A 128780-nucleotide genomic window follows, 5' to 3' on the forward strand; every position below is an offset into this window, starting at 1 on the left:
TTATTTGTTTTTTGGGTGTTGAGTTGGATAAGTTCTCTATAGATTTTGGTTACTAACCCTTTATCAAGTATGTCATTTGTAAACATCTTGTCCCATTCTGTAGGCTGCCTTTAGTTTCATTGTTTCCTTCACTGTGCAGAAGATTTTTATCTTGATGAGGTCCCAATTGTTCACTTTTAGCTTTGTTTCCCTTTCCTCTGGAGACACGTCTAGGAAGAAATTACTATGGCCAATATCAGGGAGGTTACTCTGTGTCTCTTCTGGGATTTTTATGGTTTCAAATTTATTTTGACTAAATTAATTTTGGCCTGTAGAATGTAAGAAAGTGGTCTGGATTCATTCTTCTGCATGGGGCTGTCCAGTTTTCCTTACACCATTTGTTGAAGAGACAGTCTTTTATCCATCGGATATTGTCTCTTGCTTTGTTAAGGATCAGTTGACCATAGAGTTGAGTATCCATTTCTGGGCTCTCTATTCTGTTCCACTGATCTATGTGTTTATTTTTGTGCCAGTACCATAGTGTCTTGATCACAGCTTTGTAATACAGCTTGAAGTCCAGAATTGTGATGCCTCCCACTTTGCTTTCTTTTTCAAGATTGCTCTAGCTATTTGGGTTTTTTTGTGATTCCATACAAATTTGGGTATTGTTTTTTCTGGCTCTGTGAAAAGTGCTGGTGGTATTTTGATACGAATTACATTACTTGTGTGGATCGCTTTGGGTAGTATAGATATTTTAACCATATGTGTTCTTCAAATCCATGAGCATGGAATTTTTTCCATTCTTTTGTGTTCGCTTCAATTTCTTTCATGAGTGTTCTATAGCTCTAAGAGTATAGATCTTCTACCTATTTGGTTAGGTATATTGCTGGGGGCGGGCCTGTCTGTGGCCTGGGCGTGGCCAGGGCGTGGCTGGGGTTGGGGCATGGCCGGGATCTTGCCCAGGCACCTGACCCCAGCTTGACCCAAAGGCCCCAGGGCGTGGCCGCGGGAGGAGCTGGGCACAGATGCAGTGACCCCTCGGCCCTGGCAGGAGGTTGCTCGGCCGCGCCGCCGCTCCAGGCCCGCGGTTCCCCGCGCTCCAGGCTCCCGGCAGCGGCTCTGCAGTCCTCGGCCCCCGGCGCAGGTCAGCGTGGGCCCCGGGAGGCGTGAGGGCCCCAGGGTGGCTGTGGGAGAGGCATCGGGCCCTCGCTGGTGGCGCGGCGGGTGCCTGGGAGGGGCCGGGCCGGGGAAGGCGGGCCTCGGTGGCCACATGGAGGTGCCCAAGTGGCAAGCCGGGCCGACACCCTTTGGGCCGCCGGGGTGCCGGGCAGAGGGCTGCACGGGGGAGGAGTGGTGGGACCTGTTGGCGGAGGGGGGTGGCGATGGTGCCTCCTATGGGTCAGGCCAGGTCTCCTCCGGGTGGCTCAGGGAGGGTGCGGGGCCCCTCCCCGGTCTCAGGGAGGTGCAGTGGACCCATCTGCGCCCTCAGACGGGTTACGATGCAGGCACCGTCCAACGTCAGGGCTCGGCCTTGGGGCGGTGTTAGGAGTCTCTCCTGTTCAGTCTCCCTTTCCCCTATCTCCCACTAATTTTTCTCTCCTTTCCCCTCTATCCCCTTTCACTATTTTTTTCATCCTCCCCAGAAGAATGAGACCATATGATGTTTGTCCTTCGCTGATTGCCTTCTTTCCCTCAGCCTTAATACCCTCGGGTTCCATCCACGTGGAAGCAAATGGTGGGTGTTTGTCGTTCATAACGGCTGAGTAAACTTCCATTGTGTACAGAGAACACACGCCCTCCTTATCCATTCATCTTTCGATGGACACCGAGGCTCCTTCCGCAGTGTGGCTATCATGGGTGTTGCCGGTCAAAACCTCGGGGTGCGGGTGTCCTGGCATTTCCCTTCAGCTGTATCATTGGGGTACATCTCCACCAGTGCACCCCCATGCTGGATCACAGGGCAGATCCGTTGTTACCTCTCTGAGGCACCTGCACACGGTTTTCCAGGAGTGGCTGCACCAGGTCCCATTCCCACCAGCAGTGCAAGAGGGTTCCCCTTTCTCCACATCCTCGCCGACATTCGCTGCTTCCTGTCTTGTTAACATTCACCGTGGTCACTGGTATGTCAGGTGGGATCTCGTTGTGCTTTTGACCTGTATTTCCCTGACGGCCAGTGATGCAGCGCATTGTCTCATGTGCTTGTTGGCCACGCCTACGTCTTCCTCTGTGACATTTCTGTTCACATCTCTTGCCCGTCTACCGGATTGGATCCTTGGTCTCTTTGCTGTGGAGTTGCAGAAGTTCTTCAGAGATCTTGGATACTGGCCCTTTACCTGACAGGGTCATTTCCACATATCTTCTCCCACTCTGTGCGTTGGCTTTAAGTTTTGTTGAGTGCTTCTTTTGCTGTGCGGAAGCTGCTCATCTTGGTGAAGTCCCAGCGATCCATATTTGCTCTTGTTTCTCTGGCCTTTGTGGCTGATGTAATTTGCACGAAGTTGCTGTGGCCCAGTTCAAGAAGGGTGTTGTTGCCTGTGTTCTCCCTAAAAAATCCCCTAAGATTTTGATGGAATCTTGTCTTGCATTTAGATCCTTTCCATTTTGAGTTTATCCTTCTGTATGGTGTGAGAGGAATGGTCCAGTTTCATTCTTTGCCTGTGGCTGTCCAGTGTTCCCAGAAGCATTTATTGAAGAGACTGTCTTTTCTTTTTCCCCGTGCATGGTCTTTCCTGCCTGGCTGAATATTCGTTACCCGTAGAGTTGAGGGTCCACCTCTGGATGCTGTCTTCTGTTCCATTGATCAGCGTGCCTGTCTTTGTGCCAGTATCACACTGTCTTGCCGGTCACAGCTTCGTGGCACAACGTGAAATCCGGCATTGTGCTGCCCCCACAGTGGTTTTCTTGGCTACTCTTCCCGAGGCCATTTGGGGTCTTCTCGGATTCCACACCAGTCTTCAGAGGACTTGCTCCAGCTCTCTGAAGAGAGTCCGTGGTATTTCTGACAGGGATTGCATTAGTTGTGTAAGTTGCCCTGGGTCACGTTGATATTATCAAGAATATTAATTCTTCCAATCCAGGAGCATGGAACCCTTTTCCATCTCTTTGTGTCTTCCTCAGTTTCCTTCAGACTTGTGCAGCATTTTGGGTAGAGACCCTTTACACCTTTGGTTAGGGTTCTTCCTAGGTAGCTCATGCTTTTTTAGGGGTGCTGCAGTTGTATACATGGGGTTGACCCCTTCCTCATGTCCCTTTCCTCGGTCTCCTTGTTCGCATGTAGAAAGGCCACTAGTTTCTGGGCCCCGAGTTTGTATCCTGCCACACTGCCGAACTTGCTGTAGGGAGTTTGAGCAATCATGTGGTAGAGTCTTTTGGGTTTTCTAGGTACAAAATAATGTCATCGGCGAAGAGGGAGAGTTTGACTTCTTCTTTGCCAGTTTGAATGCCTTTTATTTCGTTTTGTTGCCTGACTGCTGAGGCCAAGACGTCTCGTACTGTGTTGAGAATAGCAGTGGTGAGAGTGGACATCCCAGTCTCGTGCCTGGTCTTCACGGCAAGGCTCCCAGGGGTTCCCCATTGCAAATGATAATTTGCTGCAGGCTTCTCGGAGATGGCTTGGAAGATGCTGAGGGATGTTCCCTGTATCCCCGGACTCTGATGCGTTTGGAACGGGCATGGATTCTGTATTTTGTCAAATGCTTCCTCTGCATCTCTTGAGAGGATCATATGGTTCTTGTTTTCTCACTTGCAGATCTGGAGAAGCACATGGAGTGCTCTCCGAGTGCTGAAGCAGCCTTGCACCCTGGGGATAAACCCCACTGGGTCATGGTGAGTAACTTCTTAATAATATCCCGTTGCATCCTGTTGGGACGTATTTTGTGGAGAAGGTGTGCATCCGCGTTCATCAGGGACATTGGTCCAGGATTCTCCCTTTTGGTGGGTTCTTGGGTTTTGGAGTCAAGGTGACACTGGCCTCCAAGAACAGGGTTGGAAGGGTTCCATCTCTCGCTATCTTTCGGAGCAGCTTAGTAGCATAAGTATGCTTTTGTCTTGAAGCTTTGGATAGAATTCCCCTGGGAAGCCTACTGGCCCTAGACTTTTGTGCCTTGGGAGGTTTGTGTGTTTGTTTATCGGTTTATATATTGTTGGAGTTCATTTTGCCAACATAGAGCGTAACCCCCCAGTGCTCATCCCATCCAGTGCCCCCCTCGGTGCCCGTCGCCCAGTCACCCCCACCCCCCGCCCTCCTCCCTTTCTTCCACCCCTTGTTCGTTTCCCAGGGTTAGGAGTCTCTCCTGTTCTGTCTCCCTTTCTGCCATCTCCCACTCATTTTTTTCTCCTTTCCCCTCTATTCCCTTTCAAAATTTTTTTCATACTCCCCAAAAGAATGAGACCATATAATGTTTGTCTTTCACTGATTGTTTTCTTCCCTCATCCGTAACACCCTCTGGTTCCATCCACGTCGAAGCAAATGGTGGGTGTTTGTCGTTCCTAACGGCTGACTAATCTTCCATTGTGTACAGAGACCACACGCCCTCCATATCCATTCATCTTTCGATGGACGCTGAGGCCCCTTCAAAGTGTGTCTATCATGGGCATTGCCGCTCTGAACCTCGGGGTGCGGGTGTCCTGGCGTTTCATTGCATCTGCATCTTTGAGGTAAATCTCCAGCAGTGCAATTGCTGGGTCATAGGGAGGTCTATTTTTAACTCTTTGAGGATTTTCCACACAGATTTCCAGAGTGGCTGCACTAGTTCACATTCCCACCAACAGTGTATGAGGGTTCCCTTTTCTCTGCATACTCTCCAACATTTGTAGTTTCCTGCCTCGTTAATTTTCCCCTTTCTCACTGGTGTGAGGTGTTATCTCATTGTGGTTTTGATTTGTGTTTCCCTGATGGCAAGTGATGCAGAGCATTTTCTCATGTGGGTGTTGGCCGTGTCTATGTCTTCCTCTGTGAGATTTCTGTTCATGTCTTCTGCCCATTTCATGATTGGATTCTTTGTTTCTTTGGTGTTGAGATTAATAAGTTCTTTATAGATCTTGGAACCTAGCCCTTTATCTGATATGTCATTTGCAAAATCACATTGATTGTTTTACAAGTGTTGAACCAGCTTTGTGTCCCAGGAATAAATCCTACTCAGTCACGGTGAATAATTTTCTTAATGCACTGTTGAATCCTATTGGCTCTTATGTTGTTGAGAATTTTTGATTCCATGTTCATCAGGGATATTGGTCTATAATTCTCCTTTTTGGTGGGATCTTTGTCTGGTTTGGGAGTTAAGGTGATGCTGGCCTCAAGAACGAATATGGAAGTACTCCATCTCTTTCTATCTTTCTAAATAGCTTTAGTAGAATAGCTATGGTTTTTTCTTTAAACGTTTGATAGAATTCCCCTGGAAGCTATCTGGCCCTGGACTTTTGTGTCTTGGGAGGTTTTTGATGACTGCTTCAATTTTCTCCCTGGATATTGGCCTGTTTAGGTTTTCTGTTTCTTCCTGATCCAGTTTTGGTAATTTGTGGCTTTCCAGGAATGCGTCCATTTCTTCTAGATTGCCTAATTTATTGGCATAGAGCTGTTCATAATATGTTTTTAAAATCATTTGTATTTCCTGGGTGTTGGTAGTGATCTCTCCTTTCTCATTCATGATTTTATTAATTTGAGTCTTCTCTCTCTTCTTTTTAATAAAGCTGGCTAATGGTTTATCTATCTTATTAATTCTTTCAAAGAACCAACTCCTGGTTTTGTTGATCTGTTCCACAGTTCTTCTAGTCTCGATTTCGTTGAGTTCTGTTCGAATCATTATTAACTCTCTTCTTCTGTGGGGTGTAGGATCTATTTGCTGATTTTTCTCTATCTCCTTTATGTGTAAGGTTAGCTTTTGTTTTTGAGATCTATCCAGTTTTTGAATGGATGCTTGTATTGCAATGCATTAACCCCATAGGACTACTTTTGCTGCATCCCAATGATTTTGAATGGTTATATCTTCATTCTCATTAGTTTCCATGAATATTTTTAATTCTTCCTTAATTTCCTGGTTGACCCTTTCATCTTTTTCCAGGATGGTCCTTAACCTCCATGTGTTGGAGGTCCTTCCAAACTTCTGGTTGTGATTAAGTTCTAATTTCAAGGCATTATGGTCTAAGAATATGCAGGGGACGATCCCAATCTTTTGGTATCGGTTCAGACCTGATTTGTGACCCAGTATGTGGTCTCTTCTGGAGAAAGTTCCATGTGTACTTGAGAAGGATGTGTGTTCCGTTGAGTTTGGATGTAAAGCTTTGTAGATATCTGTGAAATCCATCTGGTCCCGTGTATCATTTAAACCTCTCGTTTCTTTGGAGATGTTGTGTTTAGAGGACCTGGCGAGTGTAGAAAGCACTAGATTGAAGTCACCAAGTATAAGTGTATTATTATCTAATTATGTCTTAACTTTGGTTATTAATTGATTGATATATTTGGCAGCTCCTACATTCGGGGCATATATATTGAGGATTGTGAAGTCCTCTTGATGGATAGATCCTTTGAGTATGCTATAGTGTCCCTCTTCATCTCTCACTACAGTCTTCGGGGTAAAGTTTAGTTTATCTGATATAAGGATGGCTACACCTGGTTTCTTTTGAGGACCATTTGAAGGATATATGGCTTCCCAACCTTTTATTTTCAGGCTGTAGGTGTCCTTCTGTCTGAAATGAGTCTCCTGTAGACAGCAAATAGATGGGTCCTGCTTTTTTATCCGGTCTGAAACCCTGTGCCTTTGATGGGGTCATTAAGCCCATTCACGTTCAGAGTTACTATTGAAAGATAGGAGTTTAGTGTCATCATGATATCTATTCAGTCCTTGTTTTTGTGGTTTGTTCCACTGGATGTCTTCTTAAAGGGGAATTTTAAGAGTCCCCCTTCAAATTTCTTTCATAGCTGGTTTGGAGGTCACATATTCTTTCAGTTCCTGCGTGTCTTGGAATCTCTTTATCTCTCCTTCCATTCTGAATGGGAGCCTTGCTGGATAAAGTATTCTTGGTTGCATGTTTTTCTCATTTAGGACACTGAATATATCCTGCCAGGCCTTTCTGGCCTGCCAGGTCTCTGTAGAGAGGTCTGCTGTCACCCTAATACTCCTCCCCATAAAAGTCAGGGATTTCTTGTCTCTTGCTGCTTTAAGGATCTTCTCTTTATCTTTGGAATTTGCAAGCTTCACTATTAAATGTCGAGGTGTTGAATGGTTTTTATTGATTTTAGGGGGGGATCTCTCTATTTCCTGGATCTGAATGCCTGTTTCCCTTCCCAGATTAGGAAAGTTTTCAGCTAGGATTTGTACAAATACAAATTCTGGCCCTCTGGCCCTTTCTGTGCCCTCGGGAACCCCAATTAAATGTAGGTTTTTCTTCCTCAGGCTGTCGTTTATTTCCCTTAATCTGTCTTCATGGTCTGTTAAATGTCTGTCTCTTTTTTTCCCCAGTTTCCCTCTTTGCCATCACCTTGTCTTCTATCTCACTCACTCGTTCTTCCACCTAGTTAACCCTAATCGTTAGGACTTCTAGTTTGGATTGCATCTCATTCAATTGATTTTTAATTTCTCCCTGATTAGATCTAAATTCTGCAGTCATGACATCTCTTGAGTCCTTTATGCTTTTTTCTAGAGCCAGCAGTAGCTGTATAACAGGGCTTCTGAATTGGCTTTCTGACATTGAATTGTAATCCAGATTTTTTAACTCTGTGGGAGAGAGGACTGTTTCTGATTCTTTCTTTTGAGGTGAGGTTTTCCTTCTAGTCATTTTGCTCAGTGCAGAGTGGCCAAAAATAAGTTGTATTGGGAAAAGGAGAAAATGAGAGGAGAGAAAGAAGGAAAGAAAAGAGAAAAAGAAAAGAGAAAGAAAAAAAATGGAAAAAAGAGAAGAAAAGGAGAAAGAAAAAGAAAGGCGGAAAAAAAGGGGGTGGGGGAAGCAATCAGAAATAAAAAAGAAAGAAAAAAAACAAAAAAAAAACAAAAAAAATAAAAATAAAAAAACAAAAAACACGGGGGGTATCTTCTGAATCTGTATACTTTACGTCCCTTGACTTCCCCTGGAACTGGTCCTTCTAGCTGGTCTTCTGGGGGAGGGGCCTGCTGTGCTGATTCTCAGGTGTTAGCACTTGGGGGAGCTGCTCTGCCCCCCGCCTGGTGCAGGGCTCAGTGGGGGTTGTTTACCCCGTGAGGCCCCAGGAGGAACAGCCACAGTGGCGGGGCCAGCTCTGGAAACCTGGATTCAGCCCCCGCCGTAACTCTGGGGCTCTCTGTCTGCTGGGCCTGGAGGCTCCGGGGCGGGGCTCCTGATCTGCTCAGCTCGGGGCAGGAGTGTCCTTGCTGTCCTGGGCCCTCCGGGTCTCTGCCTGTCCCGGGGGGAAGCCGGATCCGGGGCTGTGTCCCGGCGCCCTGTGCTTCAGGCCTGCGCTGTTGGATTTGCGCTCCCGGCCGCGCAGCCCCCTCCGCGGAGCCGCCGCCCGAGCCCCTCGGAGCTGCTCCAGGCCCCACCGTGTGCGCTGCAGCCCTTAGGGAGCTCGGTGCACTCTCCTTTGGGCGCTGCAGGTGCCTGTTAGTGTCCCAGGGAGCCCGAGGGTATCCCCGCCCTCCTGGGGTCTGGCTCTAACTCCTTGGGGGCGCCTTTCCACCTGGGAAGGATGGTGCAGCTCCTGCTTCTCCAGGACGGGGCTCCCCTGTCCTCAGCCCAGGTCCTCGTGGGGCCCCTCCCCCTTGGATGCCTTTTGTTTCTTTATTTCTTTTTCCCCGTCTTCCTACCTTGATAGAAGCGCGAACTCTTCTCACTGTAGCATTCCAGGTGTTCTCTCTTTCCGAATTCGTAGATTTGCAGGATGATTTGAAGGTTATCTAGGTAATTTGTTGGGGACAGGTGACTTGGGGACGCTACTCTTCCACCATCTTGCCCCTCCTCCCTCTTGCATTTAATTCTTATTTATTACTCGCAATCCCAGGGTTTAAGCTCCTTTATGTGTCATTTCTCATTTTTAATACTTCTGATCTTCTATATGTTTGGATTTAGTATTTATATTCTCATCATGTTTTTAAGAGCTGTATATTTTGGGATCTCTAGCTTTGAGTACTGAAGTTTTGTTTCTTTTCCTGTCGAGGGTCCATTTCATCTCTCTCTAGTAAAAGCATCACCTGCACACTAATTTTCTTCTACACATCTATCTTCCCCTCTCTAACTTCTGCCCTCCACAACTATGAGAAAAACAGGTTTTACTGTTTAAGCCACCCAGTCAGTGGTATTTGGTTAGGACAGCCTAACCACACTACTACAGAAGGGGTGCATCCTTCTTTGTGACTTTTCATTCCTGTTTGGTAAAATGTGGAATCAATGGCTGGAGCTCGTGCAGCCTTCTTGAACCAAAAGATTGTAGCTGCGTATTACAGGATGCACTAAGAAGAAGAATGATGGCAACTCCACCATAACAGCCCTGTTTAACCTTTTTTTTTCTCTTTTCCCGTAGATGCTATATTTTATTGTAAGCACACCTGTAAGCCACTGCCAGTATTTTTAAACAAGGGAGTGGTGATATTATAAAAATTCAGTTCAGACATTAACTTTTATAATCAGGAACTAATGGCTTCCCAAGATGATACATTATTCCTTTCTCTAATAAAACCAATTTTTTTTGAGAGAGAGAGCAAGGGGTGGGGGGGGGAGAGAGAGAGAGAGAGAGAGAGAGAGAGAGAGAGAATTCTAAGCAGGTTCCATGCCCAGCATGGAAGGCTAATGTGGGACTTCATCTCATAACTCTAGATTATGATCTGAGCTGAAACCAAGAGTCAGACACTCAACCAAGTGAGCTACCCAGGCACTCCTAAAAACCAATTGTGTGCATGGCCATTCGATTCAAAGATTGCCTTTCCCAGGCTCTCCTGTAGGTCAGGGGTGGCCATATCATTAACTTCTGGACAATGAGATGGAGTGAAAATTTGGAACAATTTGGTGGGGGGAGAGTAAAGCAGGGATCAGGAGTGATAGTAAAGATAATAGCAGCACTTATTTTGCATTTATAACATGCCAGGAAGCATCTGAAGGCCTTTACATAAACGAGTCAGCAGGACCTGTTTTGAGAGACTACAAATGGTTTGGCATCCCAGCAGAGCAAAGTGGGTGGAGATTAGGGAGTAGGAGAGGCAGAAAATTTAGAGAATAATCTAAATTCTCTTCCTAAATTCAAGAAGATTGAAAAAGGCCTTGTGATCCATTCTATGAAGTGAAAACTTCAAACCAAGGGTAACAGGAATCCACTGAAGGATTTTAAAGTGGGCTATAACCTGATCAGATAGCTTTTGAGAAATTTCACTTGGAGAACAGTATGGACAATGGAAAGAGAAGCTCTGTCACAGGTTTATAGTAATTGTCCAGGTGAGAGGTTCTTTTGTAAAGAAATACATGAATTAACACATTAGGAATCTTTTTGACAGGCACACATAGGGCTTTGTGATGAATTAAGTAAAAGGTCTTAGTGAACTATTACCATAATTTCTATTATTGGAAACATACATTTTTTAAATAAATTTATTTTTTATTGGTGTTCAATTTGCCAACATACAGAATAACACCCAGTGCTCATCTCATCAAGTGCCCCCCTCAGTGCCCATCACCCATTCACCCCTACCCCCTGCCCCCCTCCCCTTCCACCAACCCTAGTTCATTTCCCAGAGTTAGGAGTCTTCATGTTCTGTCTCCCTTTCTCATATTTCCTACACATTTCTTCTCCCTTCCCTTGTATTCCCTTTCACTATAATTCATATTCCCCAAATGAATGAGACCATATAATGCTCGTCCTTTTCCGATTGACTTATTTCACTCAGCATAATACTCTCCAGTTCCATCCACGTCGAAGCAAATGGTGGGTATCTGTCATTTCTAATGGCTGAGTAATATTCCATTGTATACATAAACCACATCTTCTTTATCCATTCATCTTTCGCTGGACACCAAGGCTCCTTCCACAGTTTGGCTATTGTGGACATTGCTGCTAGAAACATCGGGGTGCAGGTGTCCCAGCGTTTCATTGCATCTGTACCTTTGGGGTAAATCCCCAACACTGCAGTTGCTGGGTCGTGGGGCAGGTTGATTTTTTACTCTTTGAGGAACCGAGGAACCTCCACACAGTTTTCCAGAGTGGCTGCACCATTTCACATTCCCACCAACAGTGTAAGAGGGTTCCCTTTTCTCCACATCATCTCCAACATTTGTGGTTTCCTGCCTTGTGTAACCTTTTTTTTTTATGATAGGGAAATAAAATCGTATGTTGTAAGGAGTATTGTTATTTTATACCTCCACCTACTGTTTATGATTTCCTTAACCTAATATTAAGTTCAACCAAATGTAAGTTAACCTACAGATACTTATTTCTTCAACTCTAATAGGGAGATAACATCAAACATGAAAACATTGTCATTTTCTCTGTAATATTTCGATAATATCTGTACTGTCTATTGTCCAGAATTAGGGCCACGGAATCTTGCACATAATTCAACCCAATCAGAGGCTCAAAATAGGAATCTACTGTGTAGGGAGAGAAAATTTGTTTACCCAAATTTAGCACCAGAGTTAAGCAGTCATGAGCTCATAGTGCAAATCCTGCTTTATGAGATTTTAACTATTTTAACTATTTTTTTCTTAATTTCTATCCTTTTGAAAATACCATCACCTTTGAGCAGATTTGGTTAGTTATTGAGAAGCAATAAATGGACTTTGAAGATAATGATAATTTTTGAAGTCTATATATTGAATAGGGATGCCGCATGGAGACTTTGATGGGCCCCTATAGGGTCATCATAGCATAGGTCTTTAGGATTGGGCAACCGTGATATTCTATTCTCTCTCTTCATCTCTTCTATGAAAAAGCAATTTCTGATTTATATGATCTTAGAAAAGGTGGAAAGCTTTCTACAGGCCATCAAATTATCATGTGACCTGACCTCCCTCTATGAGTTATGTATGATCTACAAAGATGTGATGTTGGGCATGCTCAGCAACACTGCATCTAGTAGAGTGGTATGCATGAGATCAGGCTCAAGGACATTCTAAATGCATGAGCAACTGGCTCCATTTCTGTGGCTGCTGTTTCTGCTATATTATATGCTCTTTTGTAACTGGTTCCTATGTCACCTGTATTTCTTTCCTGTTTTTAGCTGTAACTATTGCCAATCTTAAGTTATCAATCACAACTGAATGATAACCGTGGAACGCAAATATACAAAACTTGTGAGAGAATTACAAAGGAAGCAAAAGTCACACGCAGTGATTTATGAAAAACTATGCAATTAAAAAGATGAATAATATAGAAATGCATGCATTTTTCTTTGCATAGAAGTAGTGTTTCAAAATAGTCAATATATCCTTATTGTTCTACTTTTGGCAAAATACTCACAAAAAACAAGTCTCCCCTTCTTATAGAATCCATCTCCCCCTAACCCTGCCCCAGTCTTCAAAATTTTCTGGGTCTACATTATTTAGTGAAGACTAAATAATGGGTCATATGGGTCAATTCTCACGTAGAAACAAACACCTACACACACATCCATACCATAAATGTCCAAAGCAAAACAGAGTTTGAAATACAAAGTATGACAGATTATAACACATGACAAACAAAAGCTGTCTGTCAAAACAAAAGCTGTTATTCTATCTTTTCTGTGAAAATATAATATCTGACATTTTTGTTTAAGATGGAATGTCTATAAGCAAAGATAAGCAGTGTGCACCATCTTGTGGATGAATTTCCCATCAACCCAGCACACTGTACCTCCATCCTCCACATTCTGAACAAAAGGTCCATCCATTTCTACTGAGAAATAATCTATATTCTGTACCCTACTTTCCTTTCCAGGCTCAACTTTTTCAGAGTTCCCTTCTCTAGTTGTGAATGTGATCAATATGATAAAGTCATCTGGGACAGAGGAAATGGCTCAGGTATTTCCTTCAAAGCAATCATGACTGGGCGACTAAGATATTTGGCACAGTCCAGGCCTCAAGAACTTTAGGCCAATGCTAGGAAAGGAAGCAATTCAGGTATAGGTTTGATTATAATTTGGGGTCAAAGATGCTGAGATTAGAATCGGAACTAATGTGGAATTGAGGGATGAAGTTAAAAAAAAACTGGAAAAAAATAATTTGGAAGTCACATAAATCACTCAAATGTATGAATTGTTATTAAGATGAGTACAAGAACCTCCAATTAAATGGAATAGCTTAAAGACTCCAGTAGTATAGGCTTCCAATGATGTAAGGAGAATGCCTAGGATTATTACTTAGCTTTTCATATCATAATGCTTTCTTCTCATAAAATTAGCCCATTTTATCCAACCATCAACCCTTCAGTTGAATACTATCCCTACTAACCCCACTCCACCAGCAAGGAAATCAAGGCACAGAGAATCCATGTAACTTGCACAGATTACAAACTTAATAAAGCCTTGGAACCTGTATTCAAACCCAAAAATGTCCATTTCATAGTGCGTGCACTTTACCACTCTGCTACTTCATATTTCTCTGCATTTCAGTGATTGAAGTAGTGTAAGGCCAACAAAGATTTTGCTTTTCCTTCTTCTTTCTTTCTTGACATACTTAGGGGCACCTCAGGATGTGACCCTGGGGTCCTGGAATCGAGTCCCACATCGGGTTCCCTTCAGGGAGCCTGTTTCTCCCCCTGCCTGTGTCTCTGCCTCTCTCTGTGTGTCTCTCGTGAATGAATAAAAAAATATGTTTTAAAAAGATGTTCACTTATTTAGAGTGAAAGAAAGAGAGAGAGTGCAGTGGGGAGGGACAGAGGTGGAGGGAGGAAAAAGTCTTAAGCAGATTCTGCAATGAGTGCAGAGCCCTTTGTGCCACTCCACCTCACAAACCTGAGATCACCACCTGAGCTGAAACCAAGAGTCCAACACTTAACCAACTGCACATCCCAGGCGTCTCAGCTTTTCCTTTTTTATCAGTCATTACAAGGTTGATGAAAGTGTCCTGGAGGATGAAAAAAAGTAATAAAAGCTAGAAAATAGAGAACTTAGGGTCAAAAATGGAAGATGGATGGGATAGAAGGCCTCCCCAAAATCAGAGATAGCAAAGAGTTTAAAAGATGTGTAATTGACCCTGATTATTTTTTTTAAGATTTTTTCATGTATTCATGAGAGACACGAAGAGAGAGAGAGAGAGAGAGAGAGAGAGACAGACAGACAGACAGACAGGCAGAGGGAGGAGCTGGCTCCATGCAAGGAGCCCAACGTGGGACTCGATCCCAGGTCTCCAGGATCACACGCTGGGCCGAAGGCAGGTGCCAAACTGCTGAGCCACCCAGGGATCCCCAACCCTGATTCTTAATACAAAACCTTCATGATATAATATAGACCTGGCCTGGTACAGATCTGGGTCAAAGTTATATATGTATGTATATATATTCAGGTACTTCACTATCTTAGACATTTAACAATTCTTTAAAAAATTATTTATGTGATAAAATGCACATAATATAAACCTAAAAGCTCTTTTAACTCATTTTTCTCACTTGTGAAATGAGAACACAATTACCTACCTTGCTTAATTAAAATGTATGGTAAATTCAGTGATTTCAATAAGTGATCATTTTCCTTTTCTACTTTTCAGGAAAGTTACAATTGAAATCACTCTATAAACAAATCTAATTAGAAAGCTACCTCAGCATGAATTTACATTTTCATTAACACTCAAGGAAGAGCTAATGCATGCAGGCTTCAAGAGGGAAAGACATAAAGAAGCACAAATCTTTCTACATTTCACTGCTGTAAAGTACAGGGTTGGTAGCTGAGGACCTTTTTACTTGAATGTCAATTTGGACTTCAGAGAAGCAGAGGTAATAATCACTTTAATTCAGGCAGTCATAGGAGGTCATTGACTCAAACCCTCAATTTATACAAATGAGGCCACTGAGGCCCAACAAGCTTGAAAGAATTGCCTAGTGTCTCACAGCTAGTTAGTGATAGAGGGAAGATTTGAATAGCAATCTCTAGGATGTATGTGATGTGGGTTTTTTTTCCTTAAATGCTAAGAGTATACACCAGATGATAGCCTCTTTGAAATAAAAGCTATAACAAAGTAAGTATAGGGCTAGCAAATAAATACATTCCACACATCGAAATGGAACAAAACAAAAGCCAAACATCTTCACAATGTGAAAATATTCTGAGTGGGGAATTAGCTACATAATCTCCATGGATACTCATTTGCTCCATGATGCCACGTAATTAAGGTCATTTTTATTCACAAATGTCCTTTTTGTGACTCAGTCTTTGTACAGATACATAACAATAACAATAACAGTTATTCCCAAGAATATTAACCAAATAGGCAGAGAAGCAAAGACAATCTGCTTTCACACATTTACTTACGAGAGAGAGAGAGAGAGAGAGAGAGAGAGAGAGAGAGAGAGAATTTTTAATTTTACTGAACTACTTACAATTCCAAAAAGGTGTCATGTGTTTCTTACCTGAGTCCTTGGTACTATTGTTTCCATTGCTGCTTGCCTTCGTTGGAATGAGTGGTCAACAATGCCCTTGATCCACAGATATTTAAAATATCCACAGATATTTAAAAGTTCCTGCCTTTATATAGTTTTCCTCACTTCTAACACCCAAATAACACCTGTAGTTCAGAAGCCTTATCAGTTCATCTCCCTTCACTCTCCCCCTGACTCCTAGCTAGAGCAATGTCTAGAACCTAGTACACGCAAAAATCTTTTCTCATTGAAAAGTACTTTATATAAGCTGAGAAAAAGGCTATATTACTCAGCGATTAGAAACGACAAATACCCTCCATAAAATAATTTTTAGTGTAAAATCGGGATATGGTGTTTTTTTTCATTGGTAGGTAATTTGGTTGTAGTTTAATTGATACAAAAATCTATCATGAACTATAAACTAATATAAAGGAATGAGACTAAGAATATACATGTGATTAGATTCGAATAGAAATGCCAAAAGAGGGATGCCTGGTTGGCTCAGTCGGTGGAGTGTGTGACCCTTCATCTCAGGATTGTGAGTTCGAGCCCCAGGTTGGATGTAGAGATTACTTAAAAAAATCTTAAAACAAAACAAAACAACTCAAAAGAAACTGATGCACTAATTTGTGTAAATGTGCAGTTTGTTACATACACATATACAAATATATACAATACATATGAATATGTATGTGCAAGAAGGTGTATACATTTCTAATTACATGAAAATGAAATTTTAACTTTTTTCGTCGTAATGCACATGTATGTTTCATACACAATGCTTCATATATCTAGAAAATATTTGTAGCTACGTAAGTTATCTGCAACTGACCAAATCTAGAAGGAAAGAAGAATCTCTTTCGAGGAATTAAAATAGACATTACGAGGCCTATACACTAAAGTCATGCACTTCACTGAAGGAAGAGTTTTATATTAAGAGTCTTCATCCCGTCAAGTGCCCCCCTCAGTGCCCATCACCCATTCACGGGATGAGCACTGGGTGTTACTCTGTATGTTGGCAAATTGAACACCAATAAAAAATAAATTTATTATAAAAAGTCTTCAGGTGAATCCTGCTCGACCTGCTTTTAGCAATAACTCTAAAACATATGGGCATTTATTTTCTCTTCCCATGGAAGATTAGAGTGGAGGCGATTACACTCTTAACGGCAAGAAGTGAAAGGAACTATGGCAGATGAAATAGAAGCTTAATGCAAGAGAAAGAAACGCAGAGGCAGAGACAGAGGAAGGGAAAGAGAACTGAGGAATAGAAAGAAGGAAGAAAAAAAGAAAAAAGAAAAAAGAAAAAAAAGAGAAAAAAAGAGAAAAAAAAGAAAGAAGGAAGAAAATGGAAAAGGAAGGTGGAAAGGAAGGAAGGGAGGAAGGAAAGAGGGATGGAAGGAAAACAGAAACATCTAAGGAATTAACAGAGTAAGACCTTAAATGAAATGAGTAAAGCAGTTTGGGCCACATAGACAGTGGCCAGAAATGCTGCTCAGGGGAGGAGAAACTTGCTCCTGACCTCCTCAGTTCAGTACCTGGGGGCCTGTGAACAAAACTGACAACAGACAAAATAACAGGAGTAGAGGCATCCACGTTTATAAAATTTTAATTTTACATGTAAAGGGACCTCACGACAAGAACTAAATACCCAGAGATGTGGTGAGATTTGAGAGCAGATAGAGCATTTTAAAAAGGGAAAGGAGCAGGGAGAAAGGCCACTGAAGGGAGAGTAAATGAATTTTTGGAAAGACAAGTGAGTCCTTAGGGGAACAGATGGAAGACATGATGGGTTGTGCCCATGTCTGTCTGAGTGTAGTGCCTACCTTTCTGCGGCCTTGTGATGAATCGGTCTTCCCTGGGGGGTGAGACTTTTGGGGAGAGGATTTAAGACAATTGAGGTTTCCTAGGGGGAGGATCTATCTTTAGATGGATAAGGGGACTTCAGAGAAAGTTCTCCCTGTACTGTGGATTCACAGCTATCTTCAGCCCAGAATAGTCCTTACTTCACTGTGGCACATTTTGGAGCCCTTCACGTGGCAGCTCAATGATTCCTGTGAACATCACCATTTGGTGTAGTATATATAATAAAGTGCATGATGAGCTTATGTCAAGGAGTCAAGAAAGACCTTTTATTATCGTGTTCTGCTCAGGAAGGTGAGGTATATTGTTATAAATTTTAAAAAGTAAATTTTGAACCCAAAAGTGATTAGCAAATCAAATTAGCAGTGGTTAGCAAATGCGCATGTGTGTACTCACCTAACATGGTACTTATTGCTTACTTGTGTATGAGTGACAGTTGAGTATTTAGTATAGTTGCAGTCCTATCACGATAGGCTTTCTATGACCCATAAAAGCTCTCGAACATTGCATACTTAACTATAGATCCATCTACAATAGAAGAAACAAAAGGCCATGTATAATTAAGAGTAGACGAGTCCATAAATCCAAACATTGCCTGGGTGACTGAATAAAGCAAGCTAATTTCCATACGTGACAGGTCAAACTCGCAATCCATCATCCTTCTTGGCGGTGAAATGGAAACCAAAGCCGATGAAATAGCTTGTTTTCTTGTTTACAAGGGTTTTCCAGACTTCAGAGCTGATTAAAAACCAGAAGCATCTTTGAGAACAAGCAGATGCTTACTTCTACTTGAAATCGGCTGCTTTTCTTATTTTTACACCCATCTTTCCTTTGCCTTTTAACTAAACGATGCCCTGAAATATTAGCGCAGACCCAGAGATTATAAAACCATGCAGAGTAGCAAGTAAGAATGAAAAGATGGAGTTCAGGATTAAAGACTGATAGAATTCTAACAGGTGTGTTATTTAGAAAACACACACCCCCGCGGGCGTGACCCCGACGCCCCCACCCCGCACCCAGCCCCGCGCCCCCAATGGAAGTGGGAAGGGGGGATGCTCAGCAAACTACCTTGTTTGGTCTCCAAAGGGCAACACAGCGAACACAGGACATTGGAGGGGCAGCCCCCTCGGCCTCTGCAGGCCCTGGGCTCCGGGGCGCCAGGAGCGACGAGGAGCCCAGGTGAGGCGGCCCCTGAAGCCTGCTCGCTGGCTCACCGACCCCGCCGCCCGCGCCGCCCCGCCCTGCGCCGCCCCAGCCCCAATCCCTCCAGGCACAGTGGCGAGCGTTTCCCGCGCGCGCAGCGCTCCCCTGGGGCTTCCTCCCCGCCCTCCGCCGCCGCCTCCCCAGCGCTGGGCTCCGACGGGGAGGAGCAGGCCTCGGGGCTCACTAGGCCGCGCGGGACCCGCCATCCCCACGCTGACCTCCGCCGCCGCCGCCGCCCTCCCCAGCGCCTCCGTGTGTGCCGCGGAGCCCTGGGCGCAGCCGGAGAGAGTGGAAGGAAGCGCGGAGCCCGGGAGGGACTGCGGGGGCCAGAGGCGACCCCACTCACCCGGGAGGACGCCCACCTGCGGCTGCCTCGGGCTCCTCGCGCTCTCCCCCGCCGGCTTCCCTGCCCCGCGGAGGGCCGACGAGGGGCCTGGGGCTGACCGGAGCTGCTGCGACCAGGCTGGAAATGGTGCTCCCAGAGGAGCTGCAGGGAAGGGCTCCAACACGGATGGGGGTCGGTAAGATTTAGGGGGCCCCGGAGGCTAGAGGGGGGCCCGGGGAAGGCCTCTGAGCGGGGGTGTCTGAACAATCTTGCCCTAGGGGATCGCCAGGGCAGGGGGGGTGGGGGGCGGGGCGAGGGAGGGGGTCCAGCCTGTGCACTGTTGCATCTAACTTTGTGACAAGTTGCATCGAACCCCACGCTTGGGCATCTCGGCTGTACAGGCCATAGAGTTGAGGTCTCTATGCCCCAGCAGGACCAAAGACCTCCTTGGAAAGCAAAGGGCCTGGGAACAGAGCTTGTTTTTTTTTTTTTTTTAAACATTTGATTTATTTATTCATAGAGACACACAGAGTGATAGAGGTAGAAACAGAGGCAGAGGGAGAAGCAGGCTCCATGCCCTGGGAGCCCGACGTGGGATTCGATCCCGGGTCTCCAGGATCGCGCCCTGGGCCAAAGGCAGGCGCTAAACCGCTGGCCACCCAGGGATCCTGCAAGGGTGCACATTAAAGTTCTTTCCAAGGAGCGCTATATGGCATTGTGACCAAATATGTCAGAAATTATATCCTTCCTTGTAATATCAAGAAAATTGTATATTTTTTAAGATTTAGGGATAAAAGAGATGGACAGACATGAAAGGCAAACATGGCTTCTTACTATACTTTGCTATAGCCTAAAGGACTCAGAGGACCTTTCTTTCTAGACTGACATAGAAGGGTGATTGTAGAGCGTGTGAGCTGATAATCTTAGGACAAAACCCCAAGGAATCCTCAGCTTCAAATGGTTCTTGATACAAAGGAAGGAGTCCAGGCAGAGAACTACTTCTTTAAATGAGTCCCTTTTACAACTATAATTCTCAAACTTTTTGAATTGGAGGAACCTTTCTAACATAAATTTCAGCCCATCTTTCCTGCCCACACACACACAGAAACACATGATAGTTGTATTTTTAATGTCTTTTATAGGAGAAAATAAATAAGCGAAGGTAATAAAATTTCAGTGACATTTGTAAATAAAGTGTATTGAAATAATCACCAGTAGTATTTATAAACATTTGAAAAATATCAATATATGAGTGTGTGAATGTGTGTGTAAAACATTATTTATTCCATCCAAGCCAGTGAATAATACACATTTGGGTTTTTGAAAACTTGTGATAACTATAAAACCCTTATGCTTTTGCCATAATCTCCATACACTGGCTCAGAACCTTTCATAGTATCCATGGGGCACTGTAGGATGCCTACCTAGACAGTACCTGCTAAGAAGAAATTTAGGAATTAGAGGGGTGTTGTTAATCAGTGATGCACAGACCTTGTTTCTCATTGCCTTTTGTTCCTGGAAACTTCTATCATTCTCTTAGGAAGTCATCCAGATACTTGGTCTTGTCTTCGGTTGTTCTCTGCCAGACACTTAGCTGTCACTGCAGCTGCCATGGTGATTGACTTCTTCACAAGATCTTGTTTTATAGATAGATTGTAGGGAGAAAACCTTCCCTTTTTCCTTTTCATATACATCATATTGATATATCCTTATATGTTTTTAAAATACAAGTTTAAGTAAAACATTTGGATATAATGAAAGTCCCAGCAACTCCAAGAAATTTCTGATTTAAATACCTACAACTACATTTTCGAGTTTTTTGTTTTAAACTGGGCAATGTTTGCAGAAATAATAGGCACCAAAGGTCATGTGATATGTGAAAAGAGATTTTGTTGATTTAGACTAGATGAAAAAAGCAGTAAACATCCTATTTTTTGGACTGCCAAGAAAATGCAGTGTTTTTCTGTTACTTTGAACAGTCATTTAAAATACAGAGGTCCTATACAAAACACATACCCATGCTGGATATAATAAAGCAAATAGCAAATATCTGAACTTATGGGGAAAAAAGTAACAATAATCCCCAGAATCCAACAAAGCAAACTGAAGCCGAAGGCCAGAGTGATAAGGTTAAGTTGAGAATGAGAACACCTTCAGGGTGTTTGCCAGTATCCGTAAATTCAAGGTTTGGTTTTCAGTGGTGATGGAAAGGGAGGCAAGCTCTGGATTTAGGTTATAGGACAAGATGGAACCACATCCCACCACAGTGCTGGGGCCCTAGAAAAGTGATACTCAAAATTAAATCAGGGACTGGAAATAATCTACCTTTGGCAGACGAAGATGCTTAGGACATTGGACTGTCTCAGAGTAATTGCTGGCTAGAGAGAAAGAGTTCTCCTTCGAGTTTGTAACCACAGTCTTTCCCTCAAGTGTGTTTAGAGTTCAGACCTAAAATACTTCCCTGACCAGAAAACCCTAAAGCAAGAAATAAACTTAAAATGGCCTTTGATTGATAGCATCCCAGAATGCCTGGCAGAAGCAAACACAAATGCTGTCTGGAGGGACATACCCTCAACCTAAGGGTCACCGGATTTTAACAGATAAAGACCACCAAACATGAGCCCATAACTCCAAAGAAACAAGAGCCATGAGCAGGAGACAGGAGGAAGCACAAATAACAGCATTAGATTTCAAAAAAAACTTAAGATAATGATTTATCAGATAAGGTAAATTATATAAATATCTAGAGTATTTTTTAATTAATTAATTTTTATTTGTGTTCAATTTATCAACATACAGAATAACACCCAGTGCTCATCCTGTCAAGTGTCCCCCTCAGTGCCTGTCACCCACTCACCCCAACCCCCCACCCTCCTCCCCTTCCACCACCCCTAGTTCGTTTCCCAGAGTTAGGAGTATGTAAGTTCTGTCTCCCTTTCTGATATTTCCCACACATTTCTTCTCCCTTCCCTTATATTCCCTTTCACTATTATTTATATTCCCCAAATGAATGAGAACATACACCGTTTGTCCGTCTCTGAGTGACTTACTTCACTCAGCATAATACCCTCCAGTTCCATCCACGTTGAAGCAAATGGTGGGTATTTGTCGTTTCTAGTGGCTGAGTAATATTCCATTGTATACATAGACCACATCTTCTTTATCCTTTCATCTTTCGATGGACACCGAGGCTCCTTCCACAGTTTGGCTATTGGGGACATTGCTGCTAGAAACATTGGGGTGCAGGTGTCCCGGCGTTTCATTGCATCTGAATCTTTGGGGTAAATACCCAACAGTGCAACTTCTGTCTCAATAGTAACTCTGAACGTGAACGGACTTAATGACCCCATCGAAAGGCGCAGGGTTTCAGACTGGATAAAAAAGCAGGACCCATCTATTTCTGTCTACAAGAGACTCATTTTAGACAGAAGGACACCTACCACCTGGAAATAAAAGGTTGGAGAACCATTTACCATTCAAATCGGCCTCTAAAAGAAAGCAGGAGTATTTTTTAAATAGACCTAAGCACCATGAGGAAAAAATAAGATTTTATCAAAAACTAAGCATAATTGAAAAGAACCAAATAAAAACTTACAAAAGCTTAAAATATTAACGGAAATTAAAAACTGAAATGGTCCTATTAACAGGTTCCTACTGAAGATAATTGATAGCTGATTCTAAAGAACTTGCAAATGGTGCAATACAGAGAGATGGAAATGGCTAAGAGATGTGAAAAATAGTCTGTTATATACATCTAATTGGATTTGTACACTTTCACTTAATAACAAATGAAAAATAAAGTCATCTTCAATCAAATATAAAAGAAGAATTTACCATCATCAGATCCTCTGAAGGTCAGAAAGCATGAAAAGTCAAGTAATCATTAAGAATGTATAAAACTGGGATCCCTGGGTGGCGCAGCGGTTTGGCGCCTGCCTTTGGCTCAGGGCGCGATCCTGGAGACCCGGGATCGAATCCCACGTCGGGCTCCCGGTGCATGGAGCCTGCTTCTCCCTCTGCCTGTGTCTCTGCCCCTCTCTCTCTCTCTCCCTCTCTGTGACTATCGTAAATTAAAAAAAAAAAAAAATTACTAAAAAAAAAAAAAAAAAAGAATGTATAAAACTAAACCACACTGATGTGTTAAATAATAATGATTCCATATCAGGCTTTAAAAGTCAAGACACAAATAAAAGACTTACACATAACATGTGAGACAGGAGATTCTGCAGGACTCGTTATTCAGTAGGAGGGAAAACATACAGATAAACTTTCGATTGTGTTCATTGTACGTGATAGAACTGTTAAGGATAACCACTAAGGGGATAGAAATAGTATTCATACCTTCTATGATGACACGAGGGGAAAATCATTAAATCAAAACATGTAAGAAAATATAGGGAGGGAAATGAGAAGCAAGATAAAAGGCAATGCCCAAAATAAAATGATGAAATATATTCACATATGTTTTTAAGTGTATATATTAAATATATAATTAGTAACAACAAATGTTAATAGATAAATATACTAGTATATCATAATGGTCGTTAAACTATAAAAAATAGCAATGAATATCAAGAATCAGAACTTGTCTTTTAAAAAGGTGATATAAGGGAAGGTTAAGAAAATCCAGTTGGGGTACTTTTTATGGGGATACTCCTCATACCTAAGAATAGACTGTTTAAAAGTACAAAGATGAATATACCAGGCAAATGCTTATTTTATTTATTTTTTCTTCCTTCTTTTAAACTAAGGTATAATTGGCATATAACATTATATACATTTAAAGTGGAAGGTATTTATTTGATACATTTATATATTGCAATATGATTACCACCATAGTGTTATCTAAATCTCCATCATGTTATATAATTTCCTTTATGACTGTGTGTATGTGCACGTGTATGTTGAGAACATTTAAGATCTCGTCTCGTAGCACCTGTGAAATAATACTACAGTGTTGTTCGCTAGAAATCACAGTGCTGTGCATTAGCTCTCCAGAGGATGCTTGTCTTCTGCCATTTATTCAATATCCCCCTTATTTCCCCACCCCTGACATATTTTAAAAAGCTTTTATAGCTATATGAAGACTTAATTAATTTCAAAATAAAAAAAAATTCTCACAGATAAAGATCACTTCGAATTGATAAGAGGTCCTATTTTCTAGGAACATAATACTTTTAAACTTATGTACACTCATCATGTCCCTCCTAAGTCTCAGAATTGGTAAAATACAGTGATAGAATTATAAGAACGTACTGGATGTTGCAGTGTAGAAGGGCTTATCTACTTTGTAGAGTTTGGCCATTCCTAGAAGAGTGGAAGTTGCAATCCCCCTTCTAGATACACATACCATGGAAATTACACTTACCTGCATTCAAGTAGACAGTGTACAAAAAAGCCAAAGCAACATTATTTGTAAGAGTGAAAAATTGGAAAAATATGAACTACCCATCACTAGATACTATATATATATAAGCAAATTGGGGTATAGCCACTGAATGTAATATGATATGGTATTAACAATGAATGAGTATGAACTACATGTGTTCACAAAATGAAATTGAGGACTAGAAGCTCATAAAGATAATGCTCAGCAAAAATACATCAATTTCAAGAGAACTCACAAAGTTTACATACAGTATGATACTATTTAAGTAAGTGTAAAAAGCGATATAGTACTATGTCTTACTTAGAGATCCTTCCATACATGGGCAGTAAAAATATAGAGAAAAGCCAGGGAATGATAAGCTCCATACCCAGCACTAGTAGTCACCTCTGGGGAAGTGTACAGACAAGGTGCTGAGGTACTGCAGTTAGGGAGCGGGGTGGGGGTGCGTTGAGAGTCACAGCTGCACTGGGCATGTTTGATTCCTTAAGAGCTAGTTGGTAGGCACACACATGTCAGTTTGGTTTTGTAGATCTGGACATTTTTGTAATACTCTTAAATACTAAGGAGAAAATATGCATGGAATTTATCTACAGAACAGGAAATTAAATACTATCTCAATCTAAAAAACTATAATATTTTTGAAGATGTATCTGGAAAAAATTTCACTGCAAGTTTACTTCAAACAAATAGTTTATTTTTCCTCAAATCTTTTTTATTTATGCACTGTTTAGTGATGGCCAGCTGGGTTTGTTTGTTTGTTTTGAGGAGGCGTTTTAATGGAATAATTTTAATTTATTTTGCAATTCTTTCCGAGTAAAATGGATGGTAATGTAAGTTCCTAGTATCAAAGGTGGCTAGGGAATGTGGACCGTTTTTTCTTCCTGTAGGAATTTTTTCTTTTTCCTTAAGAGTCTGTGACAATTTGTAAATATGCTTCATTTAAGAAAGTTGTTTAGATTTTAGAAAAGAACACTCTACATAAGAAAGGAAGATTGGGCAATAGAGATGAAAATACTTAAACCACAGTTGAGCTGTATTGCTTTTTATACTTATCCCCAATATCTGATAGAAATTTTTTCCTGAAGTTTTCATTCTCTGAGATAGTAAGCAGTTTGCACCATCTAGATCAGCGTTCCCAAACTCTCTTGGTCCATGATGCCCTTCCTTAGTGTCAGTAAATTTTTGTGGCCCACCAAGACCAAAAGAAGACCTAGAGTTCAGTTCTTTTAGTAGTTAGATCATGTCAGACATTCACAACCTAGCTTTGCAAAGCTAACTATGACTTAGTTAAAAGAACTGCAAGGGTGCCTGGTTAGGTGCCCAACGGGTTAGGTGTCTGCCTTTGGCTCAGTCACTATCCCAGGGTTTTGAGATGGAGCCCCAAATCAGGCTCCTGCTCTGCGGGCAGTCTGCTTTTCCCTCTCCCTCTGCTTGTCCTCCTGCTTATACTCTCCCATTCTCTTGCTCTCTCTCTGTCTCGGTCTCTCTCAAATCAACCAATAAAAATAAAATAAAAAATAAGAGAACTACAGTACATGCTGGAACTATGAACTATCATGAGCAAGTAGTTCAGTTTGTCAGGCAGACACTGAGTGTTGCTGTTTCTCCTGAAAAATTAAAATAAAATAACTCATGGCACAGCTCTGGATTTGCTGCAGCACCCTACAGAAGCTCGGGAAAATATCCCCACGCGTATACCTTAGTGAGGAGGGCTCTGAGTTCACCCAGATTCATGGCGATCTCTTTTCATTGACTGCAGAAGCCATGCAAGTGCTCCAAGTACAGCAAAGCCTTCAGCCAGAAGCAAGGCCTGGATGAGCACAAGAGGACGCATACCGGAGAAAACCCTTTGCAGTGTCATGGGAGTTTGGTTTCTCTTTTCTCTCCCCAGTGCCCTCCAGTAACAGATGTGTGTGTAGCGGGTGTGTCTGGGTCTGTGCCACTATGTGTATGTGTATGATTGTGTGTGTGTTTTGCAGTGCTGGTCATTCTATTCATGCCTTGTGCTGCTTATATCTTTTGATTGTGTAATCCATGTAACCACTTTGTAGTAATTCTGTTCATCCTAGTTTACTGCAGCAAATAAACGGATTTTTTTAGGGCTTGCTTGCAACCTTTTTTTAATGTAATTGTGATGTTCTCACAAGGTGTAAGTGCGTGATGACTCAAGGCAGCTTTCATGTGTCCACCCAGATCTTTGACAGGTTAATGACAGCTAAACCAGAGATGTAACTGATCAGAGCTGTTATTTATTTTGTTATAGCCTAACCATGAATTTCTAAAACATAAACTCCTTTGTTTAAAAAATATTGCTAATTGTTTAGATTTTCTGCTTGTGACATTTGAATCGAAATGAAATTATCAACATAGTTTACACTATTTATGAAAGGAAAAATACAAGCACTGTCAGTAAAATCAATCTGAGTGTTAATTAAGGAAAGAATTGGTTTCTCGATGAACAGTGTCACAATTCTGTGTAAGATGGACAGTGGACAGAAGACTGACACAGCTTTAGGGAAAACATTTGGACACTTATTTCTAGCACAAAAATAGCAAAAAGAGTATTAATGTAGTCAGCAGAAGAAGAAACATTAACGTTGTAGTGTGTGAAATTGCACAGTAGAGAATTCTCCTTAAAATGTGGAGGGAGGGGCAGCCGCAGGGCGCAGCGGTTTAGCGCCTCCTGCAGCTGGGGTGTGATCCTGCAGACCCAGGATTGGCCCGCGTCGGGCTCCCTGCATGGAGCCTGCTTCTCCCTCTGCCTGTGTCCTCCCTCCCTCTCTAGGGCTCATGAATTCGAGAGTTCCCGGGGCGCACCCTGCTCCCGCGGCCCCGGGGCGAGCCCCGCTGCGCCAAGCCAAGGCCGCGCCGCCTTCACCGGGAGCAGCTGGTGGCCCCGGAGAGCGAGCTCAGCCCCGCGCTCCCTGTGGGCGTGCGAGCGCCTGAACCTCCCACTGTCGCTCGGCTTCACGGAGACGCAGGCCCCGATCTGGTCCCAGAAGCGGAGGACCCAGGGGAAGAAGCAGAAGCCTGGCGCCCACGGGGCGGCTCAGGCGGGGAGCGGCCGGGGGCAGCCCGGGAGCGCCCTGCTGGCTGCGTGGCCCCTGCAGACTTCCCCTCCTCGGAGGCCCACGTCCTCCTGCCGCCTCCAGCTCCTTCCCGCTGAGGCCGAGGCCGCAGCCGCGGGGGGCCCCTCTGCATCCTTCCTGGGGCCCTCCTACCTGACCCCTTTCTACGCCTAGGAACCGGCGCCTGTCGGGGTCCACCGGCTTGAACTCACCAGTGACTGGCGGGGTCGGCGGCTCCCGGTTCCACCCAGGGGCGCCCACGCGCAGGGCCGCCCCCTCGGGGTGAGCGGCCTCTGCGCCCCCTTCCCTCCGGCCTTCGCGGGGCGCCAGCAGGGGGCACGGCCACCTGCCCACTCTGGCCTTTCCCCCCTGGCTCCCCCCCTAATGCACGCGGGCCACAGAGGGGGTCAAGGAGGGGCCGGCACCCCGGCTGTCCTCCGCGCTTCCCGCTTCCGCACCTGGCTCTTCTCCCTCCTCAGGCTCCATTCAGCTCTGGGGTCTGGGTGTCCCAGCGGGGCTGCTGTGGCTGCTGCGGGGGGAGATTCCGGGGAGCCAGGACTTCCTCCTGCCGCCCGTCGCTCACCCTAGGATGGAATCTTCTTCCAACATTCTAGCTCTCTCGGAGGGTAAGCAGCCTCCCCCCTGCCCAAGCGGATCATTTCCCTTTCCATACTGGATGTTTGGCCCAAACCCAGCGATTCCTCCCAGACACTGAGCGAGCTGGGTCCAGGAGCACACACGGCCCCTGTGAAATGGACTATTTTTAAGTGCACAAAACTGCACACTTTTAGGTCTTCATTTAAGATTGGGACTTGAGCGCAATTCTTGATCCAAACAGATTCCCCACAGGCTGTTCCTGAGACAATAGGTATTTTACTTTTCTGAGAAGACCAGAAGCTTCTGCTAGGAAATGTTCATAAGTTCCTGGCTAGAGTTACCTGCTCAGGCACATGCGGTTCCACTGTCCCGCAGATTTTGAGAGCAGCTTTGACCAACCAGGCCATGGCCTCAGTTGCTTAAAGATGTTAATGAACGGACTAGTGGTTCAACCAAAATCTTGAAGTCTATGCCTCGGGCTGCCTGTTTTGCTTTGCAGTATTTGATTTGCAGTATTTGATACTTTTCATACATCTGTCCTGGCGTTGCCTCGGCTCCCAAATGGCGAACCGTGCTGAGAGAGCACAGCTCTCCTGCTGCACACGAAAGTCATGAATCGGACTGTTTCTTAAAGGCACAAACTCAACATTTTTAGAGCTTCATCTAGAGCATTCCTTGTTCCAAACAGACTCTAGGATGCCATGACATACAAAAGATTCTCAAGGATGTGAAAGAAGTAGTTCTTGGGCTGCAGGAGGGCCTTGGAAGCAAAAACATTTCCATCTTGGATCCAACAATGGGAATTTAATGCATGGCCCTTCGTTGAAACTGCTCCTTTTATTATGTCCCTGAAAAAACTAGCTGTTTTATAAAATTCTCATGCCAGATCTGTTTGGAATACTGCCCTTAGTTTTCTATGTATTATGTTTGGAGCTCACATCTCAGAAACCCCAATGTGCCAAACCAGGTCACGTCTATCTCATTCTCACCTTTGCTATTTGAGGCCCACTGACACCTACACAGATATCATACTGCTTGCTCTTTATTGATAGCCTGTGCCATTAACAATTAAATTTAATGATCAAAGGTTTCTCATAAAGCAAACCCAGTTTGGTGTCATGAACATATGATGATATTATAATTTCAAAATGTCTAGTTCTGGTATAATCAGGAATGATAGAAGATTCCCCCCCCTCCTTCTGATAAATTAAATGATGACTTCCCATTCACAGCACTCTTACAAGATTTCAGAATGGGTATCATGTAATTACATATCCTGTACTAATTACTCCTTTCCTTCTATGTTAAAGAATAGTGTCCCTAAACAACACATTGTAACTTTCTAGAAGACAGTTGATACCAGATGAGATTAAAAATGCAGTTACTATAGATGAGAACGTTTTATTCACTTTTCCTATTGAGAAGCACTCCCTCAATAACTGCTCATTGGATTTTGAAAAGCAACAACCCATGTGTCATGAACAGGAAGTTCAGGTGCACAGAGGCAAGATCTGTAACCAGAAACTGAATTTCTGTAAGATGTGGGAAACATTCCATCTCTCTCAGGTACCAGAGTCACAGAAGATGCCAGTTGAACAGAAACGGACTAGGGAGGGAGGTGTGAGGCTTATCTGTCTGTGGACTAGCGTGGAGTGCTGTCATTCCTCACTTTTCTTGTTTCTACAAAGTGTAGCAGAGTAATGCTCCAAGTATGTGACTTTGGACTTCTGCTTTGAAAGGCCCAGTGGCTTTCCAACCAAATCCTTAGACTCCATCTATTGATGTGTTTGTCTAATAAATCCTTTTTTGTAATTAAAAAAAATAAAATGTAGAGGGAAACTCCGTACTTAGTTCCATTGGCATATCCCAACAGAAGAGGTATGTGGTAAGCAATCCACGTACACAAGATGTTTTCCTTGTCCTTCCATGAAACTTTGGTGGTAAGGATAAGGCAACAATGTACTCCCAGTGAGCCTACTGATAAAAATACCTATATGAGCAGTGAACTTCTTTAAGGCAAGAAGTACTTGTGGAGAAAGAAATGTACACATGTAGAGCTCAATCCTGAACTGGAGGTAGAGCGAGCCCCAGCTTAATAATTTGTTGGTTTAATTCATTGGTGCTTTTATTGGAAACATTTTTTTTATTATAGACAGAACCTGTTTAGATCACTTAATTGTACAGCTACACAAATAACTGACGGGAGATAGAAAATAATACGAACTTTGTATGGACACCTTCCTACCATCACATTTGACTCAACTTTCATTTACGCTAAATATTTTTGTTGACTACTTCCTAAGCTAAAGTGGACCATAATGTTATTAAAAAAAAAAAAAACTAAACTAAAACTAAAACAAAAAGAACTGAAAAAACCTCTAATGTTACAGGCATGATTTTTTCTTTCCTTTTTAAGATTTTATTTATTTATTTATGAGAGACAGAGAGAGAAACAGAGACACAGGCAGAGGTAGAAGCAGGCTCCATGCAGAGAGCCTGAAGTGGGACTTGATCCTGGGACCCCAGGATCATGCCCTGGGCTGATGGTGGCGCTAAACCACTGAGCTACCCAGGCTGCCCAATTTTTTTCTATTTACTTCTATCTCATTTATTTCTATCACATTTTCAGAACTCTCTGATCCTTTTCTGTGGTTCAAACTGGTCCATTGAGTAGAGCTTTAAATTTAATGCCTTCAAAACCTCTCTGAAATGCAGCCTGCTCAGTAGAGAACTGGCTGTCTTTGTTCCAAAATTTTATGCTCTTAATTTACTCATTCTGGATAGAAGTCATCCTTTCTCACTCACTCCCAGTATGTCTCCTTCCTAAGTAACATTCAACTCCATTACTTCCTCTCAGTTTCTACTCCCACTAGCAGTGCGTAGGCCGCACCCTCCCTGTGTTTTATTACAGTCCATCTCCAATATATGTGTTCTTCACACTCCCAAGGTAATGATTTTTTTAAAAATTGAGATGAAATTCACATAACATCAATCATTGTAAAGTGAACAATGCAGGGGCACCTGGTGGCTCAGTCAGTTAAGGATCTGCCTTCGGCTCGGGTCATGACACCAGGGTCCTGGGATCGAGGCCTACAATGGGCTCCTGCATAGAGAGTAGTCTGCTTCTCCCTCTGCCCCTCCCCATGTTCGTGCTCACATGCCTGTGCATTCTCTCTCTCTCCTTCTCTCTCCAATAAATAAAATATTTAAAAAAGTGAACAGTTAATTGGCATTGAGTACATTAACAATATGCAACCATCTCCTTTATCTCATGTCCAGACATTACTATTCCCAAATAAAATCCCAGGCCAATTTTAGGAATCATTCCCCGCTCTACACAGATCCTGACAATACTAATCTTCCATTTCTACAGGTTTACCTATTCTGGATATTTCATGTAAATGAATCATACAATATGTGACCTTTGTGACTGGGTCCTTTTACTTAGCATGTTTTCAAAGTTTATCTACATTGTAGCATGTGTCAATACATCATTCCTCTTTGGCTGAATGATATTCTGTTGTATGGATATACCACAATTTGTTTATTCATTTTTTTAAATATTCTTATTTTTTTAAATTTTATTTATTTATGATAGGCACACAGTGAGAGAGAGAGAGAGAGGCAGACAGAGGCAGAGGGAGAAGCAGGCTCCATGCACTGGGAGCCCGACGTGGGATTCGATTCCGGGTCTCCAGGATCGCGCCCTGGGCCAAAGGCAGGCGCCAAACCCCTGGGCCACCCAGGGATCCCTGTTTATTCATTATTGAGAACATTTGGGTTGTTTCTCCCTTTTGACTATTGTGAATTGCTTTGAGACTAACAGGTGCATACAAGTGTTTAAGTACCTATTTTTAATTCTTTGAGGTATATCCCGAGGAGTAGAATTGCTTGTGTCATATGGTGATGACTTTTCAAGGAATTGCTTTACTATTTTTCGTAATAGCTACACCATTTTATATTCTGGCCAGGAGTGCCTGCAACTGCCGGTTTTTTCACATCTTTGTCAATGTTTGTAATTTTCTGCCTTTTTAAATTACAGTCACCTTAGGGTGAGTGAAATGATATCTCCTTGTAGTTTTGATTAAATCAAAACTTTAAAAGTTCCCAAAGTATTAATAATATTGAGCATCTTTCTATGTACTTGCTTGTTGGTATTTGTATCTTCTCTGGAGAAATGTCTGTTCAGCACCTCTTCCCATTTAAAAGTTTGTTGTTTGTCTTTTTTGTTGTTGTTGTTGTTATATTTGTCTTTTGTTTTATTGGTATTGTAAGTGGTTGAATGTGAAGAGTTCTTTGTATATTCTAGATACTAGGCTCTTACCAGATATATGATATACAAATATCTTCTTGCATTCTATAAGTTGTCTTTTCCCTTTTTAAATAATATCCTCTGATGCACAAAACTTTTCAATGTTAAGGGCACCTGGCTGGCTTAGTCAGTAGAACACGAAACTTGGTCTGGGGGTTGTGAGTTTGAGCACCTAAGTTGGATGCAGAGATTATTTAAAAAAAAATAGCATCTTAAAAAAAACTTTTTAATGTTGACATCCAATTTATCTGGTTTTTTCTTTTCTTTTTCTCAGCATACTTTTGGTGTCAGATCTAAGAATTGCCAATTTTAAGTTCATGAAGATTTACTCTCATGGTTTTTTTTTTTTCTAAGTTTGATAGTTTCACATTTAAGTCTTTGACCTACTTTAAGTTAATGTTTTGTATATAGTGTGAAGTTGAGGTCCATTCTTTGCATTACTTTTCTATTTTTCACCATGCAATGTGATGTTAGGTGTGAGTTTTTCATAAATACCCTTTGTTATGTTAAGGAAGTTCCCTTCTATCCTAGTTTTCTGAGTATTTTTATAAAAACGGGGCATTGGATTTTGTCAAAGGTTTTGCATCATCAACGGAGATGATTTTTTTTTATCTTTTGTTTTATTAATGCAGTATATTACATTGTTTGATTTTATAAAAATTACCAGTGAAATTACCATTGCAGTCTGGATAAATGTCATTTGGTCATGACTTGTAATCCTTTTAATATACTTTAGAACAAGAGTTTTTGTTTTTTATTTGAAGATTTTTACATCTTTATTCAAAAGGAATATTGATATTTATTTATTTATTTATTTATTTATTCGATATTTTCTTTCTAGATTGGCCTTATAATATTTTTGTCTGGCTTTGGTATTGAGGTAATGGTGCCTTCACAGAATAAAATAGGAAGTGTTTCCTCTTCTATTTTTTGGGAAAATTTGAGGGGATTACTGTTAATTCAGCTTTAAATGGTGGAATTTATCAGTGAAACTCTCTAGTTTCAGGGTTTTCTTTGTTGGGAAGTTTTTTTCCTTGACACAATCTCTTTACTTGTTACTGTCTCTGGAATTTTTCTATTTCTTTTTGAATCAGTTTTGGTTATTTGTGTGCTCCTAAGAACATGTCCATTTCATCCAAGTTATCTGATTTGTTGGCTGCCACCAACACTCTATGAAGGCACAAATACGAGGTGTGTCTTTCCAGTGTCAGCTCTATCCAATCATAAAGCAAAGTTAAATCACAATTATAAAGCAGGTTCAGGATTCCAGATCCGGTGACAATTTACCATGTGATTAAAATTGGCTTCTTGGGGATCCCTGGGTGGCTCCGTGGTTTAGCACCTGCCTTTGGCCCAGGGTGCGATCCTGGAGTCCCGGGATCGAGTCCCATGTCGGGCTCCCAGCATGGAGCCTGCTTCTCCCTCCTCCTGTGTTTCTGCCTCCTTCTCTCTCTCTCTCTCTCTCTCTCTCTCTCTCTCTCATAAGTAAATAAATAAATCTTTAAAAATAAAATAAAATAAAATTGGCTCCTTACACAGCACACAAATCAGGACAGAAGACAAGCCAAACACACCACAAACAGGAAAACATAAGGATACAGGAAGCTAACCAACCAAACTCGAAGTCAGTCTGTGGGCGCTCAGTTGAGATAAGGCCTCGATCTGGTCCAGGTCAGCTCCTGTGGCACTTACTGCTTCTAATGTTCAAGCAGTGAAGGATTTTGGTTCTCTTCGGAGATCAATGAGTAGAGTCTTTGGTGACAATTGTCTTTTGTAAGTGGTCAGAGGAGTCAGTTTCCTGAAGCATCCCTTGGTGCTGATCTGCATCTCTGTCCCTTGTTCTGTGTGGTTTCATACACTACTTCCTCTGCATCCCTTGTTCCCACTGCCTAGCATTTACACACACACACACACACACACACACACACACACGAACGCTCGTGTGTTTACGTGCACACACACATGCATACACACGATATTTGAGTTACACTTGAGTGGCATGGCAAAATTGCAAAAAAAAAATGATGTATGTTGATCTGGGTTCTTTACAACTTTGCTCAAATGCCACTTCACTCATTAACACTAGGCCCTTAGGCATGGTCATGGGATGACCATGCCATGAAGCTCCCCCGGCATGCCATAGCTATTGAACTTCTAGTATCTTTGCTCTTATCCCTATGGTGATGACTTCCAGATCTCTCTTTCTCCTGCCTAGATCTCTCTTCTGAAAATTTTTGAGGCATATTTTTTGAGCTGCCTGTCACACATCTCTCCTGTGTTCTAGATTGAAATCAGTATCTCCCCCAGTCTTGTCAGTCACTGAACACAATCCCTTTACCTATATATCTCTCTCTAGGCTCCACCATGTCCAAATAACTCAAACTAAAGCTCTGAGCATCATGCCAGACACTTTTTCCCTAAGCCATGACCAACAGCATCATCTAGTTGAGCTTCTATTGTGGGAAAGATCTAGTGATCCAGTTCGTATATATTTTCTCTGATCCTCACTACATCCCAGAGATATCCAGATGTTTCTACTTTCTGAAGCAACTGAGGCTCACTGAAGTTGAGTGACTTGCCCCTTCTCCACCACTTACAACTGGCCAAGTCAGGATTCTAGGATTCAAAGCCAAGTAGCCCCCATTCACTCCCAGTAATTCCTGACAGTCTTCATTCTGTATATTTCTCAAACTTATTATCCTCTCTAAATTTCCTTTTAAAAAATAAAGATTTATTATTCATGAGAGACACACACACACACACACAGAGAGGCAGAGACAGAAGCAGAGGGAGAAGCAGCCTCCTCACAGGAAGCCCAATGCGGGACTCGATCCCAGATTCCAGGATCACAACCTGAGCCAAAGGTAGTTGCTCAACCACAAAGCCACCGAGGGTTCCCTCCTCTTGAAATTACCATGGCCACCTTCACTCCTCTTTTTCTCATTCTGACATCCAATCCAGTAGCAACTCTGATTGGCCTTTCATTTAAAATAAGCTGAGAAAAAAAATAAATAAAATAAGCTGAGAAATATCAAGGAGGGAGACAGAACATGAGAGACTCCTAACTCTGGGACACGAACTAGGGGTGGTGGAAGGGGAGGTGGGCGGGGGGGTGGGGGTGACTAGGTGACTAGGTGACTGGCACTGAGGGAGGCACTTGATGGGATCAGCACTGGGTGTTATTCTATATGTTGGCAAATTGAACACCAATAAAAATAAATTTGTAAGAAAATAAATAAAATGTTAATTATGAAACAAATAAAATAAAAGACAGGATTCTCCATCTTGAAAAAATAAAATAAAATAATAAAATAAGCTGAGAATCTGAACGTTTTTCACATCTCCCCAGCAATCAGCTGAGTGTCCTGCAATAATGCAGTAGTTTCTTAATTTATCCGTCTCCTACCATTGCTCCTCACAGTCTGTCCTAAGCTGCCCACCCCTGAGTCAGATTTTATATATTTTAGGTGTAGGTTGTATATGTATTATATTTTACTCATTTGCTGAAACCCTCCAATGACTGTTCATCCCATTTAGAGTGAAAACCAAAGTTTTACTATGCTCCAAAAGTCCCTACAGGTCTGCACCCCCATTCTCGTACCCCAACCATTGTGACTTCACATCCATGTCCACCTCAGTCTGGCCACATCACTTCCATGCTGTTTTTCAGACACACTAAGTAATTTCCAATGAATAGGGGCTTTTGTTTGTTTGTTTGTTTGTTTTGTTTTGGCAGCTTCTCTGGCCTGGGACCCCCTTCACAGGTTCCTTTATGGCTTTCTCCTATACTTATTTCAGTTCTCTGCTCAAACTCTTCTCTTTCTTATTTCCATTACTTTCTTAACCCCCAAACCATATTCTTCTTCTCCTTCATGGCACTTACATCCACCTGAAATCTCACATATTTGCTTGTTTAATTATTTATCATGTATTATAGGTTCTGTGATGACAGTTTTTTTTTTTTCTTATTGTCAATTGCTGTGTCCCCAGGTCTAGAACCTTGCCTGGCAGATAAGAACATTTAGTGAATATTTTGAAAAGCATGAATCAGTGAGCACTATCTTAATTCATATTCAAATTGTTTATATCTTGGAGTGGAATAATCGTATTGGCCTTGCTGACTCCAGTTTCATATTCTCCAGCTTGCTGACTAAATGATATTTTAGCTTTAGCCTCTACTTAGAATCCTTTAATTAATTCCCACTACTTGCAGAAGATGCTTCCAGTTTCTTCTTATAATTACCGAGATCATCAGGGTTCGGCTCCAGCTTCAATTTTAACTTCTTTTTCAAGTTATTCCCCTTATTTAAATTTATTTCAATTTGTTGCTCTAATAATATGTTTCTTTAGCCTTAGTAAACTGTTTTCAGTTCCCCACATGAGCCTTGCTTGTCATACCTCCCTACCTTTGCGCATTCTCTTCCCTCTCCATGGGATATCATTCCCCACCTTATGACATGAGAACACCCATACATCCAGGAGGACTGGATTGCATTCTTATCTGCTCCTTCTCCTAGCATTATGTTCATGGCATTGAAAATATTTCTTTTTAGTACTGGACTCCACAGGGCAGGACAGAATGCTTTGTCATTCTGTTGCTAACTGAAGCGGCAGGCACACTGTATGTGATTGATAAATATTAACTGAAGATTTTTGTATAGAATTCTAATATTATTTCTCAAGATTCTTTGTTAAATGTGTTGTTTCACTTCACTTTAAAACAAAATCAGTTTACTGCTGCCATAGAGAAAGAATAAATATTTCCCTATTCTTTGGCATGTAAATTAATACTAATTTGAAGTAGGTTGAAGGGTTGGCTAAGCACTTCAGGTGGAAAAAAAGAAAAGGAAGCATCCACGTTGCACTCTTGGATTCTTTCTTGCTCTCCAGTAATTTTAAAAGACCATGAATGTCCTCGCATTTCACTGGTTTATGCAAAACATCTGTTTCAAGTTTCTTAATGACTACATTTAAGTTCATGAAAATGTGATGTGTAGGTAGTCACGTTCACAAATGTGACATCAGCTACTTCTCCTGACATTTAATTCTCTACCTGACCCTCATTCAACAATCTCTTGGGTTGTTCTCATCCCAGTTCCTATGTGGAGCTTCTAGGACTTCTTAATTCAGGGTCATTATCAATGACTTCAGCGTTTTGCTCAACTTCCTTTGCATTTCTCCAGCTTGCTGCTGCTGTGATTTCCCCTTGGTGACCATGTAAATGAACTTGAACTTGTGAGTTCAGCACTGGGGAGCTGAACTGAGAACCTCCTTTATTTTTTCAGAGATTTTTATTTCTTAAAAATGGTGTCAGCCATGCAAATGTCAACTCACATAGCTTTCTTTATTTGAAGTTCGAGTCTTTAATAATGGTCTGTCCTTGGGGTCGTAAAAACTATGAACCCAGACTGCATGGGTTTAAGTCCTGGAGACCACTTCTTAGTTCTGTGACCTCGGGAAACCTGCTTGAGACACTGAAGTGAATGTGTCGGTTTCCTTCTGTAAGATGGGGTTCATAATACTAGTATGTGTCTAAAAGGACGACGTGAGGATTGCACAAGTTAATGATTGTGAGTTGCAAAGAATGGTTCCTGGCACATAATGAAAGCTGATGTTAGCCCTTCGACCTAGTCCCTGTGCTGAACACTGAAATGAGACAGTGAAGAAGACACTATGTCCTCTGTGCTCACGGAAGTCCCATTCCTGTGGGGTACAGACATTGAACAAAGAAACCTGAATAAATACCTAATTGCATTTTATGATAAAGCCTGTGAATAATTTAAAAAAGGAGGACGGGGAGGCATGAAAGGATACTTAAGGTAGAAGTCTCTGAAAAAGTAGCTTTAAGGAACCTAAAAGATGAGGAGGAGTCAGCCATGGGGAAGAGAACATTCCAGGCTCAGGGAACAGCATAAATCAAGACTGGAGGGTATTATGCTGAGTGAAATAAGTCAATAGGATGAGGACAAACATTATATGGTCTCATTCATTTGGGGAATATAAAAAGTAGTGACAGGGAATAAGGGGAAAGGAGAAAATGTGAGTAGGAAATATCAGAAAGGGAGACAGCATGAGAGACTCTTAACTCTGCGAAACGAACTAGGGGTGGGGGAAAGGGAGGAGGGAGGGGGTGAGTGGTGACGGGCACTGAGGGGGGCACTTGATGGGAAGAGCACTGGGTGTTATTCTATATGTTGGCAAATTGAACTCCAATAAAAAATAAATCTACAAAAAAAAAATGCCTGTAGGTGGGAAAGAGCCTGGGTATTAGGGGAGGTAAGAAGGCAAGTGGAGCCGGAGCATAGTGAGAAAGAAGGGAGGCAGATGAAGTTGGAGAGCAAACTGATGGGCCTTTTAACCATGGCAAGGAATTTATTTTGAATCTACGTTCAATGGGAATCCAATGAAAAATTTGGTATCTGTTGTTTATTACACGAGGTTTAGAGAAGGATCCAGATAAATAGAAAACGGGGTACATTATAATTCTTTGTTATTTATGGCAACAAATTTTGATTACACTTACAAAAACGTTAGGAAATTTAGAAGTTTTTTTTTTTTTTTTTTTTTTTTTTTTTTTTTTTTTTTTACTTGAAAAAAACCTCTACAGTTACCTTCTTCAATTTCTCTGGAGTTGTTTCACAAGCTTTGGTAAACCTACATTGCTCACAGGACTTTTCCTATCAATAAACTCAGTGAATTCGTGGGTCAGAATTCCAGGACAACTTCTTCCACGTGTCTGGGCCTGATTGGGGGGGAACTTATTCCCGAGGAACTTATTCCCCGCACAGAGGCAGCCCCTGGGGCTACCCGCTGACAGCACAGGACACGGGCTGCGGCTCACCCCTTTAAGCCCAACCCAATTCCCTTGTTTTTGAAGAAGAATTTATTTATTCATGATAGACACACAGAGAAAGAGAGCGAGGCAGAGACCCGGCGGAGGCAGAAGCAGGCTCCATGCAGGGAGCCCCACGCGGGACTCCACCCCAGGGCTCCAGGGTCAGGCCCAGGCTGAAGGTGCCTCAACCGCTGGGCCACCCCGGCCGCCCCCAATTTCTTAAAAGCTGTGCCCGCATCCAGTCACCAGGACCTCTCAAGCTGCAGCTGGGCAGCCACGCAGGCGGGTTCTTCACTGACTCCGGAAGCATCTAAGCAGAAGTTTGGGGAGGTGGCAGGGGTCCCTGGGGCACGTTAAGATGCAACCCGCGCGGTTCACATCACTTTGAAAATAGCTTTGAAAAAAAAAAAAAAAGAGGGATGCCTGGGTGGTACAGCGGTTTAGAGCCTGTCTTTGGCCCAGGGCGCGATCCTGGAGACCCGGGATCGAATCCCACATCGGGCTCCCGGTGCATGGAGCCTGCTTCTCCCTCTGCCTGTGTCTCTGCTTCTCTCTCTCTCTCTCTGTGACTGTCATAAATAAATAAAAATTAAAAAAAAAAAAGAAAAAAAAAAGAAACAATCGCTTTGGCACTGACGAGCTAGGATCCTGGGCCGCTCAGTCCGCAGGCCTCGGGAGCGGGCGTCAAAGCAGGTTTTGCAGTCCTCTCGCCTCAGCTGCTGCCCGCGACCACAATTACAGGGGCCCGCCAGGACCCTTCGGAGCCCCACAACCCGGAAGTGCCTGACCACGCCTACCCACTGCGCCTGCGCGAGGCGCCCCCTCCAGCGATCAGGGAGACTGGCGCTGGGCGGGCTGAGAGGCTCGTCGCGCCTGCGCGGAAGGCCCCAGGGAGCAGCGTCGTTACTTTCCAAACGAGTGGCGGGAACCGTTGGAGGCTGTGCGGTCGCCGCCTGCCGGGTAGCAGCGCGCTCCCTCGTCCCTAGGCCTGGCCATGGCGCTGCAGCTGTCCCGCGAGCAAGGCATCACCCTGCGCGGGAGCGCGGACATCGTGGCCGAGTTCTTCTGCAAGTCCCGCTCCCGCAGGCCAGAGGGCGGGGAGAGCTGAGGCCCGGCGGCCCTGGAGGCCCGGGGCCACGGAGGCGGGGGCGGGGGTGGCGGTGGGGCGGCTCTGCTCCAGCGCCCGCCTGGCTGGAGAATCTAATCTAGGCGCCTTGCTCCTGGGGCAGCGGGAAGCCCAGGTGCTGCCCAGGCCTGCCTCGCGCCGGCCCCTCCCAGCAGCCTTGCTTTAAACTGCGGATCCCACAGGCTTCCCAGCCCGGCCGGCCGGCACCGCCCCGAGCGGGTGGAGCCCCAGTACATTTTGCACAGCCCATCCACCAAGCTTTGATTCCGGCACTGAGGGCGATGGACTGGATTTAGGAAACTCTGTCCTGGACCAGGCCATGTTTGCACCCTCTGATAGACTCTGGCAGGAGAAGAGGAGGGAAAAGTGAGGGAGAGGCTTGCTCTGGAGCATTGGACCGGTTAATCAGTCAATTGCTAATCCAGACACAAAAGCCTATTTGGACACCCTGTGATCACATAACCTGAATTGGGGCTTGCATTACCGTGAGCTTGTAGTTCTACTTTGACGCTAGGTTAATGCAGTTTGGCATTTTTCTTTCCGCATAAAAGCACGTATCGTGTTCTTTTGATTTAGAAGCAACATTTTTAAGGATTTTCAGTGGCACTTTTCACCTACTCTGCTTTCAGCGAGACACCCACAAACGCACATTTAGGCTTTTTCAGTTTGATGCCATGAATGAAACCGAAGCCACATCTAAATAGGTTTTATTTTCCAGAGTTACAAAGTGGAAATAACTTTGACATTCCTTTTGTTTTCAGCATTTGGCATCAACAGCATTTTATATCAGCGTGGCCACCTGAAACCTCTACCAGAGTGCAGAAATACGGATTCACCTTGCTTATAACAACAGATCCTGAGCTCATAAAATAACTCAGTAATGTAGTGGAACAAGTGAAAGGTATTTAATTGTTGAAAACCAATTTGAGTTTCGCAGGCCTTCTTGGACCCTACTTTCTGGCATCTTGGTGTTCATTTTTCAGCTCTATACAAAGAGGTGTAAAACACTGCAATCTCAAATATAGCGATTCTCCTTCGGAAGGAAGGAAATAATAAAGTGAAAGAAACTCCACTCTTCCCTACCACATTTTGAGTGGGTTAAATACGTTGATGTTAGGAATCTGATCTGGCTTCACAAAACAATCTCTATCAACTCTTTTTGAAGTGATTTTTGCAGTTCGTGTAGCCAGGTGGAACAAGTTGGAATTTTACATAACTATGATGATGTTTATTATTGGAGAGAAATCCACTATATATTTTTACATGACATATTTTCTTTTTTTTTTTTTAATTAATTTTTATTGGTGTTCAATTTACCAACATACAGAAAAACACCCAGTGCTCATCCCGTCAAGTGTCCACCTCAGTGCCCGTCACCCATTCCCCTCCAACACCCGCCCTCCTCCCCCTCCACCACCCCTAGTTCGTTTCCCCGAGTTAGGAGTCTTTATGTTCTGTCTCCCTTCCTGTTATTTCCCAACATTTCTTCTCCCTTCCTTTGTATTCCCTTTCACTATTATTCATATTCCCCAAATGAATGAGAACATACACTGTTTGTCCTTCTCCGACTGACTTGTTTCACTCAGCATAATACCCTCCAGTTCCATCCACGTTGAAGCAAATGGTGGGTATTTGTCGTTTCTAATTGCTGAGTAATATTCCATTGTATACATAAACCACATCTTCTTTATCCATTCATCTTTCGATGGACACCGAGGCTCCTTCCACAGTTTGGCTATTGTGGCCATTGCTGATAGAAACATCGGGGTGCAGGTGTCCCGACGTTTCATTGCATCTGAATCTTTGGGGTAAATCCCCAACAGTGCAATTGCTGGGTCGTAGGGCAGGTCTATTTTTAACTCTTTGAGGAACCTCCACACAGTTTTCCAGAGTGGCTGCACCAGTTCACATTCCCACCAACAGTGTAAGAGGGTTCCCTTTTCTCCCCATCCTCTCCATCATTTGTTGTTTCCTGCCTTGTTAATTTTCCCCATTCTCACTGGTGTGAGGTGGTATCTCATTGTGGTTTTGATTTGTATTTCCCTGATGGCAAGTGATGCAGAGCATTTTCTCATGTGCTTGTTGGCCATGTCCATGTCTTCCTCTGTGAGATTTCTCTTCATGTCTTTTGCCCATTTCATGATTGGATTGTTTGTTTCTTTGGTGTTGAGTTTAATAAGTTCTTTATAGATTTTGGAAACTAGCCCTTTATCTGATACGTCATTTGCAAATATCTTCTCCCATTCTGTAGGTTGTCTTTTAGTTTTGTTGACTGTATCCTTTGCTGTGCAAAAGCTTCTTATCTTGATGAAGTCCCAATAGTTCATTTTTGCTTTTGTTTCTTTTGCCTTTGTGGATGTATCTTGCAAGAAATTACTGTGGCCAAGTTCAAAAAGGGTGTTGCCTGTGTTCTCCTCTAGGATTTTGATGGACTCTTGTCTCACATTTAGATCTCTCATCCATTTTGAGTTTATCTTTGTGTATGGTGAAAGAGAGTGGTTCAGTTTCATTCTTCTGCATGTGGATGTCCAATTTTCCCAGCACCATTTATTGAAGAGACTGTCTTTCTTCCAATGGATAGTCTTTCCTCCTTTATCGAATATTAGATGACCATACATTTCAGGGTCCACTTCTGGGTTCTCTATTCTGTTCCATTGATCTATGTGTCTGTTTTTGTGCCAGTACCACACTGTCTTGATGACCACAGCTTTGTAGTACGACCTGAAATCTGGCATTGTGATGCCCCCAGCTATGGTTTTCTTTTTTAAAATTCCCCTGGCTATACGGGGTCTTTTCTGATTCCACACAAATCTTAAAATAATTTGTTCTAACTCTCTGAAGAAAGTCCATGGTATTTTGATAGGGATTGCATTAAACGTGTAAATTGCCCTGGGTAACATTGACATTTTCACAATATTAATTCTGCCAATCCATGAGCATGGAATATTTTTCCATCTCTTTGTGTCTTCCTCAATTTCTTTCAGAAGTGTTCTATAGTTTTTAGGGTATAGGTCTTTTACCTCTTTGGTTAGGTTTATTCCTAGGTATCTTATGCTTTTGGGTGCAATTGTAAATGGGATTGAGTCCTTAATTTCTCTTTCTTCAGTCTCATTGTTAGTGTATAGAAATGCCATTGATTTCTGGGCATTGATTTTGTATCCTGCCATGCTACCAAATTGCTGTATGAGTTCTAGCAATCTTGGGGTGGAGGCTTTTGGGTTTTCTATGTAGAGTATCATGTCATCGGCGAAGAGGGAGAGTTTGACTTCTTCTTTGCCAATTTGAATGCCTTTAATGTCTTTTTGTTGTCTGATTGCTGAGGCGAGGACTTCCAGAACTATGTTGAACAGCAGTGGTGAGAGTGGACATCCCTGTCTTGTTCCTGATCTTAGGGGAAAGGCTCCCAGTGCTTCCCCATTGAGAATGATATTTGCTGTGGGCTTTTCGTAGATGGCTTTTAAGATGTCGAGGAAAGTTCCCTCTATCCCAACACTCTGAAGGGTTTTGATCAGGAATGGATGCTGTATTTTGTCAAATGCTTTCTCTGCATCTAATGAGAGGATCATATGGTTCTTGGTTTTTCTCTTGCTGATATGATGAATCACATTGATGGTTTTACGAGTGTTGAACCAGCCTTGTGTCCCAGGGATAAATCCTACTTGGTCATGGTGAATAATTTTCTTAATGTGTTGTTGGATCCTATTGGCTAGTATCTTGTTGAGAATTTTTGCATCCATGTTCATCAGGGATATTGGTCTGTAATTCTCCTTTTTGGTGGGGTCTTTGTCTGGTTTCGGAATTAAGGTGATGCTGGCCTCGTAGAACGAATTTGGCAGTACTCCATCTTTTCTATCTTTCCAAACAGCTTTAGTAGAATAGGTATGATTTCTTCTTTAAACGTTTGATAGAATTCCCCTGGGAAGCCATCTGGCCCTGGACTCTTGTGTCTCGGGAGGTTTTTGATGACTGCTTCAATTTCCTCCCTGGTTATTGGCCTGTTCAGGTTTTCTATTTCTTCCTGCTCCAGTTTTGGTAGTTTGTGGCTTTCCAGGAATGCGTCCATTTCTTCTAGATTTCCTAATTTATTGGCGTACAGCTGTTCATAATATGTTTTTAAAATCGTTTGTATTTCCTTGGTGTTGGTAATGATCTCTCCTTTCTCATTCATGATTTTATTAATTTGAGTCTTCTCTCTCTTCTTTTTAATAAGGTTGGCTAATGGTTTATCTATCTTATTAATTCTTTCAAAGAACCAACTCCTGGTTCTGTTGATCTGTTCCACAGTTCTTTTGGTCTCGATATCATTGAGTTCTGCTCGAATTTTAATTAACTGTCTTCTTCTGCTGGGGGTGGGGTCTATTTGTTGCTTTTTCTCTAGTTCCTTTATGTGTAAGGTGAGCTTTGGAATTTGAGATCTTTCCAGTTTTTGAATGGATGCTTGTATTGCGATGTATTTCCCCCTCAGGACTGCTTTTGCTGCATCCCAAAGATTTTGAACGGTTGTATCTTCATTCTCATTAGTTTCCATGAATCTTTTTAATTCTTCCTTAATTTCCTGGTTGACCTTTTCATCTTTTAGCAGGATGGTCCTTAACCTCCACGTGTTTGTGGTCCTTCCATACTTCTTGTCGTGATTAAGTTCTAATTTCAAGGCATTATGGTCTGAGAATATACAGGGGACTATCCCGATCTTTTGGTATCGGTTCAGACCCGATTTGTGACCCAGTATGTGGTCTATTCTGGAGAAAGTTCCATGTGCACTTGAGAAGAATGTGTATTCAGTTGAGCTTGGATGTAAAGTTCTGTAGATATCTGTGAAATCCATCTGGTCCAGTGTATCATTTAAAGCTTTCGTTTCTTTGGAGATGTTGTGCTTAGAAGACCTATCCAGGGTAGAAAGAGCTAGATTGAAGTCACCAAGTATAAGTGTATTATTATCAAGGTATTTCTTCAGTTTGGTTATTAATTGGTTTAAATATTTGGCAGCTCCCACATTCGGGGCATATATATTGAGGATTGTTAAGTCCTCTTGTTGGATAGATCCTTTGAGTATGAGATAGTGTCCCTCTTCATCTCTCACTATAGTCTTTGGGGTAAATTTTAATTTATCTGATATAAGGATGGCAACCCCTGCTTTCTTTTGAGGACCATTTGAATGGTAAATGGTTCTCCAACCTCTTATTTTCAGGTTGTAGGTGTCCTTCTGTCTAAAATGAGTCTCTTGTAGACAGCAAATAGATGGGTCCTGCTTTTTTATCCAGTCTGAAACCCTGCGCCTTTTGATGGGGTCATTAAGCCCGTTCACGTTCAGAGTTACTACTGATAGATATGAGTTTAGTGTCATCATATCTATTCAGTCCTTGTTTTTGTGGATTGTTCCACTGAACTTCTTCTTAAAGGGGAATTTTAAGAGTCCCCCTTAAAATTTCTTGCAGAGCTGGTTTGGAGGTTACATATTCTTTCAGTTGCTGTCTGTCTTGGAAGCTCTTTATCTCTCCTTCCATTTTGAATGAAAGCCTTGCTGGATAAAGTATTCTTGGTTGCATGTTCTTTTCATTTAGGACCCTGAATATATCCTGCCAGCCCTTTCTGGCCTGCCAGGTCTCTGTGGAGAGGTCTGCTGTTACCCTAATATTCCTCCCCATAAAAGTCAGGGACTTTTTTTCTCTTGCTGCTTTAAGGATTTTCTCCTTATCTTTGGAATTTGCAAGCTTCACTATTAAATGTCGAGGTGTTGAACGGTTTTTGTTGATTTTAGGGGGGGATCTCTCTATTTCCTGGATCTGAATGCCTGTTTCCCTTCCCAGATTCGGAAAGTTTTCAGCTATGATTTGTTCAAATACATATTCTGGCCCTCTGTCCCTTTCGGCGCCCTCAGGAACCCCAATTAAACGTAGGTTTTTCTTCCTCAGGCTGTCATTTATTTCCCTTAATCTATCCTCATGGTCTTTTAATTGCTTGTCTCTTTTTTCCTCAGTTTCCCTCTTTGCCATCAACTTGTCTTCTATGTCACTCACTCGTTCTTCCACCTCGTTAACCCTCGTCGTTAGGACTTCTAGCTTGGATTGCATCTCATTTAATTGATTTTTAATTTCTGTCTGATTGGATCTAAATTCTGCAGTCATGAAGTCTCTTGAGTCCTTTATGGTTTTTTCTAGAGCCACCAGTAGCTGTAAAATAGTGCTTCTGAATTGGCTTTCTGACATTGAATTGTAATCCATATTTTGTAACTCTGTGGGAGAGTGGGCTGTTTCTGATTCTTTTTTTTGAGGTGAGGTTTTCCTTCTAGTCATTTTGCTCAGTGCAGAGTGGCCAAAAACAACGTGTATTGGGAAAAGGAGAAATTGAGAAGAGAGAAAGGAGGAAAGAAAAGAGAAAAAGAAAAACGAAAAAAGGAAGAAAAAAAGAGGAAAAAGAGAAAGAAAAAGAAGGGAAAAAAAGGCCAAGGGAAACAAATAAAATTCAAAAAGCAAAACAAAAACAAAAACAAAAAAAAAAAAAAACAAAAACAAACAAACAAACAAACAAAAACACAGGGAAGTATCTTCTGATTCTGTATACTTTAAGTCCCTTGACTTCCCCTGGAACTTGTCCGTCTAGTTGGTCTCTGGGGGACGGGCTTGTTGTGCTGATTTTCAGGTGTTAGCGCTTGGGGGAGCTGCTCTACCCCCTGCCTGGTGCAGGGCTCAGAGGGGCTTGTTTACCCCTTGAGGCCCCAGAAGAAACACCTGCAGTGGCAGCGGCCTGCTCTGGAGCCCTGGAGTCAGCTCCTGAAGTAACTACGGAGCTCTCCATCTGCTGGGGCCTGGATGCTCCGGGGTCGGGGCCGCTGATCTGCTCAGCTTGGGGCAGGAGCGTCCTTCCCATCCTGGACCCTCCTGGCCTCTGCCTGTCCCGGGAGGAGGCCGGATCCTGGGCTGTGTCCCTGGCGCCCTGTGCTCCTGGGCCTGTGCTGTTGGATTTGTGCTCCCACCACACAGCCGCCTCTCTGCGGAACTGTGGCCCTAGCCCCTGTGAGCTGCTCCCGGGTCGAGCTGTGTCTGCGCTGCAGCCCTTTTATGGAGCTCAGCACACTCTCCCCGGGGCGCAGTTGCTCTGGTAGTGTCCCACGGAGCCTGCGGGCATCCCCGCCTTTCTGGGGTCCTGCTCCAACTCCCTGCGAGGCCTTTCTGCCCAGGAAGATTGGTGAAGCTCCTGCTTCTCTTGGCCTGGGCTCTCCTGTCCTGGGGACACTCGCCCTGGCCTTCGCCTGGCTCCTTGCGGGGCCCCTCCCCCTTGGATGCCTTTTGTTTCTTTATTTCTTTTTTCCCCGTCTTCCTACCTTGATAGAAGTGCGAACTCTTCTCACTGTAGCATTCCAGCTGTTCTCTCTTTAAATCTCAGGCCGAATTCATAGATTTTCAGGATGATTTCAAGATTATCTAGGTAATTGGTGGGGACAGGTGATTTGGGGACCCTACTCTTCCGCCATCTTGCCCCTCCCCTGGAAAATGTTTAATAATAAAAACAACTTGATATAACATCTTCTTTGAAGCACTACAGAATTAGACATTTATGTATTCCTAAAAATGCCAAAATGATTATGCCAATTAAAGATCTTAGATACTAATTGTTATCTTTATTTTACAATATGCTGAATGTTTCCTGACTTGAAGCACTTGGCAGGTTTTCTGGTCATCTGTTATTTAATGACCTGATACTAAGATCAGCCTTAATCACTGGAATAATAAGTGAAATTATAATTGTTTTTTAAAAACTCCTTTTGAATGCATTCCTTAATTTGAGTTTTGAAGCATTTAATCAAACAAATAATCTTACCAGTGTTTTAAATAACTTGTTAAAACTTAAAATGAATCAACTCATTTGGTTTCTTCAGTAGCACACCCAGAGGAAAGTCTCAGAAGGCCATCCAGGATGAGATCCTCTCCGTAATCCGACAGATCACAGCTACCGTGACGTTTCTGCCGCTGTTGGAAGTCTCTTGTAAGTATTATATGACTTCATGATGGTTCAGATTTGTTGTGGAAAGATTAAGCTATTACTTTAAGAATTAACAGTTTTGTTGAGTTTTTTCTTAATTATCCATGTCATGGTATATAAGTGAGAAAAACGTCATGAATCTAAAGCGATGCTGGTTGTGTTTTATTTACAAGTGCCGAATAGGGAAAGAATGAAAGTTTTCATTCAGTACTCCTGAATATTTTGACGTAATTTCTTCCATTACTTTTATTTTATACACATTTCCTTGTATATAATTAAGACTTAGACAGGTATAACTGTGTCTTTCTTTTCTGGCTTAGTTACTCCTTCATTCATCAGATATACCCTAAATGCCTACTGTATGCCTTCCATGGTTCTGGGCATTGGGATACAGCGGTCACAAAACCAAGATGTTCTTTTTCTCTGGCTTAGATTCATGCTGTCTCGTGATCAATTATATACTTTCTGCAAATATCTTTAATGGCTTTTCTCTTTGAAGAAAAAAAAACAATCGAGTTTTTCATTAAGTAAAAAGGAGTACAGTATTTTCTGTACTAAAATTTCCATTGAAGAAAAGCAATTAGCTAATATAACTGATTAGAGATCAAGCCAAACTAGCTTTTCTGACATGATAGGTGGCTCACATGTGAGGGAGAGAGGAAGGATACTTGTACCTTTCAAAAACTAATTGTACTTTAATGATCTTATCCCCAATTTAGGTTCATTTGACCTACTGATTTATACAAAGATTTGGTTGTCCTTGAAAAATGGGAAGAGTCGGGACCACAGTTTATTACCAATTCTGAGGAAGTCTGTCTTCATTCATTTACTACTACTATCCACAAAGTAAATAGCATGGTGGCCTATAAAATTCCGACCAGTGACTGAGGATGAGATTAGGACAGTGATGTACTTGTAGTTCTCAGATGCGGTTTTCCTGAAACCAAGTCAACTATAGTTGATAAATTTTGTATCACTGGTTAATTTTTAGACTGGGGAAACTTAACATTATACATCTATTGAACTGTGCATAATTGTCCCATTTTTTGTTACCTGTATGACTTGATACAGGGTTGGCATAAATTATTGCACATTGTTCAAAAGGGAACTAGCAGATCACATCAGCATTGTTGTCAATTCCTTGAAAGTGGTAACTGTAGATGGATAACTTTTGCCATAAAACTAAATGCCTTCTTAAATCAGACCTTTTGGTCAAGGACTTTGCCTCTGGATTATAGGTAGGGAGATATTAAATGTAAAATACAGCAACAGAAGTATGAATATTGAGAGTCTTTGTTTAGATTCTGAAATTATCTAATGACAACCTGCAAGTAATGAAACATTGCTCATAATAGGTCTCTGCCATTTATTTCATTTGTATATTTTCCATATTGAAAACACTTCCAATTATTTGATTTTGATTTGTTGTAGAACTCGAACCTACAAAGCTATGTGTATTGCCACTGTTTAAATTCCTGTGATACAGAACTCTTAATTTTTTTGTTTTATAAAATCAAGCTTTAAATGATGATGAAATAAAGTTAAATATGTATGTTTAAAATTTGTCTTAAATATGTTTATATTGGTGTGGTATTAACACATATAATAGAATGGATTCAGTATAGCAAATAATATCTTGTGCCTACTGAGGCCTAAGGATACCAACTTGAATAAATCTGGAGGTACTTTCAATTTAACGAACAAGCTTTGATTATATCCCTTTAATCTTATAACCTTAGACTTAAAATAAGCATCATTCTCTGTATAAAATAATACATGTCATTTGGAATTAATTCATTTTAGCATATAGTGGACTGGAGAACTTTTCTATCCTCTTAGCTTTATTGCCAGCCTAGTTTTCCTTATTTTTTAAGGGTCAGTTTAAGGCAAACTTCTGACATCTTTTCTAATCTCTATTCTAAATGTTACCTTGTTTTGTAATTAAGTGCTTAGTATCAGACACCGTTCTAAGCTTTTTATATGAATTAACTCATTAACCTTCACTATAAAGTAAAAACACATAGCCTGTATCACTCATTCAGAAATGACAAAGTGAGCACCTGTTAAAGTTCCAAGTATTAGGATGAATGAAACAAAGTCTTGGTCTTTCTGAAGCTTGAGATATGGAGAGGAAAATAGATGGCAAGCTTCCAGGCAGTTACTACACAGGTTTATCTCATTATGTATTTGTTTTTTCACCTGAGTAATCTAATCTCTTTGATCCAGTTGCCTGCTTGTTAAGAATAAAAGGCAATTCTCTCATTGCAAGACAAATAAGTGCCAGTATTTGATGACAGGTATAGTGAATGCTATTGTGAAAGCCCATTGCCTGGAGAATTGTTGAAGCTATCTAATTGAGGTCCACCCACATATGTCCTTTTCCTGAATAAGAAAAGCAGTTCTGCAGAAAGGAAAATGATGTTGAATTAAGGTGTGGTCAAGAGTCTGGTTTTCCAAACATGAGGTATGTTACAAAGTGGACACTAGTAAGATTAAAGCATTTAAATTCTGTGCTGTTTGTAACCTCTAAACATGAAACATTAGGTTGAGACGGAAAGCAGAACTGGAAGTTCAGTAAAAATATGAAGAGTTAAAAAATCTGGTCCTACTTTTGGGACAAAAGTTTGAAATTCTTTTTAGAAAGCAGTAACTGCTTTAGGAAACACTAAATGCCTCTGCTAAATAACCAGAAATAATGTGGTCATTCCCTGAAAAATATTCACCAGTAGCAACTTTCTTAATAGATCACGGACAATACTTAAATTTCTGTCAGTTGTTTTTATTCGCCAAATTAAAAAGTCCTAATATTACCACTTATACTTCGTGGCTTATACCACTACTGACTCCTACTAGTACATATATTAGAGTTGAGAGGGAGCCAAGCTACAAGCTTTATTGGCAAAGCTCAACCAGAAAAGCTTTAGCCTATGGCTCCATCTAAACTTGTCCTGCCCTCTTTTCCTATACCTTGAAGTCCACCTTAAGAGGAAGATATTTAAATCAACAGATGTAAGAATTGCAAATGACCTATGAACAGTGGGTATTATATGTAAGTGATGAATCACTAAATTATACTCCTGAAACCAATATTACACTATATGTTAATTAAAATTTAAATAAATGTTTGGAAGAAAAAAAAAAGCCCTACATGACTTCCACACCATGTTATACAGTGAACCCAAGATTCTAAGAGAACCTAATGGGCCTGCCCTGGACTCTTGACTTAGTTTTGCTTACCATAGGTAGAGGAATGGAAACATGTTCCGACTGGGCCTATCCGGGTCTGAAATAGAGCCCCAGAAGGGACTGAACCACACGTCTCCAGGAATCTTCTCCCAGTGTCATCAATTGGAGAGAGGAGTCAAGCTTCCATGGGAATTCACACAGAGGTGTGTAATAGTCTCATGTATTAATTGGCTTTTGCACAAACAACCATAGAATAACAATTTTTTCCCGTGTAGTCTGTGGGTTATCTGGAGTGCTTGTCTTCTTCTTTGCCCCTGCAAATCTGCAGGGCACGTGTCTCCTTCTATTATTGAAGGGGCAATGGCTCACCAGGACTCCTAAAGCTTATCTTCAGAACTTTCACACTGACATTTTTGCCCATATTCCACTGATGCAGGTAAGTCTTAAGGCTAAGCCAAACTTCAATGGGGCCAGAAAGTACACTCTTCCCATGGACGTGGGGAGAGGGCTGTGCGAAAATCTGATGAAAGTGATAGAAAGATCAGGATACCTAAATAATGCTACCCTGTAACTCGTTTTCCATCAGATGTCACTAATGCTACAATATTCAAATTAAGGTGAACTTTTAACTTTAGTATTCAGCCTTTCCTATTCGAAATTAACATTGGGATTTCTGGCTACAAAGATATAAAGACATCAGAGGAAGAAAACACAGCACGTGTATTGGCTAGGTAATTTTTCATTTAATTTTCCTGCTTTAGTGCACAAGTAGAATTGCAGGATCAATGGACACACAAACAGCTCTACATTTTTTAAACTTTAGGTGGTCTCTTCTGTCCATGATCAAGAAGCTCATTTGGCTCCTCAGCAAGCACATCAAGAGAAGTGTGTATTCACCTTTCCTAATGGCTCCTACCCTTTTACATCCTTTTAGCAATTGAATGTCCATAACACATTACTTTCCATTTACTGTATTTACAAAACTCCAGGTTTCTTTGGGAGCGTTGTAATTACACTGTCCTCGGATGACTTTAACCAATTAATGGCAGGAACCAAAAGACAGAGGACTGAATCCTGTAAGTTATCTATATCGTTCAAAGAATAAATCAAGTGTGAATTTGTGAACCGTTGTGCAACACTTTCCCAACCAGTCAAAAGAATTGTTCATTAAATAACCTTTTACTCTTTAGGGAATTAATTTTTGGCTAAAGTTGTAAATAATAATATCTTCATCTTTTTATTAAATATGTAAAGCTCTGTTTTAAGTTATTTTTGTACAATGTAACCATGATAAAAACTTGTGTGTTGGAATAACTATGGAATAGAAATGCTGCTAAATTTCAAATTTTATTAGTTACACCTTCTTAGAGCAGATCTTTGTTTTTTATTTATTTTTTATTTATTTTTTACTGGAGTTCAATTTGCCAACATAGAGCATAACACCCAGTCCTCATGCCTTCAAGTGTCCCCCTCAGTGCCCGTCACCTAGTCACCCCATCCCCCCACCCACCTCCCCTTCCACTACCCCTTGTTCATTTCCCAGATTTAGGAGTCTCTAAGAGCAACTCTTTAAAGATCTTTCCATTCTTCATGAATATGGCTTTGAAAGCCAGCAGCATTAACTGATGTTTATTTTTAAAAAATCTCGTTGGGAAATCTACTTAATCTTCATTAGAGTTGACAGTCCTCTTCCAATCTGGCAAAAACATGGTAGCCTTAGCAACAAAACTATCAGAAAAAGCTTAGAGAGGAAAATGTCAAGAGTTGACCCTCTGATTACAAAAGTCAGTTTATGTTACCATTTCACCTATTTTTGTGCTCTTACCATTTGATCTATTTTTATACTAGAGAAACATAATTTTCATTTATTTGTATAAATTCCATTCATCTGTGTTTATCTGCACCATTTTGCTAGGCAAGCTTGTTTGCACAAAGGAACACATGACATCAAAATCTTTATTGTTTTGGCATTTTATCTGTGCTAACAAAAGCCTCTGATTATAGGCACGACCACACATACTCCACTATCCATGCAAGGGAAAGATCTCAAACCTCTTCCAAAACTATCTAGTTATGGACATACCCAGTGGATACCTAGACATGGATCTGAATTTCTTTCTGAACGGCAGTGTCACTGACTCACATGCATTATTACTTAATCCTCACAGCAAATCTAGAGGGGTTATTCCCATTTTACACGTATAAAACCTGAGACTCAGGAAGGCCAGGTAATTTGCTGAACTTCAGACATCCAGGATCTAGCCCCAGGCCTGACCCTAAACCAATATTCTTTCTCATTGTTTTTCAGAAACTCGGCAACAGCGGAAGGTGCCCTGCTCCAGCTGCAGGGACTCAGCCAGAAAGACTGGAATACTACATGACTGTACCTGCAAGTTGGGGAAGGAGAACTCAACACTATTTGAGTATTGAGTTGCATTCATTTTTTAAAAAACACTTTTTCAAAATAAGCTATCATTAAATGTTTATATATACATAGTATTTTTGCTGTATAATAGCAGCATGCATTTTCTTCCATCAATGTTTTCTTCTCTCATTCTTTCACTTGTTTATGTAACTACATGCTGTGTTGGAATTTGGGCTTCTTTACGGGTTGGAACCAGTTCGAGAAAGGGGACACAGCAGGCAATTGAAATGTATGTTATCATCCAAATTATAGGGTTCCCTAGTAAAGCTGGGTAGAGGCTTAGACGTCATGCAAAAACAGGGTTTGCTACTGCATCTCCATAAACAAGCCATGGGATGGCCAGACAACTGCAGTTGTCCTCACTCAAGCCCACTCCAATAGGGGACCAAGAAACTCTTTAAGTACAAAAGCTCTACACAGCTTCTATAGGTCTTAAAAAGGTCTGCTCTACGTTGCTTGGGATGGTGTGAGAAAGTGAAGAGAGCGACCCCAAATCTCTTCTCCAACACCATGTTGTGTCATCAGGATTGGAGTCGAATCCTGAAGAGGGGAATAACACGCATCCCTCCTAATGCTTGCCAGCTTTTTAATTTTTTAAATATATTACATTGTGGATTCCACTGGCATCATGTGAGTTGTTTTAAGTAGGCATACTCCCAGGCATTTTTTTTTCAGTTTTATTAATTATGTATGCATTTTCATCTGTAGTCAGAAAGATACCTGTTTTTTTTTTCCTAACATGTTTTAACACATATTACCCTGAGCAAAGATTGTAAAGTCCATGCTGAATACTTAAAAACATGTATTTGTAGAAAAGTCATGAAGGCGGTGTACGCATGATGGAAGGCTGAGAAACAATGTCATAACCCTTTGTACTCAGGCATCAGAAGGGGACCAGGCAGCTGTCCCTCTCAGCCGAGTGGTGCATGCTCACAGTGCTGCTGTGCTCACACAGACCCCATGTCTGCTTCTCCCTACACAGAGTCCTTCTGGGACTTCTTGAAGGGCATTTTGCTTTTTGCCCATAAAAGACTAGCACCATGAGTCAGATAGTACTAAGCTGAAAGTTCACTCTCTAATTCTATTTCTTATCACTAATTATGCCCAGTCATGTTGTCCAAAATAGCTCACCAGATTTTATGAAATGAATACAGAGAACTATATCAATATGAAAATGTCCCAAATTTGAACAATATGAAACTGATTTTTGTTACTCAACTTCCCCACAAACTAAATCCCCTTGCAAGGAAAAGCTCATGGAGCTTTTATTTAAAGTCCAAATGCTCTCACTCTCCATTTTATACAATTGGCTCAGTGTAAGCCAGAGGCTTTTACTTAGAGCCGAGGTTCCTATAGCTGCAGCTGTGTCCTGGGATTTCACAGGAATGAGTATAGCTTCTTCAGCCTCTTCAAAGTTGCTTCAAATCTCTAATTAGTTCTAGTCTCCAAGGGGTCAGCAGTCACAAAAGAAACTGTCCACTATAGAAGTTGTCACAAACAAAACTGTGGTACCCCAATTAAGTGACTATGTAATGTCATCTGATACTGCTATCGGAGCACAGCAGATAACTTAGTAGCACCTATGCTGGAGACAGCGAGGACCTGGTCTAGGTCCGGTGGCAAGCCAGCCAGCTGCACCAGCACTGAATCCATGGCCTGTGAATCTGTATGACTGAGCAGAAAGTGCCCATCAATAGTTGTGCTTCCCCATGTTTAATATAGGTATTCCTTTGCTTTTGCTGTTGTTTTGTTTTGGTGATGTGTGCAGTGGTCTCCCATATATATTACCTACTTTCTCTCAGAGAGTGACATTTGAGACATTATTGCCTTCTTCAAAAATGTAGATAGGTATTCTGGTTTCTTCATTTCCTTGTGTCTTGTGTCTCGTGTTTTGGCTACTTTGGTACAAGATTGTGAGACCAGAAGTCTAGAGAGAATTTCTCCTCTCACATTCTCCCAAGTCTGTTCTCTCTAGGACAGGGAAGTACACTCTCCTCTTAAAATGCATGAGGAATGGGATAATGAACATCATCCTACTCCCTTAGTGCTATGTTTTACTAGTATATGAAGTTTTATTTTTTCTGAAAATGATAATTGTCATCTCTCTTCCATAGATGTTTCATTCCTACCTAGGCAGGTTGAGTTCGGCCAGGCAAAGCAGTAGTTGGATAGAATCAAGATTCTAAGAAAATAAAATACTGTGATCACAGTAAGAGGCAATGAGTCAAGATTAGTCTTTTGTCAAGAAGTAAAAGAAGGATAACAAAGTTTAGCAAAACTTTAAAGAGGATCTAGATATCACAGATTAAAGTAGTCAAAAGTTAGTATTCCAAAGAGTTGCACATTGAAAAGATAGAACCCAAGCACAAAACAAAAATATTCCAAAAAACTTAAATTCAGGACAGAAACTTTTTTTTAGAAGCTTTTTAAAAATTTTTATTTATTTATGAGAGAGAGGGAGAGAGAGAGAGAGAGAGAGAGAGGCAGACACAGGCAGAGGGAGAAGCAGGCTCCGTGCACTGGGAGCCCGACGTGGGACTCGATCCCAGGTCTCCAGGATCATGCCCAGGGCCAATGGCAGGCGCTAAACCGCTGCACCACCCAGGGATCCCCAGGACAGGAACTTTTCTAGTCTCTTATTCCTTCCTGCCTCCATAGGATTGGACTACTGGTGTGAGGAGAGAGATTGCAGATGGGAAGGAAGTGGTGCCAAGAGCTGCAGCTGCAAAAAGTCGAGTTGGTTTTGTTTCTTCTAACTTTTAAACTTAAATTTAATACATACACATGTTTTAAAAATCAAGCAGTAGAGAATGATACCAAGAGAAAAGTAAATTCTCAGCCTGAACTTGTTCCCCGACTTATTTCCAGCTCCCTGTTTTTAAGTACTTTCTGTTCTCCTGGTGGTTATCACAGTACCCCTGAAATATGTGTTAATACTTGATTTCTCCTTTTATCTTGTTTATCAACCTTAGATAGCATCTATTGGAAGATGAGAAACTTATTTCTTTGATCCATCCATGTCTACATTTTTCCAGTTACATTGCTTTGATATTTCTGGTGATTATCATTTTAAAGAGTATATTTAAACTCTATTTTGTTACATCAATTTTACACGGTATATAATTGATTTCTTGCTATATAAATAAATAGGTGAGAAAAATCTGTGACATTATCTTCCATATCTCTCTGCTGCTTTAATATTCAGACTTCCAGTATTTCATATTATCAGTGTTAATATTAGTCAGATTCTCTTTTACACTTGTTGTCTTCCAAGCTTTGTTTGTATGTTGATTCTACCAATTAAAATAGCTTTTCTGTTATTCCAATGATTAATTTTCTCCTTACTGAAGGACTAAATAGGTCTAGTTATTGAGGAAAAAAAAGGGTAACCTTAGGTCAGGAAAACTGAAAGATGAATGTTCCAAGTGTCAAGGTCAAATAGGATTCCTTGAACTCAATCTTCAAGACTTTCTATTCAATTTGGTCGATGATACCTTTAATATACAAGAAATATTTATCTGCCTTTGTTCTTATTTTGTAGCCACCTCTTTTTTGGCTTCTTGACTCTAAAGATGTTTGTTGGTTTTGTTTTCTTAATTTTTTTTTCCGTTCTCTTGTTTTTCTCAGGAGTCTACTGTTATAATATCTGTTCCACTTGCACCTTTTTTTTTTTTTTTTTTTGGTTTATTCTAAATTTTCTGGGTCTTTTTCCCAAATATGCGAGTGATGAAAAAGGTTCATCAGCGCTGGTAGCATGATTTTCCACTGTGGTATTAGACCTTTTTCTTGAATGAAAAATGGATGGCAGGGTCTTTGTACATATAAGCTAGTAGTACTGTTTTAGGGTACATTTCGGTATTTTGTTCATCATGTATTTTTTGAAAATTGACTTCTAAAAATATTACATTAAAATATCATATCTTCTTTACTTAGTTTTTTGGTGCATCTCAAATTTTGTGTGCCTGGTTTCACTCACTGCAGTATCTCTATCTGCTTTGGAACAAGGACCTGGAAGGTTAAAAGTAATTTCCAGATATGGTCAGTAGAGGGCAGCAAAGGGTAGTGGCGTGAACACTCAACTGCCAAGGCCTGGGCTTCCCTTTTTTCCCTCTTTATAGAGATCAATTAGTGGTAGTAGAAAATCCAGAGTGCCAGAATCAGGATAGAAATTACTCATAATACTGATCCAGGATGGGTATCAAGCTTAGAAGGCAGTGGAAATGTTTAGCCACAAATTCATAGCCTGGTATCTATCAAAGAGATGTGAACCACTGGACATTAGGAGGGGAATCATTAGACTTTCACAGTCCTGACTCTTACTCCCAGCCTGTCTAAAACCTAAGATCTGGTTCTGTAAAGTATCAGGAGTCTCCTACCCACATTGAGAGCTGATGCAAATTTCCTGTCATTATCTGATACGTCATTTGCAAATATCTTTTCCCACTCTGTAGGTTGTCTTTTAGTTTTGTTGACTGTATCCTTTGCTGTGCAAAAGCTTCTTATCTTGATGAAGTCCCAACAGTTCATTTCTGCTTTTGTTTCTTTTGCCTTCGTGGATGTATCTTGCAAGAAGCCACTGTGGCCGAGTTCAAAAAGGGTGTTGCCTGTGTTCTCCTCTAGGATTTTGATGGAATCTTGTCTCACATTTAGATCTTTCATTCATTTTGAGTTTATCTTTGTGTATGGTACAAGAGATTGGTCTAGTTTCATTCTTCTGCTTGTGGATGTCCAATTTTCCCAGCACCATTAATTGAAGAGACTGTCTTTCTTCCAGTGGATAGTCTTTCCTCCTTTATCGAATATTAGTTGAACATAAAGTTGAGGGTCCACTTCTAGATTCTCTATTCTGTTCCATTGATCTATGTGTCTGTTTTTGTGCCAGTACCACACTGTCTTGATGACCACAGCTTTGTAGTACAACCTGAGAATTCTCACAGAGGAAGAGATAGACATGGCCAACAAGCACATGAGAAAATGCTCTGCATCACTCGCCATCAGGGAAATACAATCAAAACCACAGTGAGATACCACCTCACACCAGTGAGAATGGGGAAAATTAACAAGGCAGGAAACCACAAATGTTGGAGAGGATGAGGAGAAAGGGGAACCCTCTTACACTGTTGGTGGGAATGTGAAATGGTGAAGCCACTCTGGAAAACTGTGTGGAGGTTCCTCAAAGAGTTAAAAATAGACCTGCCCTACGACCCAGCAATTGCGCTGCTGGGATTTACCTCAAAGATGCAGATGGAATGAAATGCCGGGACACCTGCACCCCGATGTTTCTAGCAGCAATGTCCACAATAGCCAAACTGTGGAAGGAGCCTCGGTGTCCATCGAAAGATGAATGGATAAAGAAGATGTGGTTTATATATACAATGGAATACTACTCAGCCATTAGAAATGACAGATACCCACCATTTGCTTCGACGTGGATGGAACTGGAGGGTATTATGCTGAGTGAAATAAGTCAATTGGAGAAGGACAAACATTGTATGGTCTCATTCATTTGGGGAATATAAATAACAGTGAAAGGGACTAGGATGGAACGGAGTAGAAATGGGTAGGAAATATCAGAAAGGGAGGCAGAACATGAAGACTCCTAACCCTGGGAAATGAATAGGGGTGGTGGAAGGGGAGGTGGTCGGGGGGTGGGGGTGACTCGGTGGTGGGCACTGAGGGGGGCACTTGACAGGATGAGCACTGGGTGTTATTCTGTATGTTGGCAAATTGAACACCAATAAAAATAAATTTATTTAAAAAAAGAAATGAAAGAGGAGAAATAACAAACAATACCACAAAAATATAAAGGATTTTAAGAGAATATTATGAAAAAATTATATGCAAAGTCATTGGGCAACCTAGAAGAAATGGATAAATTCCTAGAAACATATAACGTCTCAATGCTGAGTTGGGAAAAAATACAAAATTTGAAAGACTGATTATCAGCAGTGAAATCAAATCAGTAATAAAAAAACTCCCAAGAAAACAAAAGTACAGGACCAGATGGCTTCATAGGTAAATTTCAGCAAACATGTAGGGACGCCTGGGTGGTTCAACAGTTGATCATCTGCCTTTAGGTTGTGATCCTAGAGTCCTGGGATTGAGGCCTACATCGGGCTCCTTGAGTAGATCTTGCTTCTCCTTCTGCCTCTGTCTCTGCCTCTGTCTTTTTCTGTCATGGATAAATAAATAAAATACTTAAAATTTTTTTTTACCAAACATATAAAGAAGAGTTAACACCTACTTTTCTCAAACTACTTCAAAAAACAAAGAATGAAAGCTTCTATGTATTCTGTGAAGGCAGCATTACCCTGATATCAAAACCAGATGAAGACACTACAGAGAGAGAGAGAGAGAGAAAGAGAGAGAGAGAGAGAGAGAACTACAGGCCAATATCTCTGATTAACATACATGCAAAAATCCTCAACAAAGTATTAGCCAACCAAATCCACCAATACATTAAAAAAGTCATTTACCATGATCAAGTGGGATTTATTCTTAGTATGCAAATGTGATTCAATATTCACAAATCCATTAACATAATACATCTCATCAACAAGAGAAGGGTAAAAACGATGATCATTTTAATAGGTGCAGAAAAGCATTTAAAAGTACAACATCCATTCATGATACAAACTCAACAAAGTAGGTTTAGAGGGAACATACCTCAACAGAATGAAGACCATATGTGAAAAAACTACAGCTAATGTCATACTCAATGGTGAAAAAGTGAGAGCTTTTCCCCAAGGTCAAGAACAAAACAAGGATTTCCACTCTCACTACTTTTATTTAGCATAGTACTGGAAGTCCTAGCCCCAGCAATCAGACAAGAAAAAGCAATAAATGGCATCCAAATGGGTAAGGAAGATGTAAAACTTTCACTATTTGCAAGTGCCATGATACTATATGTAGAAAACCCTCAGGATTCTACCAGAAACGGACTAGAACTGATAAATGAGTTCAGGAAAGTCACAGGATACAAACCAATATACAGAAATCCACTGCATTTCTATACACTAATAATGAAGAGCAAAAAAAGAAATTAAGAAACAGTCCCATTAACAATTGTACCAAAAATAATAAGATACCTAGAAATAAGCTTAAACAAGGAAGTGAAAGACCTATATATCTATATACACACTGAAAAACTATAAAACATTGGTGAAAAAAATTGAAGACAACACAAATGGAAAAATATTCCATGCTTATTGATGAGAGAACAAGTATTAATAAAATGTTCCATACTCAAAATGATCTACAGATTTGATGGAATCCCTATCAAAGTACTAATAGTATTTTTCGCAGAACTAAAACAAGTAATTCGTAAGGATGTATGGAACCACAAAAGACCCCAAATAGCCAAAGCAATCTTGAAAAAGAAAAAAACTGGAGGTATCACAGTCCCAGATTACAAGATATATTACAAAGCTGTAATAATCAAAACAGTATGGTATTGACAAAAATGGACAATAGATCAATAATACGGTATTATGGGCATAAAGATCACCTTACAGTATCTCTTCTATTTGATATTTAGGGTGAAAACATAGGTGTTCGGTGAAATAGATGAAAACAGACCCGGGCAGCCCAGGTGGCTCAGTGGTTTAGCGCTGCCTTCAGCCCAGGGCATGATCCTGGAGACCCAGGATGGAGTCCCACGTCAGGCTCCCTGCATGGAGCCTGCTTCTCCCTCTGCCTGTGTCTCTGCCTCTCTCTCTCTCTCTCTCATTCTGTGTCTCTCATGAATAAATACATAAATAAAGTCTTGAAAAAAGAAAACAGACCCCATCATTATTATTCTCTTTAGAGCTCATTCATCAAATTAAAATAAATCACAATGGTATTATGGAAGAAATTAAGCTTTATTACTGCAAAGGTAACTGTGACATGGTAAAAGAAAGCTCCCTTTAGCTTTCTCAGGCAAACTTTTCTCTGCTTTACTACAAGGAGAAGATGCTATCAAAAACTGTATCTTTCTCAATTAATTCCTTAAAACCAGTGACTCACCATCCTGGTTACATGTAAGAATCACTCAAAGAGCTTTTTCCATATCTGATGAATCAGAAGCTCTGGGGGAGGCAGTTTCAGAATGAGTGCCTGAAAAGCCTCCCAAGTGAGTCTGATGCATATCAGAATTGATCAACAGGACGAGATTCTAAAAGGAGAGAAGTTTTCCTGGCCTCTAAATCTCTAACCTCTCTGAAGGGAGACGCAGAGAATGGGACATATTCTGAGAATTGGGGAAGGTGCAGAGAGAAATCTGCCTATATTTTTTTTACCTGAAATAGATTATTTTTTACCTGAAATAGATTTTGACAGGTGCTTGATGGGAGGCCAGAAAGTGTTGCCCAATGAGCCTCCATGGTTCTGAATACAGTCAAGCATGGCCAGACTAGCACTTGTCCTTTAAAAGTGGTGAGAAGGGGCGCCTGGTGGCTTACTTGGTTAAGTTTCTGACTCTTGATTTCCGCTCAGGGTTATGATCTCAGGATCATGAGAGAGAGCCCCAGGTCAGACTCCATACTCAGCACCATTTGTGCTTCTCTCTCTCTCTCTCTCTCTCTCTCTCTCTCTCTCTCTTTCTTTCTCTGCTCCCCCTCTTGTGCCCATGCACTGTCTCTTTCTCTCTCTCTCTCTCTCAAATACATAAAATAGTTATTCTGTATGTTGGTAAATTGAACACCAATAAAAAATCAACTTATTTTAAAAAATAAATAATAAAAATTTAATAAAAGTGGTTTGAAGCCTGGAGGCCACTATCTACATGCCACTTCTGTGTTAGTTTGGTTTTAAGATGAGAAGCCTTAATAAAGTCTAAAAGGACTACCAGGACTTGTGCTCTCACCTCTACCTAATTTACAGGCCGATTTCACTCTCCTGTACCTTCTGCCTGTGTCTCCAATCCAGCAAAGTCTTCCATGTTTCTGAAACATCAGTTAGTCACATTCTGTCCCTTCAACTGACAAATGTATCTTCCCTCCCTTGCCCCTTTCTTCCTCTTTCTCTCTTCTGTGTAGTCCCAAGTCATTCTTTAAAGGTCATTTCAAATGAGCTCGTCAAAGAAGTCTTCCTCTCCATAATTGAAATCAGGTGTCAAGTCCCTCTCTAAATTTCTCATCTCACTCTTTAATTTTCCTCTGCAGTACTTTCCAGAGGCTGTGTTAGGCAGTTCTTGATGGCATTCTCTGTTTAATATCTGTCTTCCCCCCTCCTCACTTAAATCCTGGTTTTGTGAGACTTGGGCCTGGCTCCCTGTTGCCCAGACCTATCAAGTGCCTTTCTCCTAGTACAGGTTCAAACACTATCCGTTGAATGAATAAAGTAAATAAGACAAAGACTATTTTATGTCATGCCTTTTCCCCTGTCCATCCCTGCCAGAAAACTATTTCATTCACTTGTTCAATACAGAATTTTTTGATTCCTCTGATGCGTCAATGTTTGTGAGAATTTAATGATAAAGCAGACATAGACTCCTTCCTTGAGGTCCCTAGAGTCTAGTGGGGCATAAAAGATAGGTTTTCACATGCCTGTTACAGGAGCCTGTAAGAGAAACCACAAACTTTGTCTGTAGGATCAAATTTCAGTCCTCCACAGTTGTCAAAGAAAGACACTGTCCATGTGGGAAGAGTGGGGGTGGGGGGTCCTCACAGGAAGCTGCGTGACCTCCTGAGTCACCTGGATTTGAATCCTTCATGTTACGTCACGGCTGCTTGGATTCAGAGCCCAACCTGTATGCGCAGGAGCCTCATCATCTGTAAAATCATCAGTTTCCTAGTGGAAAGGGAACACTGTCTTCATGTAACATGTTTTTAACAGGCTCCTGTAGGTGCTTGGACACTGAAGGAGATGTCCAGGTGGCAAATCAATGGTTAGTATCACTAACCATTTGGGAAATGCAAGTGAAATCCACAGTGAGATATCACACTACACAGCTATCAGAATAGCTAAAATAAAAAATGACAACACCAAATGCTCGTGTGGATGGGGGGAAACTGAACGACTCATACAGTACTGGGGAGAATGTGAAATGGCACAGCCATTCTGGAAACCAGTTGGACAGTTCCTAAGAAAAAAATATAAAAACAACAACAACAACAACAACAACAAAATAGCTAGCATATGACCTGGCTCTTCCCGTCCTGGGCATTTAGCCCAGAGAAGTGAAGACTTCACACTGACACAAAAACCTGTACACAGATGTTTATAGTAGCTTTATTAGTGACAGCCAAAACCTGCAGACACTTCGAACTCCTTCAACAGGTAGTTACACAAACTGTGATACATCCATATCATAATGTACTACTAAGGGACACCAAGAAATGAACTGTGAATCCTTGCAGCCATCTAGATGAATCTCCAGTTACACCAAATGGGAAAAAGCAAATCCCCAAATGTCATAAACTATGTGATCCCATCTGTATAACATTCTTGACATGGCAACCTTTTACACATGGAGAACAGATTTTGTGATTGCCCTGGATTAAGGAGGTGGTGGAGGGGGAAAGAAATTTGTGTGGTTGTAAATGGGGAATAGGAAGGACCCTTGTGGTGATGGAAGTGTCTCTGGAAGACTCCATCTGTAAAAAAAACTGATGTCATCTCCCTGTGTTATTTCTTATAGCTGCAAACGAATCTACAGTTATCTCAAAATAAAATGATTACTTTTAAAAAATCAAAACTTGGAGGCCAAGAAAAGGAAACCAGTATGTCAGTTTGGCAGTTACAGCATGAGCTTTGAATCTGTGACATCATAATGGCAGTGACCTCGGACCGCTGCGGAATCTTGAGGCTTCAAGCAGTTGACAGTACTCTGCCAAGTGCTGTAGACTCCCTTGATTTCCCGTCCCACGAATTGAAGAGAAAAGGATGTTCCCGTCAATCAGAAAGCATGCTGAGCTTACAGGTGGTCATTCAAGGCTTCAGCGCATGAGGTAGTCTTCTGATACACTATTTCTGATCATCCAAACAGACCGGCAATAACAGGAACTGTTGTTTTCTTTTGTTTCCTCTAATACATAGAAACTAAGTAGTCACTTCAGCACCAGCTTCCTGAAAAGCTGCTCCTGTTCTTAAGATTCAGTGCTGCTGAGCAGAAGGGAGCAGGCTTTATACATCCTTGGGGGAGGCGGAGACACTTTCTTGGCTCCACGAGAGAGCCAACTCTCTCTCTCCATGAGACAGAATTTTCAGTGGGTCTCTGAAAATACCTGTCCTAGTTATGAAAGAATTTTTACATTCTGTTCAATTGTGTTGTTTTAGTACCTATTTTGACCAGGAATTCCTGTCAGAGCTCAGCCAAGGAATAGCTAAACTCTTGTGTTCAGAAACTTTCTGAGGTTTCCAATATTTTTGCTGATCTTTGAGAATTTTTACCCCAATTTTGAATATTGAATTAGATAAGATGGGGGTCAACTTCCAGGATCTTCAGTTATCTTCATTTTATCTTAACATAAAAGCAATTTGTAATTGATTCTTCACACGTTGTTTTATTTTATATTAGGCCACAAGTTGTCCTGTTTATTGTTGTTGTTCATTCACCTTCTTGTAATGTGCTCTACCTTTGGCTTCTTGGCTTTTGCCTACCTAATGGCTCACAATGAGCTTTGCTTCTTTCTCCACCACACCTCTAAGTATTGGCAGGCCCAAGGGCTTTGTCCTTGAAACTGTCCTCCCTCTGCATCAGTTTCCCAAGTGACCTCACCACTTTCTATAGCTTTCGGTAACTCAGGAATCCCTGATTCTGAGCTCTGGAGCTCTGCTTTGGGGGTTGAGACTACATTTTAGTGTTGTGTGAACCTTGAAACTTGGCATTAAACTATATTGTGTATTTGACCAGTAACTAGCTGCTCTGTGTTTGATGTGTTGTAGGAAGAGCTCGTCTGTGGAGGTGGACACCCACAGCGAAAGCACTACATCATCTGAGGGTGCCACTCGTACCCTGCTCATCCATGGTCCCGTTGAGCTCAAGAAAGGCTGGAGGAGGAAGAAGTGGCAGCTTTTCTTGTACAGCGATTTATTACTGATGTCTAATACCAAGTAGGTGTACCATGTTTGGTGCTCTTGTGATTCTCCAAAAAATTGCATTCCCATTAACCCTTACTATTCGAAAACATTACATTTTTTCCCTTTTGTGTTTGCCAATGCTTGAATCCTTCATTCCATGAGTACTTCTGGAGGTCTTGTTTTGTGTCATGTCCCTGCAGCAAATACAATTGCCAATGTGACAGGCCAATGTCTCTCCTGCCTGGGACTTACAAATGGCAAAATAAGAGGGGGAATGATAATGATTAGTGCTGCTGATAGAAGGTGGATAGGGGGCTGTGCGGAGAGGGTGGGAACGTGTTAGAGAGGAATAGTCTAGGAGGGCTTCTCTGAGGTGGAGCATTAAAACCAAATCTATGAGAAGAGAAGCAGCCACATTCCCAGACAATGTGCCTGAGCCGTCGAGGCTGAGGGACTTGCAGGCCTACGTGGGTACAATCTGACCCCTCAGAGAGAGGGGCTCAGGGAAGCCTGATTTGACTAGAGCCCAGAGCATAGGCCATGCTATCAGATATGATACTATGCTCAGGGGTCTAGTCACACAGGGTCTTCACAGGCCATGGTAAAAAAGTGGAAATATTTTGCCAAAGGATTTTTAACTAGGGGACTGACCAAATCTGATTTATATTTCTAGCAAATTTTTCTGACTGTTGCTAGATAATAGATGGATGGGTAAGCAAGAGTGGAAGCAGGGAGAGTAGTTAGGGGAGGCCATAGTCCTGATGGATGGTATCAGGGCTCTATCTTAGCAGTTTAGTAAAAAGGAAAGATGGAGCAGGTTAACCCGGGTGGCTCAGGGGTTTATCTTTGCCTTTAGCTCAGGGCGTGATCCTGGAGACCCAGGATTGAGTCCCACATCAGGCTCTCTGCAGGGAGCCTGCTTCTCTCTCTGCCTGTGTCTCTACTTCTCTCTCTCCTCTCTGTGTTTCTCATGAATAAATACATAAATCTTTAAAAAAAAAAAAGATGGAGCAGATAGATGGAATCTAGGAGAAAGAATCGACTGTGTGCACTTTCCTCTCAACCCTGAACACGAATGCATCGAATATCCAGTCTAGAACATGATGATTGCTCAATAAACGTCTGGGAGCAGTTCATGGAAGGTCACCTGTTTACTTACTCCATCTCTGTTTGCATTATTCACAAAACATGGAAGACAAAGAACACTCCCACAAACAAAATATCAAGAAGCTATGGTCTTGCGAAAAAACTAACTCCCTCTTTTTTTTACTGCTTTCACCCTAGATCCCAGTTATGCCATGTCATAGGTAAGACATGCTAGTAATAATTTGGCAAAATGCTATACTCATCTGAGTTACATTAATAGTAATTTATCAGGGGCTTACTACATGTCAGATACTATGCTAAAAAACTTTATGTACCTAATTTTGTCCAACCTTACAACGACCCTGTGAGATGGGAGTATTTTTATATTGGAGAACCTTGATGCTCAGAGGTCTAATGGATCTGCCCAGGTTACCATATTAGTAATGGACAGAGTCTACATTTGAAATCAGGTCTATTTATTTCAAAGCACAGGCTTTTATTCACTATGTGGTGCTACCATTTCTATTCTCTCTTTTTTCCTGAATTTCATACAACATTCCATGAACACCTAGATTCTTTCACTATTGAAAGCAACCCTTCCTTTACATTGAGTGAACAACTAACTCCAGTCTGCTTGGTAACAAATAGATCAGAACGCTTAGCGAATTGAAAAATGAAGGAAATATAGCTATCAAAAAATCAGAGGCAAAGATAGTAGTAAAATATATTTGAGACTAGGGAAATTGCCCATAGATGTAACTTCGAGGGTGGTGATGTCATAAGGAGGCCAAAGAGAAAAAGAATGTCCAGGCCTTGGCATGAGGTCCATATGAAAGACTCTCTTCCTCTTGATAGAGGCCCATGTCATTATTTTAAAAATGCAGACTAGTTACCATTCTCTTTATTTAACCAAAGTGAGTATGGGAGACCAAAATATGCGGGATGCATGCTGGGAACCACACTAGGAACATCACAGATGCCTCACCCACCTGGGTTTCTCAGTGATTGAGCATCTGCCTTTGGCTCAGGTCGTGATCCCTGGGTCCTGGGATCGTGTCCCACATCAGGTTCCCCACAGGGAGCCTGCTTCACCCTCTGCCTATGTCTCTGCCTTTCTCTGTGTATCTCTCATGCATAAAGAAAATTTTTCTCACAGCACTCCAAGGCCCATATTTTTTATCATCAACAGGCTGCAGAGATGAAAATGGGGACAGAGGAAGTCTCAGAAATGGTCCAGTCATACATAGGGAAACCATGCAAGAGATTCCTACCCAGGCCTGCCTTCATCACAAGGCCATGTTCTTCCTCACATACCATGTTGTACCCTTCCATCCTTAGCCCAAGAGACATGCTAACAAATAGCAAACTCATTTCCTGGTTGTTAGGACCTTGCAGACCACTCATATTCAATTTGTAAGGGGAATATGTTCTTTTTTTTTTTCATCTTTGTAAGTATTATAGCCTTTAGGGAGAGGAGAAGACTTTCCTTTTCTTACCAGAGCTATTTCTTCTCCTGGGTGCTGCCTACCTCTCAGCGGGTTTTACAGAGCCTACGATATTCTGCTAAAAAGATTTTTATATAAAGATAGTGTTGTTTTTCCACTAGAGAGTTGCCTCTATTGAAGGGCTGAATTTTTATTTCGAATAGTTCATTAAGACAAAACAAGTTGAACATTTTTCATCTTTCACATATTGCTTTTGAGATATGTCCTTATGTCTACTCAAGGGTTTTTATATGACAAAATCTTTATCAATTTATTTGTTAATGTTCTTTGAAAGGGACTCGGTTCCCAAAAGTTTATCTTATATACTTTATATTATACATTGGTAATATTAGAAAATGTAAGTGATCACAGGCATTTGAGTTTCATATTTAAGCCAAGGTCTTTGATATAGAGAGAACACAGATTTTAGAATTCCGAGTTCGAGATATCATCATGGTCAGGTTCTGGTGAGAGCTCTTTTTCTGCTTGCACGTGGCTGCCTTCTCACTGTGTGCCCCAAGGCATTACCTCAATGCATGTATGTACACACATACAGATCTCTCCCACTTCTCACAAGACCATCCATCTTACTGGATTAGGACCTTACCTTGATGATCCCATTTAAACTTAATTACCTTCAAAAGCTCTATCTCCAAACATGATGATATTGGCAGAGAGGGCTTTATGGTAAGAAGGCAGGAAAGCAGTGGGAGGGAGACACCATTTCATCCATAGCAGTAGCAGGCAGCACTTAATGCCTGCCACAATCTTTAGAAAACTACTATGAGATCATTCCCATAGTAAATATTTGGGTATATTTATGATCACTGTTAACATGAAAAAATTTACCTTTTTTTCTAGAAGGAAAAACTAAAAAGAAATAGCCCCTGAAATAACCAACATATTTAATCCCTGTCATGCCTTGGTCTTACATGGAGAAATCAATACCCTCAATCAATCTATTCAAATGAATAATCTGAGTTTAGTGCCTAATTTTTCCAATTAGCAATAAAAAGGGGGTAGGGTGACCCAGGTTCCATTTTACCTCAGCTCACCCTCAGGCTTCAGCTGGAGACTCTCTCATCTTTAGGTTGACACTACAGAATTTAACAGAAATTGAATAAATACTTGATTAATTTCTACCAATTTTTCGGTCAGAATTAGTGAATTTTGGCTTGTGTGTAACAATGAGGGGAATTAAATGTTTGTTTCTTCACAAAGAAATTCTATTTCTCTAGTTGTACAAGATGTTAATAATAGTGAAAATTGTTTGGGGATTTTTGTCACTTCTTTCCTACACTAGAAAGTTGTGTTTGCAAGAATTGAAGTCAAATGGAACCTTCCTTATCACTTTTGATATTCATTAGAATGCTAAATAAGTTATTTTTCAAATAAAAATTACTTTAAAAATTAAAGTACTTTAAAGTACTTTAAAAATTGAAATAAAAATTATTTTATTTTTAAGAACAGTATCTACTTGGGGCCCTTGGGTGACTCAGTGGTTGAGTGTCTGCCTTTGGCTTAGGTCATGATCCCGGGGTCCTGGGATCAAGTCCCCCACCAGGCTCCCCAGAGGGAGCCTGCTTTTCCCACTGCCTATGTCTTTGCCTTCTCTCTCTGTGTGTGTCTCTCATGAATAAATAAATGAAATCTTTAAGAAAGAGAGAATAGTATCTATTTGATAAAATATTAAGATATTTGTACTAGTAGAGACCCGTGAATAATTTAGAAAAAGGGACTGAACTTAGATCACACCCTTTTTATACATCACATTCCTCATCATTAGTTATTAAGGAATGTAGAAATGAAATAAAAAATGAATTTAATTTGGTCAAAAGATGAAGATGACTATTAACTCACTGTCGGTGAAATGACGAATAGTTACAGAATAGACTATGACCCCTTCTCCCAACATTTGTAAGAGAATGCCTCTATCTTAGAACAGAGGAAATCTCCCTAGAATACTGCAAAACTCCACAGTTCACTGGGGCTTACCTTCTGGCATAAAGATTAAGGTAGTGGAAAGCAAGAAGGACATCATGTTAATACAACTATAATAAATGACTATTTTTAGAAATAAAAACTGCAGTTCTCCTCCTCTTCTTCTTGAGTCAGTTTACAGTAGATTAACACTTTCTAATTTCTGCTGAGATAATCCAATTGGGTCAGTGATTGAGAGTAAAGAAACACAGTAAGACCTTAGAAGAATCTATTGAAGTATAAAGCTTAGTTGTACACGTTGTAAATATTTCCAAGCTAGCAACTGGTTTTATTGATATAATGCCTTGAGATTTATCCTCTCACTCCCAGTGTAAATCCCACGAGAAAACCTGATGGCTCTGGGGACAGAAATGAGGATGAGGGTAGGAAAGATGAAAAGGTTACTTCACGGTCAAGTGGTTACAAACATGGGCTTAGGAGTTAGGCTGTCTGGGTTCAAACCCTGTCTCCTGCATTTGACAATTTATTTAAACTTTCTGTGAGTTTCCTTATTTGTAAAATGGAGCTAATAGAGACCATCTAGTGTAGTTGCTTGAGGATTAAATTTTTTATATTTATATTTTTAAAATATTTAGAACAGAGCTTGGCATATGATAAGTGTTCAAAACGTTGTAGGAGAGTAGAAACCACACACTGGGCTCTAGGAAAATTCCTTGGTTCAACTAATCCTGGTGCCTTATTGAACTAAAGTTATTGGATGGATTTTTCCAGGTCAATGTATTTGGAAGTTTCCACACAGGATCTTAGGGGTCTGTATATACACAGATACCTATATTAGAAAGAAAAAAATGTGTAAGAACAAGCAGATACCTGTCTATCATTCCCCTTGGCCATATATTTTTGACGTGACAATGCCTTTGGAATTACTATCTAGAAAAATGATTTTATCTGTTAATTGACTATGTTCCATAAAAATCTCCAAGCACAGAGATACAGGCACTTGGGTGTAATGTTGAAATAAAAAAAATGTGGAAAGATGTTGTTATCCATCATATTTATATTCATTGTGTCCTAAGTTTGAATCTAGATTATCCTTCAAGTGGGCTTCCTAAAAGATTTTTTTTATTTTATAAATCCCACTGAAGAGTTTAGCTCTAATTGTTCCATGAATCAGTGGAGCCATAGGGATTTTTGCACATGAGGTGGCTTTCATCTCAGTTTAGTTCAGTGTTTTCCACATGTGTTTCTGAATAGTAAGGAGTTCCAGAGTGGAGGATCCACGTTCCCCAGGCATTCCTTATAGGACTTGTAACTATTTAAATCTCAAGCCCACCTGCGAGTCAAAGTTATGAATTAACCAAATTAATCAATTAATCAACCAAAATAAATCAATGGTGGTTTTCATCTTTGAGGTCAAAGAGGATTAGGCAGAAATTATCAAAAACCCATTTCACCCCTTCTTACTCCTCAGAGAAACGGGAAGTATCCATGACTTACATATAAGACCTCCGGACCACTGATCTTGGATTGATGGATGGACAGATGGATGGATGGATGGATGGATGGATGATTTTTCAGTTGGGCTCAGTCTGTAGGCTAACAATTTTTTTGTTTTAGCCAGAATCTAAGGGAAAATGGTATGGACAAAATTTTAAGAAGGGAAATTGAAAATAACCTATGCTTCAAAGGCTAGAAAATATTTTGTAAATTAACGTTGAAAGTAACTTTTAAATCTTTCTGATCCAAGCTTATGTTTTTGTTTCGATTTCATCTGTCTTCCTCACACTCTTGAAAAGATTATTTATTTATTTATTTATCTATTTATTTATTTATTTATTTATTTTAGAGAGAGAGTAAACATGAGTGGGGGGCAGGGCAGAGGGAGCGAGGAATCCGACTCATTGAATGGGGAGCCCTACACAGGGGCATGATCTCAAGAGCCTGAGGTCGTGGCCCAAGCCAAAACCAAGAGTTGGATGCTTAACTGACAGAGCCACCCAGGTGCCCCTGGTTTGTCTCTCTTAAGAAAAAAAAAAAAACATATAACTGTTTTTATAAGTCATGTATCAGGTACCTTTCTTCAGCCCCTCAAACACTTTTTGAAGTATGCAAGTCATAAATGAATAATTAACTGCAATATTAGCCATAAAAATTATCTGTAATAAGTAACAAATCCAGCAATAGAAAATGAATTAATGGTTTTCCTACAAAGCTCTAAAATATACAGTGGTTACTCAATACTCACCATTCAAAAATATGGCTATTTGCTGCCTTTAGAGGAAGTGTTTTCAGGTTTCCAAGCCAGAGTTTGCTCAACACACACATTGCAAAGGCCCATCTAACCATTTTCTGTGTGTGCACAGAGGGTAATAGAGATGCGGGAGACATGATTTGCCCTGGAGCAGTGAGAACTGGTCTCTAAAGAGCACAGCTGCTCCCATAACATTTTTGAAATGAACTAACAGAGGTCTTGTTTGGGATCTTTCTAGGTATAAGAAAAACTTTAAGATAAAAAAGAAAATACCACTGAACACCATGTGGATTGCCAACTGCATGGATACAGTGGGAGATGCCAACATCCGTTCTGGGAGGTCCTTTGTGTTGGGCTGGCCCACGGTGAACTTCGTGGCCACCTTCAGGTAAGACCGATGCCTTGGTGTCCTGTATCTACATGGCTTGAAAAGGATAACATTGTAATCTATTGTCTACCAAGCTGGTGACTCACTTCTTGACCTCCCATGACACTTGTTTTGCCTTGTACTCTGCGTAAGAAGGTGCTTATATCCACAAGGAAACAAGTAGATAATGTATAGTGGGAACTACTGGAGTAATTTCCTTCGGTTTTGATCAATGGTTTTTCAAATTTTGTTGTCTTACCTTTATGATGACCTGCGAGATTTTGGTGGAGTGGGGTGAGGAGAAGAAAGCAGTGTGTTAAGTGCAACTGCGTAAAACAGGAATGAGGCTTGGGGTGTGGATGTTTCAAACAGAGATGCAAGTGTGGCATGATCCCTGTAAACTCAGAGGTGTCTGCTCAGGATATCCAGGGTCGAGAGCCACATTCCCATCCTCATGTCAGCCTAAGAATGTGTCTTACACAACTAAACTCTACTCAATGGAATCAAATGAATAATCTGAGTTTAGTGCCTCAATGGAATCATATTTTGTTTCAGATCGTTACCAACTAAGATAATCTGTACACAGCAATTCAGGCAACCTAGTATTCAATGGCATGATCAATTTATTTGTATAATTACATACTGTTGTTAAGGGAATTAACTTGGGAGTGTAAAAGCAATTTCTCAAATTTAATGGGACCCTTTAATAGTACTTGCTCAAGAAATCTATTCCGGTGATTTAAACATGCAGATACCTCCTGGGAATCAGAGGGCAGGATCTTGGAGAGGAGACCTTGAACCTCACTCTGTTGTAGTTGTCCCAAAAGAAAGAAAGAAAGAAAGAAAGAAAGAAAGAAAGAAAGAAAGAAAGAAAGAAGAAACCAAGTTTTTATCAACAATATACAAAATGTGGTACAGGAGCTAGGGACAGGAGGGAAGGGAGAGTGACTGCTTAATAGACACATGTTTGCTTTGGGGTGATAAACATGTTCAGTCACGATCGTTGCACAGAACGATGAATATAGTAAAGGTCACTAATGGTCAATTTTCTTTTATGTGTAATTTACCACAATAAAAAAGAATGCTGGTAAGTGATAAGTCCACGTGTGGATGAGCCTTAAGACATTTGCAACTTTGGATATTAAATGCTGTGAAAATTTTAGCAGAGAAAATATTAATCTTTAGTAATTTTGCATCAGGGGATTGATCTTTCTCAGAAGATCACAGTGATGAAGAATAAGGTTTTTAGGAACTAATTTAACATATTACAATCTGCCATATGCATAAGGAAATAAAACTATTACAGGTGTTTTTTTCCAAAAAAGATATTCTTGTTTCTGAGCCAAGACAGTTCCATCAAATTGCTAAATTTCTTAAATGTGATTTAATTTGAATGGTAATATTCTTTATATCTGAATAGCCCTTGCAGCTGCAGGAACACTCTGAGCTATAATTTAACCCCTTTCCAGTTCTGGAAACTAAATATCAGAGTGGTTAACAACGTGCCCGTGATCTCATAGCTTGCATCACATAGTCACAATTAAGTTTTCAGATTTGAAATCAACTTTTCTCCCTCTTTAGGATCTACTTCCCATTGCTTTAATACCACTCACAGAAGAGTGGAGTCCATCAAAACCACTCTAAGGGGAGTACAATTTACACATCCACATCCCTTAACAACGGGCTGCTCATATTTTTAGTCTGGAGTGGTGATCTTAATATGTTAGTAGGAGTATCGTACGTTCCTCAATTTTTTTCTTCTCATTTTTTAAATTGCAGCTCTTCAGAACAAAAGGAAAAATGGCGTTCTTACCTTCAAAGGTATTTTGTCAGTGTAATATTATAAGTCTTTAACCCATGATGAAAAAAATGTAGATCTCTTCAAAGCAGTGCCCCCAAACTATGTTCCCTCCCCTTAGTACGAATTGTTACACTATCCTCCAATGATTTCTTATTTAATTGTACCCTGCCCATTACTACAAATAACCTGCTCTCCTTTACATCCAGATATTGCTTATTTTTTTTTATGAAATTCTGGTTATTACTCTCATCTTCCCCCACTTTCCAACCTCATGATTATAGCTAACATTCTCAAAACATATATTAAATTTCCATAAGTGCAGTTTACCCTACCAAGTAATGCTCAAAGCAACTTCTCATTCCTACATTTGAAGGTGCTAGTATGACCTCCGGTCTAGGCAGGAAAGCTTTGGTGCCTGGATCTGCTGGTCAAATCTCACATGACAAGAGTGATCTATTGTTTTCCTAGTCACAGCTTATTTTCCTGAAATATTTTTGCATGTTTCCTTCCAACCCCCAATTTTTTTTTTGCTGAGCTTATTTATATGCATTTAAAAATAACGAAGTATGTTGAAAATATGATCAACATAAATTGATTTGAAAGTAAGGTAATTTATCCTACTCTCTTTTGGGTTACTATCGAATTGGATTAGGTACATCATGCTAGCCAAAGAGAAGGAGCAGCCAAAAAGCATTCCCCTCAAAATCTTCACTGAGAACATCAAGAACTGTGCCTGTGTAAGTATTTTTAAGACCAACAATTAAATTCTGAGTTCCTAATTCTGACTGAATGAAAAAATGGGATAGAGGTGGAGACACAGAGAGGGAGGAAGCAGTGAGTTGGGGAGAGAGGAAGGAGAGAGCAAAAGGTAGGAAGAGAGAGAGAATATTTAGAAAAGTGCCATGAGGAAAAATGTATTTTCCCCCTCTCCATGTACTTCTTTATAGACCTAAAAACTGTGTCCTAGGTAACATGAAGCAAGAGGAATACATACTACAGTGCTTAAGCAAGGAAAGAGTATTGGATGTTATGTGTCTATGACATTTCTCTGGATCCTTCTAATTGCTTATAGTGGCTTGTAATACAGTGATTTAGAAGGAACCATCATTTTTTCCAAGGGCCACCACTTACATACAGAATGGTCTGGATTGTCTCCACAGTCCTTTTTCCCCTCCAGATATTTTATTTAGTATAACTATAAACTCAGAGAAAAGTTGTAAATATAAAAGTAATACAAAAAACACCCCGTATACTCTTTATCCAGATTCACCTATTGGTAACACTTTATTCCATTTGCTTTATCATTTATTTTCTTTCTCTGTGTCTATTACATGTATGTGTATACATACGTTTGAGGGTCATACATATACTATAGCCCTTTTTCCTTAAACCTAAGCATTTCTTAAGAATAAAGATATTCTACAGTTATCACCTTTAGTGAATTTAACCTTGGCGTAATACTTTACTCTGCCATTCCCATTCTCATTTTGTCAGTTGACCTCAATAATGTCTCCTTTCTAGTACAGGATCCACTTAAGGATCAGGTGTTTTATTGAGTAGTTATGTCAAATGCAGAGGAGTTTCAAAAAGTCTTTTGTTCCAAGGAATATCAGGATTGAATTGAACTAAGAGGGATGACACTTTTAAGGGATCAGCATATTTCTATTTCAATTTCTTTATACTGTGGGGAGGAAAAAATCAAACCAATTGGCCCAGTTTTGTGTGTAAAATTTGATTTCTGAAATTGTAGTACAGTAACCAAGACATTTACAGTGATGAACAAGATACTTTGGGTATCTTTAAATGGTATTTTTTGTGGTTGTTGTTATAGTTCGAAGTAGCTCTAGACCACACAAAACAGCATTTGAAGGTGGAACAAAAAAGGTATTCCTGGCTAAAGCAAAAGCCATGCAAATAGTTTGATCTGTTGTTAAGTGCCAGCTAGATGCACTGCATGAAGGAGAGAGAATTCTCTAGCAGCAGAGCACATTCTTGTCTCTGCCTTTGATATCAATTGTGGCAGTGGTTTACATTCAGAACTTTCCTTGGAAAATTACCTTGAGATTTTTAAAAATCAACTTTATTGAGGTATAGTTTTGGTGAAATAAACATTTCTGATGTTCTTCACCCATTCTTAAAGATCCAAGTTTCCCACTGCACTGTTTCACTTCATCCTAGAAAGATGATTCTTAGCATTCCTTGTGCAGAACTGCTGCAAACAGATTTACTTAATTTCTTTTATCTGAATATGGCTTTATTTCACACTGACTCTTGAAGGATATTTTTGGGGGTGTAGAATTTTGTTTGCAAATTTTTTTCCTTTTAGTCCTTTAGAGATGTTCCAGTCTTTTGGTCTTGATGCTTTCTGATGAGTAGTCTGTGATTAAACATTAATCCTCAGTAGGTGATTTGTCATTTTTTCTCTAGCTGCTTTCAAGTTTTCTCTTTATTTTTGGTTTTTAGCAGAGTGGCTATGAAGTTCCTAAGCATGGTTGTCTTTGAATCTGTCCTATTTGACATATTCTGAATTTCTTGAATTTGTAAATTTATGTCTTCACCAAATTTGGGAAATTTTAATCATTATTTCATCAAATATTTCCTTCCTCATTATTTCTCTTTCTCTCCTCCTGACAGTTCCATTCTTTCCATATCAGACACTTTCACATTGTTCAGAGATCCCTCAGGCTCTGTAATTTTTTTTCAATCTTTTCCCCCCTTTTCTTCTTCACACTGGATAATTTCTAGTATCTATTTTCAAATCACTGACTTCTTTTCATCATCTCCATTATGCAATGTAGCCTAGTCAATAAATTTTTTAAAAATATTTTTCAAAAAAAATAAATAAATAAAAATATTTTTCCGATAAAAATTTCTATGTTAAATATTTTTCCTCTCAAATAAGGAAAAGTCATTAATACTTCTTATTTCTATACTATGATGCCTCTATTTTTGTTTAATGTGAACATATTTTCATTTGTATCATTGAGCATTATTGTAATAGCTGTGTTTGGCTAATAGTCTAAGCATCGAGATCATCTCAGGTGTGGCTTCAGCTCTTGAAAATTGATCTCATTTTCCTGGTTCTTCATATATTAAGTAACAGTTTTGACTCATGAACATAACCTAAGTTTTCTTTTTCTTTTGAATTATTTCAAAAAATAGTTTATTTTTCTGAAGTTATTTGTTTAGAGAGAGTTCTATCTAATGGAATTTGTCTGTTGGGAGAACCTACAACATGCAGGAAAATATACATACATCCCTTAAATTACTATTTGAATTGCTATTTGAATGATTATTGAATTACTTTGGGACCATCTGTGATATCAAGCAATTGCATTCAATTCATAAGAAGAAAAATACAATGAAAGGACAAGGAGTGATTTATGAAAGAGTTTCTTTTAACTTTGCTTTTAATATTTTCAAGGCCTGTGGGTGTCCACTTGTGCTGTTTCTTCTTTATGCACTGTTTCCCGAAGGACACAGGCCCCATTGCCTAAACATGTTATAAAAACTGTATGCATAGTAAATGTTCTGGTTACATATTCTCTTATATGACTTTCGTAATTTTTGTAATTCAGATAGTTTGTAATTCAGATAGTCTTATAGATCCATCTCAGATTGCTATTAACCCCTTTCAGAAAATTTTCTTTAAACTTTTCCTAGTTGTATGGAGCAGTTTCTCAATGTATGGTCTGATAGAGAGGTATTAGAAGTACCTACTCGCTGGCAGAGTTGTGAATGGAACATCAACTTCTAACATTTCCAGTCTCATTTCCTAGATTCATCAGTCTTAAGAGATTGCAACAATGGAAGTCTTAGTTAACCATGATGCCTGACAAAGAAAATATGGACTAAATAGTAGTTTTTAAAAAGTGTCTTTCATAGCCAGTTCTTACCTGATTTTACTGAAACCGACTATGTAATTACAAAGGAACTAAGCCAAAAAAAAAAAAAAACCCCAGAAACAAACAAACAAAGGAACTAAGCCATACTATACAAACACAACTCAGTAAGAGAGGAAAGTATCTAGTGCCTTCCTTTAATACTATCCCCCTCCCACCATTTTGGAAATAGCCTTATGGAGCTGAGGGTCACCCCATGTGCCCTCTTAGAATTCTCAATTTTTCTCTTCCTTGCTTCAGCTGCTGTATTTTGTATGCCACAAATTCCTGGAGGGAAATATATGTTTTACTGACATGTTTCCTACTAGCTTCATGTTATATAAAAAAATGAAAATATAATTAAGGGTTCGTGTTCTACACGTGCTTTACTTTGTCATTACCTGGAAACAAGCTTTACTTTTGGAGTATGGATAATAATTTGACAATTATTTGGTCACATGCTTTAAATTTTAAAAAAATTGTAGCAATTTTTCTTATTTATTTTTTACAGTCCGTAACTGTAACAGTGACAAATTCCGACACAGCAAATGACACTATCAACATGTTACTAACAATGCTGGGAATAACCGTAAGTTGCCTACTATCTATTTTTAGTTTACGAACCAACTTTGACTTTTGAGTTTTGTGAGTGTGTGTGTGTGTGTGTGTGTGTGTGTGTGTGTAGGTGTTGTGCACCTCCCATCATAAGACAGCTGATTATTGTGGATAACATACTCATATTTTCCTTCCAACTTTAGAAATTGAAGGCAGCGAAGCTATAGTATTAGCTTATACATGAGTGCTATTCTTATATTCCCATTTGAAATTTTCTGCAAATTCAAAGTTATAGCCTAAAATTGGACTATAATTTTAGAGTGCTAATAACAATATGCAGTTTACTGTATATATTTTAAATACAGACAATAAAGATGTTTCTAAGTTTCTTTTTTATTGTTGTTTCTAAATTTCTAAATATTTCCTCCTCTATTGGACTCTTCTTTCTGTGTTTTCAATTCTGATACGTCTCCATCCCTATTGACCCTAGTTATCACACAAGGAAGGACTCAATCTGTTTAATGAATCCTAAATTACATGTTCTGTTGTACATTTTGACATAAAGACTACATGGCTACAAGCTACCTCCTTTTGATGCAGATCCTGAGGATGAAGCAGCTCATACCCTTTAGCAACTGGTAAAGACAAAGACAAGTTCTGAATAAGACCATGGATCTGGGGCTGATCTCTTTTTATGAAAGAGAAATATATTTGAGGATGAGGTTTTATAAGGGAAAAAAGAGGGACAGTGATAGATGGAGAGAACCAAAGGGAGCACTTGGAAAGCACAGCTTCTTATCCAAAATCCTCTGTAAATGTGATGTGACATAATCATAAGATGGTTTGTAAATTCTATCTGAGCCAATGGTATAATATAGGCCTTTAAAATTTCAGAGCAATGAGAATTTGGCAGAAGAAATCAATGATTTCTGTACAAACAACATTTAATAATACATCCAAGATAAAATTGAATTTATATGTACTGACTAAAGCACATCTTTACATACGTTTCTAACCTGTATGATATAGAAACCCTAAGTAAGAATTAAATCCTGGAAAAGAGAGTGAGTGGTTTGAGGGATGAAGGTGGGGAGATTGACTAATGATTTAACTCATTTTATTTCATGTTTGTGATTTTCTTTACTTAAAGCGATCAATGTCACTAGGCAAAGAATTTCTATTTTAATAAAGAACTGGGCTTATTTGGCTTTATGTAAACCTGATTTAAAGGATTCCAGCATGGCATTTCCAAACCCTACCCTACCTTATTAGCTCTTACTTCTTATTTGCAACACAATCTTGAGCAGATTTAGCTGTGTGTGTGTGTGTGTGTATCTGTGTCTGTGCCCATACCTATGACATTCCTTCATAAGGTGAAGGCCATGATTTTTAATCAGGAGTCAAGGGCACATGATAACTATTACCAATAATTCCATTTCAAACGTTTTTTTGCTTTCGTCTCCAGGAAGACTCTTTAAAATAGTTCAGCAATCTTTATAATTTAGAATTGTTTGTTTCAAACAATTGGGATTTTCAGTATTACTGGGCAATAATTGTGCTGGGAGTAATGATTTTCTGCATCTGACATGCTGCCTAGAGTCCTCATCCTTTCTCTCCCTAAAGTGGAGTTTGCCTGCCCCAAAGCCAGTGGCAGACTTCCGTCCACTATCTCCTCAATGTCTCTTGGGCATTTGTCTCCTTTGGCTCAGGGCTGCTGAGCTATTGATGCCTCTCAAGTTACTTTGCTCAGGATTAGTCATAGCAGAGTATATGGCTCTCTGGACAACATGCATCTCTGGGCAGGGACATTTGGAGACAAAGGCCAACGCTATCCAAGGAGTCTAGAGACAGCAGAAGAGAGGACTCTGAGATGAGACTTTTACTCCATAGTAAAGGGACACAAATCTCATTTCTTACACCATGGGCCACCCACAAAGTGAGGGGCTGGCTGTACTGTGGTTTCCCGGTCTTTATCAAAAATTGCAAGAATCTGGGACAGTCTATTGGAAGCTGTGAGGGGAACTAGTTAACAAGTACTATAGCTACCTCCATGGACCAAATACCATTTATCCTGGCCCCAATTCTTTCTTTTTGGAAACACAGATATGCTAAGGAAATGTGTTCTTCAAGTACTGTGAAAGATATGTTTTGACACCTAGTTCTTTTTGTTTCCAAGGGCTCTGAGAACGACTTCCAGCTGTGGGTGAGTTCTGGCAAGGAAAAACTTCCACTAATTGGTAAGTGTCAGGGAAAATCTAAGATGGGATTGATTAGGTTCAAAATTGTAACTCTAAGTTTCAAAGTAATGGTTGTTCTTTCTTAAGCTTCAAAATCCTTAAAAGTGAAAATCACATGCAATATTCACTCACATGTTTAATAAAGAATTACCAGGTACTGTTGCCCAGGCATTGATAACATCTCTTCATTCAGCAGCTATGATTTAGTGAGGGAGAGAAATATAAATTTTTGTTTCTACTTCTTTTTACCTGACAAACAGAGCTGTCTTGAAGAAGTGTGATTATTTACTATTTACTTACTTATTTACTCATTAGGTATGAAAGCAAAATGGATTGGAATTTTTCCCATACATTTATTTTTCATATGTCAATTTTGAATTCTAGTTCCTAACTGCTAAGAAGCCTCTATTTGTGAGAATTCTCTAAAATCCAGTTATGTCTCTGAATCCAGGTACAGATATGTATTTAACACCCCTGCCCTGTGCCCAGTTTTCTCTGCATCATAAGGAAAATGAGATAATCACATTTAAACTCCTCTCATCTTCACTGATGAAATCGCCTACACTTTGCTGTTTCTCAGGTTTTTTCCATCACTGTTCTTAAGGTTATTGATAAACAGATTGCACCTCTTCTAAAATAGTTATTAGCACAAGTTCTCTGAAAAAATAAATCTTTGGATTAGCAAAATTGTTTAATGTTTCCAGTAATGGAAGGGTTTAAAAAAAAAGAAAAAGAAGACAGGATTGGTAGCAGGCCTTGAAGTATAGTAATGGATGGTAATGGTGACAATAATCTCTTCTAGAAATCTTAAAGCATTCCTTCTTACATGAAATTTTTTTATCCTTTTAATAAACCTGTGAAGCTATAACTCTTTTTCAAATAATCTGGAAATCTAAACAACCAATTTCCTTTTTTTAAAAAACAACCAATTTCTTTCTGCAAAATATACATTCCCAGTCTTAGACTATAGAGTCACAAAGCTCATCACTGAGAACAAAACCCCTCAGTACCACTTCCTGTTTTGAATTAATGTTGACATCTTTGTAAAAGTTGGACAGGGGCAGCCCTGGCGGCTCAGTGGTTCAGCGCTGCCTTCAGCCCAGGGTGTGATCCTGGAGAGCTGGGATCGACTCCCACGTTGGGCTCCCTGCATGGAGCCTGCTTCTCCCTCTGCCTGTGTCTCTGCCTCTTTCTCTCTCTCTGTTTCTCATGAATAAATAAATAAAATCTAAAAAAATAGTTGCTTAGCAGTAAAAAGGAAAAAAGTTAAATACTTATATATGTTTTAATAAAGTGCATTAATTTAGATAAAATGATGTAGATGGTAACTTTTGAGACTTTGAATAGCTTCACACACGAACGCAGCTCTAAGGAATCTGAAGAGCCTGTCGTTCATGATGATCCATTAGAGCATTCAAAAATGCATTTTTTAAAACATACTCTCAATTCTCAATTGTGGATTAACTCCTGGTTATCTTGGTTTGGTTGTATTGCTGTCATAGAAGCTTCTTTTTCCTTAATGGAGCGAAGTCCCTGTGATTCTTGTGAACATTGCATTCATGACGGATGAAAAGAACAGCAAAAGCTCCTTTAGGTACATTCAGTAATAAATCTGGAATGACAGAATGAGAATTTTCATTCTATTCTTAAAAAATGAAATCCATATCATTTCATAGGGTCTTTGAGAATTCTCTAGAGAGGAAAAACAATTTAAAGCATAAAAGAGCAAAACAAATCACTTGGCAGGCAATTCTGGATAGCTCTGGGTGTGGTTTTCTATTCTCTAACCATCGTTTTACAGTTTGCTTCTGGGTTTCCCACTCTGCACACCCTTCCTTCTGATCATTGCCTGGCAGGACACCCCATAGAGGGAGGGCAGCAGTGGAAGGGAACCATAAAGCATAAGGGCAACCCATCCCATTACTCTAGAGTAGCTCTGGCTGGAGAATTGACAAAAGGAAATGAACAAAAAATCTGTTCGACTGACATTCTGTTGGAGAGAATAGTGAAGATAGCAATTCTTTATATATATACTCCAAATATTTAAAAATTTATTAACCAAAAAATAAAAGTAAAAAATAAGAATATTAACCACCAATGCTTATTAATATATTCACTCTGATAAGTTTGTGTGTGGACAAGCATTTCAAAGAATTAGTGTAAGGCTCGACGGGGTCAAGTAATTTGCCTATGATGTATAGATGTAGTTAGTGTCAAGGCACAAACTAGAAAACCTTCAACATTCTCAGATAGTTACCCAGCAAAAGTCAGCATTGTTTATTGCACTCATGAATATATGTATTTCAAGCAAAGTAACATGCTTTAAATTGTTTTCTCTTCTTAAAATCTTTCCCTTGGGCACACGCTTTCTGTAAGTTGTTCCCACAAGGGTGCATATGATGCTCACTGAGGAGGCACAGCCTTCTTTATCTAGAAGTCCCAGAAAAATACCAACATATACAAATAGGGTGATGCTTACACTCAGGTTTGGTTTGATGACAAAAATACCAACATATACAAATTTTTTCTTGATGACAAGAATACCAACATATACAAATAGGGTGATGCTTACACTCAGGTAGTTTGATGACAGCCATCACCATCATCCTAAATATTCAGGTTTCTTTCCATACAGGACATGAACATCCCTATGGAATTAAAATGAGCCATCTTCCATCTACTAAAGCACTGCCAAAGGAAGCAGAGGACTCCATCTCTCCTTCCCCAACTCAGGAGTCCCTCCTTCTGGAGCAGAAGATCACAGAGATGCAAATCCATTTCATACTGAAGCCCAGGCACCCAGCCCAGAACAAGCAAGGGAGAGGTGAGCCGCTTGCTTTTCTTCAAGTGCCTTCCCTTGGCTCATGTCTCCATGCTTAAACACAATTCAGACACACAGTTTATTCTTTCTGGGTGAGCTTATTGTCATCAATGAGGAGGAACAGTATAGGAAAGAATGCAAAAACTACCCAAAATCAAGCTTAGAAAAATTCAAAAGTCTGACATCAAGACCCAACTCATTTCTATGAAGGTTGTTTCCTTGTTTTAAATCTTTTGGGAAGACCTTTAACTCCTGTCTTTCTCTATACCCTCAGAGCACTTTCAAGCCTGCCCTGAGCCATGCCTTGTGCTGAGTAGTATATCATATATTTAGTTTAACGAGTTGTAGGTAGCATCATTTATGTTAAAGTTGAGCAAACCGAAGCTTTAAAATGCTGAGCTTCATAAGTGGCAGGACCAGGATGCTTCTGGTGCAGTGCTGGCACCCACATGAGTGGAGGTGGTGATGCACTCACTACATCCCAGAAAAGCCAAGTGGCCGGGTGTTCAAGGTTATTTGGTGAAATGTTCCTCATGTGCTTATCCTTCGAAACCTTGGCTCATCTCTGGACTCTTCAAAAATCAGTTATTTAAGCAATGTTAAGGAATCTTCAAAGGAAAACATTCACAGCTGAGCACTAGAAACTTTGAACTCAGCTTTTCACTGCTGGTCACCTTTTCTTTGGAAAGCTCTTCCTTCATAGGGAATGTTGAGTAATTAAAAATCATCTCTGGAAACTGGTGCCTTCGTATATATATATAATATATATATGCATTCATAACCTCTATAAGTGCATTCATAACCTCTCATTGTTTTTTTCGCTTCTATGATTTCTTTCAAGCCTGGGACTTGTGTGTAGATGTATATTTACATATATGTTTGAGTGTGTGTGTGAGGAAGTAGGTTTCCACACTTCATTGTGGTTTAGGCTCCTTTCAGTAAATGTTAAACCTATTTAACCAAAAACATCATCTCTGGGTGGGTTAGTGGGATATGACAAGAAAACACAGCCACCACATAGCCAGCATGTAATGACAACATCCCAAGGACCCTGACTGCAGCAAGTCATCCTTGAAGATGGCCCAGAGCAGAGGAACATAGAAGTAGGGCTCAGGCAGATTGTGTCCTGAGAAGCAGATCCTTTGGATGGTAGAAACTTGAGCACTCAGAAACCAAAGAGGAAATCTGGGGCTGAGGGGAGACTGGCTGTGAAAGCAGAGGATTACCAAACTCAGCCTGATTTGCATACCAAATCCTTCTAGCTTTTAAAATCAGATCTGACACCTGAACCCACTGATCACTCCAGTAGAAAACACATCTACAGGTTCAGTGCCTCCTGATGCCTTGTAACTGGCAGTAACTGATGACACAGGGAGTACTCACCTTGAGTCTGATCGAGTCTCTAGGTTTAACCATCAGTCTGAAGGATATGACCAAGAACTTATCAATGCCATGAGGATGCTGTTAGCCAACATCAGGACGTGGAGAGTTCTACACAACAAATGACTCAGTTTCACTCTTCTAGCCACTACAACGAACACGCTGCAAAATGGCAATGGTGAAAATAATGCTAAGTGAATTAAAATACACTAATCTCCCTTCTTCCTTAGATTCAGGCCAGACCATGAAAAGCACTGCTTTCAGAGACTGGGCCTTTTGGCGGCGCTCTGGCACTTGCCAGAAAAACCAGTGCAGAGTTGCACCATCGGCAATACCACAACAGCTCTTTGGGGTTTCACTCACAAATATATGTGATAAGGACAACTTGCCCTTCCCAATACTGGTAGGTCTCAGTTTGGTCTTTTTTTTACCTTCCTGAGGAGAGGGACCTTGGAGAGGCAAAGTGTTCTCATGCAAACCTACCCTCAAATGGAGAAATCATTAGACAGTCCCTGGCTTTGGCTGAGAAGCTTTGCTAGTGTCATTTGATTTACCTACTGAAGAGTCATTTGGCCAATACAGCAGAACAACGTTTTGCCTATTCCACTTGTTTCCACCGAGACCCATGTAGGCCTGTTCAGATCAGTCAAAATGGACTCTGTGTGCATGAATCATCTTCACATTCTGCTGTTGTCTTCCTGAACTCACAGTAGTCTCAGGTCTCCTTCAACGGAGTCTACTTAATCTAACAACTGAAAACATCTTACCTAAGCATAAAGACTCATCCTGAGGCATATATGAATCTGCTAATTCTAAAAGAGGATGTTAAATGACAGCCACAGAGTTTGCCCTTGTTATCTCAAATCGGTGTACTGAATTGTCAGTGTGGAAATTTCCTGAGTACCCAGGACCTCTGCAACCCTACACTACATTTGGGAATGTTATCCTAGGTGTGAAGAAATTAACCACATTAGTTCCATGCTTGCTACTACCCCGTCCTTGCATCACATCAATTTTAGGGGGTAGCTAGAACTATTATCCTCCATACTTTACAAATGAATTAGCTTTCAGTACAGTTCACATTTGCCCCAGGTCACACAAATGATCAGAAGCATAATAGGTTTCCGATCCCTTGGTCTATCAGACTCCAGCCCTTATTATCTTTCTACACTGCAGGGAGGGGACATGAAGATAGAGCAAAGGACAGTGAAAGACTCATGAAGGAAATGTAATCAGATAATAAGAAGAGAGCTTTTGAGCTTTTTTTTTTTTTTTTAAGGAAGAAGGGAAATAGAGATAGTTGGAATGGAGGATACAATCACTTAAAGAGGAATCAACAAATGGGAAATGAGTATGGCAAAAAGATTTCCATACTGGGGGAAGAGCATCTATGTAAGAGAATAAGGAGCCAAGACTGGTAAAGTAGGAGACAGGCGAGGATTCCACAAAGGCCTTGAAACACAGAAGTTTGATTTAAAAGGGCAAATTCAATGAAAAAGCTGATTAAAATAAGTGATTACAATGTTTCAGTGTATGACTGTACGGTGGATTTTTGGGTAGAAACTATAGAGAGACATTGACTAAAGAATCTAAATTGACTTTAGTCCTTCCAGCTCTAAAACTGTACACCATCCAATAGCCTAGCTCTTTCTAAAAGGAAGCAAGCTTCTGCTCTGGGCTTGGGATACAAAATGTATATGCTCTTCTTTTTTTCCTACAGGATATGCTTTCCGTGATCAATCGGAAAGGACCACTCCTGGAAGGCATCTTCAGAAAATCAGCCTGTATAAAATCCTGCAGAATCCTAAAAGAGAAACTAAATTCTGGGGACAGAGTTAACTGTTACAGCAAATCTGTTCATGTGGTAGCATGTGTTTTAAAGGTGGGGAAAGGTCTAGCTTTACCACACATGGGTAACTGAAGCTGTGATGGTGTCTTTCATTATGATTGCCCAGGAACCAACATAGGCATAACTGATTAAGAACTTGTCAAACTGGAAAACACTTCATGAAATCAAATTTAAGGAAGCTACTGTAGGAGTTAAAAGCCCCATACATTAGAAATACTTTCTGTTTTCACCACAAACAGCCTACCTGAGGACTCCATGCAAAATACTAATACTAATATGATACTATTAATACTAAGAAATTTCAAAATATACACTCACACATACATAATATTTACCAAAGCAAACATCCTGCTTTGGATGACATCCTCACCACGATCCTAATGAAGGCAGTTTCCAAAAGAAAAATCATACGAAAAATTTGAGAATAGGTAGGGAATTTCACAATAGTAAGCAAATGTTTACTTTATGAGGAATCCAAAAAGGCTCAGTGAGGTGACCAAATCATTCTTAACCATCATTGTCGCATTGTCTCCTGTTTCTTGATGCCTTTTACTTTATAAGTCATGGAGGAATGATTTTGCCATTTGTGTCTCCTTTCACCACATCCTAGGCATCCTTTAGTTAATATTTGTGATGTCTAGCCCACCATCCAAGGTTATAACGACATGTTAGCCAGCTCTTGCTACATGCCAGTTTTGATAAACCTAACTTTTGGAGTAGGTGCAACAGACAAAAGTAGATTGGAATTCTGAAAATTCAATAGATCAACTCAAGAACTATATTAATTTGGAAATTATACAGCTACATCACAGATATCCCATTCTATTGCTAAAATGGGAATGGAGAAAGAAGTGAGAACTAGAATAGAGAATTTAATCCATCTACCTTGGCACTTGCTATCAGCTCTCAACAAAACTAAGTTAAGGCAGTAATGATGACACTCTTACAATCAAGGTCCTATGTGGTCCTTCCTTGTCACATTTGGTCTTTTCTTGTCCCTCATTTTCGTTCAACTATATGAAAGATACCAATAGTCCCTGACCACTACTACACTGAGGTCCAGTAAAACACACCACTAAATATATATATAGGCATCAAGAGACAGGGGAAAGAATGATGATACATTAGGTACTCGAATAGCATGATAAGTGTTGCCCTCTTGAAGGTGCACACATGGAATTGATGTTTCTAGCAAGGTTTAATAGGGTCTTTTCTATTCCCGTGTTATAGGCACAGACTAGGAAGATGGTGACCACGTGTGCATAGAGTTCTTAGACATTCCTGAAGCTTTCCCTACTTAAAGTTGACTAATCTTTGTGGAGAATCAGACTCTGCAACCTTGGCCTGAATAGTATCATGCCAAACTATCTGGAGAATTGGCCTACACTAGAAATGAATACATCCTCAGGACCATCACGAGTTTGCCATTAGACTCTCTACTTTTGTATAGTTCAGGAAAGGAAGAATGATACAATTATGAGAGTAGCTTATGTAGTAGTTTGCAGAAAAGCACACAAAAGAGTAAGTGCTATATGATACAAGGGAGCTTTGTCCTCATTTACACTGAAGCCTAGGCTCTGCTTTGATGCTTTCATGTTTGTTGGAGAAAATCCACACACCTGCTTTTGCACGTACAAGTCAATGGAGAATCAGAGCAGAGTTCCATGTGGGTCACAGTTTGGGTATCTATGACGGAAGTAAGACTGAACTGAAGTTTGCAACTAAGTGTTTTCTCTGTAATATTTCCAATATATATTTTGTATATGTGAGTGTGTCTGTGTGTATTTTTCTTTTATCCACATAAGGATTTTCTTGAAAATATTGAAGGCAGTTTACTTTCATCGGACCTCTATGAAAAATGGCTTCGTGTTCTTGACGAAGTGACAGAGAAGAAAAAAATAAATGCAGCCCAGAGGTAATGATGCAATAATTACTCTACTCTGGTCATGGCTCAGAAATACAGCCAATATACTATTAGGAATATATTGGTTTACTTCTTGCCACTTTGACCACTAAAATAACATTCAATGCCACATAGTTTCAATTCTTGTCACCCATGGAGGGCAGTTTCAGAATACAGACATGCCTTATGGCTATTATTGTACTTCTCCTGACCTTATTAACATTGACTCATTAGTCATTGTATAACTTCTGAATATATGAAACTGGTAGACAAAAGTCAGTGGCCAAAGAGATGCCAGTGCATCAACAGCCAGTGGCATAACCTAAAGTTTGTCAAACATTTAAACGGAGTGGGTTAGCTCAGAAATTGAATTCGGTAAAACATTTTTGTATACGTTCATGCCTGGAACTCTGCTACAGCAGGCTGTATACTAGATCTAGAAAGATGTTCTCTGCTCTCCATCTCTATACTTCCAGCTGCTAAGTGCAGTGACTTGCCTTATTTAAAAGTGCATCTTTCTGACTTCAGGCTTCTAGCCCAGCTGCCAAAAGTGAACGTTGTTCTCTTGCGATACCTTTTCGGAGTGCTCTACAACATTGAGCAACAATCCTCATCCAATCAGATGACAGCTTATGAATTATCAGTGTGTATAGCCCCAAGCCTTCTTTGTCCACCTAATTCCTGCAGGTTGGAATTGGAAGAGAACTTCAAAAAAAAGGTAGGGAGAGCTCTCATATGTGTCCCCTCGGGTTTATAATCCAGGCTTTGAATCTGAAATGTGTAGTAGTAAATTGGATGGATCAGTTCTGAAAAGTGCACATCTTCCTAGGCTTTCTTGGAATGGCAGGTTTGTTATGCTTCTCTGGTGGAATATGGGAAGGGGTCTTAACGTGGGAAACGCAGAGCAGTTGAGTCACTTCTTTCCCATCCAGGAGATTCAATACTAGACTGACTAAACAAAAGAGAGAGGAGTGATGTAATATGGTAGAAAAGACCTGGGCTCCAGAGTTTGACAAGCCAAGGTTCAAATCTCAGCCTGATCCTTGAGGGAGAGCTTGTAACCTTGCGCAAAGACATGGTTTCCTCATGACACAATGGTAACAACCCCCAGTTCCTGTGGTCGTTACTGGCACATCCTAGGTGGCTTGGGCACTAAGAGCACCCATGGCTCCAAACACATAGCTTTGCTCTGCAAGTTGTGGCTCATTTAGAAAAACACTTGACTACTCTTTTGCCTCCGCTACATCAGACAGAAACTAGTGAGATATTCCAAAACATCCTGATGAAGCCACACATACCTAATAAGATGACAGCTTCCCCAAGCTCATGCCAAGAGCCAGCATTATTCAAAGTAAGACATGAGAAGGGACTGCGGCTAGACAAACATGTTTTCTCCCCAGCCCTGTGAGTTTTTACTCAAAAACAAAACAAAAGAAAACTTCAAAAAAAATCCACAGGAATATCCACTTTCCAAAAAATATTTGTCCATATTTAAGAAATGGATATCATAGGATTTTGTCACTGCTTTATACATCTAAATCAGATATTTTCCTAAGTTACAACCCAATATTTTCTGGAAGCAAAATTTTAGAAAATAAGTAAACTTTTAGAAAGTGGGTTACTTTGAAAACTATCCTAGTTTTAAAGATGTAACCTTTGGTATCACAATGTTAGGTATTAAATTAGGCCACAAAGTAGGAGTTTAGCCCTCTGTCTAGTAGTATTTTAAAATCTGTACTCAAAGTACAATGGAAAGCATCACTCTATGTTATTTATTAGAGAACTTGGGTTTCTATATATTTTTATCAACTCTGAATTTTTCATAGAAGTCTTTCACAGTTTTGGTTAGATCCAAGGTTTATAAACAAAATGTGACCTATAACTCTTCCATATGAAAAAGAGCACCCCACTGTGTTCTTTTTGCATTACAGGCTTCTCTCATACAGTTTTTGATCGAAAATTGCCTGAAGATATTTGGCGAAGACATCACTTCTCTCTTGGGAGAGAATTCAAAGAGTTGTCATAACAATGGGAAGGCTGCAGGTACTGTGGATAATTTAATAGGCTTTAGGGAGACACAGGCAGCAAGGTTGCCAGGGGTCATGGCAGATACTTAGCCCTGTTCTGGAGCCCAGAGCATGCCCAGGGCAATGATTCCCAGCTGCTCCTTCTTCTGAAGGCTGGCTAGCAGGTCAAGGGAGGTTTCACACTGTTGGAGACCCAGGAAAGCATAGAAACTTCAAGACGTTTTGGCAGTATTAGGAGATAGCATGGTATGATACAGTGTTTGGGGATATTTTTAAACACAATTTTAAATGGATCCCGCATCTATATTATATTTTATATGTGGGTAAGCATATAATGCATAATTATTTATTTCTACTTATAATATATAAATGTGCTCTGGTTGAAACCATAGCACGGGGCTTTAATTCCTGCTCCATTCTCTTTTTGATCAATGGCTCTTGAGGCACCACAGGATTCCAGTGCTCTTTAAAATGAGTTGAAAATAACCAGCATCATTGAGAGAAAAGGACTTGACTTGATGTCAAACAACCTCTCCAGAGTACAAACTCCAGTGCCCCCGTTTATCATCTACATGACCTTTGACCAATTACTCTAGCTCGGTATCACTTTATTCATGCCTAAAATGTGGATAAAAATAATGCCTAAATCTTAGAAGTGTTGTCAAGATTCAATAACATAAAGGATGTAAAAACGTTTCTAAAACACAATTAATAGAACTAGGAGAAGTTCCTCTGAGCCTAGTGCAAGTATTATTGGAGCCTAGCAAATCACAGCTCCCTGGCAACACCCCATTTTTTGTAAATTGGAGTTTAGATCCAGAACCTGGAGACACATATCATCAATCCCTCCATACTTTTGACATATCTTCGTTTTACGACATAGACCTCATTGTGTTGAGGGAAGCTTTTGGATAATCCGTGTCATCAGGAATTAAGATGAGTCTAGTACCATGTCTGAGAATATGCTGGTGCAAGACAAGTGTTTGTTTTTCATGTCGTCAGTGACAGAAAATCAAACTGTTGAATCCAAGCCAGTGAGAGTGATAGTGATTTCCAGAAGAGCACAACTGCAGAATGCTACCAAGTCCCCATGTGGTCCATCCACCTACATGTCTACAGTTTAGTAAGGCACTGAAGACTGGAATCTCCATAATGACCCTTGACACTTCTTTTTCTGTATTTCCAATGAATGAGGAATGAACCCCTTCCAAGACCCAGCTATTTCCATTTAAAGTTTTTTCTTTGGTCCCATATATTCATATTGAGGAATCTTCCACAAATTATCTCTCCTTTTCACTGCCTACCATATCCTATGAACTACTTTTTGAATTGTATTGTACTGTGTTGTGTTGTATACTTTTATATGGATAATAAAAATCATTCCATAGCTCAGTACGTTAGACAACCATTTCTTTGGTTACGATTCACATAACACTTCAGTGGAGACTCATCTGAGCAGTTCTGGTCTCAGACTGGATTTGAAACCAGAGGATTACTAATCTCAGCCTGATTTGCATACAAATCCTTCTGGCTTTTAAAATCATATCTGACAGCTGAACCCACTGATCACTCCAGTAGAAAAGAAACGTCTACAGGTTCAGTGTCTCCTGTTGCATTGCAAAGACAGTAACTGATGGCAGGAAATTCTGACCTTCAATCTGATCAAGTCCCAAGGTTTAACCATCAGTCTGAACGATAGGAGCAAGAACTCATCAATGCCATGAGGACCCTCTTAGCCACATTAGAACATGGAGAGTTTTACACAATAAATGACTCAGTTTCCCTCTTCTAGCCCCTACAATGAACATGCTGTATAATGGCAATGGTGAAAATAAGGCTAAGTGAATTAAAACACACTAACCTCCCTTCTTCCTTAGATTCAGACCGGAAGACGATGAAAAGCACTGCTTTCAGAGACTCGGCCGCTTGCCAGCTCATTGGCCCATCCCAGAACAACCAGTGCACAGCTGTGCTGTCTGAAGAACCAGGAGAGCTCTTTGGAGTTTCCCTTATGGATATCTTTGATAAGGACATCTTGCCCTTACCCATACTGGTAGGTCTCAGTTTGGTCTTTTTTTTTTTTTTTTTTACCTTCCTGAGGAGAAGGACCTCGGAGAGGCCAAGTGTTCTCATGCAAACCAACCCTCAAATGGATAAATCATTAGACAGTCCTTCGCTTTGGCTGAGAAGCTTTGCTAGTGTCATTTGATTTACCTACTGCAGAGTCATTTGGCCAATACAGCAGAACAACGTTTTGTCCCTTCCACTTGTTTCCACTGAGACCCATGTAGGCCTGTTCAGATCAGTCAAAATGGACTCTGTGTGCATGAATCATCTTCACATTCTGCTGTTGTCTTCCTGAACTCACAGTAGTCTCAGGTCTCCTTCAACGGAGTCTACTTAATCTAACAACTGAAAACATCTTACCTAAGCATAAAGACTCATCCTGAGGCATATAAGAATCTGCTAATTCTAAAAGAGGATGTTAAATGACAGCCACAGAGTTTGCCCTTGTTATCTCAAATCGGTGTACTGAATTGTCAGTGTGGAAATTTCCTGAGTACCCAGGACCTCTGCAACCCTGCACTAGATTTGGGAATGTTATCCAAGGTGTGAAGAAATTGACCACGTTAGTTCCATGCTTGCTACTACCCCAGTCCTTGCATCACATCAATTTTAGGGGGTAGCTAGAACTATCATCCTCCACACTTTACAAATGAATTTGAAAGCTTTCAGTACAGTTCACATTTGCCCCAGGTCACACAAATGATCAGAAGCATAATAGGTTTCCAATCCCTTGGTCTATCAGACTCTAGCCCTTATTATCTTTCTACACTGCAGCGAGAGGACATGAAGATAGAGCAAAGGACAGTGAAAGACTCATGAAGGAAATGTAATCAGTTAATAAGAAGAGAGCATTTGAGCTTCTTTTTTTTAAGGAAGAAGGGAAATAGAGATAGTTGCAATGGAGGATACAATCACTTAAAGAAGAATCAACAAATGGGAAATGAGTATGGCAAAAAGATTTCCATACTTGGGGAAGTGCATCTATGTAAGGGAATAAGGAATCAAGACTGATTCCAGAAGGAATCAGGCGAGGATTCCACAAGGCCTTGAAACACGGGAGTTCGATTTAAAAGGGTAAATTCAATGAGAAAAAAATCTGATTAAAATAAGTGATTACAATGTTTCAGCGTATGACTGTCAGGTGGATTTTGGGTAGAAACTATAGGGAGACATTGATTAAAGAATCTAAATTGACTTTAGTCCTTCCAGCTCTAACACCGTATACCATCACATCGCCTAGCTCTTTCAAAAAGGTAGCAAGCTTTTACTCTGGGCTTGGGATATGAAATGCCATATACTCTTCTTTTTTTCTCTCAGGATATGCTGTCCTTTATCAATGAGAAAGGACCACTCACGGAAGGCATATTCAGAAAACCAGGTAGTATAAAGGCATGCAGAATCCTAAGGAAGAAACTAAATTCTGGAGACAGAGTGAGGCATTACAGCAAATCTGTTCATGTGGTAGCATTTGTTTTAAAGGTGGGGAAAGTTCTAACTTTATCCGCACATGAGTAAGTCAAGCTGTGATTGGTGTCTTTCATTATGATTGCCCAAGGAGCGACATGGGCAGAACTGATTGAGAACTTCTCAATTCGGAAAACACTTCATGAATTCAAAATTTAAGGAATCTACTGTAGGAGTTAAAAGCCCAATACATTAGAAATACTTTCTGTTTTCACCACACACCACGCCCCTGAAGACTCCATGCAAAATACTAATACTAATATGATTACTAGTAATAATAAGAAATTTCAAAATATACACTGATACATACATAATGTTTACCAAAGCAAACATCCTGCTTTTGATGGCTTCTTCACCACACTCCTAATGAAGGCAGTTTCCAAAAGAAAAATCATATTAAACATTTGAAGATAGGTATGGAAGTTCACAATAGTAAGCAAATGTTTATTTTATGAGGAATCTAAAAAAGGCTCAGTGAGGCAACCAATCATTCTTAACTATCATTGTCGCATTGTCTCCTGTTTCTTAGTGCCTTTTACTTTATAAGTCATGGAGGAAGGATTTCGCCATTTGTGTCTCCTTTCACCACATCCTAGGCATCCTTTAGTTAATGTTTGAGATGTCTATCCCACCATCCAAGGTTATAACGACATGGTAACCAGCTCTAGATACATGCCTGTTTTGATAAATCTAACTTTTGGAGTAGGTGCAAGAGACAAAAGTACTTTTGTATTCTGAAAATTCAGTAGAAGGACTCAAGAACTAGATTAATTTGGAAATTATACAGCTACATCACAGATATCCCATTCTATTGCTAAAATGGGAATGGAGAAAGAAGTGAGAACTAGAACAAAGAATTTAATCCATCTAGCTTGGCACTTGCTAACAGCTCTGAACAAAACTACGTGAAGGCAGTAATGATGACACTCTTAGAATCAAGGTCATATGTGGTCCTTCCTTGCCACATTTGGTCTTTCCTTGTCCCCCATTACTGTTTAACTACACAAAAGATACCAATAGTCTCTGACCACTACTACACTGGGCTAGAGTAAAACACACAGCAAATATATATATAGGCTTCAAGACACAAGGAAAAGAATGATAATCCATTAGGTACTTGAATACCATGGTAAGTGTTGCCCTCTTGAAGGTGCACACATGGAATTGATGTTTCTAGCAAGACTTAGTAGGGTCTTTTCTATTCCCGTGTTATAGGCACAGGCTAGGAAGATGGTGACCACGTGTGCATAGAGTTCTTAGACATTTCTAAAGCTTTCCCTACCTAAAGTTGACTAATCTTTGTGGAGGAACAGAATCTGCAACCTTGGCCTGAATAGTATCATGTCAAACTATCTGGAGAATTGACCTACACTAGAAATGGATACATCCTACACTAGAAATGAATACATCATGAGTTTGCCATTAGATTCTCTACTTTTGTATAGTTCAGGAAAGGAAGAATGATGCAATTATGAGAGTAGCTTTTGTAGTAGTTTGCAGAAAAGCACACAAAAGAGCAAGTGCCCTATGATAGAAGGGAGCTTTGTCTTCCTTTCCACTGAAGGCTAAGCTCTGCTTTGATGCTTTCATTTTTGTCAGAGAAAAGCCACACACCTGCTTTTGCACGTGCAAGTCAATGGAGGGTCAGAGCTGAGCCCCATGTGGGTCACAGTTTGGGTATCTATGAAGGAAGTAGGAATCAACTGAAGTTTTCACCTAAGTGTTTTCTCTGTGATATTTCCAATATATATTTTGTATTAAATATACATATGTGTGTGTGTGTGTTTCTGTGTATATTTGTGTGTGTGTGTGTTTTTTTTTATCCACATAAGGATTTTCTTGAAAATATCGAAGGAAGTTTACTTTCATCGGACCTCTACGAAAAATGGCTTTGTGTTCTTGACGAAGTCACTGAGAAGGAAAAAATAAATGCAGCCCGGAGGTAATGATGCAATAATTACTCTACTCTGGTCATGGCTCAGAAATACAGCCAATATACTATTAGGAAAATATTGGCTTCCTTCTTGCCACTTTGACCACTAAAATAACATTCAATGCCAAATGGTTTCTTTTTTTAATAATATATTTAATTGTTATTTATTTGTGTTCAATTTGCCAACATACAGAATAACACCCAGTGCTCATCCCATCAAGTGCCCCCCTCAGTGCCCGTCACCCATTCACCCCTACCCCCCACCCTCCTCCCCTTCCATCACCCCTAGTTCATTTCCCAGAGTTAAGAGTCTTTATGTTCTATCTCCCTTTCTGATATTTCCCACACATTTCTTCTACCTTCCCTTATATTCCCTTTCACTATTATTTATATTCCCCAAATCAATGAGAACATACAATGCCAAATGGTTTCAATTCTTCTCACCCATGGAGGCCAGTTTCAGAATACAGGCATGCCTTATGGCTATTATTGTACTTCTCCTGACCTTATTAAGTAGACTCCTTAGCCATTGTACAACTTCTCTTATATATGAAACTGGTAGACAAAAGTCAGTGGCCTAAGAGAGATGCCAGAGCATCAACAGCCTGTGGTATAACCTTCAGTTTGTCAAACATTTAACCAGAGAGAGTTAGCTCAGAAATTGAATTCGGTAAAACATATTTCTATACGTTAATGCCTGGAACTCTGCTACAGCAGGTTGTATACTGGATCTAGAGAGATGTTCTCTGCTCTCCATCTCTATACTTCAAGCTGCTAAGTGCAATGACTTGCCTTATTCAAAAGTGCATCTTTCTGATTTAGGCTTCTAACACAGCTGCCAAAAGCGAATGTTGTTCTCTTGCGATACCTTTTCGGCGTGCTCTACAACATTGAGCAACAATCCTCATCCAATCAGATGACAGCTTATGATTTATCAATGTGTATAGCTCCAAGTCTGCTTTGTCCACCCGTTTCCTGCAGCTTGGAATTGGAAGACAACTTGATTAAGAAGGTAGAGAGATCTCTCATATGTGTCCCCTGTGGTTTAGAATCCATGCTTTGAGTCTGAAATATGTAGTAGTAAATTCGAAGGAACAGTTCTGAAAAGTGCACATCTTCATTGCCTTCCTTGGAATGGCAGACTTCTTTATCCTACTCTGGTGGAATATGGGAAGGGGTGTTGTTAAATTGCGAAATGCAGAGCAGTTGAGTTGCTTCTTTCCCATCCAAGAGATTCAATACTAGACTGACTAAACAAAAGAGAGAGAAGAGTGGCATAATATGATAGAAAAGACCTGGGCTCCGGAGTTTGACAAGCCAAGGTTCAACTCTCAGCCTGATCCTTGAGGAGAGAGATTGGAACTTTGGGCAAAGCCATGGCTTCCTCATGACACCATGGTAACAAACCCCAGCTCCTGTGGTTCTTACTGGCACATCCTAGGTGACTTGGGCACTATGAGTGCCCATGGCTCCAAACACATTGGCCTTGCTCTGCAAGTTGTGGCTCTTTTAGAAAAATACTTGGCTACAGTTTTGCCTCTGCTACATCCGACAGAAACTAGTGAGATATTCCAAAACATTCTAATGAAGCCACACATACCTAATAAGATGACAGCTTTTCCCCAAGCTCATGCTGAGAGCTAGCATTCGGCAAAGCAAGACATGAGTAGGGACTGTGGTTAGACAGACAGACATGTTTCTCTCCAGACCTGTGATTTTTACTCAAAAACCAAGCAAAAGAAAACATCAAAAAAGAAAAATCCACAGGAATATCCACTTTCCAAAAAACATTCTTCCCTATTTTAGAAATGGATTTCATAGGATTTCATGTATGTTTTACACATTTTAATGAGATATTATCCTAAGTTACAACCCAATATTTTCTAGAAGCAAAATTTTACACAATAAGTAAAGTTTAAGAAGGCAGGTTACTTTGAAAGCTGTCCTAGTTTTAACGATGAAACCATTGGTATCACAATGTTAGGTATTAAACTAGGCCACAAAGTAGGAGTTTAGTCCACTGACTACTAGTATTTTAAAATCTGTACCCAAAGTACAATGGAAAGTATCACTCTAAGTTATCTTACTAGAGAACTTGGGTTTCTATATATTTTTATCAACTCTGAATTTTTCATAGAAGTCTTTCACAGTTTTGGTTAGATCCAAGGTTTATAAACAAAATGTGACCTATAACTCTTCCATATGAAAAAGAGCACCCCACTGTGTTCTTTTTGCATTACAGGCTTCTCTCATACAGTTTTTGATTGAAAATTGTCTGAAGATATTTGGCGAAGACATCACTTCTCTCTTGGGAGAGAATTCAAAGAATTGTCATTACAATGAGAAGGCTGCAGGTACTGTGGATAATTTAATAGGCTTTAGGGAGACACAGGCAGCAAGGTTGCCAGGGGTCATGGCAGATACTTAGCCCTGTTCTGGAGCCCAGAGCATGCCCAGGGCAATGATTCCCAGCTGCTCCTTCTTCTGAAGGCTGGCTAGCAGGTCAAGGGAGGTTTCACACTGTTGGAGACCCAGGAAAGCTTAGAAACTTCAAGACGTTTTGGCAGGATTAGGAGATAGCATGGTATGATACAGTGTTTGGGGATTTTTTTAAACACAATTATAAATGGATCCCACATCTATATTGTATTATATATGTAGATAAGCATATAATGCATAATTATTTATTTCTACTCTGGTTGAAACCAGAGCACGGGACTTTTATTCCTCCTCCATCCTCTTTTTGATCAGTGGCTCTTGAGGCACCATAGGATTCCAGTGCTCTTTAAAATGAGTTGAAAAGAACCAGCATCATTGAGAGAAAAGGACTTGACTTGATGTCAAACAACCTCTCCCGAATACAAACTCCAGTGCCCCCATTTATTAGCTATAGGACCTTTGGCCAATTACTCTAGCTCCGTATCACTTTATTCATGCCTAAAATGTGGATGAAAATAATGCCTAAATCTTAGAAGTATTGTCAAGATTCAATAACATAAAGGATGTAAAAACATTTCTAAAATGCAAATAATAAAACTAGGAGAATTTCCCCTCAGACTAGTGTGAGTATTATTGGAGCCTAGCTAATCACAGCTCACTGGCAACACCCCATTTTGTAAATAAAGTTTAGATTCAGAACCTGGAGACACATATCATCAATCCCTCCATAATTTTGATGTCTTCGTTTTACAACATATACTTCATTGTGTTGAGGAAATCTTTAGGGTAATCCATGTCATCAGGAATTAAGATGAGTCTAGTGCCATGTCAGAGAATATGCTGGTGCAAGACAAGTGTTTGTTTTTCATGTCCTCAGTGAGAGAAAAAAAAAACTGTTGAATCCAAGCCACTGAGAGTGATAGTGATTTCCAAAAGAGCACAACTGCAGAATGCTACCAAGTCCCCATGTGGTCCATCCACCTACATGTCTACAGTTTAGTAAGGCACTGAAGACTGGAATCTCCATAATGACACTTGACACCTCCTCTTTATTTTTCCAATGAATGAGAAATGAACCCCTTCCATGACCCAGCTATTTGCATTCAAAAGATTTTCCATGGTCCCATATATTCATATTGAGGATATCTTCCCACATATTATCTCCTCTATCTTCAATGCCGACCATATCCTATGACCTACTTTTTGAATTCTATTGTACTGTGTTGTGTTGTATAATTTTATATGGATAATGAAAATCATTCCATAGCTCAGTAGGTTAGACAACCATTTCTTTGTTTATGATTCACATAACCCTTCAGTGGAAGCTCATTTGATCAGTTCTGGTTTCAGCTGAGGTCACCTGTGCACTTACAGTTAGCCTGCAGCTCCTGTCGAGCTAACCTAGGTTTCTGTGTATTGGCGCTGGCTCTCAATTGGTCCCCATGTCTTCCATAAGGTAGCTTCTCCTCCTTTCATATGGTGGAGGAAGAGTACCCAGAGGCAAGAGGGACTTTTCAAGAGTTAATGTGGGAGAGGACTGTGCAAAGCACCACGCCAAAGGTGGTGGTTTTCAAGACGAGGAGGCATTATTTCTTGAGACCACACATCATAAAACTCACAGCAGCACCACTACCACACATATCCTTTCCTTCACTGGCTTTTCATTCTCAGTTCTGTACACCAGCATTTCCTAAGGGGTATTCCAAGTAGGGTAGGAAGAATCTTTGAAATACTAATTTTTTTTTTGCCTGAGATATTCCTTCCCTCAACCTTCTTCCTACCTTAAGCTGCCTTTAGAGACAATTAAATCACCTCCTCCAGGCATAGAAGCAAGAGGAGAATATGAGGAAAAGGGATCTCCATGTTGCTTATGAGTTTTACAGTGTTGGCTTTCTAGGAAACAGAAATGATTCATACCATAGAGTAGAAGATTTGGGTGGCAATCTCACGGGAAAAAAGCCCAAAACCTTTGGTAGGTACATAGGATATCTGCACCATTTCCTTCATGGAAACCAAATGGAAGCAGAAAATCCTCACAGAATAGTGAGCTGACATGTCTAAGAACTATGGGGCCCTCTATGTCCATGCAGAGTTTCTAATACCTCAACATGGAACATGTATCTCCATCAGTCCCAGAATAGTATGGAAGAAATAAAAAGCCACTGGGTGTGAAAGACATGCCTCAGCAATAGGAGTACAGGCCAATTTCCCAGGACCAGAGAGCAGTTTGGACACCTCAGCACCTATTTATATACATCAATGACACAGAGCAATTAGATAAGTGGCACTTCATCATTTTACAACTTGTCCTGCACCAGAAGACTCCGGAACATAGACACACTCATGGGGGCAATTAAGAAAACCTAAATCACTACCAGTCTCAGAACAGAGAATCAAACTAGGCATCAAGTGAGCTATTTAGAACTACAGAACTGTACATTTCTGAATCATGCCAGCGTGTAGATGGAGATTGCTATCAGTGCATATAGAATATAGGATCCATGCATTGTTTTCCCTTTCCCAGGAAGGGTTCCCTTGTGAAATAGGTCTAGGAAATTCTTACTTTCCTTTTGGAAGTCAAATGCCCCAGTTTTCTTCCACATATATTTCACATTATTCGACCCTTTTGAAGCGACCCCATTCATTAATGATCCTGGGAACATTTATTGCCTTGTGCCGAATAGTATCTTATATATTTAGTTTAACTTGGTGTAGACAGCATCATTTACGTTAAAGTTGAGCAAACCAAAGCTTTAAAATGCTGAGCTTGCTAAGTGGCAGAACCAGGATGCTTCTGGTGCAGTGCTGGCCCCACATGGGTGGAGGTGCTGATGCACGTACTACATCCCAGAAAAGCCAAGTTGCCCGGTGTTTAAGGTTATTTGTTGAAATGTTCCTCATCTTTTTATCCTTCGACAGCTTGGCTCACCTCTTGACTCTTAAAGCAATCGGTTATTTAAGCAATGTTAAGGTATCTTCAAAGGGAAACATTCACTGCTGAGCAGTAGAAATTTGAACTCAGCTTTTCACTGCTGATCTCCTTTTCTTTGGAAAGTTCTTCCTTCAATAGGGAATGTTGAGTAGTTGAAAATCATCTCTGGAAACTGGTGGTCTATAAATGCATTCCTAACCTCTTATTGTTTTGCATTTTCTATGTTTTCTTTCAAGCCTTGTACTTGTGTGTAGGTGTATATATACATGTATGTTTGAGTGTGTGTGTGAGGAAGTGTGTTTCCACACTTCATTGTGGCTTAGGCTCTTTTCAGTAAATGTTAAACCTATTTAACCAAAAACATCATCTATGGGTGGGTTGGTGGGGTATGACAAGAGAACACAGCCACCACATAGCCAGCATGTGATGACTACTTCCCAAGGACCCTGACTGCAGAAAGTCGTCCTTGAAGATGGCCCAGAGCAGAGGAACCAGAGAAGTAGGGGTCAGGCAGATTGTGTCCTGAGAGGCAATTCCTTTGGTTGGTAGAAACTTGAGCACTCAGAAAGCCAAGGAGAGAATCTGAGGCTGAGGGGAGCCTGGCTGTGAAAGCACAGGATTACCAAACTCAGCTTGATTTGCATACCAAAAACTTATAGCTTTTAAAATCAGAAAAAAATAAAAAATAAAAAAATAAAATCAGGTCTGATACCTGAACCCACTGATCACACCAGTAGAAAGCAAACATCTACAGTTTCAGTGCCTCCAGATCAGTGTAATGGCAGTAACTGATGGCCAAGGAAATAATCACCCTGAGTCTGATCAAGTCCCAGGTTTACCCATCAGTCTGAATGTTATTGGCAAGAACTCACCAATGCCATGAGGATGCTGTTAGCCAATATCAGAACGTGGAGAGCTCTGCACAAGAAATGACTCAGTTTCCCTCTTCTAGCCTATACAATGAACATGCTGTATAATGGCAATGGTGAAAATATGTCTAAGTGAATTAAAAAAACACTAATCTCCCTTCTTCCTTAGATTCAGACCAGAACACCAAGGAAAGCAGTGCTTTCACGAACTCGGCATTTTGCCACTGTGCTGGCACTTGCCAGAACAACCAGTGCAGAGCTGCACTGTCTGAAAAACCAGGACAGCTCTTTGGAGTTTCCCTCACGGATATCTTTCATAAGGACAACTTCCCCTTCCCAATACTGGTAGGTCTCAGTATGGTCTTTTATTGCCTTCCTGAGGAGAGAGACCTCGGAGAGGCCAAGTGTCCTCATGCAAACCTACCCACAAATGGAGAAATCATTAGACAGCACCTGGCTTTGGCTGAGAACCTTTGCTAGTGTCATTTGATTTACCTCCTACAGAGTCATGAGGCCAATACACAGAACGACGTTTTGTCCATTCCACTTCTTTCCACAGAGACCCATGTAGGCCTGTTCAGATCAGTCAAAATGGACTCTGTGTGCATGAATCATCTTCACATTCTGCTCTTGTCTTCCTGAACTCACCTTAGTCTCAGGTCTCCTTCAATGGAGTCTATTTAATCTAACAACTGAAAACATCTTACCTAAGCATAAAGACTCACCCTGAGGCATATATTAATCTGCTAATTCTAAAAGAGCATGTTAAATGACAGCCACAGAGTTTGGCCTGTGTTATCTGAAATCGGTATACTGAATTGTCGGTATGGAAACTGCGGAGTATCCAGGACCTCTGCAACCCTGCACTAGATTTGGGAATGTTATCCTAGGTGTGAAGAAATTAACCACGTTAGTTCCATGCTTGCTACTACCCCAGTCCTTGCATCACAGCAATTTTAGGGGGTAGCTATAACTGTCATCCTCCACACATTATAAATGGATTAGAAAGTTTTCAGTACAGTTCGCATGTGCCCCAGGTCACACAATAGATCAGAAGCAGAGTAGGTTTCTGAACCCTTGGTCCATCTGACTCCAGCCCTTATTATCTTTCTACACTGCAGGGAGAGGGCATGAAGATAGAGCAAAGGACGGTTGAAAGACTCATGAAGGGAATGTAATCAGAGAATAAGAGAGCATTTGAGCTTTTCTTTTAAAGAGGAAGGGAAATAGAGATAGTAGGATTGGAGGATACAATCACTTAAAGATGAATCAACTAATGGGAAATGAGTATAGAAAAGATTTCCATATATGGGGAAGTGCGTCTATGGAAGGGAATAGTGAAAAAAGACTGATAAAGTAGGAGACCGGTGAGGATTCCACAAGACCTTGAATCACGGAAGCTTGATTTAAAAGTAAATTCAATGAAAAAATCTGATTTAAATAAGTGATTAAAAAGTTTCAGTGTATGACTGCAACGTGGATTTTGGGTAGAAACTATAGAGACACATTGACTAAAGAATCTAAATTGACTTTACTTCTGCAGCTCTAAAACTGTATACCATCCAATAGCCTAGCTCTTTCAAAAAGGAAGCAAGCTTTTGCTCTGGGCTTGAGATATGAAATGCCATATACTCTTCTTTTTTTCCTACATTATATGCTTTCCTTTATCAATCAAAAAGGACCACTCATGGAAGGCATCTTCAGACAATCAGCCAGTATAAAATCATGCAGAATCCTAAAAGAGAAACTAAATTCTAGGCACAGAGTGAACTTGAACAGTGAATCTGATCTTCTGGTAGCATGTGTTTTAAAGGTGGGGAAAGTTCTAGCTTTATCCACATATGAGTTACTCAAGCTGTGATGGTGTCTTTCATTATGATTGCCCAAGAACCAACATAGGCATAACTGATTAAGAACTGGTCAGATGGAAAACACTTCATGAAATAAAAATTTAAGGAAGATACTGTAGAAGGAAAAAGCCCCTTTCATTAGAGATACTTTCTGTTTTCACCACACACCTCCCACCGGGTGACTCCATGCAAAATACTAGTACTAATGTGACTACTATAATAATAAGAAATTTCAAAATATACATTGACACATAACGTTTACCAAAGAAAACATCCTGTTCCTGATGATTACCTCACCACACTCCTAATGAAGGCAGTTTCCAAAAGAAAAATCACATGAAAAATTTGAGAATAGATCTAGAAGTTCACAATAGTAAGCAAAAGTTTACTTTATGAGGAATACAAAAAGCCTCAGTGAGGCGACCAAATCATTCTTAGCCATCATTGTCTCCTGTTTCTTAGTGCCTTTTACTTTATAAGTCATGGAGGAAGGATTTCGCCATTTGTGTCTCCTTTCACCAGATCTTAGGTATCCTTTTGTTAATATTTGTGATGTCTAGCCCACCATCCAAGGTTATAATGACACGGTAACCAGCTCTAGCTACATGCCTCTTTTGATAAATCTAACTTTTGGAGTAGGTGCAGGAGACAAAAGTACTTTGGTATTCTGAAAATTCAGTAGAATGCCTCAAGAACTAGATTAATTTGGAAATTATACAGCTACATCACAGATATCCCATTCTATTGCTAAAATGGTAATGGAAAAAGAAGTGAGAACTAGAACAAAGAATTTAATCCATCTAGCTTGGCACTTGCTAATAGCTCTGAACAAAACTACGTGAAGGCAGTAATGATGGCACTCTTAGAACCAAGGTCATATGTGGTCCTTCCTTGTCACAAGTGGTCTTTCCTTGTCCCCCATTACTGTCCAACTATATGATAAATAGCAAAAGTCCCTGACCACTACTACACCGGGCTACAGTAAAACACACCAGTAAATATATATATATATATATATATATAGGCATCAAGACACAGGAGAAAGAATGATGATACATTAGGTACTCGAATAGCATGGTAAGTGTTGCCCTCTTGAAGATGCACACCTGCAATTGATGTTTCTAGCAAGGTTTAGTAGGGTCTTTTCTATTTCCGTGTTATAGGCACAGCCTAGGAGGATGGTGACCACGTGTGCATAGAGTTCTTAGACATTTCTGAAGCTTTCCCTACTTAAAGTTGACTAATCTTTGTGGAGGAACAGACTCTGCAACCTTGGCCTGAATAGTATGATGTCAAACTATCTGGAGAATTGGTCTACACTAGAAATGAATACATCCACAGGAACATCATGAGTTTGCCATTAGACCATCTACTTTTGTATAGTTAAGGAAAGGAAGAATGAAGCAATTATGAGAGTAGCTTTTGTAGTAGTTTGCAAAAAAGCACACAAGAGAGTAAGTGCCATATGATAGAAGGGAGCTTTGTCTTCCTTTCCACTGAAGCGTAGGCTCTGCTTTGATGCTTTCGTTTTTGTTGGAGAAAATCCACAACCTGCTTTTGCACGTGCAAGTCAATGGAGAGTATGAGGTGAACTCCGTGTGGGTCACAGTTCGGGTATCTAGGAAGAAATTAGGGACTGAACTGAAGTTTTGAACTAAGTGTTTTCTCTGTGATATTTCCAATATATATTTTGTATCATATATACCTATATATTTGTGTGTGTGTGTGTGTCTGCGTCTGTGTGAGTGTGTCTGTTTGCATGTATTGATTTATTTTTCTATCCACATAAGGATTTTCTTGAAAATATTGAAGGAAGTTTACTTTCATCGGAACTCTACGAAAAATGGCTTGGTGTTCTTGACGAAATGACCGAGGAGGAGAAAATAAATGCAGCCCAGAGGTAATGATGCAATAAGTACTGTACTCTGGTCATGGCTCAGAAATACAGCCAATATACTATTAGGAAAATATTGGCTTCCTTCTTGCCTCTTTGACCACTAAAACAATATTCAATGCCAAATAGTTTCAATTCTTCACACCCATGGAGGCCAGTTTCAGAATACAGGCATGCCTTATGGCTATTATTGCTCTTTTCCAGACCTTATTAACGTGGTGGACTCCTTAGCCATTATACAACTTCTGTATATATGAAACTGGTAAACAAAAGTCAGTGGCCTAAAAGAGATGCCAGAGCATCAACAGTCTGTGGTATAACCTTCAGTTTGTCAATGATTTAAACAGAGTGGGTTATCTCAGAAATTGAATTCGGTAAAACATTTTTGTATACGTTCATGCCTGGAACTCTGCTACAGCAGGCTGTGTACTAGATCTAGAAAGATGTTCTGTGCTCTCCATCTCTATACTTCCAGCTGCTAAGTGCAATGACTTGCCTTATTCAAAAGTACATCTTTCTGACTTTAGGCTTCTAGCTCAGCTGCCAAATGTGAATGTTGTTGTCTTGCGATACCTTTTCGGAGTGCTACGCAACATTGAGCAAGAATCCTCACCCAACCAGATATCAGCTTATGATTTATCAGTGTGTATAGCCCCAAGCATTCTTTGTCCACCTAATTGTGGCAGCTTGGAATTGGAAGAGAACTTCATAAAAAAGGTAGGGAGAGCTCTCATATGTGTCCCCTGACGTTTAGAATCCATGCTTTGAACCTGAAATGTGTAGTAGTCAATTGGATGGATCAGTTCTGAGAAGTGCACATCTTCATAGGCATCCTTGGAATTGCAGAGTTTGTTATCCTTCTCTGGTGGAATCTGGGAAGGGGTGTTGTTAAAGTGGGAAACGCAGGGCAGTTGAGTTGCTTCTTTCCCATCCAGGAGATTCAATACTAGACTGACTAAACAAAAGAGAGAGAAGAATGATGTAATATGGTAGAAAAGACCTGGGCTCCAGAGTTTGACAAGCCAAGGTCAGATCTCAGCCTTATCCTTGAGGCGGGAGCTTGGAACCTTGGGCAAAGCCATGGTTTCTTCATGACACAATGATAACAACCCCCAGCTTCGGTGGTCCTTACTGGCACATCCTAGGTGCCTCAGGCTCTATGAGCACCCATGGCTCCAAACACATTGGCTTTGCTCTGCAAGTTGTGGCTCATTTAGAAAAATACTTGGCTACTGTTTTGCCTCCGCTACATCAGACAGAAACTAGAGAGATATTCCAGAACATCCTAAATAAACCACACATGCCTAATAAGATGACAGCTTTTCCCCAAGCTCATGCCACGAGCCAGCTTTAGGCAAAGCGAGACATGAGAAGGGACTTCAGTTAGAGAGACAGACATGTTTTCTCCACAGCCCTGTGAGGTTTTACTCAAAAACAAAACAAAAGAAAACATAGAAAAAAAAATCCACAGGAATATGCACTTTCCAAAAAATATTCTGCCCTATTTAAGAAATGGATTTCATAGGAATTTGTCTCTGCTTTATACATTTTAATCATATATTATACTAAGTTACATCCCAATATTTTCTGGAAGCAAATATTTACAAAATAAGTAAACTTTCAGAAGGTAGATTACTTTGAAAGCTATCCTAGTTTTAAGGTGTAACCTTTGGTATCACAATATTAGCTATTAAATTATGCCACAAATTAGGACTTTAGCCCACTGACTAGTAGTATTTTAAAATCTGTATTCAAAGTACAATGGATAGTATCACTCTATGTTATTTTATTAGAGAAATTGGGTTTCTATATATTTTTATCAACTCTGAATTTTTCATAGAAGTCTTTCACAGTTTTGGTTAGATCCAAGGTTTATAAACAAAATGTGACTTATAACTCTTCCATATGAAAAAGAGCACCCCATTGTGTTCTTTTTGCATTACAGGCTTCTCTTATACAATTTTTGTATGAAAATTGCCTGAAGATATTTGGCGAAGACATCAGTTCTCTCATGGGAGATAATTCAAAGAGTTGTCATTACAATTGGAAGGCTGCAGGTACTGTGGATAATTTAATAGGCTTTAGGGAGACACAGACAGCAAGGTTGCCAGGGGTCATGGCAGATACTTAGCCCTGTTCTGGAGCCCAGAGCATCCCCAGGGTAATGATTCCCAGCTGCTCCTTCTTCTGAAGGCTGGCTAGCAGGTCAAGGGAGGCTTCACACTGTTGGAGACCCACGAAAGCTTAGAAACTTCAAGACGTTTTTGGCAGTATTAGGAGATAGCATGGTATGATACAGTGTTTGGGGATTTTTTTAAACACAATTTTAAATGGATCCCACATCTATATTGTATTATATATGTAGGTAAGCATATAATGCATAATTATTTATTTCTACTAATAATATATAAATGTGCTCTGGTTGAAACCATAGCATGGGACTTTTATTCCTGCTCCATCCTCTTTATGATCAGTGGCTCTTGAGGCACCACAGGATTCCAGTGCTCTTTAAAATAAGTTGAAAAGAACCTGCATCATTGAGAGAAAAGGACTTGACTTGATGTCACACAACCTCTCCATAGTACAAACTCCAGTGCCCCCATTTATCAGCTATAGGACCTTTGGCCAATTACTCTAGCTCCGTATCACTTTATTCATGCCTAAAATGTGGATAAAAATAATGTCTAAATCTTAGAAATCTTGTCAAGATTGAATAACATAAAGGGTGTAAAACACATTTCTAAAACGTAATTAATAGAACTAGGAGAAGTTCCCCTGAGACTAGTGCGAGTATTATTGGCGCCTAGCAAATCACAGCTCACTGGTAACACCCCATTTTTTGTAAAATGGAGTTTAGATTCAGAACCTGGAGACACATATCATCAATCCCTCCATACTTTTGACATGTCTTCGTTTTACGACATAAACCTCATTGTGTTTAGGGAAGCTTTTGGATAATCCGTGTCATCAGGAGTTAAGATGAGTCTAGTACCATGTCTGAGAATATGCTGGTGCAAGACAAGTGTTTGTTTTTCATGTCGTCAGTGACAGAAAAACAAACTGTTGAATCCAAGCCACTGAGAGTGATAGTGATTTCCAGAAGAGCACAACTGCAGAATGCTACCAAGTCCCCATGTGGTCCATCCACCTACATGTCTACAGTTTAGTAAGGCACTGAAGACTGGAATCTCCATAATGACCCTTGACACTTCCTCTTTATCTGTTTTTCCAATGAATGAGAAATGAACCCCTTCCAAGACCCACCTATTTCCATTTAAAGTTTTTTCCATGGTCCCATATATTCATATTGGAGAAATCTTCCCACAATTTATCTCCTCTATCTTCAATGCCGACCATATCCTATGACCTACTTTTTGAATTGTAGTGTACTGTGTTGTGTTGTATACTTTTATATGGATAATAAAAATAATTCCATAACTCAGTAGGTTAGACAACCATTTCTTTGTTTATGATTCACATAACACTTCAGTGGAAGCTCATTTGATCAGTTCTGGTTTCAGCTGAGGTCACCTGTGCACTTGCAGGTAGCCTGCAGCTCCTATCGAGCTAACCTAGGTGTCTGTGTATTGGCGCTGGCTCTCAATTGGTCCCCATGTCTTCCATAAGGTAGCTTCTCCTCCTTTCATATGGTGGAGGAAGAGTTCCCAGAGGCAAGAGAGACTTTTCAAGAGTTAATGTGGGAGAGGACTGTGCAAAGGACCACGCCAAAGGTTGTGGTTTTCTAGAGAAGGAGGCATTATTTCTTGAGACCACACATCATAAAACTCACAGCAGCACCACTACCACACATATCCTTTCCTTCACTGGGATTTCATCCTCAGTTCTGTACACCAGCATTTCCAAAAGGGTATTCCAAGTAGGGTAGTAAGAATCTTTGAAATACTTTTTTTTTTACCTGAGATATTCCTTCCCTCATCCTGCTTCCTACCGTAAGCTGCCTTAAGAGACAATTAAATCACCTCCTCCCGGCATAGAAGCAAGAGGAGAATATGAGGAAAAGGGATCTTCATGTTGCTTATGAGTTTTACAGTGTTAGCTTTCTAGGAAACAGAAATGATTCATGGCATAGAGTAGAAGATTTGCGTGGCAATCTCACGGGAAAAAAGCCTAAAACCTTTGGTAGGTACATGGGATATCTGCACCATTTCCTGCATGGAAACCAAATGGAAGCAGAAAATCCTCACAGAATAGTGAGCTGACATGTCTAAGAACTATGGGGCCCTCTATGTCCATGCAGAGTTTCTAATACCTCAACATGGAACATGTATCTCCATCAGTCCCAGAATAGTATGGAAGAAATAAAAAGCCACTGGGTGTGAAAGACATGCCTCAGCAATAGGAGTACAGGCCAATTTCCCAGGACCAGAGAGCAGTTTGGACACCTCAGCAGCTATTTATATACATCAATGACACAGAGCAATTAGATAAGTGGCACTTCACCATTTTACAACTTGTCCTGCACCAGAAGACTCCGGAACATAGACACACTCATGGGGACAATTAAGAAAACCTAAATCACTACCAGTCTCAGAACAGAGAATCAAACTAGGCATCAAGTGAGCTATTTAGAACTACAGAACTGTACATTTCTGAATCATGCCAGCTTGTAGACGGAGATTGCTATCAGTGCATATAGAATATAGGATCCATGCATTGTTTTCCCTTTCCCAGGAAGGGTTCCCTTGTGAAATAGGTCTAGGAAATTCTTACTTTCCTTTTGGAAGTCAAATGCCCCAGTTTTCTTCCACATATATTTCACATTATTCGACCCTTTTGAAGCGACCCCATTCATTAATGATCCTGGGAACATTTATTGCCTTGTGCCGAATAGTATCTTATATATTTAGTTTAACTTGGTGTAGACAGCATCATTTACGTTAAAGTTGAGCAAACCAAAGCTTTAAAATGCTGAGCTTGCTAAGTGGCAGAACCAGGATGCTTCTGGTGCAGTGCTGGCCCCACATGGGTGGAGGTGCTGATGCACGTACTACATCCCAGAAAAGCCAAGTTGCCCGGTGTTTAAGGTTATTTGTTGAAATGTTCCTCATCTTTTTATCCTTCGACAGCTTGGCTCACCTCTTGACTCTTAAAGCAATCGGTTATTTAAGCAATGTTAAGGTATCTTCAAAGGGAAACATTCACTGCTGAGCAGTAGAAATTTGAACTCAGCTTTTCACTGCTGATCTCCTTTTCTTTGGAAAGTTCTTCCTTCAATAGGGAATGTTGAGTAGTTGAAAATCATCTCTGGAAACTGGTGGTCTATAAATGCATTCCTAACCTCTTATTGTTTTGCATTTTCTATGTTTTCTTTCAAGCCTTGTACTTGTGTGTAGGTGTATATATACATGTATGTTTGAGTGTGTGTGTGAGGAAGTGTGTTTCCACACTTCATTGTGGCTTAGGCTCTTTTCAGTAAATGTTAAACCTATTTAACCAAAAACATCATCTATGGGTGGGTTGGTGGGGTATGACAAGAGAACACAGCCACCACATAGCCAGCATGTGATGACTACTTCCCAAGGACCCTGACTGCAGAAAGTCGTCCTTGAAGATGGCCCAGAGCAGAGGAACCAGAGAAGTAGGGGTCAGGCAGATTGTGTCCTGAGAGGCAATTCCTTTGGTTGGTAGAAACTTGAGCACTCAGAAAGCCAAGGAGAGAATCTGAGGCTGAGGGGAGCCTGGCTGTGAAAGCACAGGATTACCAAACTCAGCTTGATTTGCATACCAAAAACTTATAGCTTTTAAAATCAGAAAAAAATAAAAAATAAAAAAATAAAATCAGGTCTGATACCTGAACCCACTGATCACACCAGTAGAAAGCAAACATCTACAGTTTCAGTGCCTCCAGATCAGTGTAATGGCAGTAACTGATGGCCAAGGAAATAATCACCCTGAGTCTGATCAAGTCCCAGGTTTACCCATCAGTCTGAATGTTATTGGCAAGAACTCACCAATGCCATGAGGATGCTGTTAGCCAATATCAGAACGTGGAGAGCTCTGCACAAGAAATGACTCAGTTTCCCTCTTCTAGCCTATACAATGAACATGCTGTATAATGGCAATGGTGAAAATATGTCTAAGTGAATTAAAAAAACACTAATCTCCCTTCTTCCTTAGATTCAGACCAGAACACCAAGGAAAGCAGTGCTTTCACGAACTCGGCATTTTGCCACTGTGCTGGCACTTGCCAGAACAACCAGTGCAGAGCTGCACTGTCTGAAAAACCAGGACAGCTCTTTGGAGTTTCCCTCACGGATATCTTTCATAAGGACAACTTCCCCTTCCCAATACTGGTAGGTCTCAGTATGGTCTTTTATTGCCTTCCTGAGGAGAGAGACCTCGGAGAGGCCAAGTGTCCTCATGCAAACCTACCCACAAATGGAGAAATCATTAGACAGCACCTGGCTTTGGCTGAGAACCTTTGCTAGTGTCATTTGATTTACCTCCTACAGAGTCATGAGGCCAATACACAGAACGACGTTTTGTCCATTCCACTTCTTTCCACAGAGACCCATGTAGGCCTGTTCAGATCAGTCAAAATGGACTCTGTGTGCATGAATCATCTTCACATTCTGCTCTTGTCTTCCTGAACTCACCTTAGTCTCAGGTCTCCTTCAATGGAGTCTATTTAATCTAACAACTGAAAACATCTTACCTAAGCATAAAGACTCACCCTGAGGCATATATTAATCTGCTAATTCTAAAAGAGCATGTTAAATGACAGCCACAGAGTTTGGCCTGTGTTATCTGAAATCGGTATACTGAATTGTCGGTATGGAAACTGCGGAGTATCCAGGACCTCTGCAACCCTGCACTAGATTTGGGAATGTTATCCTAGGTGTGAAGAAATTAACCACGTTAGTTCCATGCTTGCTACTACCCCAGTCCTTGCATCACAGCAATTTTAGGGGGTAGCTATAACTGTCATCCTCCACACATTATAAATGGATTAGAAAGTTTTCAGTACAGTTCGCATGTGCCCCAGGTCACACAATAGATCAGAAGCAGAGTAGGTTTCTGAACCCTTGGTCCATCTGACTCCAGCCCTTATTATCTTTCTACACTGCAGGGAGAGGGCATGAAGATAGAGCAAAGGACGGTTGAAAGACTCATGAAGGGAATGTAATCAGAGAATAAGAGAGCATTTGAGCTTTTCTTTTAAAGAGGAAGGGAAATAGAGATAGTAGGATTGGAGGATACAATCACTTAAAGATGAATCAACTAATGGGAAATGAGTATAGAAAAGATTTCCATATATGGGGAAGTGCGTCTATGGAAGGGAATAATGAAAAAAGACTGATAAAGTAGGAGACCGGTGAGGATTCCACAAGACCTTGAATCACGGAAGCTTGATTTAAAAGTAAATTCAATGAAAAAATCTGATTTAAATAAGTGATTAAAAAGTTTCAGTGTATGACTGCAACGTGGATTTTGGGTAGAAACTATAGAGACACATTGACTAAAGAATCTAAATTGACTTTACTTCTGCAGCTCTAAAACTGTATACCATCCAATAGCCTAGCTCTTTCAAAAAGGAAGCAAGCTTTTGCTCTGGGCTTGAGATATGAAATGCCATATACTCTTCTTTTTTTCCTACATTATATGCTTTCCTTTATCAATCAAAAAGGACCACTCATGGAAGGCATCTTCAGACAATCAGCCAGTATAAAATCATGCAGAATCCTAAAAGAGAAACTAAATTCTAGGCACAGAGTGAACTTGAACAGTGAATCTGATCTTCTGGTAGCATGTGTTTTAAAGGTGGGGAAAGTTCTAGCTTTATCCACATATGAGTTACTCAAGCTGTGATGGTGTCTTTCATTATGATTGCCCAAGAACCAACATAGGCATAACTGATTAAGAACTGGTCAGATGGAAAACACTTCATGAAATAAAAATTTAAGGAAGATACTGTAGAAGGAAAAAGCCCCTTTCATTAGAGATACTTTCTGTTTTCACCACACACCTCCCACCGGGTGACTCCATGCAAAATACTAGTACTAATGTGACTACTATAATAATAAGAAATTTCAAAATATACATTGACACATAACGTTTACCAAAGAAAACATCCTGTTCCTGATGATTACCTCACCACACTCCTAATGAAGGCAGTTTCCAAAAGAAAAATCACATGAAAAATTTGAGAATAGATCTAGAAGTTCACAATAGTAAGCAAAAGTTTACTTTATGAGGAATACAAAAAGCCTCAGTGAGGCGACCAAATCATTCTTAGCCATCATTGTCTCCTGTTTCTTAGTGCCTTTTACTTTATAAGTCATGGAGGAAGGATTTCGCCATTTGTGTCTCCTTTCACCAGATCTTAGGTATCCTTTTGTTAATATTTGTGATGTCTAGCCCACCATCCAAGGTTATAATGACATGGTAACCAGCTCTAGCTACATGCCTCTTTTGATAAATCTAACTTTTGGAGTAGGTGCAGGAGACAAAAGTACTTTGGTATTCTGAAAATTCAGTAGAATGCCTCAAGAACTAGATTAATTTGGAAATTATACAGCTACATCACAGATATCCCATTCTATTGCTAAAATGGTAATGGAAAAAGAAGTGAGAACTAGAACAAAGAATTTAATCCATCTAGCTTGGCACTTGCTAACAGCTCTGAACAAAACTACGTGAAGGCAGTAATGATGGCACTCTTAGAACCAAGGTCATATGTGGTCCTTCCTTGTCACAAGTGGTCTTTCCTTGTCCCCCATTACTGTCCAACTATATGATAAATAGCAAAAGTCCCTGACCACTACACACCGGGCTACAGTAAAACACACCAGTAAATATATATATATATATATATATATATATATATATATATATATATAGGCATCAAGACACAGGAGAAAGAATGATGATACATTAGGTACTCGAATAGCATGATAAGTGCTGCCCTCTTGAAGGTGCACACCTGCAATTGATGTTTCTAGCAAGGTTTAGTAGGGTCTTTTCTATTTCCGTGTTATAGGCACAGCCTAGGAGGATGGTGACCATGTGTGCATAGAGTTCTTAGACATTTCTGAAGCTTTCCCTACTTAAAGTTGACTAATCTTTGTGGAGGAACAGACTCTGCAACCTTGGCCTGAATAGTATGATGTCAAACTATCTGGAGAATTGGTCTACACTAGAAATGAATACATCCACAGGAACATCATGAGTTTGCCATTAGACCATCTACTTTTGTATAGTTAAGGAAAGGAAGAATGAAGCAATTATGAGAGTAGCTTTTGTAGTAGTTTGCAAAAAAGCACACAAGAGAGTAAGTGCCATATGATAGAAGGGAGCTTTGTCTTCCTTTCCACTGAAGCGTAGGCTCTGCTTTGATGCTTTCGTTTTTGTTGGAGAAAATCCACAACCTGCTTTTGCACGTGCAAGTCAATGGAGAGTATGAGGTGAACTCCGTGTGGGTCACAGTTCGGGTATCTAGGAAGAAATTAGGGACTGAACTGAAGTTTTGAACTAAGTGTTTTCTCTGTGATATTTCCAATATATATTTTGTATCATATATACCTATATATTTGTGTGTGTGTGTGTGTGTCTGCGTCTGTGTGAGTGTGTCTGTTTGCATGTATTGATTTATTTTTCTATCCACATAAGGATTTTCTTGAAAATATCGAAGGAAGTTTACTTTCATCGGAACTCTACGAAAAATGGCTTGGTGTTCTTGACGAAATGACCGAGGAGGAGAAAATAAATGCAGCCCAGAGGTAATGATGCAATAAGTACTGTACTCTGGTCATGGCTCAGAAATACAGCCAATATACTATTAGGAAAATACTGGCTTCCTTCTTGCCTCTTTGACCACTAAAACAATATTCAATGCCAAATAGTTTCAATTCTTCACACCCATGGAGGCCAGTTTCAGAATACAGGCATGCCTTATGGCTATTATTGCTCTTTTCCAGACCTTATTAACGTGGTGGACTCCTTAGCCATTATACAACTTCTGTATATATGAAACTGGTAAACAAAAGTCAGTGGCCTAAAAGAGATGCCAGAGCATCAACAGTCTGTGGTATAACCTTCAGTTTGTCAATGATTTAAACAGAGTGGGTTATCTCAGAAATTGAATTCGGTAAAACATTTTTGTATACGTTCATGCCTGGAACTCTGCTACAGCAGGCTGTGTACTAGATCTAGAAAGATGTTCTGTGCTCTCCATCTCTATACTTCCAGCTGCTAAGTGCAATGACTTGCCTTATTCAAAAGTACATCTTTCTGACTTTAGGCTTCTAGCTCAGCTGCCAAATGTGAATGTTGTTGTCTTGCGATACCTTTTCGGAGTGCTACGCAACATTGAGCAAGAATCCTCACCCAACCAGATATCAGCTTATGATTTATCAGTGTGTATAGCCCCAAGCATTCTTTGTCCACCTAATTGTGGCAGCTTGGAATTGGAAGAGAACTTCATAAAAAAGGTAGGGAGAGCTCTCATATGTGTCCCCTGAGGTTTAGAATCCATGCTTTGAACCTGAAATGTGTAGTAGTCAATTGGATGGATCAGTTCTGAAAAGTGCACATCTTCATAGGCTTCCTTGGAATTGCAGAGTTTGTTATCCTTCTGTGGTGGAATCTGGGAAGGGGTGTTGTTAAAGTGGGAAACGCAGGGCAGTTGAGTTGCTTCTTTCCCATCCAGGAGATTCAATACTAGACTGACTAAACAAAAGAGAGAGAAGAATGATGTAATATGGTAGAAAAGACCTGGGCTCCAGAGTTTGACAAGCCAAGGTCAGATCTCAGCCTTATCCTTGAGGCGGGAGCTTGGAACCTTGGGCAAAGCCATGGTTTCTTCATGACACAATGATAACAACCCCCGGCTTCCGTGGTCCTTACTGGCACATCCTAGGTGCCTCGGGCACTATGAGCACCTATGGCTCCAAACACATTGGCTTTGCTCTGCAAGTCTTGGCTCATTTAGAAAAATACTTGGCTACTGTTTTGCCTCCGCTACATCAGACAGAAACTAGAGAGATATTCCAGAACATCCTAATGAAGCCACACATGCCTAATAAGATGACAGCTTTTCCCCAAGCTCATGCCAAGAGCCAGCTTTAGGCAAAGCGAGACATGAGAAGGGACTTCGGTTAGAGAGACAGACATGTTTTCTACCCAGCCCTGTGAGGTTTTACTCAAAAACAAAACAAAAGAAAACATAGAAAAAAAATCCACAGGACTATGCACTTTCCAAAAAATATTCTGCCCTATTTAAGAAATTGATTTCATAGGAATTTGTCTCTGCCCTATACATTTTAATCATATATTATACTACGTTACATCCCAATATTTTCTGGAAGCAAATATTTACAAAATAAGTAAACTTTCAGAAGGTAGATTACTTTGAAAGCTATCCTAGTTTTAAGGTGTAACCATTGGTATCACAATATTAGCTATTAAATTATGCCACAAATTAGGACTTTAGCCCACTGACTAGTAGTATTTTAAAATCTGTACTCAAAGTACAATGGAAAGTATCACTCTATGTTATTTTATTAGAGAAATTGGTTTTCTATATATTTTTATCAACTCTGAATTTTTCATAGAAGTCTTTCACAGTTTTGGTTAGATCCAAGGTTTATAAACAAAATGTGACTTATAACTCTTCCATATGAAAAAGAGCACCCCATTGTGTTCTTTTTGCATTACAGGCTTCTCTGATACAATTTTTGTATGAAAATTGTCTGAAGATATTGGGTGAAGACATCACTTCTCTCATGGGAGATAATTCAAAGAGTTGTCATTACAATGAGAAGGCTGCAGGTACTGTGGATAATTTAATAAGCTTTAGGGAGACACAGACAGCAAGGTTGCCAGGGGTCATGGCAGATACTTAACCCTGTTCTGGAGCCCAGAGCATCCCCAGGGCAATGATTCCCAGCTGCTCCTTCTTCTGAAGGCTGGCTAGCAGGTCAAGGGAGGTTTCACACACTGGAGACCCACGAAAGCATAGAAACTCCAAGACGTTTTTGGCAGTATTAGGAGATAGCATGGTATGATACAGTGTTTGGGGATTTTTTAAAACACAATTTTAAATGGATCCCACATCTATATTGTATTATATATGTAGGTAAGCATATAATGCATCATTCTTTATTTCTAGTAATAATATATAAATGTGCTCTAGTTGAAACCATAGCACGGGACTTTTATTCCTGCTCCATCCTCTTTATGATCAGTGGCTCTTGAGGCACCACAGGATTCCAGTGCTCTTTAAAATAAGTTGAAAAGAACCAGCATCATTGAGAGAAAAGGACTTGACTTGATGTCAAACAACCTCCCCACGGTACAAATTCCAGTGCCCCCATTTATCAGCTATAGGACCTTTGGCCAATTACTCTAGCTCCGTATCACTTTATTCATGCCTAAAATGTGGATAAAAATAATGTCTAAATCTTAGAAATGTTGTCAAGTTTCAATAAGATAAAGGGTGTAAAACACATTTCTAAAACGTAATTAATAGAACTAGGAGAAGTTCCCCTGAGACTAGTGCGAGTATTATTGGCGCCTAGCAAATCACAGCTCACTGGTAACACCCCATTTTTTATAAAATGAAGTTTAGATTCAGAACCTGGAAACACATATCATCAATCCCTCCATACTTTTGACATGTCTTCGTTTTACGACATATACCTCATTGTGTTGAGGGAAGCTTTTGGATAATCCGTGTCATCAGGAATTAAGATGAGTCTAGTACCATGTCTGAGAATATGCTGGTGCAAGACAAGTGTTTGTTTTTCATGTCGTCAGTGACAGAAAATCAAACTGTTGAATCCAAGCCAGTGAGAGTGATAGTGATTTCCAGAAGAGCAAAACTGCAGAATGCTACCAAGTCCCCATGTGGTCCATCCACCTACATGTCTACAGTTTAGTAAGGCACTGAAGACTGGACTCCATAATGACCCTTGACACTTCCTCTTTATCTGTTTTTCCAATGAATGAGAATGAACCCCTTCCAAGACCCAGCTATTTCCATTTAAAGTTTTTTCCTTGGTCCCATATATTCATATTGGAGAAATCTTCCCACAATTTATCTCCTCTATCTTCAATGCCGACCATATCCTATGACCTACTTTTTGAATTGTAGTGTACTGTGTTGTGTTGTATACTTTTATATGGATAATAAAAATCATTCCATAGCTCAGTAGGTTAGACAACCATTTCTTTGTTTATGATTCACATAACACTTCAGTGGAAGCTCTTTTGAACAGTTCTGGTTTCAGGTGTGGTCACCTGTGCACTTGCAGGTAGCCTGCAGCTCCTGTCGACCTAACCTAGGTGTCTGTGTATTGGCGCTGGCTCTCAATTGGTCCCCATGTCTTCCATAAGGTAGCTTCTCCTCCTTTCATATGGTGGAGGAAGTGTTCCCAGAAGCAAGAGGGACTTTTCAAGAGTTAATGTGCGAGAGGACTGTGCAAAGGACCACGCCAAAGGTGTTGGTTTACAAGTCGAGAGGTCATTATTTCTTGAGACCACACATCATAAAACTCATGGCATCACCACTACCACACATATCCTTTTCTTCACTGGCTTCTCATTCTCAGTTCTGTGCACCAGCATTTCCTAAGGGGTATTCCAAATAGGGTCAGAAGAACCTTTGAAATACTAACTAATTTTTTTACCTCAGGTATTCCTTCCCTCATCCTTCTTCTTCTCTTAAGCTGACTTAAGAGGCAACTGAGTCACCTCCTCAGGGCATACAGGCAAGAGGAGAATATGGGGAAAAGGGATCCCCATGTTGCTTATGAGATTTACAGATTTAGCTTTCTAGGAAACAAAAATGATTTGTGGCATAGAGTAGAAGATTTAGGTGGCAATCTCATGGGAGAAGCCAAAACCACAAGGTTGGTATATGGGATATCTGCATCTTTCCCTGGATAGATACCAAAAGGAAGCAGAAATTCCTCACAGAATAGCAAGCTGACATGTCTAAGAAAGATGGGGCACTCTATGTCCATGCAGTTTCTTATACCTCAACATGGAACAGATCAGTTAGTAAAAGTATCTCCATCAGTCCCAGAATACTTGGAAGAAATCGAAAGCCACTGGGTGTGAGAGACATGCCTCAGCAACAGGAGTACACACCAATTTCCCAGGACCAGAGAGCTGTTTGGACACCTCAGCGGCTATTAGTGTACATCAATGACACAGAGCAACCAGATAAGTGGCACCTCACCATTTTACAACCTGTCCTGCACCAGAAGACTCCGGAACATAGACACACTCATGGGGGCAATTAAGAAAACCTAAATCACTACCAGTCTTGGAACAGAGAATCAAACTAGACATCAAGTGAGCTATTTAGAGCTACAGAACTGTACATTTCTGAGTCATGCCAGTGTATAGACGGAGATTGCCATCAGTGCATATAGAATATATGATCCATGCGTTGTTTTCCCTTTCCCAGGAAGGGTTCCCTTGTTAAACAGGTCTAGGAAATTCTTACTTTCCTTTTGGAAGTCAAATTCCCCAGTTTTCTTCCACATATATTTGACATTATTCCACCCTTTTGAAGTGACCCCTTTAATTAATCATCCTGGGAACATTTATTACCTTGTGCATAGTAGTGGCCAGGTGTTTATGGTTATTTGGTGAAATGTTCCTCATCTGTTTATCCTTCGACACCTTGGCTCATCTGCTGACTCTTAAAGAATTCAGTTATTTAAGCAATGTTAAGGTATCTTCAAAGTGAAACATTCACAGCTGAGCAGTAGAAACTTTGAACTCAGCTTCTCACAGCTGATCACCTTTTCTTTGGAAAGTTCTTCCTTCAATAGGGAATGTTGAGTAATTAAAAATCATCTCTGGAAGCTGTTGGTCAATAAATGCATTCATAAACTCAGGATACCTTATTTTCCTTATTCTATGTTCTCTTTCAAGCCTTGTGCTTGTGTGTAGGTGTATATATACATGTATGTTTGAGTGTGTGTGTGAGGAAGGGTTTCCACACTTCATTGTGGTTTAGGCTCTTTTCAGTAAATGTTAAACCTATTTAACTGAAAACATCATCTCTGGGTGGGTTGGAGTGGTATCACAAGGGAACACAGCCACCACATAGCCAGCATGTAATGACTACTTCCCAAGGACCCTGACTGCAGAAAGTCATCCTTGAAGATGGTCCAGAGCAGAGGAACAGAGAAGTAGGGTCAGCAAGTTTGTTTGTTTCCAGAGAGGCAGATCCTTTGGATGGTAGAACTTGAGCACTCAGAAAGCCAAAGAGGAAATCTGAGGCTGAGGGGAGACTGGCTGTGAAAGCAGAGGATCACCACACTCAGTTTGACTTCGTACCAAATCCTTCTAGCCTTTAAAATCAGATCTGACACCTGAACCCACTGATCACTCCAGTAGAAAACAAACATCTCCAGGTTCAGTGTCTCCTGTTGCATTGCAAAGACAGTAACTGATGGCACAGGAAATACTGACCTTCAATCTGATCGAGTCTCTAGGTTTAACCATCAGTCTGAAGGATATGAGGAAGAACTCTTCAACACCATAACGATGGTATTAGCCAACAGCACAACGTGGAGAGTTGTACCCAACAAATGACTCCGTTTCCCTCCTCTAGCCACTACAATGAACACGCTCTAGAATGGCAATGGTGAAAATAAGGCTAAGTGAATGAAAATACACTAACCTCCCTTCTTCCTTAGATTCAGGCCAGAAGACCATTAAAAGAAGTCTTTTCAGAAGGTTAGCCTCTTGGTGCTGCGGTGCTACTTGCTGCAACAACAAGTGCACACCTGAGCCTTCTGCAGATCCCAGACAGCGCTTTGGAGTTCCCTCTCGTGGATATCTGTAGTAATGACAACTTGCCCTTCCCAATTCTGGTAGGTCTCAGTTTGGTCTTTTATTGCCTTCCTGAGGAGGGGGACCTCGGAGAGGCCAAGTGTTCTCATGCAAACTTACCCCAAATGGGGAAATCTATAGACAGCCCCTGGCTGTGGCTGAGAAGCTTTGGTAGTGTCATTTGATTTATCTATTGCAGAGTCATGAGGCCAATACAGCAGGACAACTTTTTGTCCATTCCACTTTTTTCCAGAGACCCACGTAGGCCTGTTCAGATCAGTCAAAATGGACTCTGTGCATGAATCATCTTCACATTTTCCCATTGCCTTCTGAACTCACAGTAGTCTCCAGTCTCTTTCAACTGAGTCTACCTAATCTAACAACTGAAAACATCTTACCTAAGACTAAAGACACATCCTGTGCCAAATATGAATCCATGAATCCTAACAGAATTTGTTAAATGACAGTCACAGAGGCATCTTCAAAAAATTAGCCAATATAAAATCATGCAGAATCCTAAAGCAGAAACTAAATTCTGGGGACAGAGTTAACTTGGACTGAGCAATTCATTTCTTAATTTTGAAGAGAAGATCCTGAGAATACTGATAAACTGTAAAAGGATAATTGCATAATCTAGAATGAATGACAGGCAATTAGGTGTTCCCCATTGGCCTTTACCATACCTGGGAGTAAGGTGTGTGTAATCATTAGTTAATATGCACTTAGTGATACAGTTAAGGTTTAACATGTCTAAAAGTAAAACAAAGGTACTTAGAATGACTATCTGACTTTATTCCAGAAAGAAAGTTACTCACAGGCTACCAGTATAAGAAAGCTAATTCTCATAATTGGTGGATCAATTACCATGATGAATCTCTCTCTCTCTCTCTCTCTCTCTCTCTCTCTCTAATAAGACTCAGTTTTTATTCATACGAGGAACATGTAAGAATTTGGTGAATGGAATATATATCAGTACAAGAAACCAGCTTTTTTTTCAGAGAGCACTGAACAATGCCTTTTATATTTTTCTGTAATTCTTTCTATGCTAGTCAAATGGGCCAATAAATACTCTGAAGATTTATAGTGGATGGTGAGTCTTTTCCAGTTTTGTTTTGTTTTACTTACCCATAGCATAACTGGTGCTACGAACAAATTGGTTTCTTCGTAGTCTTGGGCCTCAATGTCAGTATTAATTTAGTTGGCTTGCTCTTTTAAAGAATGAAGTCATTCCTTTGTCAAATAAAAGAAACAAGTAGAAAAACCAAATTGCCAAAGGAAAATTGTAATTTCTTAAAGTGGATAAAGAGAAACTGCTTTATAAGAATGGGAGGTTTTCCAAAATGTAAAAGTGTAAAACTAGTTGGGGAAAAAAAAAACATAACAAAGCAACATCATCCTCAGGATAATAATTATCTCTGGGCAAGGAAAGACCAGGATTAGGAGAAAGGAGAAAGAAAGAAACTCCAAGCACACATACATCAATTTAAATTCTTGGAAGAATTCAAAATGCTTACACTTCACCATGTGCTTCATACTAATGAAGAACATGTTGTAGGTAACTTGATCATATAAATATCTACCACATACCCATGCACACACAAACGCACACATTGAATTGTATATGTAAACATACAAAATACTGTTTAATGAATAAGTAAATAAACGACAGAAATTTTAAGATTTTGTATTTATTCATAAGAGACCGATAGAGAGGCAGAGACACAGACAGAGGGAGAAGCAGGCTCCTCACAGGCAGCCAGATGCGGGACTCGATCCCCAGACCAGGATCACACCCTGAGCCAAAGGCAGGCAGATGCTCAATCGCTGAGTCACCCAGAGGTCCCTAAAAAACAGAATTTCTGATCATTCAGCAATTTTGTCTGTGATTCCTCTGTATTGATGATCTGGTTCACTCAGTCCAAGTGGCTGAACAGTAGTATTCCATTATATGATGATACATGTATGTGTGGGCACATCTAGTCAAACTTTCTAGAGGCTTACCTAGTTTATTAGCTTTCAAAGAAATTGATTTTTTAAATCATCTCCATAAATGTTTTTCCTAGGCTCTTTGTGTTTTGTTTTTATAATTCTGTTGCTTCAACTTTCTTACTCTTTTGATTTCTTCATCTAGCTTCTTGGATTAAATGCTAGCTGATTGTAGTAAATATATTTAAGACTATTCAGAACTTCTAAGTATTGCTTTAGCTATACCTCACAAATTTATTTTTCATATTTTAGTTTGTTGATAAAGCCATTACAGTTTATGATTTTCCTTGTGAAGTCTTTTTTAACCTAGTCATTATTTAAGCATTTGGGTTTTTTTTTTTTCAGATTTTCTAACCTGTAGGATTTTAATTACTAGTTGTAATAGTTCATTTCTAATTAAACTGCACTGTAATCAGATAATATGGTTTGAATAACTATGACTCTTTGTGACTGAGAGTGTACAGTTGATTTTATAAATATTTACAATGTTGCATGCATGCTTTAGGAGAATGTCTATTCTCTGTTGTATCCTCTTTTGAGTGCAGGGATATGTAAACTCACAATTATGTCATACGTGTTACTCAAATTCTCTATATATTCTCCGAATGTGCAGTTTCTGAGAGAGGTGTTAAATTTTGCCACTATGCTTCTCTGAGCTTTTCACTTTTATTTTGTAATTCTGAGTTTTCGTAGTTGCTGGCTTTTGGTGTTTTATGGTTTAAGTCTATATTATTAGGCACATACAAATTTATAATTTCTATAGCCTTTTCATGAATTATATATTATAGCTTATTTGGTTTATTCACATTAATGCTTCAACTTCATATTCGACTTTGACAGATATTGTTGCACTAGCGTTTTTTTTTTTTTTTTGGTTCATATATGCTTAGTCTATTTCTTTTTTTCCCTTTTTATATTTTCTGTTTTAGGTTGTGTGTGTAGCAGTGTCCCCTGTAAGCAGCATATAACTGATTTTTTTATATCCACACTGATTATTTTTTTTTTATTTATGATAGTCACAGAGAGAGAGAGAGAGGCAGAGACACAGGCAGAGAGAGAAGCAGGCTCCATGCACCGGGAACCCGATGTGGGATTCGATCCCAGGTCTCCAGGACCGCGCCCTGGGCCAAAGGCAGGCGCCAAGCCACTTCGCCACCCAGGGATCCCCACACTGATAATTTCTGATGTTTATTAAAGCGATTTAATCTATTACATTTATTGTCATTATAGTGTATTTCGAGTTATACTGACAAACCGTATTTTGTGTTTCTTTTTCATTGAAGATTCCTCCTGGTTCTTTTTTTCTTCTTTCCTAAGTTTTGTTAGATTCATAAATCATATTTTTGTATCCTCTGTGTCAATTTTTATTTATATTAGAATTTCTCAGCTATTATGTCTTTGACCACTTTGTTCCAATATTCCTCTATTATCTTTTACAAGAATCCATTAAAATTTTCTGAAACAATGATTCTCAAAGAACACTCGATACGAACAACCTTTTCACTTTTTCTCTTTGTACTGCATCCTGGGTAAAATTCTCAGTTCTTTTTTCCAGTTTATTAATTCCTTAACCTTGGTCATTCTAGAGTTTATTCTTTTACTTTCCTATTTTTTCTTTTCTCCACACCTATATGTTTTCTGGGATTACTAATCAGATCTTTTTCCTATTCATACAATTTTATATTTTTTCAGTAAAGATCATTTCAGGGGCATGTGAGTAGCTCAGTCGGTTGAGTATACAATTCTTGATTTTGGCTCAGGTCATGAGATGGAGCCCCCACATGGGGCTCCTCACTGGGCGGGGAGTCTGCTTGAGATACCTTCTCTTCTTCTCTCCTTCCCTGCTCTCTCTTGCTCATGTGCTCTCTCTTAATTAAATGAAAATCTTTAAAAAGTTCATTTCATTCATTTTCCCCTCTGATTTTGGTACCAAGAAGTAGGTCTTACTGTGACAAATACCTAAAAATGCCAAGGCAGCTTTAGAACTGGGTAAGGGGGAAGGCTGTAGAAGTTTGGAGGGCCACACTGGGAAAAGCCCCATTGCTGTGAAGGAACTATTGGTAGAAATAATAGATGTTGAAGGCGATTCTGGTAAGAGTTCAGAAATAAAAGCAAGAGCTTCAGAGATAGATTGTATCTTTTAGAGAATACATAACTAATCAGAAACAGATTGTTCGAAACATGGATGTTGAAGATCTTTCTGTGAGATCTCAGATGGAAATAAGGAACGTGTTATTGGAAACCATAAACAAGGAGAACCTTGTCATGAAATGGCAGAAACTTGGCTTAACGAGTGTTCTAGTATTTTGTGGAAGTTTGAACTTGGAAGCAATAAAATCAGATATTTATCTGAGTAGATTGCTCAGGAAAGTTTTAAAGGAGCTTGTTTCTTCCTGACTGCTTATACTAAAATGCAAGAAGAGAGAAATGAGTTGAAGAAGGTATTAAGCAAAAAGAAGTCAGGACTCAAAGATGTGGAAAATTCTCAAGTTTCCTAATTTCTCAGTTTGTCATTTCTGCTCTAGCACTTGTGCTCATGCTCTTGCTATCCCTAGACAGTTCCCTTCTTGTCCTCTTCCCATCCATGTCCGACCTATAGAGTCAGCTTCCCAACAAAGTCTGTCTTGATTTGTTCAGTCATGTTGGCATTTTCTCTTGTGAATTTCTGTAACCTTATAATCATTTTACTGTGATTTTTGTGACATGTAGTCTTTAAGGCACGTTTCATTTTGTAATTTTACATTTTCTGAAATTGAAATTTCAATTTTACTCTCTTGTCTGTGTGTATATCTATATCTTTTTCAGCAATTCTCTGTTTACCCATCAAATGCTTTTTATGGATAACACATATGTAATCCACGGGTTCTAGAATATGAGGAAATAGAAAATGTGACTGCTGAATGGTTCTCAGGTGGTTCTACATGGCACGTACAAGAGCAGGGCTAGAGCAGTGGGAAATTTAAGCAAACCAGTGGAGCCTTGCTCTGGTCACTCCACAGCCTTGAACAAGCAGCTCAACTCTTTTTTTATACTTTTTGCTTTATTACTTCATTTTTGGATCTGAGCAAAAAGTTTTGTGAACCCAAAAATATTGGTATAAATGTGTAGTATGTTTTAGCTTTGTCTCTCTTAGGAGAACACAGGCTTCTGCTCCCAAAGAGACTGGCACAGTTATGTCTAGATAATTGGGTCAGCTTATTCTTGATTGGTTTGTGTGCAAACATGCAGACTACATCCATAGTCATCACTCCTCTTAATCTTTCAAACATCTCTGTGCCAATCTCCTAAATGTTAGTTCCCTTCTAACATTTTCTTTAAAAAATGGTGCCTCAGGCCTCCCAGAATGAACACAAATTTTATAGCATTAATGGTTCTTTGCAGACAGCAAATTTTAGATTTCTTTCCAAAGCACATTAATGGGTGTTAAGAAAATCTGTAAATGGCTATAATTTAAGAAGAAAGTATTATCCTTAAGAGAAGATTAGAATTTGGAGGGAAAAACAACCACAATTTTTATCTAGAAACTTTTTATCTTCTCCCTCTGCCCCTTCTCCTGCATGCTCTCAATCAATCAATCAATCAATCATTCAATAAAATCTTTATTTCAAAAGAGGAAATGGGCTCACACAATTGTGGAGTCTGGCAAGTCTCAAATCTATAGGGCAAGCTTGCAGGCTAGAAATTCAGGTAAGAATTGATGTTATAGTCTTGAGCCCAAATTGCACAGGCAAATGAGACATTCAGGCAAGGTTTCTATGGCACAGTCTTGAGGCTGAATTCCTTCTTCTATTGGAAACTGGTCTTTGCTCTTAAGGCCTTCAACTGTTTGGATGATGCCCCCCCCCACACACACACACTACGGAATGTAATCTGCTTTACTCAAAGCCTACTAATTTAAATCTTATTCACATCTAATATATTCACAGTAATGTCTACACTAGTTCTTGACCAAACTATTGGGCACCATAGCATAACCACAATAACACATAAAATTAACCATCACGGTGTGTCATTATCTATTAGGCTCTGTTTTCTACCTCTTTTCCTCACTCAGCTCTACTTCATTTCACCTTACTCCACCAAATAAAATGCAATATGATTTCAGCTTTGTAAGGGTCTCCAATCTGCTACAGACCTAAAACCTCTGAACTAATCAG

The 128780-nt window shown here is 40.2% G+C and overlaps 2 protein-coding genes across 2 annotated transcripts; both read left to right on the plus strand.

The window, feature by feature from the left end:
* Positions 1–53078: 53078 nt before the first annotated feature.
* LOC140597330 (rho GTPase-activating protein 20-like) lies at positions 53079–90106 on the plus strand. The gene is made up of 14 exons (XM_072745549.1): positions 53079–53593; positions 53674–53788; positions 64412–64721; positions 65659–65826; positions 72794–72943; positions 74702–74743; positions 75376–75460; positions 79116–79193; positions 81336–81396; positions 84032–84220; positions 85828–86000; positions 87318–87479; positions 89252–89361; positions 89878–90106. The coding sequence occupies exons 3-14, from the start codon at positions 64657–64659 to the stop codon at positions 90104–90106; spliced, it is 1512 nt and encodes a 503-aa protein (XP_072601650.1). The 5' UTR covers positions 53079–53593; positions 53674–53788; positions 64412–64656.
* A 22860-nt stretch (positions 90107–112966) lies between these two features.
* Positions 112967–118688, plus strand: LOC140597331 (rho GTPase-activating protein 20-like). Its single transcript, XM_072745550.1, has 4 exons — positions 112967–113138; positions 116455–116564; positions 117086–117275; positions 118503–118688. The coding sequence occupies exons 2-4, from the start codon at positions 116530–116532 to the stop codon at positions 118686–118688; spliced, it is 411 nt and encodes a 136-aa protein (XP_072601651.1). The 5' UTR covers positions 112967–113138; positions 116455–116529.
* The last annotated feature ends 10092 nt before the right edge of the window (positions 118689–128780 follow it).

Source organism: Vulpes vulpes, unplaced genomic scaffold, assembly GCF_048418805.1.
Source record: "Vulpes vulpes isolate BD-2025 unplaced genomic scaffold, VulVul3 u000000641, whole genome shotgun sequence".
Lineage (NCBI taxonomy): Eukaryota > Metazoa > Chordata > Mammalia > Carnivora > Canidae > Vulpes > Vulpes vulpes.

Excerpts from the sequence above, each read along its gene's own strand:
- LOC140597331 (XM_072745550.1), top strand. The coding sequence starts at position 116,530 with ATGACCGAGGAGGAGAAAATAAATGCAGCCCAGAG. Across the intron at positions 116,565-117,085 it reads AAAATAAATGCAGCCCAGAG|GCTTCTAGCTCAGCTGCCAA; the intron begins GTAATGATGCAA and ends TTCTGACTTTAG. Across the intron at positions 117,276-118,502 it reads AAGAGAACTTCATAAAAAAG|GCTTCTCTGATACAATTTTT; the intron begins GTAGGGAGAGCT and ends TTTGCATTACAG.
- LOC140597330 (XM_072745549.1), top strand. The coding sequence starts at position 64,657 with ATGTTCCCGTCAATCAGAAAGCATGCTGAGCTTACAGGTGGTCATTCA. Across the intron at positions 79,194-81,335 it reads TAACAATGCTGGGAATAACC|GGCTCTGAGAACGACTTCCA; the intron begins GTAAGTTGCCTA and ends TTTGTTTCCAAG. Across the intron at positions 81,397-84,031 it reads GGAAAAACTTCCACTAATTG|GACATGAACATCCCTATGGA; the intron begins GTAAGTGTCAGG and ends CTTTCCATACAG.